Genomic DNA, 144179 nt, shown 5'->3' on the forward strand with positions numbered 1-144179 from the left:
GACAGTATTTCAATGCATTATCATAACATATGGTATCTTTCAAAAGCTGTGCCACTTCTCTTTTAGTTTTTGCTGACGGTTGACTGACATGAAGCAGATGTGCGACAGTAAATGTATGAAAACTGAATAACATTAGAACTCTGGTGAAGAGGTTTCCTCTCCTTGACAGAGCAATTTCTAAGACTTGTTTATTGATGTTTGTAAGAAGTAAGCCAGTTTTAATTACATCACCCCTTCTATAGCCTATAATTAATTCAGCAATTCCCTTCAAGTTCTTGAAAGAGAATATAAAAAAGTATGCCCTATTCACATGGCAGCTGGGTAACTCTCCAACTCCTGGAGCCATGAGAAGCTTGCAATAGAAAAACTAGAGTCAAGGGTCAAAAAGGCAGAGAAATGTTGCATTGGTGAAATGTCTTCAGAGGTTATCCGTGAAATACATCTCTTCTAACAAAAACAAAAAAAGTCTTACCAATCTTTTTTAGAGGTTAAATTTGAAAAAAATGAAGTTCGGATACTTTTTTAATACTGTAATATTGGCCCATTGCCCTATAGATCCCATTTTAGTGTTTAACGGAAATGAAGGCACCCTATGAGAAATGCAATAATGAAAACATAAACATTTATAGAGCAATAATTGGTGTTCGTTTATGCTATTGATGTTATAAACTATAGTTCAAAGATGTTACATTCAATGTACTTTCAGCCTACTTCCAAAACCCTGGATCGCTTTGAAATTATTCCACAATTCAAATGGAAGTAATGAATGAAGTGAACCGGCAATTCTGTTTGATTATCAGGCTATTTAAGATGGACTTCAATGAGACACAACTATAATTGATGGTGCCATGTCTGTGATGCTGCTTTGTGGATGGTGAAGGTCACTCTGTTGAACATCCAATGTTTATCTCAACTTTAAGGTCTATTTGAACATACATAACAGAGGGTTTGTCTTTTCTTTCTTTTTTAGAGACAGATACACTTTACTAATACAGAGGGAACCTGCCAGGTTTATCATACAATAAATAAATCACCATTGTAGATGTAAACAGATTACACCTTTTATACAGAGATGTGGTGAGTTTAACAGCACGTATACCAGAAGTATAAAAACAACTAACAATGCGATTATGAGTTAACTAATAATGTTCTAGTGGAACAGGTCTAGTCCTTGTTAGAATGCATCAAAGTCTAGATGTGTCTGTGGGATATTGGCCTCTGATTATTTAAGGGACGACGAGGTGAAAGGTAACATAATGGTATCTGTTATAGTTTACAGAGAGATATATAGGATTAAAGGAATAAGCATAATCTTAACCCATCCTAAATAAAGACAAGGCCTTTTTAAAATTGTGTAAAGAGTGAAAACACTCAAGAATATGTGATACCCTGAATGGTTTTCTTTTGATTTGGCTGAAAAAAAAACCCATTAATAATCCCTGGAGATTACATTGATCAAAACAGGCCATTACCTTCTGTAAGGCAAAATAATGCAAAAACAAGTGCAAAAACCTTTATATAACCTTATAAAATGGAATGGGAATCACCCAATGGCAGTTTTGTTTCTGGTCACATACCTATGTACAATAGTCCAATTGTTGTAGCTCCCCCCTACAGAAATTCCAGGGGTACTATTGGACGGGAAATGCAGAACATGTGGTAAATGGGAAGCATTCCTGAGCGAGGAGTCCCAAAATTCCACACAGGTCAACAGGAATACCAGAGGAAAAAGTCACAGGGACCCAGAAAGAGTATACAACTTGTGGTACATGATCTTTTACCACTGTGAATGTTTTTTTTGGTCTGCACCCATCGTTGTGATAACATATTTAATGTGTACTTTATAAGTATTACTCTTTTGAATGTCATGGTATGTTATGCAGTGCTGGATAGCATGACGTGGGTTTATCAGGGCTTGTTTGCAAAATAAGTGTTAATTTTCAGTGAGTTTGTAACCAATCTTTTTTTACTTCTGTTATAGCTACAAAAGTACTTAAGTTGTGGTGTGATCTTTATCTTCAGTTAAACTAAGACTGTCTTAGGTCTCAAAAGTATAAAATTACTCAAAATCATTTTCAGTTTGCTTCAAATAACTTGCCGGAAAAGAGCATTTTTAAGTTGGGTTGATAGTTATTTAGGATTAAGGGATCAAGGCTGGATTCTAAACTACTGTTTGCTTGAAACTTGATAAATACTGGTGGCCAGAGAGCTGTTTATGACTGATAAGATGCTGGGATTGACTTTATCAAAGACCTCCTGGAAGAGCTCGTGACACGTGTCATATGACTGACACGTCTTTGAAGGAAAAACAGGTTTAAAACAGTATCTTTAAAGAGTGTAATTCCATTGCTCACAAACTTTTGGTGAGGGATAAAAGAATCAGCATGTTTTTCCTGGGAAGACGGTTGATAGCAGAGTTGATTACGCTGAACGCTAACAGCACCTCAGTGTTGTGACAATTATTAGATAGCAGCTCACAGAATGCTGCTCTTGCATCTTCTCTGCATATATCTCACATTTCAGTAGGTCTTCCATAGGGCCCTTGAAGATTTGCATTGTGTCTAATATATTCCATCTCTATAGGGGTGTATGCTCACTGAGTAAAGAGAAGGCTTTGAAGCATCTTTTTATTTTGAAGTTTAAACAGCACAAAGGAACTCCATTCAGGAAATGAAGGGAAATCTTTGTGCAAGCTTTGAGAAGCCCACAATGTTTGGTTTTTCAGTCTGTGCCCAGAGGTAGGATTTCAGTTCTCTGGAAATGTGTGGTGTGTTACTTTTGGTCTTTAGGAAGTATGATATTTCTGTACCCATGTCTCAGGCTTGGAAATAATCCCACTGCCTGAGTTTGAAGTTTAACTGAGGAAGCTTGAAAGGTGAAAGGCCTGCTTGCATTGTTTTTCATTGATGCTAGCTGACATCAATGGGAGGATACCAACGCCTTTTCACTCCTTCTTCTTTCCTCCCATCCCTCGTGACACTCTTCTCCTACCGGGAAAATCACCCGGAGGAAATGGTGCAATGAAATGATGTGGAGGAGGGGTTACACTTCAAAATCAATGTCAAAGAATAGGTGGAAACAAGAGGGCATCACAGACAGCTTCTCTATGCCCATTTAAAAAAAAGAAAAGATAAATAGTACATAATATAATTGTAACTATGCTTCTGAATGCAAATTACCTTGTGCCTAATTCTACATTATTTCCCAAGTTGGTGTGTTTCTCGATACGTTAATCACATTTGACCTTTAAGGCTCTGCACACCCTTGTTAAACTCACATAGGTGCTTTAAATAACTCATGTTGATTTTCTCAGAGCCGTGTTAGCAGACAATGCTCAAATGGCATCTCTTCGGCTCTTTTTTTTAGCTTGTTTCACATGTTTGGATTGGACAAATTACACTTCTATCATAAGGTGTACATAATGCTGACTCACAATGTCACTGATTATTGGGACACTTAGTCATCTGTGCTTTTCTTGGGTAATAAGCCAGAATTAGAAACACCTGTGTGGGCGTGCATGGCATGGTTTTAGGTAAACAGCGGCATGATTAATATTGAGGCAATTGACATTTTTTCTTATTAAAGACTGCTATCCCAGTAAAGGGATTACCTCTTCTGAGTTCAAACAAACTGTTCATTTAAATACCGCAGCTTCCCTGTGTCCCTGTAGCTGAAGTACTGTGAGTCACAATCTGTATATTTCCCTGTCAGTGAGATTTCAGTAGCAGACTCTGATTTATTTTGCCGATGCAGTCTGTCTGGTGTATGTAATAATGAATTCATTTATTTCAATGAGCACATAAACATGGTAACTTGCATACGGCTAATTGGCATTTCCTTTTAATCCAGTGGGGACTTGTGAAGGACAGTAGGAAACAAGGAACAATGTGTGAGTCGAGTTGTTTTTTAGTTCATTGAGATTGACTTCAGCCCAAACCACTGAGTGTTGCTTTCTAGTTATTGTGAATCACCTGCATAGCTGTCTTTATTGTTGCACCGCAGATATTTAAAAATATGGAGCTCTAATTAATTACTACATTCACATTTATAATGCAATAAAAAAAAAAGAACACTGCTGAGGGGTGATGACAGTGACAGGCCACTATTTTGCGATACAGGTTTAGTATAATCCCAGTCATGTCTCATTATTTTTCTATCTGGCACTATCAATTAAGCACAATCTTTATGGAGATTGGTGTTATAGTAGCACAACAGCTTTTTTTAAGCAGAGTTGCACTTAAGGGCAGTAATTATCTCACCAGGGTGCTGTCAGGGGGGAAATAATTAGACCGCATTAATTGATGTAGTATCTTAACTGACCGGCCGCCTAGGCTCAACTTTTTGAAGGTGATTCAGTGCGTTCTCCCTGTTAAATTTCCCCTGCTTCAAATTTCTTAAAAAATGAGCTGCACAATTGTAGGGGTTTTGAACTGGTGCCATACCATTGTGTTGCTTCAGTAGAATTGATCAAGCGGAATGATCTTCTTTAATTTTTCATTCACGTTAACAGAAATAATAATGATAATAAAAAAGAAAGAATCCTTTTTTGAATCATACCCATATCAAATGAGCTGATGAAATTCTACTATTGCTCCAAAGAACTAATCCAGTAAGTAAATGCTAGCTTTCCCAAATCATGTGTGTTGTGAAAATTGGTAATTACTGTCATTTTTAAATATATACATACATACTTTCTTTTTTAGATGTATTTCAAGTTTTGGCAATTTTGCATTTGGTTCTTGGTTCTGCCCATCAATTGGACACTCCAAGTGATACTTAACTGTTTCGTATTAAGTGTTTACACCTGCAGGTTTGCAAGTTTGGCACCAGTCATATCGGTTCGATGTCTACCTTTACCCCAATTTAAACACTGCAAATAGAAAAAGAAACCCACTCACTCAGTAGAGACTTTGCAGAGGTGCTGGAGCTTTATCAAACGTAATGAAAAAAGCATCCACACAATCAAATCTGTGCAATAATCTTTTTTAATAAATCAGTTCCGTTCAGAGACCTTCTTCAAGGCAAGAACTGCTGTTCTTTCATTAAGTTTGCGATCTTCCCCGATACAATGGTGAGTATAAATCAGTGTGTGGTCCTCACTTTATTAAACGTTTTACTCAAAAGTGGTCATAGCGACCTGCAGTTCTGGTCAGCTTACATTCACAATATAGGCAGTTGTAATATCGCTTTTACTCCGCAGTAGACTACTTCCCAGTTACCAGTACCACACATTTCAACCCACGTTTTGCATGTTTTAAGCCTGAGTAACAAGCCCTCAGAAAGCATCGTACACCCTGTCAGTCGGAGGTACGGGTACTGATTTAAAGCAGGGAGCACTCCAATTTAACCCCATTGTGTCAGCATGCAGATTAGGCATCTGATTGACACTCTGTAACAATCACTGGTGATATCAATTAGCACGGCACATCGGAGGGAGCAGAATGCAAAGGAGCCATGCTAACAAATTAAACAGCAAGTACTGAGACAGATTTCTCAAGTGAGGATTGGGAGACGGGGCGGGGTGTATCATCTGGGGGATGCTGAGTGTTGTGAGAAAATGGGCATGCTAAAATAATACAGCTGACTTTTAACACTTGGAGGAAAGTCGGAAGTGCTGTTTGTTGATCCAAGGAGAAGAAAAAGGAACAAATGACTAAAAATAGTAACTGAAAAACTCACACCTCTGATGACACACATGCAGCTGTGGTAATTACTATGAAAGTTTACCATTATTGTTGTTCACGATGGTTCATTATTATTCAGAGGAACTATGAGATAGCCCTAGACAATAAGCCGATGGATGCCTTCTTTATGTCCCAGGGTATGGCTGCATCTCAAGCTCTGTCTGGAAAGACTCGGACGCTTTGAAGTTAGTAACCTGATGAAAAGGCAGGTCGTGGGATTAACCTCATCAATAACGGGGGAAAAGTTACATTCACAGCAATGCCCACCCTTATCCTTTTTATCGATTGGTGGGGAAAAAAGGACTCTCACACGTAGCCAACACTACCAAGACCAAAAGGTCATGGGAAAAGATTTTAGGAATGTGAGAGGTCTGTTCGGTGTACCACAGGGCGTGTTGTGGGACTGAAATAACACTTTAAATCCAGAATTTCAATAAACATTTATTTACAAAACAAGAATAATAACAAAGAATAATATGAAGAGTGAATACAAAATATGTGCTAATATGATAAAATACATTATCATACACAACGTATATCTTTATGAATGTGTTAAATAAACTATGCTTAGATTTTTGGGATCTGAAAAGGTTGAGGAAGCAGGCAGCCAGTGTCGGATTGCTTTACGTTATAGGGATTATTGCATCTCACTTTGTGTTTAAGGCAAGGATGAGACATGAAGAGGAAACACTTCACATAACAATGAAGCAGTATTACTTTTCTCTTCATCACAGGGAACACCATCACATAGACTGAAGAGGAGGAAGACAACAAAAAGAGATAATACTCTTAAAGAAATGTAACAATTTTACAAATAGGATTGGTCCATACATTTTTCCTTTTAAGAACAGCTTTTTAAGAGAGGAAGCACTTTTCAAAGCCATGTGTATGTGTTACATTATGAAACAGTCCCTGGAGTTGTCAGATGGATTGTGTCCCATGATGTCCAGAGCACTGTGTCTTGGTGTCTTTGGTGCTCAATGTGCTGTGTTGGTGTCCACAGAGTCATCTCCCTTTCGTCGTGTACCCTCTGAGGTCTGTCCCTCTGAGCCTGGCTTCAGTACGGGTACTGCTTCTGCTTCTTCCCTGCGAAACAGGAGAGCCAGGTGCACAGCAGCATGGCCGCCGCCGCCCCGGCCCCTGTGCAGTAATACGCCCAGCCGATCTGGCAGGAACCTGCGGAGGAGAGCAGAGGATTCAGGATGATTATCTTTCCACCCTTTATTTTATCTGTCCATCTGTCAGCGGGATAACTCCTAAAACCCACGGATGGCTTTCAATGAAATGTCTTCAGATAAGCCTTTGGCGGGGAAACAACTGATTTGATTTTGGCTTAACCAGAATATCTGAACATTAGAGGAGCCCTGCACGGTTTACCATAATGGAGCTTATTGGGCTCACAAATCTCATACTACTTATACAGTACAATATTATAACATACTTCTACAAGAGCTCTAAAACAGTTTACTCCAAATAGATACTGAATAAACTGCAGGAGGTTATAAAAGTGTCTCTTTTTAAGTCATGGACCTGCAATAAAAGGACATTTTTGTTTTAACAAGCCGTTTGATTTTTTTGTTTTGTTTTGTTGCCTTTTCCAAAATATTTAACATCTCTACTTGGACAATGGTGTATAAATGACAACATGTAAGAGGATCAAAGTGTGATATGTTCACTATTATATATAGTTTAGGGGCTATAAAAGAGTCTTACTTGATTCCATATATTTAGGAATTGAATTGTTAGGAATTTGGCCATTACCATACGATTTAGAACTATTCAGTATCAATCAATAGTACTATCTAAGTTGTATGTATACTGTGACATTTTAGGCATTATTGGAATGTAGAAAGGATTGTGTGTGGTTTATTTAAAAGACATTTAAATTATATAATTTATTTGTGAGAACTGTATCATAAGAAAACTACACTACAGCGTTATCCTTGCCTTAGATCCAACATTTCCATATAAGTGTTGTGAACTGCCTAACATTTTTGTTCAAGCAACAACATTTCCAATTTCAGAAATAGATAGCATCGCTGGAACAGATGTGCTGAACATAGTTTAACTTCATTTGCAGTGTGGTATGTGCCAAATGTGTTCTCACAACACAGAGTTTTGGAACGCACAAACAGTGGCCAAAAAACAAAAATGCAGAAACCGAGCCAAAAGCAAGAAGCAAGCACAAATTAAAACGTAAAAGGGCCTCCTTAAGAAGCATCTTCTATAATCCTCAAAGGAAATGATGTGCATGACTAAACAAGGATATGACCTACATCTGATTCTAAATTTGGAAAATGTTGTGATGACCTCATTATAAACATCGCATTTAAAGAAAGTGTCTGATATCCGGCAGTGGCTCAGTCAGTAGGGGCTTGTCCGGTGGTACCTTGCTCAAGGGCACCACGGCAGGGCCCAGGAGGTGGACTGGGACCTCTCCAAGTAGCAGTCCACACTCCATATTTAGGTCTGTTCGGGGACTTGAACCGGCGACCCTACGGCTCACAGTCCAAGCCCCCGAACAGACCTAAATATGGAGTGTGGACTGCTACACCTCCTGGGCCCTGCCGTGGTGCCCTTGAGCAAGGTACCACCGGACAACCCCCTTCCCCCCCCCACTCCCATTGCTCCCCGGGCGCAGTACAATAGCTGCCCACTGCTCCTAGTACTAGACTCCTGGTACTAGGACGGGTTAAATGCAGAGGCCACATTTCACTGTGTGCTCTGCATGTGTGACCGTTAAAGAGGGGTTTCATCCCTCCGATTCTATATTCTGATTGAATGTTATCTAATTACGAGTCGGAGGAGGCGTGTCATTTCCAAATCATCCAAGCAGCAGTCTTCTGATACTACAGCTATAACTGAACAGCTTATTTCTTGGAAGTACATTTTCTGTTATAAATGTCTCTCTTTTCAACTCCACACTCATTTTTATGGCTGTAGTTTATCTATAAACATGATGTGGGAATATTCCATTAACCCTTTAATGGTTATAGCATCCTGTGGGATACAGTCAGTTATAAGGCTGTGTCCATGTGTAAAATGGGTGCAGAAACTGTGTAATTATGGTGCATTATGGGTGTAACGTGCGTGTACAGTAACATGGGTATAACAAAGTTTTAATATGGTTGTATTAATGTGTAATATGAGTGTAATAATATTGTAATATGGGTCTAATATAGAAAATAGCAACATTTGACTGAGTGACTTGGACTTTCCTGTATCCATTCTGAAGACATACGTATGATACTTTCCCCAACTTGTTCATGTTAGACATACATGCAATTATTTTGTCCTGCAGAAACATTCCAATTCATCTTTGAATCACTACGTTCTCCCTGCTCTCTTCATGATTAATGAAGGAGAGATTTGAAGTACTCAATGTGGCATCATTTCTTGTGTGAAATCCACAGTTCTTAAGCGACTTGTCATGGCGCTACCAAGAAAGAGGTGAATAACTATAGTGCAGTCATCCTCATCTGAGCTGCACGCTGATGCAAACCCACTTGTTAACAATAATTCATACTGTATGTACTGAGAGGATGTTCTTTCAAAGAACTCCTTTCCAACATAATTACATCTGATGACATGGTCTGAAATCTCAGTAATTGAGATGATACGTTTAAAAACTTTAACTACACAGAATTATATCCTTCGGAATTATATGAACACGATTATATAAAAGCTGCTAGAACCATCACATATCTGCAGAAATATTATCTGTTTTAATGTGCATATATCAACTTGTATTTATTAACTTAATGTCGGTGATGATTTTGAAGAATGTTTGGTTGGTCTTTCATTGAGTTCATCCAACTGTCCAGAACTATATCTCAACAACAACAGATTGTCATGAAACAGACATGCATTGACTAGTGGTGCTCTGGCTTCATTGTCAGGTCAAAAGTTGCCCTTGTGAAACACTCATAGTTGAATTACAAACACTACAGCGGATCATTGGGGGACTTTAAATATGGAGTCGGAAGTTTCATTTTGGCATCATTGGGCAACATGTCCTTAATAGCAATTCAGCATAATTGTCATCCAAATTGCACCCTAGGGTAGCCAGTACTCTGTAAAATGCAAAACAATGCCAGAATATACGAAAATAACAGCTGTCCTCTTTCCCTTCTCTGTCCAAGAGCACAGGCATGTGACGTAATTCATACAGTAACCTGTATGAGCCACTAGTCAATCATGTTAAACAATCTAGATGCCTTTATATAGCAAAAATGCAATGAAAATAATCACTCCTGTTTTCTTTGCCAACTCATGGGTCCGTAAATATCTTTGAGATGACATGCTCTCATTCTAGGCTCGCTACAATGTCAGGAAACATTTCAGAGAAGTTAAGACAAAAAAGGTTGCAAATAGTTTAACCTTCTGATAACCATAGCCATAAGCTTAAGGTTGGCAAAAGGCTTAACTATGAGAAAGATGGAGACGAAATGTTGCTAACAGCTTAGCAATGCTAACCAATTAGCAACAGTTTTGTCCTTTTGAAATGCTTCTCGATATTGGCAGATACTCTTTTAAGTCTGTCTGCAGTTTAAGGCAGTTCTTTCAGACCACTTACATTATGCCAAAAGCTAATGGCATTTTTGACCATTAATTACAACAAATATTCTGCCTAGTCCAGCTTTAACTAGTTGCTTGGTACTCAGAACATCTACCTATCATACTGTGTATGGAATCAAATATATAAAAAGCATGGTGGACATTGATGTAAATTAAAAGAGAGAGCAAATCTAAGTGTACTGGATTACATCATATATGGGCTCAACAGCTTTATCAAAAAAGTACCTTTGACATTTAATTAAAAATATTGCAATCACACAAAATGAATTTCTCCTTGTATGTAGAAGTTCAAACACTTTTTGATTATTATTATTTGATCATATAAGAGCACCTGCAGTATAAATAGCCCTCCACCTGCCTACCATCCAATACAGAAACATTATATTGTCTATGAGATAGCCCAGAGAATGCCAGCTGAATACTGAGCAGCAATCGAGCTCATACTTATTCTCAGCACATATTTATAGCTATAAAACACTTCAGGAACTGACAGCAACAGGAGGTTCTGTTTACTTTGTATCATATATTTTAAATACCAAGGGATCTTGTCTCTTCAGTATATGACAGTACCAGAGAGTTGTGTCTGCTTGGTATTAAAAAACAGGCAGCATGTCAAGTGCCAGAGATAAAAGTCTGTTCTCAACTTTGTTCATACATTTATCAGTTGTGGGGCCGGAACATTTGGCAAACACAAGACAAATGTACACAGTCATGGTTGAAGCATCAGTGTGTAAGGTGGTGTCAGGCTGTAGGTGTGTGTGTGTATTAGTAGACATCTTACCTAGTTGAAACTGGTCCGAGCTGTTGTTGCAGGTCTGTTGTACTTCCTCGCTGTCCCATCCCAATGGATAGAGTGCACAGCCAGATCCTATGAGCAAACCTGAGAACGAGAGAGAGGGAGTCTGTCAGTGATGGAGGAACAGTAGTAGCCCAAAGAAAAGAAACATCACAAAATATGACCAGAGGCTGAAAAGACAGCGAGGGGGAAAACCGCAGCAAGGACAAACTCTCCCCATCAAGGTGTTCACTCGGCTCCTTGAGGGAAGGTCTGCATTGTTTTATGTGAGACCTTGCCTGTGGGTTTTCATAATTTAAGAATCTTTTCATTAATGAGGAAGACAAGAAGGGTGTTTTTATTCTTTGTTGCATCCAGATAACACAAACTCAGGTTGTATATGGATTCTCTAGCAACCCTGGTTTATGTTTTAAATAAAACTATGAAAACGACAATGAGCTGAAGCGGTGTGTGACTTCACGCGTATGATTTTATTCTTCTCACCTTATCAACTGTTTCCAGCTGATACTGATGGGGAGGCAATAATGACCTGTTCCAACAATTCAACTTTACCAAGCCAAAAATCCCTTTGTAAAACGACACAGATTGTGATTTTAACACTTTGTCATGTTTTTTACAGCTGCAAAATAAAGCGCTCCTCAGCCAGCAGCTCATAAAACCGCTCACATCAACGAGAGAAATAATTCAAATAGCTTGGCAATTTCTCGCACAGCTAACAACAAAAAAAACCAGCAATTTTTGGTACGCAATAATTACAGTAAAACTCTGGAAAACCCTTGAGGGACTGCTTTATGTCAGTGATTAGAGAGACCTATGACTGCACTTAAAGCTGCACACAGAGACGAGAGTAAAATCAAGTCAAGGCCATTTAAATTAAGGATTAATATCCTTAATATTAGCCTACAGCCACGTCTTGACAAGTTATTCCCTGGATGCCAAGGCCCGTCTCTTAAAATTACCCTGTAGGTGGCTCTGCCATCACATTAGCTTAATCCCCTCCGATGTGTCTAACCTGCTATCAGTTTTTAGGATGTGAGGAAGGCAGCGGAGGAAGAGAAGGCAAGAGCTCTGCCTTCCAACCTGATTACCTCTGCCATCCAGGATTGCCTTATTACATCCAGGCAAAGATAACAAGCAGGAATTAATCCACATGCTAATGCATATGGGCTACACAAACTGGCCAACATCAGAAGGGGAGTAGAAAAGTGAAAAAGACATCTGTTTTCCGCCGTTGCAGCCAGGAAGACGGTGAATGTCATCAGCTTGCATCTGGGGGGAAATGGACTGATTATGACACCCGTGGTAGAAAATCAATTCAGCGAAACTCTGGCATGTTGATGAGAATGAAGGGATGTAAAAAGGGTCCAACCAAGTCCGTGTCGTTACAGCTCAGGATCAGAGGGGATCCTGGGAATGTAATAAGTAACAACTCGGCTGTTTCTTCTTCAGCTTCTTAAAAGAACTTCAGACGAGTTTCTGCAAAATGACTACCTTTAGCTGAGCAGTAAAGCAAAAGACAGGGGCATTTGATGTAAATCCCTGTACAAGCAGTGGACCTCTGATGAACATAAAAACAAACTCTTTTGGAAGGTACAAAAATGCATTTGTAAGCTAGTGAGCATACCCGCAATCATTAAAATATTCCCAGTTATGTAATGTGATCGAATGTGTTTTGATTCAAATTTGTAACAGTAAAGAGCCAACATGATAATGTATTCATGATTAATATTTAATTAAATCAAAAATTCTCTTTCAAGTGTTGTGTAATGCAGAGAGATACAGCAGTATGTAATCAAATTGAATTTCCTTGCAGCACGAGGAAAGAGAGAAACAAAATAACGCAGGGCAGAATGTGCTTCAAAAAGACATTGTTATTCTATCCAGCAAACTGTAATATTTCCATTAGAAAAATCAAGCTTCATTGTGATTTTCAGTCAGTGTTTGATTAACGCATTCGTTATAATGATCAGATTTATAAAACGCTGCAGCAGGAACCTCCGTGAGAATAGGGGGGAAAAGGTTTTCGTCAGTGCATAGTTTCCACATCAGGTCAGACGATGATGTGATGACATGAAAAGCTGTACATCTAAGACCAATGACGGGAGGGAAACGATTGCCACAACAAAGACAAAAGCCCAGTTCCCTTGTGTGATCTTGAAAAATAAAAAATAAAAGGTTGCTGGGGATAAACTCAGTGAGCCTGCAACACTGCAGTGGGTGAAATCAATGAGAGCACTGACATGTTACCAAGCCAATATGGTGATAGATACGGCAAAGCAAAAATCACTGGGAGCGAGCACTAAGGTATCTGTATCATATATGGCTCTACGTTTCACATTTGGCTTTTATTTGATAAATATATTTTTTGCCATTATAGTTAAGTCTGTCAAATCCTATCCTCCACACTTACTACGTGGGTTTTTGAGAAGCAGAGGTAGGAAGGCTGGTGACTGGGATGTGGGAGACAGATTAACAAGAATGCAAAATGCTCTTTCACATACTATTTAAAAGGAAGGCTGCTAGAGAGAAGTGTGGACTTGTGAGAGGCAGAATACCTCAGGCTCTAATTCTCCATGCGTGCTGTTAAACAGACGGTACTTCCTACCCTTACTATTTCCTAAGCTGACACAGATGCACCCCAATCTGCACAAACAGACAGTCAGGGATTTGTGTCATTTAGCATGTGGATGCCAGCTACAGCAGTGCTTCTCAACCTCTTTGGCATGTGACCTCTTAAACTGAGGTAATGCCTTCTGCTGACCTGAATTCCCATCACAGAGTGTAAACACAGACACTTTGGATCATGACATGTGTTTCCCCCCCCCCTGAAAATGTTCTTAAATCTGGTGTCCTGGATGGTGGCGCAAGGACCACTGAGCTAGTGGACACACTACAATCTCGAGCATTAAAGTCATGCTAAATGTATTATAATAAAATGGGTTGCTTTAACAGAAAATAGATAAGCATTATGTTACATTAGAAACACATTATAAGTAAGTCTTACAGAATGATTAAACTGCAATCAGTAATTGACAAATTCAATTATTCCATACTTTGTAAAGAAACACCAAATGGCCAAAATGAAAAACCCGACACTTGTTTCAACAAACGTATTCTGTACGTTGCATTGCCTGAATGTTCTCTTCTGCTGATCAACCTCAACAAGAGGCTTTTTCTGTTGCTGTGAGCAGATGGCCATCTCACAATGAAATCATTGCAGAACTCCACTAAGCTGCCATAAGGACTGTAGTTAAAGTCACCACAAGGCTGCAGCTGTACAGCAACTACATTAAGGAACTGATGGACAGGAAATATCATAAAGATAACGTCACTACCATTTGCACCAAAACAACTAGTTTCACCGTATCAGCATCAACCATGCTCTCAGGTCAAACATGAAGAAGCCCTGAGCTTTCTGCGCAATCGGACGAGGCTCTATCAACACAAGCCTGGGAGGGTTGTTTGTTTACTCTGCTGCTTTTTTACCATCAACCACTATTTGTAAAACCTAAGGCCATTTTGGAGTGTTGTTTGAGTTGCTATGGCAGCAGGCTGATGCTGATAGTTTCCTCCCGGGCAGAAGAGATGAAGAGGAAGAAGTAAGGGTCAGAGAGAGCGGCGTGTAGAATCAAGACGTCTTATTCACAGATTGAGTTTCAATTGATCTCCATGAGGTTGTTATCACAATGACTATCTCGGGCCAAATGGCTTCTGTGAAAGGCTATTCTATGAACTGGGAAATAAATCAGATAAATTGACTTACCCAAATACAATCAGTCCCTCATTCCATTCTTCAATCCATAAAATGTTCTCTAATACAGTCAACTTTCTACTGCATATAGTTGCCTCGGATTTCATCATTGCAGTTGAGCTCACTTTTGAAATCTCTTAAAAAGCACACAGAGAATTGAATTGTTTCATCAGAGCTGCTCTATTGTGCCCCATCCTTATTCTGTCAACGCTTTTTACCCGAATGAAGAACTGTCCCCTTTCATATCCCCCACATTCTCTGATTTAGGGAGTGCTGATGCCTTTTGTCAAGCTTTCCTGCTTTCTGTCAAAAAACAAGGCATTTCTTTACCCTCCTTCATGCCCCGAGACACTACCATTCAAGGTTATCATTCAAAAGGCCAAAGAGAACAGGGAGAAAAGGCTCCCGCTAAGCTCTAGAGAATGTGAGTGGCCAGGGAATTGGAGTGGGGGTGGGGCTGAAAGGGTCAGCTTAATGTAAGACATTCCCTTTTGGGCTTGGAGGATCGACAGAAAGCGGAGGGAAGTGTAAGAGCAACCTCACCTGGGAAGGCAAGCCCACCTGTGACAAACTAGTATCCCCCTCTACTCGTCCGTAGGCATTTGTGGTTGAAAATTATAATTCCAGTCAAGTTTTATGCTGTTTCCCAAAACATGTTAATAATATGAAGAAAAGAAAGCTGGTACGATTAATGACATGTCTGAATATGTTTACAAAACGGCTTGCAAAAAGGGCAGCAAGGAAAACAAGTGGGTCGTTTAATTTATAATCCTTAAAATAATTATGGAATTTAACCCATTTCTCAACATAGCCATTCAACACATGTACATTCTGTAATTATCTCTCTGTATAGTAATTTCCATTGTAAGTGGTGGAGACCGCCATTCCCACAGTGGATACAAATTGCCTCGTATGAGAGATTTAGCACTGCAGCACATAATCCAGCAACACTGTTTTTAATTCTATCATTAATATCAGCATCATTGCTTACTGCTAACTCAGCCGTGTCAGAGCCATATTAAGTCACTGCTAAAGCAAACCTGATGCAAACCCAACATTTCCTCCAGCTGCTGCTTCCATTTAAGGACATCTGACAATGGTGCTCATAAAAAAACACTTTCTTCTTAAAATATAAGAAATATAAGACAACAAATGTTGGGGCAAAGAACATTTTTCAAATATTGCAAGGGAATAACTAGAAGGAGCAGCCACAGTGAGCTAGATGAAGAGCTGCAGGTTTTTAAGAGTAAAAGTAATGTGAGGTTCTTTGGCTGCTGCCCTGTAAACAAATATGAGCGTTAACCTTGTGTTAATCTGACAAAGTAGCTCAAGGACTGTTAGCGAAAAACCTTCACTTGCTGATACCATGTTTACTCGGGTGTTGCCACATCTTAAGAACTAGAAATTAAAAAATAAAAACATGTTGTGCAATGTTACCTTAAAGTAAAAATCTGTGCTTAATTGTACTCAATTCATCCAAGCATGGTACTTTGCATCTAATCTAAAAACAAATATATAAATACAATCTGTTATGTAAATAATATGAGATTATAATCATGTTTATGTCATCCTGAGCTTTAATCAGTTACAGGTTCCCACAGTGTCACGTTTGCCTGTCAACATTACCATCTCTGCATGTCGAGACATGTTTTTTTTCTCCGTTTGAAACACGTGGCAGACATCAGTATGGACAGCTTGCATTCCTGCTTTCCTTACAAGGTTTTGATTCTCTGTCATTCAAGTTGGATCAACACAGTCGCTTTTTAGAAGGGCTTAATCCTATGTGAGCATTTTTGCCGGAGAAGCTGTTTTTTTCATGTGAGCGAGACGGGGATCTGGAGATTCAGTTGAAACGTTAGACTTTGCAACTGTGAGAGATGGAGGATGAGGAGGAAAGGAGGGATTTAATGAGAGTATGTAAAGTATGAGTGATATGTGATGTGCAAAATGATGCATCTTAACATTTGCGGTTGCCAGTGGCTGATATTCAAGCATTATATTGAGCACAAATAGTCTACTTGTTGCTATTAATATTCCTTTGCTAAACTGTTTTGTGAGTTTTTCTGCATGAATCTTGAATGACAATTATCCAGAAGGACGAGAGGTGTGTTCATGAAGAAGTTTTACAGGTTGAACCATGTTTTCTCCCAACGGTTGTATTCTCAGTTACATATTCCACTGTGTGATGGCTGACTACACAGGAAAAGATGTTCCAGTCTGCAGTCTTCTGTCGGCTCCGTTTCTTTATTCTTGTTTTGGCTTTGCAACTTGAATATCAAACACATAAACGTGTATTACAGACCAGGCCAGTAAGAACACAGCTCTGTGACAAACCAGCTCCACACCAGGCTCTGACTATTAATTTAGAGTGTGACCATCCCCTTTATGGCAGATTTCTCCCTCTCCCCTCTGGTATCTGCCACAGCCGCCCAAAGAAAAGGTCAAACAGTAACAAACAGTCCTTTATCCCAACATCTATCAGAGGACTTAACAAGACTCGTTGTCAGGCTGTGTTCATGTGAGGTCTGCATGGTTATGTTTTCTTGTCTGCCTGCAAACAGACTGTTGTTTCATGTGTCTCTAAGATGACCTGATCCAACAGTATTTTAGTCAGGGGTACAGTTAATTTGAAAATGTACAAAAAACCCAAAATAAATCATTCAAAGAGTGTATAATGGGTCTGCAAAGCTTATCTTTTACTATATAGATTGTGTGCCTTTTTTTCTATTTCAGGAAACATCAAAAACACTGAAGCTATTTTCACACATTTGCTCTATATATTATAGCATATATAGTTACTTTTGAAGCAAATTTGAATGTGAAACGGTTAGCTAGAGTTAAGGTCAGGTGTGCGACATGATGCAATGCTGGATGCTGTATTAGATCACAATTCCAGTTTGTAAAACATAAAGGAGATGCAGAGAACAACCCAGCGTTAAGGCCTAACAAGTACTTAAAAGTTGAGGTAGTGAAAAGGTTATGGTAAAGGAAAACTGTCAAAAGATGGAGTGTGTTAAGTGTTATAATGTCAGTTAAATCACATATCCCTGAGGTATGGGCCAGAAATAAGCCCAAAGTGATGACCCGTACAGTGTGTGGTGGTTTATTGGGTTGTGCCACACAGTCTCATTTCATTCTCATGTCCACCCATCAGTCACCATCACAGGCCCTGGGCGGAAGGAGCAGTTTGTGTTATATTGATCCGTTTCAGCGCTTCTGCTACAGGCATTCTGTCAGGAACTGGTGTTATCTAATCACACCACTCATTTGTCACACAGTTTCCAGCTACAACCGATAATTAATGAACACACCAACTACAAGAGCAAAATAAAGGTCTGGTTCATTAAGCAATGGGCAACTATTAAGAAGGAAAGACAACATCCCGTCTGCAGCACAGTGGCACAACACCAAACTGCAAAAGGACGACACCGGGGTGTGCAAAATATGTGGCAAATGACTTTCAGAAGACAATGTCTTCTGCATGTGTGGGGAGAATTAGCTTTTCACACAAGGGCGCAGATATTTTCTGTATGTCTCAGTCTTTCCAGCTACTAAGAACCCACGCCTCCTTGTGACCTCAACCATGTCTCCTCTGATCTCATTTTGCAAATTGGACATTCTACCCACTCCTTTCAGTTAAGAGGAGTCAAACAAGAGGAAGGTAAATAAACAAGGGAATACAAAGGAAAGAATGCTGCAGCATCTGGGAGAAATTCCCCCTCTAGCTTTTCCAAAATGTTGCACAATTTTCACATTTCTCTTTTAAATGTAGTCACCCATGTGCTAAACTAGTGATGGAATGCACTAAGAACAGAATAAACAATGAGCTAATGTGTGTTACTAGCTATCTGACAGCATCACCGGACTGCTACCATACTGCACTGGAGTTCATTTTCTGCCTTTGATTTTATTCAGAAAAAGGTTTTGCAATATCTTGCAATATTATAAGGACTTATTATCACTGTGAGGCTGAGTGGCAATAAGCTTCTTTACTTTCACATGACAAAGTTACAGTCAAAGCCAACTTACAGTAGATTCTGGGCAACCGTTTTTTAAGCCTCATTTAACTAAGATTTCAGTCATTTATAGGAATCTATAGGAATACACAGTATGCTAAAATGGACCTTCTACAAACTGTTATACAAATCAGCATGGTAGTCTGGAATTTTAATTTAAAAAGGGAAGGGACTTCCATCCATCAGAGGCGAGTTGAGAGAAGAAAGAAAATGTTTGATAACAACAAAGCCAAAGGGTGTGGAAATCCTCCTCAGGGTAGGATCCACTTCTTATGTTCCTACAAGTGGAGCTCTTCTAACTGGGTCATGTCTGATGTGTGAGGCAGCAACCTCCTCCCCCTGACAGAAAAGCATGATGGCAGGCCACATGTGAAAAAGTCAGCGTATACCTTCAGCGATATGCTCCTGCCATAATTACAATGAGCGGTAAACATGCTAATGCAAGGCCTTCTGGGGAGAGGAGAATCAAAGACACTGCAATCTCCACTTTAATATTCATGGTAATAGCATCCAAATATGCAATGAATGTTTTAGTATCTTCTATAATAAAAATTGCCAGACATCAAAATGCCTCTCTGACAGTACTGGGACTCATCATGTGAGCCGTTCCATACTGAAAACACACACAGCCCCGCTACAAAAAGGACAAAACAACGCTTCTGGGATCGGGGAAAAACCAACTCGCACTGCCAAGTGTACAATGTACTCCATAGCATGTGTTTAAAGTGCCGGCCATGATCTAGCACACACACCAGGCTAGCTTATTACCCTTGGGGATTGAGTTTTAGCAGCCTTTTCCATTCTCCTAAATTCAAACATTCACTACAATAAAGGGCCACTTTTACTCCCAGCATTTCATTGTGTGGGTGTGATGATGTGAATACCATTCAGTAAGAGTGGAAATCTCAGAAGGCCACAAGTCTCATTCTCGAGCCACGGAAAGGTTGGAATAACATAACCCGATACACTATAGGACATATATTTAAAACAAAGCATTGACATTGATAAACACTACTATTTTCTTTTTATTATTGATTTTGAGTAAGATGATAATTTATGTCTGGTGAAAATGAAGCTCGGGTCGCGGGGGTAGCAGTTCCAGCAGAGAGCCCCAAACTTTCTTTTCCCTGGCGACATCAACCAGCTCTGACTGGGGGATCCCAAGGCGCTCCCAGGCCAGCGAAGAGATATAATCCCTCCACCTGGTCCTAGGTCTACCCCTTGGTCTCTTCCCAGCTGGACGTGCCTGGAACACCTCCCTAGGGAGGCGCCCAGGTGGCATCCTAACTAGGTGCCCGAACCACCTCAACTGGCTTCTTTCGACGCGAAGGAGGAGCGGCTCAACTCCGAGTCCCTCCCTGATGACCGAACTTCTCACCTTATCCCTAAGGGAGACGCCAGCCACCCTGCGGAGAAAACCCATCTCGGCCGCTTGTATCCGCGATCTCGTTCTTTCGGTCATGACCCATCCTTCATGACCATAGGTGAGGGTAGGAACGAAAATGGCCCGGTAGACAGAGAGCTTTGCCTTCTGGCTCAGCTCCCTTTTCGTCACAACGGTGCGGTAAAGCGACTGCAATACCGCTCCAGCTGCTCCGATTCTCCGGCCCATCTCACGCTCCATTGATCCCTCACTCGAGAACAAGACCCCGAGATACTTGAACTCCTTCACTTGGGGTAAGGACTCATTCCCTACTTGGAGTGGACAGTCCATCGGTTTCCTGCTGAGAACCATGGCCTCAGATTTGGAGGTGCTGATCCTCATCCCAGCCGCTTCACACTCGGTTGCGAACCGATCCAGTGAGTGCTGAAGGTGAAGCCATCAGAACCACATCATCTGCAAAAAGCAGTGGTGCAATCCTTAGTCCACCGAACTGCAGACCCCCCCCCCCACGACTACGCCTCGAAATCCGATCCATGTATATTACAAACAGGATTGGTGACAAAGCGCAGCCCTGGCGGAGGCCAACCCTCACCGGAAATGGGTCCGACTTACTGCCGAGGACCCGGACACAGCTCTCGCTTTGGGAGTACAGAGATTGGATGGCCCTGAGTAGAGACCCCATACTCCCGCAGCACCTCCCACAGTAACTCCCTGGGAACCCGGTCATACGCCTTCTCCAAGTCTACAAAAACACATGTAGACCGGATAAGCGTACTCCCAGGCCCCCTCCAGGATCCTTGCGAGAGTAAAAAGCTGATCCGTCGTTCCACGACCAGGACGGAATCCGCATTGTTCCTCCTCAATCTGAGGTTCCACAATCGGCCTGACCCTCCTTTCGAGTACCTTGGAGTAAACTTTCCCGGGGAGGCTGAGTAGTGTGATGCCTCTGTAATTGGCCCACACCCGACCACGGATAAGCGGGAGAAGATGGATGGAAAATGAAGCTACCACAAGCAGCCGGTTAGCTTAGCTTAGCAAAAGGACGGAAATAAAAGGGAAACAGTTCTGTCCAAAGGTATCAAAGTCCTCAACTTGTGGGTTTTGGTTGGTGTGTTTTGTTACCTTTGACAGTTACGATAGCAGTTTCCATTTGTCTTTATGCTAAGCTAACTGGATATCTGAACAGTAGCTCTTTATTTAACAAACAGACGTGAAAGTGTAAATCTTTTCATTTAACTCTCTACGATAAATCATTTAAGGTTGTTTACTAAAATGTCAATGTCTTTTAAGAAGTTTCTCACAATTCTCAGTTTATTAGCTGTGATGTAGCTTCTAAGTGAAGCTCATTGAAGTAACCCTTTGTGTACTTACTTGTGTTAAAATAGATTGATAAAGACATGATGAAGCTTACTGTAAGTGTATCAAATGCTGTTAATGTGACATTTGAGAGCCCTTGAGGCAGAGCAGAATAGTCTAAATTAGAACACACTATGCAACATGTCAAGTAATCTGTAATATAATAGGGAAATACAAAGCAGAGGCAGAGATCAGATTGTGCGGGACTGTGTGTGCTCTGACATTTGGTATGATATTGAATTGGCATTGTGATCCCAAATAATCACATAATATCTGGTTTATCCTGTCTGCTCAAGGATGAAAATCTATTTCTGCCTGGGTGATTCAACAGATTGAAACTAAACAGATGTCAAGAAAGGGCTACCAATTCCATTTCACATGAAGATTATCTTGCCTTTTCATATTGCCATGGCATCTCTGTCAGGGTAGTAAAGGGTACGGAGGTATTCTAGCGGATGTTATTGTAAACAGATTCATTTTAGTGATGAAATTGCAGCCTCGTCCCTCTAACAATACTGTTAGAGAGTCCTTTGACGAACACGTAAGTAATAAAATCACATCTAGATAAACAGATGTTTCTTTACACTGATTGTGTGCGGAAGATACATGACAGTGACACTTGTCCATTTTTACTTGGTGTTAAAAATGCCTGGTGTGGTAAAATATGATGAACTACGCAGAATGTTTAACGGTGTTTCCCAAACCGACAATTATTTCTACTTCTTGGTCAGAGTACTGGCTAAATGTAAAGACTTGATTCTAGTGTTGACATGCACATTCACCAAATCTTCATCTTGATAGACAGTTTGTATTTTTGCCAGTTAAACCCTAAGCCAACACATTGAAAAACATTGCAGGTTTTAGAAACCCGCTGGATCAGAATGAACCCACATGCTAACCCAAAGCACTAGCAGGTGGGCTGGAAGTGAAACAGTTCAGATCAGTAAAGTGGAAACAGAAAACACCCAGAAATATTTGAAATAAATCCAAGGTTTTTTTTCCTTTCTTAAGAAAATGTGGAAAAACCATGAGGTAATGCAGAATGAACAATGGAGCAGTTATCCAGCAGTATGTGTTTCTAATTAAATGAGATATGTTAAAACAACATGGTGCCCTGGTTTTAATATGCTTCAGACAACGCAGACCTGACACCTCTATTTAAAATACTGCCTCACACAGACATATGGCTTCAATCAAGCTGCAAGCATTCATGTCATAGGAGTCAGTGGATAGCATGAATCCAGAGATTATACCATGGGAGCAAGGACGAATGAAAATCAATAGTTCCCATGAGTCCTTGCAAAACTGCCCCTCACTGAGATGTTTCAAAGGAAAAAAAAATCAGCCCAAAGGAACAATGCTCTAAGCACCAGCGGTTTCATCCTGCAGTGGTGGTTAGAGTGCATTTCCACTTGTATTGCCTTACTCTCAATTCACACGGGAGTAATAGCAAAGTATGTTCAGGCCTCAAATAATTAATCAATTAGTTCCTTACTTCAAAGCATTAGTACCAGAAAATGAAATTCAGTATGGTTGATACAAGTCTGTAAAGTTAAAAATTTTATAGTTTGTCACTGTGCAAAGCTAAGCTTCAAATTGCCTCCCAAAAGCATTAACAGCCTTCCTCTGCACTCCCCCAACCCTGTCTCCTAAAAATTACGTTCCCACAGAACTAAACTGCATTCTCAATTACGTTTAGTTAGACACATATTTTCTCCCACGTTACGTTCGTTATGAACGTATCTCAAATACGTTTATTTTCTACATATCTTTGCCATTTATTGTCTTGCTTATAATAATGATAATATTCATTTATGAATATCATTTTAGAGCACACATTTAAAATCAGTAGGCAAGGCTGTAATTTCGCCAGCTGTTACTCTCATGAGCGAGGCAGAAAATAATAGTTTTAACATGCCAAAAAGCTGCTGTGTCGTTTATTGCACCTCAAACATTAAAACAAATCCAGAGTTACGTGTTTCTGTACTTCCTCTAAGAAGAAAGGACACTAACAGAAGAGCTCTGTGACGCCAGATGTGGTGTTGTTAATGCGATATGATATCCAGTTTAGGATGGCCCGAAGACACTACAATACCCATGATCCCCAGCTATCGTTTGGGACTACAGTCCCGTTGACAAACCCCGTGATTAATCTTCAAGCTCTGGGATTGGATGTTGGAGTGGCAGTGCGCCAAGGTTACGCCGAGCGTCAAGCTCTTTGAAATGGAACGAAACCACGGCAGACTATTCAAAACTGGACTCGAACGCCCCCCCAGAACTACACATGCTGGCTATTGTGTTTCGCAACATGTTCTCTATGGCACGTCTCTACTGGGAATTGTAGTTTTAAAAGACGTTTTCCCCAAAATTAGAAGTTGACAGTATTAAACTGTGTACAGCCCTGGAGGTTTAGGCGATAGGAAACACATTGGTGTGTACACATTTAAAACATGTAATTACTAAATGGGTGAAAATCGCTTGTATCCATAATGCGCAGCATTAATATATACCCACATGACAGCTCATTGTTACTTTGTAATTCTACTCCCCTACAATTCAGAGGTTAACCTGGTATTTTTACTCCACTACATTTATTTTAGTTACTTTGCAGATTCTGATTAATGACCCTTAAATCAGACTTTAGTTACACCCGAGTAAAATTCAGGGAAAGGTGATTGTCAAGTGCCAACAATCAGGAGAGATATTTGATAGTGGGTGCTTGAGAAGACTAAACATGTATCTGCAGATCTTTATAAAGTATATTCATTACTCGTTATTCTCTACTAATAGTTAATTAAAAACTGTATATAATTGCTATTTTGCACATGCCTTTCAAGATTTTCTAAGGTTTATTGACGATATCATATACACAACTATGGTGTAGTTATGCAATGAATGAAAAACTTGGGTCGCAGGTGAGGTTCCTCAACAGTGCATTACAAGACATCAATATGTGTGTATACCTCTACCATTAAACTGTCAAATTCTGCACATTTCTTATACTATCTATATAATATCAGTTAAAATAAGTGCTTCAACATAGTTTTAGATGTTAAGTACTTTGTCAGGCTTAATATTTATCTGTAGATAGATACCCCCAAAGCTTTTTTCTTATTTGAAAGAAGACCTTAACCTAAAGTATTCTTTAATGTGTTAATAAAGGTTAATTAGTGTGTCTGTTTTGCACATCCTCCTATTAATATCTTTGTACATCCAGCACTAAACTGTTTTATTGTAGAGATCACTTACAGTATCTTCTTGATTTTTTACATTCTATATTTCTATCATTGACCTTCTACTTCCCCCCTATGAAGATATGTACTCTTAATATTTTTTTCATCAAATAACATTATTCAACAAAAATAACATTATTCAACAAAAAGTATTCAATAACGTGCTTTAACCACTAGGCGGTGCACACAGCATACTAATAATAACTTTGTATTATTAGTGTAGGACACTTATGTATGTATAACATCTGCAGATATTTAGTTTTATTAATGTTTTTATAATTTTACAGGATATTGCTATACTATTTCTCATGTTTTACTTCTACACATTAATATCTGATTTGTAAAACATCACAGACAGAAAGGTATATCCGTCATTTAATGGTAAGCTATTGAAATTCCATAGATGTGTCTCCCATCACCCAAATCCCCTGACTATTCTCTCAACTCAGTATTTACATTCTTATATTCAAAGAAAATCAGGTTCTTGGGTAATCTGTTCAGTGGGTTTGTGGTGTGTTTAGCTCGAAATGTCCCTTATAGGCCTACGTCTGTTTCCGGTGACTTTATTTACGGCTAAAAAGCATGCTAAAAAGCCCAAGATTATAGAATTAAACGAATAAATAAAAACAAGGATAATTGTGTGTTATTGTTGAGTAAATAACAGTGTGTTATTTAGAAAAGAATAACAAATTAGAAGGAAAAAAATATTTTCAAAAATACAGATTTCAGTATTCTGAGGCTATAAGCCCCATTTCTTTTCCTCACAGACAGGAAAAAAAGTCTGACATTATACGATTTAAAATAAAAACAAATAAATAAAAAGATAAAACACTGGCATATAATTTACGTTAGAATAAATAGAATGGTTTTGAATAATAGATGAGAGTAAAATCTAAGTCACTTTACAGCCCCGCCCACTTTTGGGGAAACCAACGCTGTCATTTGAACGGCGATCAAGCCTGAAGCCACAGAGCTCTTCTGTTACTGTCCTTTCTTCTTAGAGGAAGTTCAGAAACACGTAACTGTGGATTTGTTTTAATGTTAAAAACTATTATTTTCTGCCTCGCTCATGAGAGTAACAGCTGGCGAAATTACAGCCTCGCCTACTGATTTCAAATGTGTGCTCTAAAATGATATTTATAAATGACTATTATCATTATTATAAGCAAGACAATAAATGGAAATGATATGTAGAAAATAAACATATTTAAGATACGTTCATAAGAAACGTAACGTGGGAGAAAATATGTTTCGAGAAGATATGTAGAAAATAAACGTATTTGAGATACGTTCATAACGAACGTAACGTGGGAGAAAATACGTTTCTTGCTAAACGTAATTGAGAATGCCGTTTAGTTCTGTGGGAAAATAATTTTTAGGAGACAGGGTTGACTCCCCACAACTGCATTCAGTCTTAGAAGTGCAATATTTTGCATCTAAAAGAAAAAGATACCAATAGATGCCAAAAGACTAATTTAATTTGCATGGGATTAGTAAGTAATACCCGGGGACTTCTGACTTCACCAAGATGTGGCAAGTCATTTGCACTGGAATTACGCTTAAATTACAACCGTGCCAGTCTCGCATTGGGATTAAAATCATCAACAATCTCCTTTAATTATACAAATCACTTCTCAACCTTAGGTTATACGAGTTTCGTGCAAATAGAGCTTTATAAAGTTCCATCAGTATTCATGAACATGAACGTCTGCTGTGCCGACAATTAATTAGAAATCAACTTTGTTGGATGAAACTGAGAAACTTCACAGTAAAATAACTCCGTTTCATTACAGAGCTCTCAGAGATGAGGCGGAAAAGTTCGCCTGTGTAATGTCATGTGTCCACAGCGGCTCCCATTGACTGTCAAAAGAGCCTGTCCACAATACGTCTCCTGATTTAATCACTTTGAGTGCAAGTGTCTCTAAGGGGGCTTGTTCCTGCTCACACATTAAGACTGAATTGTCCAAGATCATAGGTCATCGTTGCATATACAAACTCTTTTTTTCATGGATGAATCTATTCTTTCCCGAATGTTGATAACGCTAACAATGTTAGTAGCCTTTAAGTGACAGAATAGCCTGGCAAGGGCTGTTAAGAATGCACCACTGGACATTTCAGAGCTAGTCAGTCTGATTGATTGAGCAGTAAAGAGTTTGTCCGTGGGGTTAACAGGACTCAGATAAAAGATTAAGAGTCTGTTGAGTCTTGATTAATATTATAGGATATAACCTCTGGCCAGTGGTGTTGAAAGATTTATATAAACAGGGTCTCTGCGGCGAAATATAGGCACACTGAATCGGAGCGATTTAAAGTCAATGAGCATGAAAACATTCCCAGCCTATCCCCAGGACACAAGCTAAATCAAAACAGAATTGTCACAACTCCATAATGAGGCAAACGAGTATATTACTGACAGATGAAGATGAAGGACAGTAACACAAGGGACAAAACTCAAAGGCGTGAACCCATATTTCATTCTTGCCGTTTTCCTAAATCAGACGGAATGTGATGACTGCGGGAGAAAAAAATTCCTCTGCATATTAATACAGGACCTTGTCTGTGTTCAACCCTGCCCCACCCCCTGGACTTTGGCTGCCTGATTAGTATTCAGTGAATTCATTAAGACACAATTGATGGTGTCTGGGAACATGGGAACTCTTGATGGAGGAGAGGTTGAGTTCAGCCCACTTGGTTAGTCCCTACAGAAAGAAAAAAAACCTTGCCCCATCCCCCAAACCTGAAAGTCACCATGTCCTTACTCAGCTACTGATCTGATGATCACACACAAACAGCGGTTGTGGGGCTCGGTGTAAAGATCTTTATTTACACACGCTGTGTTGTTGCCAGCCTGCAAAGATCTGCACTGTGCCTAAAGAAAAAGCTAAATGTTAATCTTTTGGCCCAAAGGCAATCACCTACAATTCATCACCCAGGAGGGAGTGTTGTTGTGCTGCGTTATAATAAAGTGTTCCTCCTTGTAAGCCATAACAAAATATAAATGAGATCAGACTTTGCGGCCGGCAGATCATCCATCCCTCAAAAGTTGCATCCCCTGCCCCACCTGCACCTCCCCAACTATTAAAATCAATGTTGAGATGAATGAACCAGGGGGGACACCAGGTAGAAAACTCTTCCGGCCGCTCCAATGGTTCATACGTTAGGGAGGCGAGCTTTGGTTGCGTCCCGGCAAACTGGTGATGAATCATTCCTAAGGGAGGCACTTACACACTTCAGCCAGTTTAATGAAAAACTCCAAAAAAACTGTCCTGCATGAAAGCTTCACAATAATAAATCACAGGCGAGGAGAAAATATTGCATACGGCCACATTGCACACAGCCGATGGAGTTTGGTTTAAGTCTGCTCTCAGTGCTGGACTGTCAATCTTCTGTGTTTCTTACATGGTGCTGTTATTAATTCGAATCGCACCTTCAAATAAAAGAACTATCAGACAAAAACACTTCCCGCGGGCTTTTTAGGGCAATTTAGGCTTTCAAGCGGTCTCTTGGTGACTGAGAAAGTATATTTCGCCGGCACCACTTTTAAAAAAGGTAAAACTAATTACCATTGAAAAACGAGTCATTCGAAGAGCAGAACTGGAAGTCCATAGATTATATACCAGCAAGAAATGTGTGCCATATCCTGGAGCTTCTTTCTGTTTTCATCCACCACAATGAGGAAGAAAGCCTTTGATCATCCGCTATACTGACTCTCACTTATCAGGAGAAGAATAAAACACAGTCAGGGCATACGAGTGGGATTTTCCACACAGGGGAATGCAGAGCAGAGGAAAGTGAGGTGAACTGTCATGAAAAGAAAAGCAGAAAACCTCCAGCCGTTGAAACATACTTGACAGCAAACCAAGCTGCTAAGGCAAGTGTCAAACTAAACAAATGACTAACCTTTCCTGACACACAGGCTCCGCATCGTCAACAACAAGAGTGGAAATGAAGTTGCCAGAGACATAAACGGCCAAGAATAGATCACCAACATCAAGAATAATGCTGACTTCGGTGGCGGTGGTGGTGCTGAGGTGTGTGTATGAGTGCGCTTATGAGGCATCAGTTCACATAAATCCTTGGTTGTTTGTGGTTCTTTCGCCTAATACAGGATTGGAATTCATTTGCACCACGTTACGTTTTTGTCATGGAGCCAAAGCTAAAATAGACTTCCTCTCAGCAGGCACCAAAGAATTCTGTCACACAAGATTTACTCTTGGAGCGCAGGCATGGCAGGCACATAAGCATGAATGTGACAGCATGAGTTGATTTGATAACACAAGGCAATGCACGTTCATTTAGGAAGAAGGGATTACTTCAAAGTTCAGCCGAAGGGGTTAAAAGAGAATACAAAGAATGGATTGGGAGCATTATGAGATGGGCAGTAATTGATACTGACGCTACAATAGCTACAACAAATACATTTGTGGAGCATTCGTGTTCAATTTAAAAAAAGGAAAACCTGTTTGATGCTTTTGAAATGTCTAAATCAGGGCCTTTTGTCATTCAATTTGTGTATGTGTGTTTATTGAGACATTTTAAGAATAGCAAATTGCTATATTATTTCCCACGAATTCCCTTATAATATGTTTTTGTTTTTGAAGAAATGTCCATAGAAAATAGGATAAACATTAACTATAAAACTGTTAAACACAATGACACTGTTGTATAAAAGTCAAAGTACATGAGATGCATTCTGATGGAAATAGCAAGAAAGAGGTGTGTTCTTGTGCATGAAAGTGTGTGTATTACTTAAATCAAGGGCATGTTGCAAAGATTTGAGGTACCCATTACTGCTGAGTGTAGCAGCAATAGGATTACTGGTACCTAGGGGGCACAGATGGCACTGAAATCCTCAGAGTCAATCTGCAAAGGTCACAGAAAATACAGGAGGGCCACCTTCTCACCCACCCATTCACTGCTCCGAAAAGAATCCTTTTAAGTCCCTCATCAATCCTCTGAATGCTCCATATGCCTTTAAAATGTCACACAGCGGTAGGTCTGACTCGCACTGTCATTGATGACATTGTGGCAACGGCTGAATTCAATAAGAAGCTTGTGGCGTTTAAAAGGAAGGCAGATTTGATCACGGCTCCTTAATGTTGCAATGTCTAATGGGACAAGAAGCAAGAGGGAAGGGATGCAGAGTGATGTATTAAAAAGACATTAGTCTTTATAGCCGTACAGAGAATAAATGAATCACCTTTGTAATTGAGTCTGAAGGTCATTTTTGACCTTTTCCATTCTTCTCCTCTCATTCATTTGTCTCTGTCCTTCTGAATGTACACATGTTGGGTTTGTTGTCTTTTTGCATTTCAGCAATGAGACTAGAATTCCTCTACGTCTTGTTTTGCAATACTGCTGTGTCTGTGTATTTCCTGCCACCATACGGCTGCCTCCTCCCCAGGCGCTGGCTGCTTCACCAACACCATATGGCAACCCAACTAGGCAGGCAGTGCTCCCAAAGACTCTCGCAGCGTCTCCGCTATCCATGTTTTCTTTAATGGATGCGATAACAGGGTTATTACTGCATATAGAAAATGCACATATAAACCAACTCGTACAATCGGAGTGCAGCAACGCAGCAGAGCAATTAGTAGAGCAGACCTGAATGTATACACTCCCTGGATACACTCTGCTGCTGGCCTCAGGAAGGTTTTCAGGTACGAGCCTCTTTGTGAATCACTGCAGCTTTTTCGAGATAACTGTTTATGGACACCTCGTTCTTCTTAAAAATTGCACAAGAATGGGAAATATGCATAATTCATCAACACATATTGAGAAGATCTTCTTCTAAAATTCTGCCCTAACTTCCTTATTATCATTTTAATGCTGAAATAAGATCTTGGAATTAAACTTAATTACATACCAACATCTAATAGTTTTTCCGAACTGTAACAGAATATTAAAATCTGGCAGCCTTGATGAGGGCCACAGGGAGAAAAGTGGACTTATTTCCCACACCTGCTTGTGCATCATGAGGTAAACATTAAAAACAGAGAAACGTTTTTGCATGAAAGACTAATAGCCCCCGAAATCCTCATCCTATCTCCGCCACACAGCTTGTAAACAGAGAAAACCTCCACTGAGAACCGGCCAAACCTGCCAGCTGGCAAACTGATCGCTGAACTATGGGGAGCTGTTCTGATGATGACATGAGTCAAAACTCTCTACAAACCATACCCGCTAAATAAGGTCTCCCACTAGGTGTTCTGGATGTAAAATGAAGTGTGATTACAAATCGGCATGGTTCTGTTATGCTGGATAATTTATAATAATGTTGACGAAGCTGAAGAGAACTGTTTATAGCTATATCATCCACTTTTCAGTTCATTTGAAAATCAGATGGACAGTGAGTCGTGTATCTATCCAGTCTCTGCAGGAATGTGTATAACCATGAGTGACAGACAGCACTGTCCGTCACTGTGGTACAGTCAGTGTGGTTCAAATCACTGCCAGGCCACAATGAGAGAAATGTGCAGGTTGGCTGTATGAGCTAACCATTTTATTCTAAACTGACGAAATGACAAGGTGCACTGCAGCAGTATTTTGGTCACACACACTGAACTGGCAACACAACATGTCAACTCGCACTATTAGCTCCTCAGCTTTGATCGATGAACTGAATCTTGATTTCTTCGGAGGAGAACTCACATTCACCAAGTAAATGTTCCCGCTCTTTAACTTTTCCTGACAAATAGTGTTTTCCCACTTTGGCACCAAATCTGGAGAGGAGGCTGTTCATTGATTTACCAAACTCTGGTGGCAGACAGAGAGGTAGCAAATGTGTCATAGTGTGAAGATGAAGCAGTGGTACCACAGGATCACACTTCATGTGTCAAGTATGTCGACACTCACTTTTGAATGCCAATAACTGACTTCTCTCTGCACAGACATCATGTTGTAAGGAGACTTATATTATTCCATCTATGAATTGAAGATAGAATAAAAAAATATGTAAAATACTATAATTTATTATGCTATTAATTCTATCTGTCAGCATGAGATCCTCACGCAGAGCTGTGCAGTTGATAGGGACACACATTAAATGCATTATGCAGCAACTGATACCGCTGTCAACACATGAGGAGTGACAGAGAGTCAGCACCACCCCTGACATCTGTGACTGATTACACGTTGTAATGTGCCAGTGATAAATGTGCAAAACACGAGGCGGTGATGAATTTAATACTATTCCCCAAGGAACACGGTGCTTCCATTACATGTCTTATTACTGCCTCTCCCTCATGACGGCTTAATTGATCCTTGAGGACCAACAAAAGAAAGCCCTTCTCCCCCTATCCGGAGATTATGATACCCGATAAGAGGGAGGGGAAACCAGCACAACAGCTTTTAACCTAACTGGCCCCTTGTTCAACATTCAATTACAAAATTGTAAGGCACTGAGACTCTTGTAATATCGAGCAGTTGCTGTACCGCGAAAGGTGTTATCATCGTAAATTAATTTCCATCGGATACCACTTGTTTTTCCTTAGGAGAGAACACAGGAACACAGGGCCACTGGTCTGATTGGCATGTGCGACCTGCTCCATAGGCTTCCTCTGCTGTGGTGTGGGCTAAACTGAGCGCCTTCATGGATGAATTCAGAGTAGAAATGCAAAGCATGGAGGAACAGCACTCCTCTGTACCCGCAGAGGTTGACCACGGCATATGCTGCTGCTTATTATTGCTTGTGTCTGCCTGTTTTCCCATTGTATTTATAGCAGTGGGGAACTTGATTTAGATCTGCTCCATCTGGTGATTCGTTGTAGGGATGGGTGCCACATCTTCCGCTCTTATGTGCAATCTCCCCCCACTCTGCTTACTGGCTTTTTATTTAAAGAAGATGGTAAGTGAGATAGCAGGGCGTCACTCCTCTCTCCCTCTTTTTCCCTGACACCAGCTGCTGCACAGTTTATGATGCTAGCTGGGAGGCATTGGTAGGAGGTAGGGAGGGGTTGGAGCATGTGGAGGTGTAAAAAACCCCTCCCACTTTCTCTGGTGGTATGCAAAGATTCCACAGGCGGCCTCCAGAGCCCCTTTCCTTCCACAACCCTCCCCCAACCTTCAGCAGCGCCTGAAAGGGAGGGTGGGGAAGAGTGGAGGTAACAGAGCTGAGGTTTGGGGCACAGAAGAGGAAAAGGCTGATTAAAATATTTACATTCTGACTTTCATGTCTGAACCTCCTTTTAACTCAATATAAAAGAAGTGCAGGGTTTTCAAAGATTTGTACCTACAACTGGAGCAAATGTAGGCGGCACATCTCTTTCATTTCATGTAAATGCACTCAGAAGGAAATGTGGGGCAGGATAGCCAAGCTGCCAAAAGAAGATTTTCTGATCTAATGCAGCTTAAAAAACCCACAAACAGACCCTGAATGCAGGAGAAAGAATAGCAAGATTAAATTATCTGTACATTCCTGAACATTTTAGCAGCACTGAGATTAGGCCATTTCCTCTATAGTTACATTTTAGATGAAACCACAATACCTCTTAATGGCAAGGAAAGTCATCGCAACGGACAACTGGTAATGTGATCGTCTACCCATGACTGACACTCAATTCAAATCTTTCTTTAAATGCCCTTATTTCATTACCCTCTAATGTATTCTTTACTCAGTGTGCTGGCGCAGAGAGAAGTGGGTGAAATGAGGGAAGGGCCTGTTAGAGATGGGCTGCTATCTCAAATGCCTCATTTCATGGGTTATTCTTGAAAGAAAACCCCCCCCAAAACGTTTAAATTTGGTAATTTATAATCCGCTGATTTATCGGCATCTGGCTTCAGCTGAAACAGGTCGTTTGTCTCCTTCACTGAAGTGTTAAGTTGAAGTTTGTTGAAGCTGTGTTTGACTTCCTCTCCAAAGGAACAAACGGGGAGCTCATGTCATTCACTTTGCCACAATTGCAAGACTTTCCGAGTGTACTTGCCAGAGTAAATAACTCACCATGAGGTCTGTCTGCCACAGTATGGCAATGATTAAGTATATAAAGTTCTCAAAACATCAACAAGAATATTCATTGAACTTTCTGTAAATCTGATGCGTAATCTGAGTTTCAGTCAATTTGAATATATGTAAACAGCAGGAAAATACTGACTTCTAACATTTCTCATGATTAGACAAACTGTAATGCCTTCAAACTACAGTCAGATGGATGCATTGTGGGAAGAAACACAAACTAAGCTCACAAAAGACCTCCAAACAGTCTTTTGTCTTCCTAAAATCTTAGGGAAATATAGAACAAACACTGATGGGGAGCTTCTTTGTCTGCCTCAACACCATGTGCGTGTGTGTGCATGCATACCGTGAGACTGATTGTTTGCTCTAATCTGGCAACGAGGCAAAGCTACAACTGCAATAGGAAGAAAACAAAAATAATAAATGTTGTATAAGCAAATATTTACGAGTGGTAATGTGAGCAGCTTCCAAAACAAAATGGAACGCTGAGTGAAAACAGGAAATTAACTTCCCAGGCTGTTTGCTCTTCTCCACCTTGGAGGCAGCAAGCACCACGTCACACCTGCTTGTTACCTCTAAGGAGGCTGGAGGCTCCCGCAGAAGAAAAAGGGCCTTCTTCATTGAATTTCATTTTCATGCTCATCGGCGGAGGAGAAGAAACAGGCCACTGTTCTGGTGCTCACCTGGTGACCACATGAAGGCTTCAGGGTTCAGAATCCCCTCGTAGCTCTGCATATGCAAGCAGGACAGGACAGACGCAATGCTGGCCCCTGCCTGTAGCCTGTCTTGAAGACGGATGAGTTAACGGTGCTGGGCCTGGGGCCCCCTGGCTCCCTGCAGGGACCTCACTATCGGGCTGGTAGATTAGGTCTGGATCACAGTTGACATCCCACAGCAGAAAGCAATGGGATGGTGGAGAAACAGGGTGGAGTGTAGCTCTCTACTTCAGAAGCGGAGCAGCAATCATGTGATACAGTGTTTGAGATGTGTATAACCTTCCCATAAGCATAAAGGATATAAATATGAACTGCGGAAGAACTTGGTAAAATAATCAAATATTCAACAGAAAAGGAAAATGTATGTCATTCATTAAAGTTAGGGTAGGTAATTCACTTCAGAAACACTTGTTATATTTCATGGAATGCTCTTAACATCCTGATAGCAATGAATATATTCAATGCTTTGACAATAAATACATAAAAAAATGTCATTTGCGGAAGCCGTGGCGCTGTAAAAAGCACGACCAATCATTTTAGCCGGCCCGGCTAAAGTAACTGGATGGCCTACCTGCCTGTCAGCCTTCCATCTCGTGCACAAACTTATCTCGTGCCCTCATTGGTCATGTGCGCGTCCGTGTGTGTTAGAGGAGGGGCTCTTTAAGGAAGTCTGAAGGAAGGGGCAGATTCTTTTCGGCTGCGTACTTTCAAATTCTAGCGCATTCTGGTTTCTCCATTCCTACCTACCCTACCTTTAAGTAAATATGACAAAAATGTACAATTTTAAGTTTTCTAGAGTTGAGGATTTTTACACTTTTCATTGTTCCATATCATACATGTAATGTCCTTGGAGATTGGACAACATGAGCAATCAAAGGCGTCACCTTGGTTTCAAGGAAATGTTGTGAAACCCAATACATTTTAATATTGATCAAGGAGAGCATATTATGTGCAGCTTTTCACTTCTATTGTTCCAGCCGTTAGAACATAATAATACCAGCGCGTCCATCCCATTGTTTCATATTATCTCCGGAAAGACCACATTAGCAGCCGCTCAAGCGACAGCAGCCCATTTCCCCCATTTCCCCCATGTTCACCTCACCATTATTACCGTTTCCTAAAGATATATAGCCAGTCATATAAATGCCAATGAATCACAGTTCTGCTCTGCACGCGACACGTTGCCCTTGGTTTGGCGTTACTTCTCAAGCTCAAGGTCTAACGCCGGGGTAATTACCACAAAGTGGTGAGATAAAGGAGGAAGTAAGAAGATGATGTGTTAGCCAAAGTGCGAGGGGGTGGGGGGGGTCTCCTTCAATGCTAGACACAGGAGGGTGTAGCATTAAACATTTGGTTGGTTTTTCAGACAAGACTAAATCAGAAGGTCAAAGGCTGGATGTCAGAGAGAGAAGAACAAGGTAGTGTTTGTGAAGAATGTTGACAGAAACTGTTAGGAGAAGCACATTTAGAGTTCACAGCGTGCAGCAGAAAGTTGTTCACCATTGAGTGATCTGTTAGCACCGGAGAGGACGTATATCTTTTTTCACAAATCAATATGTCCTGCAGACGTCCCCGTCACATGCTCATGTCTCCTCACTGCACTGTCCCCACGGCTACCATCCTCCTGTGTAAAAGCCTGCAGGGCTTGCCAAGGGTAGAAGAGCACGGTCAAAACAACAATGCCGAGTACAAGGACACTAGCGGGTTCCTAGCTGAAGGATCTGAGCTTTGATCATTGCCGATTGCTGGGGCTCAGGGCAGGTGTCCTTCTGACTCAGCAACACCCTGCTGAGAGCCCATCAATAAGCAGTGGGAAGGATGACTGTTAGAATACTTTGGCTCCAACACAAAAGCCCTTTAACCCTTAACCACTGTACAAGCCGTCTGCTTTTAAATGATGTTTTGTTCAGTTGCTTTCCAAGAAAGAGGATGTTTGTGAAGACCCATGGGAGTGTCTGCCTGGACATCAGAACGGGAAGTTTTCTTTTTTGGAAAGAAAATCACAAACTTTTACCCAAAGAAATATATAGAAGTACCACCCAGTTACTTCATCCCATTGATGTATCTTGTTTTCTTATCAAAACAAGTATGTTATCCACTTTGGGCTGCTATGCATCTATCACACGTTGCAGCAGTGAAAACTTCACTGCCTTTGGAATGGCCTATGTATGGTACCAATGCGTCTTCTTAAACTGAATGCATGTCGCCAGGGAAATCTCCACGCGCCAGTTGCCAGCAGACGGTCGACAACTGCTCAGGAAAAAGTGCTAGCCTCCTCTCAAGTCTTTGACTGTAAATGTCTCTGGAGAACAGAGAACAACGCTGTGGACTGACCAGCAACCATATATTTGCCATTTTTCCAGAGGAGAGTGTGGGAATCACATAAAAGCACCAAACCATTGAGAATACTATCCTTTGAGATCATACGCCTTCAGATTTTCTTTGAAACCTTTGACACTTCATTGTTGGGACAGCTTGTCTCTACATTCTTTCCTATCTCATTATAATATACTGTATATATGTGTGACTGCAGGCAGTTTAGAGGGAAACTCAACACAGAAACAGTGTAACATTTCAAAAAAGGTTGTTATGGTGTATTTTTTTTATTTAAGCTCATAATTGGTTAACATGTCAAGGAACATTCAGATGCTGGTACATCGTAAAACAATCTACCATACTGTAACATCCACAGTGAGCATCAGGTTTTGGTATACAGATATACTAGTTTCTCCAGCACAGCCGACTGCAGAGCCACTTTTTTATTTCAGTACAAGGCTCAGCTCTCCAAAAGTTGATCATACAGGAAGCATCCGTGGCGGATGCTTCCTGTATGATGAACTTTTGGAGAGCATAATAAAATCCTTCAAGGACCCTAGAGGACATTTCCAGCAAAGCTCAACAGACAGAGCACATGCTTTTCAGCTGGTTCTCGTCTCTCTTTTGACAGCCGAAACAATAGATAACTCTTTTTCAACTGCATTGCCGGCTGAAGTGGAAGCTAAATGATCTTAGCTCCAGACACAGTGGAGGCTGAAGGGGAAGATGCTGGGATAATAATGGACATTTAGTGGCCAAAATCCAGCAGGGTAATCTGTACACCATACAGCTGTCTCTGCTCTTATTGACATTTTGTGCATGCAGCTTGGGTCAGTTTACCGGATGGCTTGCAGACTAACCTTGATGTCGATGCGGTTCATGGGTGATGTGAAGAGTAACTATTGAATGACGGATTTCAAACTTGCCTCCCTCTATAAAAGTCAACTCTGCCAGCGAGCTGATGCAGTTACAGAGGCGGAAAAAACTATATTGGCAAACATAACATTTCTGAACCAGTCAACTGTGAGAGAAAAATGTCAGTATAACATCAAATCAGATATCTAACAGGCAATCAAAAAGTACAACCGACACTTTGTCCACTCTGCTGTGGGATTGACAGTGTGCAGGGTGTTATCAGCAGGATTGAGTGCCTGACTTCTCGGCTTCTATTATCTCTCTCTTTGGACATGACGAGCCATTCGGCATCCGCCATGAGTGGGGCTGAGTGCTCTCTGTTTGGAAAAAGAATAGCCCTCTCCGGCCAGCTACCTACTCTGTAGTTATCTCCAAATGTCAGATGGTGGAGCACATCACGGTCAGGCTGAAACATGTTGAGCAGAACAGCTTTGAAGGACTTCACTCCCTGATCCAGCTGCTCTCACAGAGATCCAGGGATGTTAGAGAAAAATAACATCGACTTCTAACCTGCCATCACTTTGTCAGCAGAGTGCAGCCAGCCACTGAAACTATGTTGTTATGACAAGCAATCAGCTGAATCTCCTTTTGTTTGTGTGGTTAGCCCTGAAATAATCACATGAAAAGAGTGCCTTGCCTTATAAAAGAGCCACATTCAATTTGAAAAGGCCCTCTGACAATTTTCTAATGAAAGCCATATCTTGAGTTTTCTCTTGCATGTACGTGCTCTAGCAGAGAGACAGGAGGCAGCAGGAGGCAGGAAGGAAGTTAGCCTGAGGCGAATGCTAACAAAGGACCAGCATAAGAGCAGCAGTATCAGGACGGTCATGATAGCGACACATTCACTAATGATCAAGTCTTAGCTGGCGGTGCAGAAGATAAGTAGATGTGAGTGATATCTGTGGCGTTAGAGCAGTACACTTCATCTCCCAAGGGCTTGGCTCCACATATATTCACTTTGTAATTGCAAATCCTCCATTCTGCTTTACCTCAACAGGTGACAGCCCTGTCCTCAGTTGTGTCTGTAAAAAAGCCTTCTGGTTTGCTTCCAATTTTCCCATGTGTTGATGCTAAAATACTACACCTGGGTATATATATATATATATATATATATATATATATATACTATAATGACATGTATGTAGTATTTCAAAACAAAAGAAAAATCGATATTTCTTTTCAGAAACTCGACTCATATGAACAGCTCAGACACTAGCAGAAAGAAAAAAAGATATCCCATTTTCGCTTTTGAATGGATTTAGATTACATTGTCTTGCAACAATTTATTTCAAATGAACGTTACAACACAACGAATACAAAGGATGCCGGTCAGTGTTTGTATTCTCTTGGAGCTATACACTGAGGATTGGTGTTTTCATTATGTTGGTGAGTCTATAAAGGCAGAGAATAACTCATATTTAATCATTTCGATTCATCCACACCATCTCCCGCTAGAGACCGAAGCAGCTCAAGCAATAGCTGGAATATATGATTAAAAGGGCCTGGGTTCAGTCACGGTGCCACTCTAAATCACTCCCTGGAAAACTTTCTGAAATATTCTGATGTAACTGTAACTAAAGTCAGATCCCTATTGCCATGAGGACCCCAAGGGAGCACATGGGCCAGGAATCGGGTGTAGTTGGCTTGTCTGGCCTGGGAGGACAACACCGGGGGGCTCAGACTGGTCCAGACCCAGAATTAGTGCAGAGAGCAAAGTCACTCTGCTGGATCAAAGAGAACCTTTGTTCCCATGCTCTCTTTGAAAAGTAGCACAACTCTCAGCTTTTCATTCCAGTTTCCTGTGACATTTTGTCTATGTTCGAGCAAAGAGAACATACATACCAGAGGGAAATATGTAAAAACTGAAAGTGTCACAAACGATAAAGTTATCTCAGATCTAATATTAGTTGAAGAAAGAAATAAGGAATTACAACTGAAATCATCTACATACAATGAGTGAGATTTGACCACCAACATTATTCTATTTACAATGTATTTATAACGACAATTGTCTATGCATGTTAAATCAAAACCACACCCAGCTCCGTGCAGCTCTTTCCCAAAGCTTTTTGTTCATAACAATCCTATATATGGCCATCAGCTAATGCTGATCTTTATAAACATATACAAATATGGGTAGAGCTCGTCGTCTGTGCCGTTAATAGCCTCCTCCAACTCTCTCTGGTGCCCTCTTTGAGCATTCCAGAGACCTTGTGTTATGCTTTCACAGGACTGCATTTTGGACAGAGTGGCTTAAAATACATCCTGCTTCTCTGTCTTACTAGCATCTCATCTCCAGGCCTCTTATTCCAGAGCAACAACCTTTGTTGTCCGCTGGCTAGATAGGGTAAATGCCTGACTGAAGCTCTTATTTGCTGGGTTTTGTTTGTGTCTTGCTGTTGTTGCTGAATTGTGTTCTATTCTGGGTTCACAACAAGGCCATTTGACAAGGTGCCGTCTAACTGTTGAGGCTTGACTGCAATCTGCTTGCACAGGGTAAAAATAGACTTTTGGAGATGAACCAACTATCAGCAGAATGCTGGTGTGTTGCTTCTTGAATCTAAAGGCAACGTGTAGCTTAACTAGCTTATCCTGAGCACCAGAACACTGACCCCTTCAAAGCTCTGAGGATTTCTCCAAATGTTGACCCTCCCTCCCTCTCTTCTTTGGGTCTTCACCCCCTGCTGCTGTGGAAACAGGATCCTATGAGGGGAGAGCCCACCCAACCGCTGCTGGCCAGCTGGAATGAGCGTCTGGGAAGCAAAGCAAAACTCAAGTCACACTGCGTTGCCTTTCACCCAAACACTAAGCCCTCCCCATCTCCACAAGTACAGCCATGGGCCACAAAATGGAGATTGTTGTTGAGCTTTATTCAGCCGACTCATGCCTTATAAAAACTGGGGCTTGCACACTTTTCTTCTACCAAGACATTATTACATGCGGCACAATTACAGGGTTGTCATTTTATGATGAAGACAAGATGGGACTGACATTTTGCTTATTACTACACCAAGGTGCCTTTGATGGGTTGTTCGTGCAAGGCTTAAAAAAAGCCCACAATGCACATTCCACATGAAGTCTTATTTGTATTGATCACTTACCACACACACACTCTCAAGGGTCTTGCTGCCTCTAAATGATATAAGCTGAATTGTTAATGAGAAATCCTTAACTGTTAGCATTCATTATCAACAGCTGAAAATAGATTTTAGCCCATTATAGAGAAAACCAAAAGTAAGCTGTTAAATATATTATGTTCCAACACTTTCTCTAGTGCAACAAGTGTAGGCTCACATTAAACTAGTAGTGGTTGTGAGGTTTGAGAGGTTAGGGGGGCAACAGAATATATGTACCGTAAATTCTCCGCATTACTTAAGGCAGACAGGGCTTGGCCTCAGCACACGGGACATTAATAAACTCAGCCACACTCACAAACACAGAGAGATACAAGGAGCATTACATCTGACTTTACACAAGCAAAGAGTCACTTTCACACATGAGACTACAACCCTTAAGTCATTAACAGGCTCTCAGACAAATGCATGAGCACAGGTGACCCTCGACCTCCTCTGATCTGATGCTGCCCCCTTTTACGCCACCTTCACCTGTCCTTCCTCTCTAACAGCACGGCCACATGTGTTTGAGTGACCCACTGAGGGACTCAAAGCTCATCTCCCAGAGCTGCACACTGACCCTGATCTAATTCTCCCGGAGACAGAGGCAACTCTTTTCCACACATTACCAACCCTGAGAGCTTTGGCTCTTCGTGCAGCTCTGTGTTTTTCCTGGCCTTTCAGGGATAGGAGATACTCCGGCACATTGAGTCAAATGAAATGAAACATCCCTGAGTCAAAGTGGCAAAAAGGAAAGAAATTGCTCATCCGTAAGTGGGTAGTCACATTTCTTTTTCGGACATAGAAGTTCACAATATATTATGCCTTTTGGTTTGAGGAGGAAAGACACTAAAGACAGGCAGTTTCTTTGAATTCTTTTACCAAAAATACACTACTCTGTCGGCTATTCAACACTGCTGTTTCATTTGCAGAACTGTCTCCATACATACAGCCCATATTCTATTTCCTCACTGGCCTGCTATTTGACCCACAAGAAGGCAGCGCAAAAGAAGTATTGACCCCACATTCCCCCTCACTAGGAGGAACAGGGTATAATTAACTGTAGTTTAAAACTGTAAAACAGGGTCTGAATACTGAGCAAACTACTTTATCCCAAAGGGCTCAGACCCAATCTATCTAATCCATACTTATTCATTTATTCAGCCGACTCATGGCCTCTGACTCCCTCAGAGATATCTAACAGGTCAAATGTGGACTTTCAATCTTCTTCATCCCTAATTAGACATAACACGGGGTGAAGTTCTGAAAAACAGGTTGTTTTTTTGGTTTTTCCCTTTTGCCGTTTGCTTTCAGTTCACACAATAGGGTTTATCTGCCACAGACACCAGAAATAAGTCGGCTCAAACCGCTTTATTCTTGTATCCCTACCTGTGACTAAAGTATTGCTCACTGTAAGTACAGGCTAGGGGCACTGACGTGAAACATGCCCTCCACAATGTGTGTCACCAGTGATACAGAGAAGCACAGCCTCCACCATCTGTTGAGCATCTGTCTGAGCTGTGATTCATCTATTCACACATATTCGCTGTTTTAGGTGTCAGTGGAAAAGACACAATGTGTGTTAACAATTACTTTGCTGTTAGCCTCACCCTTTCTGTTAAAGCAGAGATGAACATCCTAGGTAATCATCTCAGGAAACGATGTCTTCACAAGAAAATTAATTAGGTCACAGGGCTTTTCATCGTCAAATATGTCAGTTCAATTTTAGTGCCAGTTAAACTAAACCTAGATGGTGAAAATGGAAAACATTATACAACTCGCAAAACATCCTAGCATTGAGATTGTGTTAGGATGTTCACATTGTCATTTAGCCTCTCGCATTTACTCTTAGTGTTTTTGATGGATCTGTTTTAATCATTCCAATTTATCAGATGCCCCAGCCAAAGTGTTGTTTGTTAAACCAACATCTCATCATAACCTGAATATATTTCACTTGCAGATAACTGAATAGCTGGAACCAGCTAAGGTTGGACATTAAGTGCTTGCTACAAATGAACGATAACCACTAGTATCATTTAATGTATATCCCAAATACATGTTTTTCCCACAGGCTTCCGGTTTTTATAGCTTCATTAATGGATGGCACGAATGCAGTCACACCAGACACGTTTTGCTGGAACAGTTTTGTTGCAAGTGACAAAAACAACGTGATATGCAGCAGCACGCCTGATACTATGGCAGAGAAAACAATGACTTAACGGAGGAAAAGACTGAAATAACCCTTCTGTCTGTCCTTTGGTTGCCCAGACTTCCTGTTTGACAAAACTAAATCCCTGTTGATGCAGGGCTTTCCGCCCTGTTTCTCTCCATTTCTGTCTCACTCTTTTTTTGTTTTCCTCTGCTCTCTCTCTTTCTGTCTCTGGCCGAGCCCAGGTTCACTCTTTGGGTCACTGGGTACTGGCCTAATCTACTTGGGTTTTTTGTTCTACTAGCAGCAGAAAGCAATGTGCACAGCCAAGGCAAGTAGGAGTGAGGGAATGAGATGGAGAAGGGGAGAGGAAGGAGGGACAGAGGGGTGGACAGAAAGCAGAATTAGGGGAAAGGTGAAACAAGCCAGAACTACAGAGTTAAGGGATTCCCTTCAACATGTGCCCTTCCCTATTTTGATCCTGAAAACAAATTTACCTAAATATGCATGGAATAAACTAAAATTCTCAATGTATGTAGCAATCTGTGGCAATCCCATATTTATTACAGTTAGCTAACCCAAATGGTTAGATGCATGGGGGGGGGGGGGGGGGGGGGGGGCAGGAAAAGTAGTATGAGTTCACCCTGAGAAAGAGTGAAGGGTGAAGGAGAAAGGTATACCAGAGTGTTGGAGAGAATACACTGCCTATGGCCAAAAAGGCTACTTTTCGCTGACTGCAAACAACCCTTCCGGCAATATTGGCGGGGGGTTAGAGAACTGTATGTTGAGCAAGAATAGCTGCTGGGCTCAATGAGCGTATTACAGTGTAGCAAGAGGGGTCCGCACTTTAGGTGATCAATCAACCCAGAGGAAGCGACGATCACTTTATAACCATCAGCGGACGGAAACGTAAGCAATGGAGAGCGAGATAGCGTTTTAAAAACCATTACACAGGACTATTGTCCGTAGTGAAGAGGCCTGGCTTTCTGCACTCAAACATATGGGCCAGTGCTATCTCATTAGTTTTAAGCAACGCATATGTGGCAGATGAGACAGAGTAGTTCATTAGTATCAGATCAAACGGGTCTGTTTTTAAGGAGGAAGGAATACAGATTTTCTTGGGATGTAAAAGGATAGCTTGCCATCAGGGAATATTTACTCATCGCCCCGGAAATGTCTTGTTATCCTAGAGCACTAAACAATGACTGTCGAGAGACAGGTCCAGACAGAATATTCACCCGGACACATGAGCTCTTCATCCCAACGCCTTCCTCATATGGATGTGATTTCATTTTTGTTGTACCTCTTGAAAATGAGAACTGGTGCTGAGTGGGGAGTGGAAGCACACATTCTGGGACTGGGCGGAATCCAGCTGGCAAGAACCCACAAAGCTGACACAAGGACAAAGCCCCTGGCTGTGTTGGTATGGCTCTCGAACAGGACAACACACTCCTGTGCCAAATAGCCCTTGGCAACATTCTGGAAGCAAAAATAGCAGCCCATCTATAATTTTTCAACATGTCTTTTAATGAATCGCTTGCGCTCATTCCCTTGACATACACTTTGAGCTACAGAGGTAGTACAGACAGATGTGATCCTATTTTAAACTAGGGCTGTCAAGTTAACGCATTAATAACGTGGTTTTTAACACTAATTATTTTAACGTGCGATTAACACGTGTATTTGTCCTCGGCCCGCCCCGTAGTTTCAGAGCCCAAAGGCTTGACGTTGTTGTTGTTATTTGGATGGTGGCAGATTCTAGCGAGATATATGGATAAAAAAAAAAGTGTTTTAAACAGCAAGCCAAGCACACAGCTGATGCTGACAGCCCCGCTCCTGCCGCTCGCTTGCGGCAGACCACGCTTGAAAGTTTTCCGGGGAGACGCCTGGACACGGCGTCTACGAGCAGCAAGCTTTCAACAGCGATAGCTAAATGGGTGGCGGTGGCTACAGCTTGCAAGACAATTAACATTGTGGAGGGCGAGGGACTGTGTGAGATCATTCAGATCGCATCCAACGTGTCGACTGCACATCACAGCGCATTATTTTGACCCTAGGTGGGAACTTCAGTCTCATGCTTTGACTGTTATGAAGACAGAGGAGCGCCATTTCGCCGACAACTGTAAACAGGCTAGTCTGTTTGAGCAACTGGCTCAGTGCAAAGAAGTACACAGGGTTGGGAGAGAGTGTAAGAGAGAGAAAGAGGTTCCAGGTTGTTGTATTGAAAATATTCAGGAGAATATTTGTCATTGTTCCAATGATAAACAAACATTTGCATAAAGCATATTTGTCCACTCATATGTTGATAAGAGTATTACAAACTTGAAAAATATTCCTCAAAGGTACATTTAGAACGGATACAAAATGTGCGATTAATCGCAATTAACTATGAACATCATGCGATTAAATATTTTAATCGACTGACAGCCCTATTTTTAACACATGAGAGGATGCTGTATTACATGGTACAGGTCACCATAGGGGAAGAGCTACCCTTGTAAATGTGAAATAAACCCAGAGTTTAACTTATTTGATGTGTGTATGCTCTCTGCGTCTGTCTTTACTGACACTGCACAGCACCAATGTGAGCAAACGAGAAGCTGGCAGAGAGGTGTAAACAGAGCCAATCAACCAGAAAACGAAATGGAGAAGCTTTCCCAGAAGGCAACACAGCCAATTATATGATAGTTCAGATAAACTGCAGTGGAGCCGGGTGAGGGAAGTATTCAACCAGTGCAGCCAACAAGCCTGAGCACACTGAGCTAGGCCCAGTCCGTGAATCGCATTGTTTCCCCGCAATTATATCCTTTTATTCAGGCAAACCTGCCCAATACCGTTTCATCTCTTCTAATAAATAAATAGTTTACTCTCATTGAAGTTGTACCTAATTCAGCTTTGAAGAAGAAAATAATCCAATTCCTCCCAAACACGTAAAGAGTTCTCTGTACAACAATGACAGACAACATGAGACCGTATATATTCCTTTCTGACCACAACCTTCCGTTATGGCAGTGAAATATGCTGTGTAAAGCTGTTTTTCTTCTACTTCTTTTTTTAATACCATTGGGACAGTACACCTCATGGCTCCTCATCTCCTCTGAAACTGCAGCAGCTCATGTCCTCCGCCTGCATGCTGCCCCAAAAGACTCCCTTAAAAAGGCCAACTACAGCCTGTCATGCATCATATTGTTTGTCTTGTAATTTCGCCTTCAGTTTCAAGGATACAGCAGTTCAACACCTTCTCAATAAAATATAGATGTTATCCTCCAGTCTTGAGAGGCTATACTTCCTGACATTTCTATCAAGGGTTAAAGTGATCTCATGCCACCTGACATTCTCTGCAGGTCAAGGCAATATATTTCTTTTAGAGATTTCAGGTATATTTTGGAACAATGCTGTATCACTGCCTCTCCTAATGTGACCTGTGATGTTATTTGTGGGTGCAAATTAACCTTGGGAACCATTGTCTTTGGATCAGAGCAGTTCAAGTGTAGTTGACACTGACATAAACTTGGTTTATATTTGTAGCTGATGTAACTAATTGGACATTTCCAAACTTGTAAAGTCTTGAAAAGTGTTAATCTAAGTATAGTTGTTTAGCTGCCTTTACCTGGCTCCAGTACAGGCAACCATTTAAAACAATAGCCAATTTTCTTGTATATGGCATCCAGCCCTTATTATCTGTTTAATCACAGTTCACATAAACTCTTATATCTATGTACTGACATTCTTTAAACTCCAATTGCACTTCATTCATAAATCCCATACATTGGTTTCATTAAGATAAAGGCATATTCAAGAAAAGACTCCCATGAGCAGATCTGGCATCTTACTTTTGAATGCCTCCACCATAAATAAATATTATAATAACGTGAAAGTATTCCGTTAGTTTGATTACATAAACGGTCCAGCATTACAAACTGACTTGGTGATGAGGCCCCACTCTCCCATCACTATCCAACATATAAAACAAGAGGACAGGTATGAAATACAAAGACAAATTCAAATCAGGTTAGCAGGCGAGGGGAAATACAAAGTATTTAAAAAGGAACATGACTGTGGCAAACAAAGTTTAAATACTGTAGTTTTCTTCCCGCTGTGCAAAGCTCTGCTTGAGGGCCCCAAAGACAAGGCAAAGCTCTGCAGGGAGGGGGGGAAATCAAATCCCTAACAACCAAATCCGAGTCAAAAATCTTTTAATGTTCTGATGCACCGAGTCCGCACCGTTGCATAACTCAGACAAGAAGGTACCGCACAGGCAGTTGTTTAATGTAAGCAGCACACGGCGCTCAGGCCTTTGATTTATGAGCCAGAACAGTCTCATAGTCTCATACTCAGACTTCAACTCTGTGGCCTGTAGAGAAATCTGGGCCTTTGCCATAAGCAATTAACTAGCTCTGGAACAACTTGACCATAATGAACTCTGGGAGAAAAAACAAAATTAGGTAAACAACAACTGTAGTTAAAGTTAAAAGGTATTCTTTCAGTCAGGGCTGCTGCTAATGAGATAAAGCACTGTTAAATCCTTTCAGCTCTAATCTACCTGACGGGATTGAGATAAATTACAGGAAGATACAAAGTGGTTGTTTTACTTGTTGCAGCCCAGAGGCCCTTGGCTCTCTGGTAAGACACTCTTCATTAGTGTCCAACAATGGGAGCGGGGGAACACAAAGGGAGGAAGACATTGGCATCAGACAGTGAACCATGAGGCTCTTTTTGCATCTGGTGAATGAAAACGTGTTGCCTCACTAATGTTCGTCTCGTTTACTCACTGTCCCCGCTAATCGCTGAGATTTGATCATATCTCTCAGTACACATTTTGGTATTCCCCCCGTGGCTCAATCGGTCTCAGCAAGGTTCTTGGTTAATAAGAAGTGAATGCAGAATCTTTCAATCGTCAGGTATTTTGTCTTCTCTCTCCCAATTTACCCTGCCCACCTCATCATTTCTTTGAAAGTGATACAGCCCGTGAGCTTCCCAATTGTGTCACTTCCAATTAGCCCTTCTGAGACATCTCTGCCCTTTTGCTCACCAGTATTCAAGTTAAAAAGAACCGCGCGGGTGCCCCTTGTATTGTACCCCACCTCCCTTCGCTCTCCCGCCATCTAGATGCATGCGTGTCTGGATTTGAGAGTCCCTGAAAGAGAGAAATCGCAAGAAAAGACAGACAGGGTTTTTTTAATCCCATAACCAAAAATAGCAGCTTGCTGTAATACTGTATGTATGTGAGCTTAAAAGGAGCTCTACTTACATAAAAGTGCACATTTTTGAATAAGCCAGCTCATCATCCTCCATACATCAGTAATACTGATGTTCCTAAGCAGCAAAGAACTAGGACATGGCACGTTTTGGTGGCTCCTTCTGATTTATCCCTCTGAAACACTTGATAGCTGTATCAAATCTGCCTGCAACCTGCTTCTCTGAAGTCGAACTGAAGTGATGGGGATTGTAAATAGCAGGGTGGCTAGCCACAGTATGCAGGTTTGAGTTAAATAGAGGGCTGGAGCGCCGCAGCTTCTTAAACTGGGGTAGAGAAACGTTCAGCTTCAGTGGAAGCCTTCCCAAGAGTACAAATAAACCAAGTCTGTGCCGTGTGGAGCCATATCCATTTACTTTAATCAAACAAACAAAAAGACCTTTCCGTGGACACAGCCCTTTATTTTTGCAAAGAGGAAGAGAAAGGGCGTGGGTTTCTTCTCTACTTTAAGGGGAGCACTCAAATCAAAACCAGAGCAGGAAATCACACCAACATGTTTGTCCATCATTTCATCAATCAAACTAAAAACAAAGGATATGAATCAAATGCTAACAATCTGCAGCCAATATAAGTCACAGTAAAACAAAGAAAGGAATAATTAAAAAACGAATGATATTCTTTAGCTTATTTACAATAACTGTGCCCAATCCAAGCTTTCTGAAATTGGACAAAAGCCATCAGCGATGGACTCTGTGAAAATTGTGAAGAAGTGTTTGTGTGTGTGTGTGTGTGTGTGTGTGTGTGTGTGTTGTTTTTCAACCGCAGTCATGAGATATGATATGCAAACTGACCTGGCGTCATTAACTGGGTAACATGACCAACATCTCACTGAGGCATTATTCAATTCTTATGGAGCCGAGGATCTGAGGAAACAACATATTTTCTGGGCCGACAGGAGGTTTGTTGTTGGCAAAGAAAAGTTGGCCAGGGGTGAAATTGTCATGCTTATCAAGATTTCTATGCCTCCTTGTTTATTCACAAATGTGATCTCGTTTCACAAACAACCCTTCTTTTCATGAAACAAATTTGATGAGAAGTTAAGCCATTAAAACGCCCCAATTCTATAAAAACATCTTTATCCAAGGAGTTTAAAGCTGTAGTCTTCTAATGAAAGGAATAAACCATCATGGGATATGACAGCTCAAAGCTTGATCTCTTTATAATTGTAATCGAGGCATGTGCACGTCCCCATTGTGAAAGCAGGGGGTTGATTGCAGGTACAAACACAAACAGGATGTTAAACTCACCTCCAACAAACTGGATGCCTCCAGCCACGCGACCAATTGTACGCGAGATGAGGTCAGAGATGCAGCATCCCATGAGAGCTGTGAGGGCCACCAGCAGGAGGAGGCCACATCCCACCCCCGTCACCACTGTGCAGATCCTCCACTCCAGACTGGGGATGCCATTGAAGGAGGCGTAGCGGCCACACTGCTCCAGCATCACCGTGGCCTGCTTCTCCTCGTCCCTCACCGGGTAGGAGCAGCGCCGAAACGTTCCAAAGGACACGGGCTTGTTCATCTGTGTTCCCAGCAGCCAGTAGGGCATGAAGAAACCAACGCAGGAGGCAGCGGCACACAGCAGGGACAGCAGGGTCCAGATAACACCCGTACATGTCAGACTAGACGCCATGGTAAACAGTCTGCCAACAGTTCACACACAGTCACTGGATAAACAGCAGTTATATGAGCAGGCACTGTGTTGTGGGAAGCCTTGCAGTGAGCATTTAACACCAGCAGCTTTCACCTGCTCATTCACTCCGGGTCCCTGTCAGGGGGAAGAGCAGAAGAAAAAACAGTCAAATAAAAGTAACCCGGGAACCAGTTTTTAGCTTTTGTAATGATGCGAAAAGTCACAGTTTTTAAGTGAAAGTAGAACTATAAGTGCAGCTATAAGCACAGACATGTTGGAATCCCAATTAGTAAGAGTATCAGTACTTATCAGTTATAGATAAGTAGGCCTACTCATTGTCCTAAACTATAAATAGTTAAGCAAAACTGCTCATAGTTCAATAAATAACATAGTTAATCAATGTTTTCAAAACAATAAAATATTAAACACAATCAAACAGTCTGATAGTTAAATCAATTCATGTTATCAACTCACTGAGGGAAATGGTTATTCCCCATCATACTTACTTCTTAAAAGCGTTTAATAGAGCAGTTAATATGCATAATAACAACTATTATTGGAACAACTGCTGGGGCTACTGTGAAGTTCTATTTCTTCCACTAAACAGAAAAAGGATGGCTATGATAAACTATATCAGGATGTTATACAGACATCACAGCAGAATAAACCTACGGCATGTTGATAGACTATGAAATACCAAATTAAGTAGCACAAAAGCAGTGGAAAGTGGACTTCTGGTTGAGGAGGCACATTAGAAGTCCCTGCAGGACCACCACTAAAGGAACATAGTGATTTTTCGTTAGGGGTGACCTCGCCGTATTATCGCAGTGCTCACACTGTCGGAATGTGAATCATGAAAACAAGGCAAAGAAAAGGGAAAGGAAGAAGAAAGCTTACATGTTCGGAGAGCTCCGGAATAAGGGCGCTCGGTAGACACTGAGAGTTTATATTTCCATCGGCTGGCTCCAGCTGTGCACGGGGCTCAAAGCAAACTTTTCTTCAGTCGAGAAAAAAAAAGAAGAGAGACCGAGAAATGCGTTCGACCTGAGAATATAAATCCGAAAAGTGGCCGCAGAATCCGTTCACAAATCACTTCCTCCTCATCAATATATTTAACCAAGGCAAAGATCAATTATTCACTCCTGCGCGGTGCAGAAACGTGCGGCGCTGACTGACTGGAGTCTGTTTCCACATTCCTGCTCTGAGAGGCAGCTCAGAGGGGGCGAGTCCACGGAGCACTCATGGGAGGTGACCATCAATCACACACAATCCCCACCCAGGGGCTGGACTCACCGCTACTATCATTTCTGCATGCTCCTGATGCATGCATGGACGCCTAGTTAACTAGAAAGAAAATTAATTGTGATGAAAGTATTGGAATTTAACAGTTGAATGTTCTAAAACAGCGTCATGTATACACATGTACACTATTTTGCCTGGGAAAATCTATTCAAATGTGTTTTTAGGTTTACTACACTACCATAGTAATTATTTTCACATGAAATTAATTTGCTGAAGCAATGTTGTCCTCAAGAAGCATGACAACAAGTATGTTTCTGATATCTACATGCCATTGAATAGTTCATCTAAAAAATAAATAAAAATGTTCTACCATATTTAAACTGATATTTATAACATAGTAATTTATTCATTATCAGACTCTCACGTTGGGTTAAGTTAGAGAGTTGGTTCAAAAATATTGAATATGTTCCTGTGAAAATGTCCAAGTGGAAAACATCAAACAGTAAATGAACGCACCATTGCTCTTTATTTGCGCTCTCAATAACAGTAACATTGAATCGTGATCATAGATCGCAGTGCGTGTGTGTGTGTGTGTGTGTGTGTGTGTGTGTTTTATTAGTGTTATTAGGGAAGGAAGTAGACAGCTTTAATGCGGGGATCTATTTAAATGATGGGCTCGTCCCTCTTATCTTTTAAAGGTGAATCTAACTCACATATCATCCCATCAATTGATAACGCTCTTAACGGACCCGTTTACATCAGCTTTTAAAGCATATTACGTAGGCCTATACAGATGTGTTATGTGGTAGCCTACTTAATCATATCTAAATAATGATACAACAAATTAACATAGCTTATTCAATAAGTGAGACATCTTAAATACGAGGAAACATTATATATACACCAGAACCATTATTATTTACGTTCGTTATTCACACATCTTCCCTTTGATAACGTAGTTAAACAAAAATAAATAAACCACGTAGGGGAACGTTGTATCCTTACTCGACGGATCGTCATCCCGACCGGACGTTAATTCCAGACGGACCAAAACATCTTTCCAAAAGTTGACGTGGAGGTGTTTGTGTACAATGGCTGCTGCTAAAGTAGAACATGTGATTGATAGCTCCACTGTCATACAAAACCAAAATGTGCCTTCTCAAACAAATAACCCGCTGTCAAGGAAGCTTAACAAAATCCTGGAGACGAGGCTCGACAATGACAAGGTAAGACGAAAGAGGTTAGCTTCTTGCTAGCTAGCTAACATTAGCTTGACGTGCAAGATAGTCACACAATGTTGCTTTTGGGTCTATATTAAGCAAATATACATGGAGAATACATAAATAAGATGAAACCGTTTACGATATTTGGGTGAATGTGACTATGGGCCAGATAAACAGGTAATACTAGATTATGGAGCAGAAGAAAGACACATCCCAGTTTAAAGAGGATACACTCAAATACAATCATTACGTTTGTGTAATGGAGCTATTAAGTCAACCCTTATTAATGCAGTACTAATAGAAGCAGCTGCAGTTAAGAAAAGAGAAACTAGCACTTGCTTTCTGGGTCAGGTTAAAGGAGGTGGTGAAGAAAACCTTACAAACAGAACCTTACAGGATTTGTTTGAGGATATTTTAAGTTCCAGGGGTGAGGATTTGGGTGTTGAAGGAAAGAATGACACGCATCCACTTCGGTTTTCTGACTCAGTTTCACAGATTGTGAAACCACGGAGTTTCACTGAGTGACCGCTGTGGTGACCACTCATTAATACACTGGGGATCATAATTCACACATGGAACTACAGTTGGGGTTTTGTTTCCACACGGACATGTTAGGTGTTGTCTATATATGTTGTGTGCCCTCCTGGCTTCTCTCTCTTGTCGACCCGGGCTGCGACCCGACAACATGTCCTTTTCTGCTCCTCATTAAAGTTCCCTTTTGCACCTTCGATGCACCGCCTCTGACTCCATATCTCTCGGCACTACACCGCATAGATAAACAGGGATGCAAACTTGTCACCTTTCGGCGAAATTCTCCGTTTTGAACCCAAAATAGGTCGTTTGTGTGATTCGTGTAGATCTGCACTAAAAATGTTTGTGGGGTCTGGGACCCGAAGTAATCTGCAGCCGCGAGCTGTTATGTGCCATCATGACACGCATGGTGTTCTTTTTTTATATATTATAATGAAGCGCGAGCTGTGTGCTCGAGTCTTCCTGCCTGTCGGCTCTGCTCATGGATGTATAAGAAGGCTCTGCTGCTCCGCGATGATGGTCTAGCTTCAGCAGCTACATTACTTACGGGTGCGTTCGTTAATATTAACTGTGTGGTCCGGAGTCACTGTGGCACAGACTGGACCGCTGGTAAACAGCTGTTAGAACGGGCCGTTCAGAGCAGAGCTCCCTGTCGGAGCGCAAAGCGTGATGTGCACTGAAAAGTTTTTCTGTCGTAATATTATCGTTTAGCTAGCTAGCTAGCATACATTGTCACTATGTGCTAACGCTAGCTTTAGCCTTCGTTTTCTAATAGTTTTTTTCATAGACTATAAACGGAGGTGGTATAAGTATGGATCTTGTACTTGAGTAAAAGTAGAAGTACTCAGATCTTGTACTTGAGTAAAAGTAGAAGTAGCCTACTCAGATCTTCTACTTGATTAAAAGTAGAAGTACTCAGATCTTGTACTTGAGTAAAAGTAGAAGTACTCAAATATTGTACTTCAGTAAAAGTAGAAGTACTCAGGTCTTGTACTTGAGTAAAAGTAGAAGTACCAGAATGTAGGAACAATCCTGCAATCAAAATGTTCCTCAAATAAAAGTAGCCTACAAAAGTATTATCATCAAAATATAGTGAAAGTAGCGACAGTAAAAGTAGTCCTTGTGCAGATTGGTCCATTTCAGAATAATATATATGATATGTTTTATAATGATTGATCATGAAAGTGTTCTCAAAGCTGGTGAAGGTGCAGCTAGTTTGAATGAATTTGTATACTGCAGGGTAGCTTGTGGATTTACTCCAGGTGGAACTAAAGTCTGATTTAACACTTGATTATATTTCACATCATTCATCCACATCTGTGAAGTCACTAAAGGGATTAAATACCATTTACCTCTGAACTGTAGAGGAGAAGAAGAACAAAGTAGCAAAACATTGAAATACTTAAATAAAGTACAAGTATCTCAAAATTGTACCCAAGTATAGTACTTGAGTTTATGAACTTACCACTGGCTATACAGATAGAAAGACTAAGCCTTGCACAGAGGCATGAAAATACATTTTCAAAATGCTCAACAGTGTTGCCAAAATTATAAACTGACTGCTACACAATTAAAATAAATGCTTTTATATATTTTTATTAGATGTGACTCTTTGGCATTTCTGTTATTATTAACACTGCTGCTTTAGTTGTTCTGACTGCTAAAATCCTCTGCAATTCCTTTTAAAACCGATATTCCGTGGGGTAGGGGGGCTCGGGTCCTTGTCACCTTGTTCATGCCTGATGAGTTTGCATCCCTGAATAAATGACAGTTTGACACAAAACCAATTATATTTTCAATAATTCCATGCTTACTTGCCCATGTGTGTACAAATTATGCAAAAACAATTACATACACGTGTCTTAGAAGTCACAGCATTTTTTGATTTCTGATTACTGTCATGATCTGATTTTACACAAATATTTGCTTAGAGGATCATTTCAGTTACAACAGCATTCATGTCATGTGTTCAAGTGAATCAAAATCCATGTCAGATGTTATAACTACACTTTGAAAAGTATTGTATTTTAGTCCTCCTGCTATCTAATGACATTTTAATGACATTTCTTTTTTTTTCTATTACAATGTATGATTTGTTCAATAGCTTCCATTTCATTTGACCCAATGACTCCAACTGGATGCAGATTTGTTATAAATACACTGTATCAATACGACAGACCACCAGTGACATTTGGTGTTTTCTCTATTAAATATGAATATTTTAATGAAAGTATCTGCAGTTTTTAGGTTTAACATTTCAAAGTCAATGCAGCATTGTATTGCTACACTGCACAAATAAGACACACCTCTTTTTATTGGATTTTAGTGCCTTTTCAATTTAATATGAATATTTTATTATTGAAAAGTCCTTATTTTCTTCAATAGCTTACTTATCATGTGACCAAGTCAGTGCAAATCATAATGTGTTACTACACTCGAGTAGAGCACACCACTTGTCATTGCTTTTTATAGTTTTTTCTATTTGACATGGATAAATGATTTTCTTATTAAAATATTTATATCAAATAGATATGTATTTAAATAGAAGTGTGCCCTCCTTTTCCAGAGTTCAGTTCAGTTCAGTTCATGGCACATTTATAATAAAAAACCGTGTGCCACATAGGACACATTTATTATTAATATTTTAGCATCATTTTTCACATGAACAAGTCTGCGCGGAGTTATTGAAAATCACAAAAAATGATGTATTCATGCTGTCTGTCGAATAGCCAAACTCAAAGTAACTTCACCGCAGTTGAGTGCAAGGGGAACAGATCCTCACCAGACATTGGTTGAGAACAAACCAATTGCCTTACATTATCATATTATGTTGTGCTTTCAGGAAATGCTGGAGGCTCTGAAGGCCCTCTCTGTGTTCTTCACTGAGAACAGTTTGCGCACCAGGAGAAATCTTCGCGGTGACATAGAGAGAAGAAGCCTTTCCATCAACGAGGAGTTTGCACGAATATTTAAGGATGTAAAAGAGGTAACTCAGAGTTTTGCAATAACATACAGTTTATTATCTTTAAACAGCAAGGTCAACTCAAATCATCAGAACCTGTGCAGTGTATCTATCTTGAACTGAGGTGGGATTACAACAGGTCACGTGGGGACGGTATTGAGTAAATTAATCTCTAAATAGTGAACTTTGTTTTTCCAAACATGCTGCCCCTGATGTTATGTTATTAGATTAAATGACAAAGAAACCAGCTGTGATGGTAGTTATGAACAGCATATTACATTATTATTATTATTATTATTATTTCCATTTCAAACTTCAGGGATAGACATATTGACATATTGTTTCAATTCAATAGGGGATGGAAGGTTTTTTCAGTAGGGATTATCACAAGAGTAAATGCTGTCGTGGATATTGTGAAAACCTTGAATTAAAACATGCTAATGTTCAATATGTATTAGAACTAGGGATGCTCCGATCGATCGGTCACCGATCGAGATCGGCCGATACTCACTCTCTACCGATCAATCGGTGCTCTCTAAACATGCCGATCGCGAGAGCCGATCACATGACGTAAAATACATGACACTTGTCTCTGTGTGCGGCAAAACAAGCTCAACAAAATGGCTTCACCGGTCTGGCAGTATTTTAAGGTGTCTGAAAAAGACAGTAAAATAGCGGTATGCAACGTGTGTGAAGCAGAAATCCTGCAGCTCCGCCCGCCGGACCGGTGAGCGCAGCGAAACACACACTCAGAGTTAGACCTAACACACTTAGCTATTTGATCTACCTCTGGAACAAGCTAAACTAGTTATAAATATATTTATTCTTCACTGTCGGGTCACTCATTACTGGATCAGTGAGCTGCATGAGATCTCTGAGAGAGAGAGAGAGAGAGTTTCCGCTCATTTCTCCCGTGTTACTATCCAAAGTGAATGTAAACTTGAATAATGTACTTCATTTGAATGTAATAATCAAGTTGATTGTTGTTTGTGGAAGCGCCATTAACTGAGTTTTAAACATCACTTAAAATGGATCGGATCGGTGATCGGTATCGGCTGATACTGATTCCGGCGATCGGCCCCGAAATTGGCGATCGGAGCATCCCTAATTAGAACTATATGTGTGACTCTTCATGTATGAACAGTGCTGTTGTAACCAACTGTAACGTCATGTTCTCATAGGAGCTTGAAAGTGTTCATGAGGATGTCCAGGCCATGAGCACATGTTGTGAAGAAATGACAGACAGGTTAAAGGTATAGTATATTTGTTTTACTTTGTGTGCCTGATTTAATAAATGCATTTTGAGAACAATTCTGATGCAACCTTTCTTCAACAGGCTGCTAAGGACCAAACTCAAGACCTCATCATAAAAACCAACAAGCTGCAGGGAGAAAAGTGAGTTCTAAACGGGTAAACGTTTGGTGTCTGTGTTTGGATGTATGTTTGCATTTACCTCAACCTTGTAACTTGATTGTTGCAGAACAAAGTAATGTATAGTGAATCAGTGAGGATTACAACTGGTGGAAATATATCTTTCAGTTAGGGGTTTACAACATATTAACTCTTGCCTGTTTTGGATTAATGAGTCAGGGCTATTTTACTTAGCAGTATTATAAACATTATTGCAACTCAATGGCTGACATGTATGATAAGCCTGCCACCCTGAACTTCTAAACTAGCAATTCAGAGTATTAGCGAGAGACAAAGAAGATAAGATGGCAGCTTGATTCAAAAATATTTGCAGAAACTTCCTGGAACTCTCATTTCTCCTCTTATCTGTTCTGATGCTAAGTCCTTTTGGGAACCTTCCACATGCATCATTGATAGCCATCTTTATCAGTCCAATGCTTGACCCCATCCATTCCATCCCCCTAGAGTTTTTCTTTTCAGGCGGCTTTCGAGACAAGAAACACTTCAATATAAGCACTGCAGGAATCATGGTCCACCTCGCAAATGATACGCATTTATTGCATCCATCGTTTGGTTCTGAAAGTCAGACCTTGCTAAAGGTGCTAGCACTTCCTTGTTTTCCTGTAGTTGCCTCAAATATATATACAAATCATTTAAAATCTATGCACAAATATTGATTCGACCCGACCATTTAAAACAATATGTTTGTTTAATTGTGAGTACATTTCTCTCAACTCTGTCAAATGCAGCTCAACCTTAATGTCAGAAGTTGTGAGAGATGAGTGCAGGGCAGGAGGAGTATGAATGATTCATGAGGTTGATGAATATGTCTCCTGCAGCTGTCTATTTGCATAAGGAGGGCAGCAATCATCATTAACGAAGCATTCTTTTCCTTACTGGTCATGCCCTGCGATGTTTGGCCTTGATATACACATTAAAGTAGTTATTGTTTACACTGCGTTACCCCCTTATCTTGTTGAAGTCAGACTATTACGACTGGAGAGGTGCCCATCAGTGTTTGAGCGTGTGCAATCAGATTGGCTGACAACAGATATTAAGACCCATTAGATATGCAGATTCAAAATGAAGAGCTCACCATGACATAGAGTCACGGGTCGCGTCTGACGGTGCGTCTTGGAATACCAATCCATTGTTTTTGGGTTGAAAGGCTGCCAATAAATCTAATCAAGGTGTCATTAACCTATGATTTGTTTTCCGGGCAGTGTTGACAGGAATGTGTAAATGAAACACCCGCTCCTGTGAGCCAGTGGCTGAGTGTTGGGATGGGCTTCATTAGCATTTTGTGGCGGCTGTGACCTTAAGTGCTCAGTGACCTTGTGAGGTGACAGGGGCAAAGATAATGTAGAGTTCTGGCAAAAGACACTGCCTACAGCTGTGATGTACCGAGGCAATTCCATGCTCCGCTGGCATGACGTTAGCGTGGAATTGATAGATTGGTGACACAGGAGGGGGGGGGGGCGGCTCTGAATCTGACAGAAAAAGCCACCAACAAATAGTTGCATGGTTCTATGAAGGTAGGTGGTCAGAGGTTTAACATTGCCCTTGCAGCTTTGTCTCTTTCTTTGCATAGTGGTTCCATTGGGGCCTGCTGTCCGCCACCGTGACATTTTCAATCTGCAGAACCACAATGACCCCCACAGCCAGATGGGATAGTGCCTGCACGCCGGGTTTTGACCTTGTCTTCGGCAATTTTGTCTCTGAAGAGCTGCCAGGGGAAGTGTGTGCAGTCAAGCTGTCCTCCTTCAGCCGTCCACCAGTCAGCCCGGCCACTCCAGTTTCTCTGTCATGTCTTTTTCAGGCCTCTGCAGTCCTATGCCATTGTCTTCTTTGCTGTTGACACTCATTTAGCAGTACTATCTCATAATGTGTGCTAAAACAGTCATTTTCATAGCCCTACAGATGCTCCCGTTGTGTGTTTAGCTGGCATGGCGAGGCCTTTGCTGAACTGTTTGCTATCTTATCTTCCAGTGGCACTTTGTCATTTGTCAGCTCTAATGAAACGGAAAGGAGCAGTGCGTCGCTGACAGTGTACAGAAGCAAAGGTGGAAGAGGCTGGCCAATGGGAGGAGACGGCCTGTGTTTGTCTGCCAGCTGTCAGAGGGGCTGCTCTTTTGTTTTGTGCTGGTTCTCTTCAAATAGGCTGTCAGCACTAAATAGGTGTTGCGTGTTGTTCCATAATGAAACGTAACACTACCCACCTGCCCTGCACTGTGTGATCTTTGCATTCGCGTGACATGTTATCTGCGGAACATGTTGAAACGTGTCTCTAACGGATGTTTAGACACGAGCCGCCGCAGCTGGAGGGGTCGGTCTGCTAGTTGAATTCTTCAGCTATTGGGCGGTGGTGGCGAAGTCCATAGGGACTTGGCTTGGCAACTGGAAGGTCACCAGTTCAAGTCCTGGCAAGACCAAGTGCTACCGAGGTGTCTCTGAGCAAGGCACCGTTCCCCACACTGCTCCCCGGGCGCCGTTCAAAATGGCAGCACACTGCTCCTAACACTAGGATGGGTCAAATGCAGAGAAACCATTTCCCCACGAGGGATTAATAAAAGTCCATCTTATCTTATCTATTACTGAATCGCTCACAGCTACGGAAGGCCTACTGGGCTGCATGACAAACAGCAATGTATTGACCACAACTGCTGCATTTGGCTTCAAGGCAGCCACTTGTTTCCAACAGTAATTCCTACAATTAAACGCAAGATGAATTATCAGCCTGTGTTTCTATTTTTCAAAGAAAATGAAACCAATGCTCTCAGTATGACTTCTGTGTAAGTCATTACTTAATCCAGATCTCTGAAAGGCTTGATAGAACGATCAGGGATATAAAATGGCTTATTAAGGCTCAGCTGGCTGTCAATGAGGGAATGGATGTGAGTGTGACTTCGGGTTGTCTGACGTGCCTGTGATCATTGGCGCGTGGCTAACTAACAGCTTTGTGAATGCCAAATTTCCACGCATGCCTTTTTGAAGTGGCCCGTAATAGATTTTAATGGATAATCGACCCACATGGTTTACGACTTATGAGAGGGTTGGACTTTCGCTTTTTAGACACAACAGTTGATCTACTTGTCATGCGTTCTGTTTGATTTTCAGTCAGAAATGAGAAATGTCTTCTACATCTTTACACAGATATCAAATGTTTAAGTTCAAATAAATCAAAATAAAGGTTTTTTCACTGCTGGAATCTCAGTTTTGATGTTCTTGGTGCTGCACCATCAGCTCTGTGAGGTTATTAAACAGGCATCGGTAATTTCAGTGTTTCAGTTTGATGAAGCTGTTTATGAGATTGTGCTGTGATTTTCTGTGCTTGAACACACAAAATCAATTGGCCTAGTTGAAGAATCTGCGCACACGCACACACACAACCCAACACAAAAGGAACTGACACGCCAAACTTGTTTTCTTCCTATTCTGGAACATTATGTAACTTGGATCTTACTTCCCCTTGCACATATTGTTGAAAAAAAGCATAAATATTCAGTTCATTCTTTGAAGTCTCTACATGCGTGATATTGCAGATTCACTCGAGTATGTTTCCTCTCCATGGTATTCGGTAATTGCAGTCTGGAAAAGAATGTGCCATGTCCTGACAGCGCTGTAGAAACGACCCCGCTGCTCCTCTGTTCCTTTGCACCGCTGCAACAGCTCCCACAATGCCCCTCTCCTCACCTTTTACAGGCGTGTGCAACCTGTTTGCCTGTTGTGATTGACTTCCTGGAGGAACAGGTCTGTCAATCTCGGGCCTCCTTGATGTGAAGATACTTCTCAGTTTGATACTTGAAAACGGTTTTCTCTGCTGGTGCTCCGAACCCCATGAAGCTCAACACATCCATAGACAGAATAACAGAATATGCATGGGAAAGTATCAAAATTGGGTGTCGTGTGTATCCTGGCCAATCACATTATTACTAAAATATATTAAGAACTTACTTTCCGACTTATCTTTAAGTTTATCTGTAAAAATGTCAATACCCGTCTATCAAAACCTCTCACAAACACAACCTAATTCAAAGGCACCTTCCTTTTAGTAGAAATACAAAATGTGGCTTAAATGATTCATGAATAGAATTCCAACCTATGGCATCTTAATGTGACATATGAAATGAGGCTTATAAAGCTTTTATGGTTATTAGGATGATGGGATGGACAATCAATTTGATGTCCCATAAAACTGGTATGTGGGATCTTTTATCCTAGTTCCAATGTTGTATGCGTTTCTCTTCTTCTTTTCCCCTGCTGTAGACAATAACTCAACAACCTTTAATGATATAAGTCCCTTGTTTGCAGCTCAGATTCCTGCGACAGAACAGATGATTCAATTAGATGTTGGTTGAAGCCAGCTGCAACATTTGCATATTAGTGATAATATCACTTTTCTTGAACCAACCGTAGCTTCCACAGTACAACAGTTTACAGCTAATATATGACTATTGCTCAAGTGTTGTGTGAAGCAATGCTTTCTCTAATATATGCATTAATTGAATGACTGGCCTCATTAGCATAGCTTGTTAATTTTTTATATGCATCTCTTTAATTGTGATGAGATTCCAGGTGGCTGAGTGCCTTTTTGTTTTAACTTGTTATCTCTCAGTGGCATGGTGTTCTTGAATTGTGTTGTTTTTTTAACGTGCGTTTGACAGTGACGGGTACCTTATAATTCAAACTGTCATCTCTTACATTATTTAAAAAAAATTGACAACTAATAAGAAGTTTTGACAATGTCCCAGTGAAAGCGTTCTGTCTGCATAACATTAACACATTATTGATGGAACTGTCACTACTCTTACCGTTTTTAATTATAATGCCAACTTGTAATGATGTACAACTTTAAGGCATGATCCCCAAGTCTATGCATACAATTCAAGGCGGTGGCTCACCCAAACTGTCTTTGTGCGTTGCGACACATTTCAACATAGAAACACATAACGGGCAAAGATGCCTTGAAGTCCTGTGAGACTCTGCGAGCTGTGCAAAGAAATACTAAATCATAGAATCCTGTAACAGATTTACAACCCTTTTACTTTCAGCTGGGTGAGCACTGGTAATAGCTGTGTGCGAGACAATGGTTAGATAATGTTGGGTTCTTCTCCATCACCAAAACAACACAGTGATTTACTGATGCAGCCTTGTTTTCTCAGACGTGGGCAGAGAATATAGACGGGGTGATTTGGATGGATGGATGGGGACAGAGGGAGTACTCGCTGCTGTTCTGCTATCCCGTGACAGAGTTCCCTGTTTGACTGGGGCTGTTGCCATGGACACTATTGTGTTGAGACACTTATAGTGACACTGATAGTGATCACTCTGCTGTTATTGATAGGGATGAAACCTGGCCTGAATCTGGCTCTATTCTTTTTGTGTGTCTTGGCTCCCTCCGTTATTTATCTTCGACACATGATATCTTTACTGTCCTGCCCTGTTGTCTCACTCTGAGTCCACTGTGAGCAAGAGCTGTGTGCATGTGTGTGTTTGAGTAATGTGACTGCCCTCTGCTGTGAGACTTCAAACATTACAGCTTGTTGACGTTTTGCTTTTCTTTCTTTTTTTATTAAAAGCATAAAGCTATGATGCTTTGGGGTTTTCTTTTTCCTGTAGTGTGTTATGTAAGTTATTGTGCATGTAAATGGTCTGCAAAGTCTAAAATCCCAAAGTTCCCTCCAGAGGGAGTTTCTCTCCCACAGAAACGCCTGCCTCAAACGCCTTAATGGACTATTGTTTACTTCCGTAACATATTGACGTCACTATGTAAAACTTGAGATTCTATTGGCTAGTTCTCCAACACATTGGACGTGATCTTCTAAGGTGGGGGTTCATTTTTAAGCAGTTGGCCAATCACAACAGAGTCGGCCAGCTAACCAATCAGAGCAGACTGGGCTCTGGTTTCAGACAGAGGGTGAAAAGAGGTGCTGCAGCACAGGCAGTATATGAGAAAATAAGCACTTTTTGAACATCAAAGCATGTAAACAAGTCACAGTAGAGGCACAAAATACAATTATAAACCTGAACATTAGCATAATAGGGCCCCTTTATGCATGCATCTTTGTTCCAGTTTTCCACGCTAACGGGTATTTTCCTTTAAACATTAGGAAAACACAAAACAGGGATAGAATTCAATGAAAAAAGATGGAAGAGAAAACCTTGTCATTTTGGGAGATAAACATCTACAAGGGACTTGAAAACAGACAAAACAAATCATGATGACAAGCAAGGCCCAACTGGACAGAACAGAAACAATGAAACCATATGGGAAAAAAATCATTCAACTACAAAAATGACAAGTGAATGAACTTCCAATATTTATTTCCCCTCAGTCATCGCCTGGAGGTGAGAGCTCAGGTTGCCCAGGCTTTCCTTGCCAAGTTCCAGCTGTCCAATGAGGAGATGGCCGCGCTGCGAGGGGCTCGGGATGCACCCGTCACTGAGGTAATCCACGTTATAATGTATACCAAGTGATTAAAGTCAGTGTATCAGTGTGTTTCTGATCTGGAACTGTCTTTTCCCTTTGGTTTTTTAGCTTGAGAGGCTAAGCTAATTGGCTCCTCTAGTTCATGGGTTCTTTACATTTTGTAACTCAAGACCTATTTAACATTTGCTGGCTTAGTAAATTACCAAAATATTTAATTTTGGGTTATATTTAACCATTTGGCAGTACCAATGCAGCCCACTTGATGGCACTCCAAGGCCAGTCGAGTCCAATGGTTGAGAATAGTTTGATCTTCCTTCCCTGGGAACCTCTTTATTATATTTATCAATATAACATGATGAGTTACAAATGCTATCCTTGGTCTCACCACAAAACATTTTTACCATTTTGTTGGGTTTGCAAAAATTAATGTTTATTTACTTCTGTAAATCTACAACCCTTTATTGCTGGCTAAAATATTCATGTGTTTAATTTCCTAGGAGTTCTTCAAAGCCCTCAGCCGAGTGAAGCACATCCACGAGGACGTGAAAATCCTCTTGAGAACCAACCAGCAGACTGCAGGGTGAGGTGCACGTCTCACTCCATACTGTCGCTCTGTGGTCTCATTCTGTCAGAGGAAGTGGCTCACAGTGTCTTTTACACCGATTCTTGTTCAATTCATTGGCAACCTGAATGTTGGAACAGATGAGTGGAAAAAAAAAACACCTGGGTTGGGTATTTATGTCACTGCAGCTTATGGGTATGTAATATGTGGTCTTGGTGTGTGTGCTTGTTCCAGGTTAGAGATCATGGAGCAGATGGCCGTGTTACAGGAGACATCCTATGAGCAGCTCTACCGCTGGGCTCAGAGTGAGTACACCACGCAGAGTTAATAACACCAGCTCACCGACAGAGAAAACTGACTCACTCTGACCTTCCATACTCACCTTGGACCTGACGAATAAGCGAGTGCATTTTGAAAATAATAAGGAAGTTTCCAACCGGAATCATTGATTTGAGTCTATTTTGGTCTTAAGTTGCGTCCCTTTTCTTTAACTGTTTGATGATTCGTTATTGTTTTTTCTTTTGTCATTTGAAAAGAGATGGATACAAAATGTTTCTGTTGTCAGTAAAAAAAAACTAGTCATTTGAGGACACATGTGACTCATAACCTCTTTGCCAAATTCTACCAGAAACTAACATTTCCCTTAACTTAGCCATGTGTTCTTTCATTGAAATAAATATGGAGTATGAACCATTTAGATTGTAAACATCGGGCATATAGTAAATTAAGAGTTGCTCTGAAATACTTAATTGTAATTCAGGTTTACTAAAAGACAGCAAAGAAGAAAATGTGTCAAGTAAAAGTTTTGGTAATGATCAAATTAAAGAACCGAATGTTATTATGTTATTCCATACTTCTTTGACTGTAGTAGAGGTACGTTTATTTTGTAATGAGGTTATATTTTAATATGCTTTTGTCAGAGTGAATTGTGAGGCCATTAACATGGGGTGAGCGTTTGACCCATATTTCCAACTGTCTGGTATATTAGCCACTGCCTGTCCATTGTTTGTATTGTCTCATTCACAAGTAAACTGAGTGACTAGAATAGCCCATGGGAAAAAGATGAAACACTTTCTTGTTTCTTTGATTTGCTTCCTATCAATGGGGCTACTTTAGTCCAAACCATTAAGCAACACTGAATGGAGTACACAAACACAAGACGATTTACCAGATAAACTGCAGCTGCTTGTTTTTTTCTTTCTACCAAGATGAGTGCAGAGGACTGACCCAAGAGTCCTGTGATATCAGCCCTGTGTTGTCTCAAGCCATGGAAGCATTACAAGACCGACCTGTCCTCTATAAGTAAGATACAAACCCACAATGCATGTTGTGTCGCCTGACACTTCTTTTACCTTTCTCTAAATGTCAGTGTTAATGCATCTTCTAAGAGAACAGCTGGTTGAAATAGACCTGTGTAGTGATGGATGTTTTAAACTGTTACAAATATCAAGGGATTAATATTCATTTATTCAAATTGATAAAAACTGTAGCCTCAAAGAATTCTGCAAACCACTTATTTGTACGATCTTTGCCAGATAGCAACAGCCGCTATACTTCACTGACATGCGTCATAATAATACATTTGAATGATCAAGCGCTTTATCAAGAGCCCAAAGACACTTTACAGAGGTAATAAAAAATAAGATAAGCTCATAGGAGCAGCAATACATGCTAGTTAACTTGGAAATGAAATGCCTCTTCCCCTACCGATTACAAGGCTCTGCATTTCAATCTGCTACTTTCTTCTGCGGGCTCCTCGCAGTGGAATCGTGAAAACTTGATGCCAAGAAGATCCTTGTCACAATGAGGTCTTCGGTGAGAGAAAGCAAGTGGTTTCTGATTGGAAACCACAGAGCAAACAGCCTGAAGCAACAGAACATTAGGCCATCATCACGCCAGCAGAATGAGAGTACTGATCCACTTAAAAAAACTAACAATCAGCAATGTAACAAACTACATTTTCTTTACAAATATCATATGAGAAGTATTAATTTCAAGTGTGTATTTTGCACAATTCAGTCCAAATATATCCCTCACAGTTAAATTACAAAAGGGTTTAAGATTGAAATCATTCTGTTCTTATCAAGTAAGGACAGTGCGTTGTGTGAGATTCATTTTCCTTGTAAACGGAAAGCAGCTTTATTCGTGATTTCCCTTTGGTCTACTTTATTTTGAATTGTTCTTTAAGTGCTCTGAAATGATTGAAGCACATATTAAGGATTGCTAATGCCCATTACTCACTTTTATTTAAAGGCAAGCACAAATACATACTGAAGAGAAGAAAAGAAAAACGTTTTAAAAGCATTTGCGGTCAGTCTCCATGCAAATGATTTATACGCAACAGAGGACATTTTCACACGTTGCCCTGTCACGTTAAGATGTTTTATTTCAGCCCCTTGTTCTGCCAGTCTGTCTGTCCTCTCTGAACATGCACCTGTCTCAGTTCACGGTCATGCTCAGTCTGGTGATGTTGAGGCTGAGATTTCAACTCAATCTTCTATTTAGTCTGTCGCAGAGCCTGCCACCGCCAAATAATCAAAACACCCTCAAAGCTTCCCCCTTTGGGAAAGCTTCCTGCATTGTTGATTGTGTCACGGACTGACCTCCGACACTCAGCCTGCACGAAAACACTGCTGCTGCCGTCTTTTTCACACGGCTTTCTTTCTCTTCTGTTTTGGTCAGATACACTCTGGATGAGTTTGGTACTGCGCGCAGGTGTGCGGTGGTGCGAGGCTTCATCGACGCCCTCACCCGCGGTGGGATAGGAGGGACGCCACGCCCCATAGAGATGCATTCACATGACCCTATGAGGTACATCACATGTTTGAGCAAAACATTGCCTTTTCTTACTGTAATTAAATCACAAGGAGCCTTTGGTTCTGTTGGAATAGCGACCTTTTGTTGTTGCCAGAGTTTGAGAAACTCATGGATCATCTCTCTGCAGTGAGTTTGAAGGCATACTGAATAAGGAGTTTAAATCTAAGGTCGGTTAAAGGATATCTACAAAATCGAAGATAAATCTCACCTGAAAAAATGCAACATCTACATAATTCATCTTTGATGAATAGATACTGGAAAAACAAGTTATTATTTATTATGTATTTAAACAGTCTAACATCACTTTTGACAAATGATTTGATTGTTTCAAATTGTCAACTGTTTACATTGGGGACACAACCACTGATGCTCACAAATGATACAATAAATTAAAAACGACATTATACACTCAAAGAAATTCACATGGAAACAATGGTTTTATTTAATAACGTGTTTATTGGTTCAGTTTCTATGGTGATAATGTTAATGAAGGCAGTGAAGGGCATTAAGGGCATGGAAGTAGAGAAAAGCTTGCATAAGATTATTATTATTTGAAAGTAAATTAACACAAAGGTAAAGGTTACTTTCAATCACGATAAAACTACTTATAGACACTTTTTACACAAATGTTTTTAGTATTCCTTCCCCGTAGGTCAAGAATAACAAGTATACATTTATACAGAAATCTATTTTCTTCCTGTTACACAAATAACATTTGTTGGCTCAGGCCAGCTTCATTTTTATGTTCTCAGAGAAATGCACATTTAAAAAAAATGGAAAGGTACTCAAAATAACCCTGTGAAACTGGTGTAACTCTTGTTGACAATGTGTTTAATAATTACATTTAGAATCCATTCAGTTTCTGTAAATATTGCAATGTTTTTTTTAATCCAATCATATCCAATTCTAGAAATCAAATCTTCATTTGTGTGTGAGTGTTTCTGTGTTTCTTGTTGTACCACATCCCCTTCCCTCTGCCTCATGTGCCCGGGAGCCAAATGGGAGATTGTCTTAGAACATGAGCCGTGTGTGGAACACAAAATCACCTCCACTTTATAGCAGCCATCAGTAGTTCTGAGAACATCTAGTCCTCTCTCACCTTTCTATGTCATCACACACTCACAAACACACACTCATACACTTAACACACAATAATTCAAGTTTAACCTTTCTGTTTCCCCCGTTGCGCAACACCAAAAGCCGTGTGTTTGTGAGTGAAACATGATGAGCCATGCCTGGATGGAGCTGTGGTCCGGGCGTGGTAAGATTTGCCCTCAGCGTGGCCCCTCACTGACACACTGTGTACATCTTTCAGGTATGTTGGGGACATGCTGGCCTGGCTGCACCAAGCCACCGCCTCAGAGAAAGAGCACCTTGAAGCTCTGCTCAAACAAGTCACTGTGCAAGGTATGACGTTTCCTGCCTCATAATGACGTTTTCTGCAGTTCTCCAGGATTCCCACTTCATGCCAAACCTTCATGTACAAATGCAACTACAGCTTTTTTCCTTTTCTTCAATGAATATTGCCTTTATCGTCTCAGTTGCTTTGTTGAGTTTTTGATTTGGTGTATATTGCACGCGTAGGTGCTTGTAAACAAATGTCACAGTGGTAACTTGTTTATTGGATAGAGTATGGGAAATCAGTCACTCGGTAAGCCAACATTTGTGAGTGTAAACGGATCTAATTCCAGTACATTTAATTCAGCTGATGACTGATCCTGTTGTTGTGTTCCTAATCTAACTTTCTATAGCAGTCAGCAGTGAGCGCAGCACAGTAGGGGTATCATTCAGCTCCATTTAAAAAACATTATTAAAAAGATGAAATATCACATCCTAATTGATCTCCTACATTTGACTCCTTGTTCTATATATTTATGTATGTATGACTTCATTCCTCAATAGCCTTGACTAATTGTGTGTGTCTTTCACTTAGGTGTGGAGGAGAACATGCAGGACTCGGTTGGACACATCACTGAGGGAGTCTGCAGGCCGCTTAAAGTAAGCACCACATTTTTTATTTATTTTTATATACTTGTATTGTCATTACACAGTAGGCCTACTTACTATGTAACAAAATGGTTTCTCTGCATTTGACCCATCCTAGTGTTAGGAGCAGTGGGCTGCCATTATGAACGGCGCCCGGGGAGCAGTGTGTAGGGAACGGTGCCTTGCTCAGGGACACCTCGGTAGCACTTGGTGTCCCTGAGCAAGGCATTTGTTCACACTGCTAACACTGACTAGCTCTGTTGAATGCAGACCGTGTTCAGTTAAGTTCTGCTCACATCTTCACCGTGTGATCTGTCCCTCAGGTTCGGATTGAACAGGTCATTGTGGCGGAGCCCGGAGCTGTCCTGCTTTACAAGCTGTCCAACCTGCTCAAGTTCTACCACCACACCATCAGGTATTTCAACTCACTCGGCAAAATAGGGCAACAATTTATAAATGTTTCCCTCAATTTATTTTTAGAATCAGTCAATCATTTAAGTCATCTGTAAAGCAAAACATACTTTGATTAATTTGATTGCTTATATGGGAATACGCTGCATTTTGTTTGTGTATCATTGATCAATTAAATATATTGATTAGCTTTTTTCCATAACATTTGGGGAAGTCAGCTGGACAAAACAATTCTTTTTTTGCTTTTTTTTTTTTATTTTCAAGTCACCATTTTTGTTCAATCTTTGATCTTTGTGCAGCTCCATCATTGGGACGAGTGTGGCCTCCTTGCTCATCAATATTGAAGAAATGCACATCCTCAGCAAAAAGATGTTCTTCAACAGCCTGAGCATGCACGCAAGCAGATTGATGGACAAGGTACGACATGAATAGGAAGATTATTATTTGAATAATATCCCCATTATTTCTATTATCTTCTACGGTTGTGAGAAAATGCTAGTAAAACCAATCCACCATCACCAAAAGAAGAAGAAGCTTTGTTTTTCCAATAGAGACAGTTTGCAATGTTCTCTCATAAAAGCTTAAAGGACAGTGCAGAAGTTGAGTATGCACCCTGTGGACACATATTGTGTATTTCAGCTCTGCTTTGAAACCCTCAAAGACAACAAGGCTATTTTGAAGAGCTTATGCCGGTAAACAGTTTCAGCCTGCTGGCCACACCATCAAAATGGCGCTAGCTGCCAAAATACACCAAATGTACCGCTTAGTTAAATTGCCATCCAAATATACCTCAGCACGAGCGGTAGCTCTTCCATATAACATGCAGGCTTTGTCCTGATCGATCGCAGTTACAAGAATGATCCCCGTAGCTCGGTGTTAATCACATTGGAGGCCCTCAGGGTTTTGGTGTAAATTCAATCTAATGCCAGGAACACAGGCTTCTCATAATTTGCTCTATTAGGTGGACACCGGTGACTTGGATCAGTTCTGTGTTGTGTATCCAGAAGCCAATGAAATCAAAACCCTCTTCATTAAAAAAAGCTCTAGTGACTGAACAAGCTGAGGCTCAGAGTAGCAGCGGGAAGTGTGTGTATGGTTGGTCTATCATGCTGCTCATTAAGGATGCTTTGAGAATGTGTCACCGCTTGTCTCAGTAAACCAGGGGTAGGCAAGTAAGTTTGGCCTTGGGCCAATTTTTTTGCTGAGCCGCAAGATGGCGGGCCAGAACATAATCAAAGCCTAATTCAAGGAATTGATTTTGGTAAGAGGGCGCAGCGCCCCTGTTCCCCGGTTCAGAAAAAACTCTGATATCGCTGATGACCCTCCCCATCAACACTCTGATGCGCAGTCAGATCCGCTGATTGGTTCACTGATGATATCCAATCCAGAGCCTCTGGCTAGACCCGCCCAAAGGGAGGCTCGTCCTCTCTAGCCCCATTTCAGTCCCAACGCCAGGGCTATTATCTGTATTTTAACGGACTTATCTTTTAAATTGAGGTGTATTTATTGTTCTCTTCAAAGTTAATTTTCTCTGAAATTTTAGGGAGGATGGTCCTCATACTGAGGACCATACTGAGTTAAGTAGAGTTATTAACTAGTTAGCAGTGTTATTTAACATACTTTTAGTATTGTCAAGTTCTCTGGGTTCTCTGGGTTTTTGGCATTTATTTGAGTGTTTGCCCATTTGAGAGGCTTGAGGGGCAACAGAGGACGCATGGACAACTGGAATCCTTGTTCCTTTTCTTTATATAAACTTCTCAAGGACACATTAGGATTCTTTCAGGTTGAAAACCTTTACAAAATACCAAAGGACAAAATAAATCAATTACAGCAGTTTTGCCAAGTATTTTACTCAAACTCAATGTATTTAATAGTTAAATAAGTACTTTAATTGACCTGGTTCCCCCCAACCACACATTTGCCATATGTGACCCGCTCTATCGAAATCAGTCGAAAGTCGGAACGGCTCATTTCAAAATAAACGTGGATTTGCATAAAAAACTAGTTTTTTGGGGTTTGGGTGTTTTTGTTTGATTTTAAATAAACAAAGTCTTGGCTTTCAGAATATGGAACTTTTATTTCCAAAATCACACGATAAATACATGTTTGAAGCTTGTAAAGGGAAGATGACAGCTCTCCCTCGCCACTCTGCTCTTCCACAGCGCCGCTTCCCCTCCCTCCGCTGACATTATGAATGTAAATATGTCGGGACAGAATTTATTTTACCGGACACATTTGAAACTTACCGGTCATGTTTCAATAATAATAATAAGAATGGTGTAGCAGAGTTTCCGTTAGCAGGTAATCACCAGACTATGACCGGATATGCTGAGGTTTAAAACTCAGTTAATGGGGCTCATTTTTATATTGCTTCAGTTTATAATCGTTACGGATCGAAAAGTTCAGATTCATTTTTCAATAAATGATTCCACAAACAACAAACAACATCATTATTACATTCAAACAAACTACTTGCAGTAGATGAAGTACATTATTCAAAAGTTTACATTAACTTTGAATAATAACACGGGAGAAACGGATGCTCTCTTTTCCTCTCTCCCTCCCTCTCTCTCCTGACAGCCCGTCAGTTTCTCACGCAGCTCGCTAAACAGTGGGCGGGGCTTCAGGTGATTATGCAGAGCTGAGTGTCTCGGTCAGACTCAGCAGCTGATCTGATCTCTCTCTCGCGTCCGGTTATACTTCACTCGCGTTTGTCCATATCGATCAGATCCAGCTCTCCTGATCAGCCTTTATAGAGAGCACCGATCAAACTATTAAGAGTGAATATCGGCCGATAATGACCGGCGGCTAACGGAAACCCTGATGTGCAACTGTCGGTCCTATGTTGAAAGAAAAAAAAAAATAAGATTTTATTTTTGATTCTCAAAATTACGGGCCAAATATTATTGCTGGCGGGCCAACAATGGCCCGCGGGCCGCCTGTTGCCGACCCATGCAGTAAACGCTACAGCCGTCACACAGCTAACCTCTGCAAGAATAACTTTGCTCTTTGTCTAACTTAATAAAACTTATTTTGACCGTGTCCGTCTGGCCAGGTGGAGCTACCACCCGCAGACCTGGGACCCACAGCCTCCCTCACGCAGACCCTCTCCCTCCTCAGGGAGGTGCTGGCCTCCCACGATTCCTCAGTGGTTCCTCTGGATGCCCGCCAGGCTGACTTTGCTCAGGTAAACTCATTTTAAAACAGAAAAAAGAAAACTCTTCTCCCTTTTTATTATCTATATAATCATATCAAAATGTGTTAAATGTGTTTATGTTACCTGTTTATCCAAGCCATTGATATTTGCCTCGTCTCTTAAGGCTTTCTTTTATTTCCCCAGGTGCTCTCTTGCATCCTGGATCCTCTCCTGCAGTTATGCACCGTGTCTGCCAGTAACCTCGGCACTGCAGACATGGCTTCCTACATGGTCAACTCACTGTATGTCATGAAGACCACCCTGGCTCTCTTTGAGTTCACTGACAAGAGGCTTGAGATGCTGGAGTTCCAGGTCTGTCCTAATTGTAAATAATTATCAACCAATTAAAAGTGATTTAGATTTTCTTTCATGGTTTAGGCATCTATTTAATTCTAAGTGTTTCAAGAGCATAAAACAAATAAAGACGGACCTTAGTTGGACTAGATCATTGGACTGACTCATGGAACACTAACGCCATCCAACATTAGAACCTAGCTAACAACATAATTGTCCGTGTGTAGGGGCATTGTTCATTCAACATGAGTCTTGTTCCTTTCATTAAATCCCATAGAGCATACATCTTTTATTAAAAAAAGAGTTAATTTGCTGTCTCATAGAAGGGTGTGCATCATGCATTGTTGCTCACTTTCAAATGTAGCACTTATCCTCTATTTAAAGCCCACCTTTTGTAGTTGAGCACCATGAGAGCTCCCGTGGAAGTTTCATTATCAATAGCACCGAGGTTCTCTATTAGCCTCAAGTACCATCGGCTCACAATGTGCGCTTGGACACGAGGCTAAGCCACTCTCTCCCACATTACACAGATCGAGGCTCACCTTGACACTCTGATCAACGAGCAGGCGTCCTTCGTGCTGACCAGAGCCGGACTGAGTTACTTCTACAGCATCGTCCAGCAGCATAGCGCTGAGCAGGTCTCACAAACGACACTTACCCATTTACACACACTTCAAGTTGCAGAACTGTGTTTTTTTTTTATCACATCTCTCCTGTAAGCCCCCCTACTACCTAACATAATTATTTCCACTACCTCTTTGGGCTGTACACTCACTATCGCTATGGTTACCACATGACCAATCTCTTTATTAGGGTTTAATAGCATTTCTATCACATGTTCAGATGAGACAGAGAGGGGCAGATCATATTATGTTCTTTTGCAGATATTGTTTTAGCTTCTCCAGAATGTTGCCGTGCAGAGGAGAGAGCCGATGCCAGAGCCTTCCTCCCTCTTTTCAACACTCTTTGCCACTGGGCTGACTAAGACCCATAGTTGTGGTTTAGCATGCGAGTCTGAAGGCCAGGGTCATGTCAGGACACACCACACCCCGCTGCTGCAGCTCCATGCAGAGCTCAATCAAGAACTGTCATTCTTCTGCAGAATACCTCTCCTCGGGTGGCCCGTCTCGGGTTTCCTTTAAATAGTCTTCTGTTTAAAAGGATTGGGTCTCGCTCTCCACACTCGATGGCATACCAGATGTCAACTATTTTAAAGAATACCCACGTTTAAAAAGTTTTCATTTCACTATCTGCTTATTGTATCCCTGTAATTATCTGTGATACGTCAGACAAACAAGTCAGACACAAGAAAACAGTGATTAAAACAACACTGGTTTTAGCTGGCAGATGAGCAGGCTCCTAATGTGCTTGTTAATGTGCCCACATCCCCATGTAATCACTCTGGGTGCTGCGCTGTAGCTTTGACCCTTGCACTGCCTTTTATTTGCTGCTTTTAATGTTGGCAATTTAGGCGTTTAAGCTCGACTTAGTGTTGCCATTCTGGATAATCAGTGTCGCGTAATTGCCTTTAAGGTACCGGCTGTTCGGTTCACAGAGTCAGTCATTTTATTGCCTATCAAGATTTAGGCAGGGAATTGGTCTTGTTTTCCAAGACTCAGCATTTACAGCTTTTATAAAACACATTGTGTTCCCCATCGATAAATATGCTTGTCGCTGAAAATAAACCTTATTAAATAAAAAAAAACTATAAATCCCTTTTCTCCCTAGACCTCCTCTCTTTGCCGTGACTAATAAGCCATCAAAATTGTAATCCAGCACAATAAAGAAAGTTTCCTGTGCTGCACATGCACCTATTATACTCATTGAGATAAATGTGACATTTTATTATGATCCAGATCATATCGTCCTGCCCTTGTGTAAATCATCTTCCTTTCATGCAAGGTTAGAAGGAGTACACCTCAATGATAAAACGATTTTTTTTTAAAAACCCTCCCCCGTAACCAAAGACAAATAAATTATCCTTATTACCCGTTTATGGGGCCGGAGGTAAAGTCATAATTGCGCCCAGCCTCCTCCGGTTGCATCCACTGCTGAGGGCAATGTCGACAAACATTAAAGGGGTAAATGTTTTAACGCAGCCTGTCGTCTAAACGCGACTGAATGAAGGACCACCTGACTTTCTGCTGTTCAAACACTGTGACCTTGAGTTGGATTCTATGCTGATGTTTACTTCTCTGTGTCAGGGTCCCCTCTCCCTCCTCCCCAGCATGGACAGCTCTTCTGTGAAAGCTGCGATGGTGAGTTGCTCTCTGTGTATAAATGCAGCAACTCCACCTGCAGGAATCGTACCGTCTCACTTGATGATTGTGATTCTTTGAATCATCACCTGCTCACATCTCTCTCTCAAACAACAGGTCCAGTTCGATCGCTACTTGTCGTCGCCGGACACTCTTGTGATGCCCCAGCTCAACTTCCTGCTCAGCGCAGCCATCAAGTGAGCCCTTGTCCTTAGTTGACAGTAGTAAGAACATGCGATATTCGAGCTTCATGGTAAATGTTTATAAAATGGCGTGGTGCTTCCACAGAGGTATGAATAGAACGGGAGCGTTGGCCTACACATGTTCAGCGTTCATTAGTTTCCCTGCTGCAATACGATCATTACTGCATTCCAAACAAAACACTCGACTAAATGCATGGCGAGTTTGGATGCTAAATTGCTGAAGCCTAAAACACAGTGAGAGTGTTCGGCCGGACCGCCTGTCTTACTGATCAGAACATGCACATGCTTTTAGCTCAATCCAGCTGCTACATCGGAGAGCTCTTTCTATGAGTCACGTTTACTGGGAAGTGCAGCAGGCTTGAGAAGCACTCTGTACCTCAGGTTAATATTCTCTATTAATGGACATGGCAGGACTGATGGGCAGGACGCCATTAATTAGCTTCTGGTCCATTTCTCACTCACACTCGTTCCCTGAAATCATTCCTCCTCTTTGTCTTTTTCTCTCTCTCTCTCAAGTCTGCCCCTCTGCTCACCTAAATACACAAAAACACCCGCAGCACTCTGAAAACACTCCGGCTGCCCACCAATAATGGCAATGTACTTTTAGACTACCGTTGTTTTACTTTTCTTGTTAGTGTCCTGGGTGTGGGGCAAGGTGTTATACGCATTTCTTTCTCCTCTGTGGGCCAATTAAAACAATTTGTTCTCAAGAGCCTGAGAGGACTGGTTCCTAGTCTTTTTCAGTGTCCTCTGTTTGCACTACATTGCAAGAAGTGACGTGACATGACGTGACATGACGTCCCTCACTTAACGGTACGCGTCGTTCTTATTGCTAAAGAAAATAATAAAGAAAAATGATGTAGAACTAAATGAATAAACAAAATCCAAAGAGACTAAATATGTTTTAACTAATTAGTTTTCATAGAAATGCTTTTGAAAAAACAATAAAGAAAAGAGAAAGCCACCTCTTTTTTTACAAACTATCAAATGTACTATATTTTCTATGTAAGCGAAGCAGGACATTTACTGACATTTACGCTTATAAAATGACTGCTGCATGACTTGATTATCAATATATTTGCTAAATAACATCCTTTTCATGGACTAATTCAAACACAAATCTGAAGAACATTTGATTTGAAACGTATTAAGTGATGGGTCGAGAAATCCATAACATTTAAATGATGTGCATTAGATGAAATATGGATGAATGATGACATCTCATTTGAAGAGTCTTTTCTTTAGTCTGTAGTCCTGTGGCTGACACCTGATGCTTATTCATTAATGGTGGATTATGTGTCCATAGATGGCAGTGTGCACCACATCCTGCCACTCATTGTTTTGTCACAGCCGGAGCATTCAATGGTCACTGAAGAAAAAGAAAGAAAAGTAATTGGGACAAATTCTTACTCATGGCTTTGTTAATCAGCTCTTGATCAGTGACTAATGACAACACAGCCCTACTCGTCTAATTTACTCTAGAAATGTTGGGATTTAAAGGCCAACTCACTGCTGCCACTTTGTTCTGTGAGTGCAAAATGGTAAGAGTTGTGTGTGTGTGTGTGTGTGTGTGTGTGTGTGTGTGTGTGTGTGTGTGTGTGTGTGTGTGTGTGTGTGTGTGTGTGTGTGTGTGTGTGTGCAGGGAGCAGATCTTCCGTCAGTCCACAGAGCTGGTGTGCAGAGCATACGGGGAGGTTTACTCGGCGCTGAGCAGCCCGGCTAACAGCTACAAAGACCTGGAGAACCTGCTGCCCAGATCCCCTCAGCAGGTCCAGACCCTGCTGTCCTGAAACACCCTTTTCATCTCAAAAACACCAGGTGAACCCCAGGGACGTGCAGCCTGTAGGTTATTTGAAGAACTGTCATTTGTACAGCATAATAACACAAATATATATACAAAAAAGTAGTTGTTAAGGTGGGGTTCTTTGTGGGAAATGTGGGCTGTGAGTCGCTGACCTCAGAGACTCTCCTGTGCCGGGGGAAAAGAACATTCTATGTACATTATCCGTTTACTTTCACTGCTGCAGACAGTCTTTAAAGCATACGTCTCCTTCCTGTTTTCAGACCATGTTCTCTCCTCTACCATGTTTGTAAATGTACAAAACAATGTGTTTTTATTAAAAAAATTGATAATTATATAAAGCAAAAGCTTACATTAAGAGACTCATGTTATTTCCCCCCTCTTCACATTGTGGCTGATTTCATTCTGAGCACTTTTAACAGTAACCACAGAAGTTCCAGCACCAGCGTTGCAGGGATTAAATGGAAAATATTTCTTACCATGTTTTTGTTTTTTTTAAAGAATATCCTACTACGTTGAATCAGATGTAAAGACTATAATGCTACTGGCTTTAAGGTTTAAGGTAAATGACACACAGTAATGTATTATATACTTGTATTGCAATAAATTAATGAATCCGTACTACCGCAAAGTGTCCAATATATTCACATATATTAATATTTACATGCACACACAATATACAGTCTATGATACACACATAAATGAAATTTAATATTTATAGGTTGATCCCACAAATGTGGTATTTTTCATTGATATCGAAAGTAAACTCCCAAGACTAGAAATATGAACTCATGATAGCTTATAATATCATATCATGTCGTTGAAACTCTGACACCACTCAGCCCACATAATCCCCAGTAAAGCACCTCTGAAACAGTAAAGATAAGTGAATATTGATCCGGCCGGCTGTTGTGACATCTTGCCTGAGAGGCAGCATTTCATTTCTGCAATCTGACATCAGGGTTCTTAGCAGCGCTGGCAGCACTGAGACCCAGGATTTCCCCGGCTCACCGGATGTTACTCGGATATCATTGGCCAGGACATCGAGTACTGGGAATAAATGGAATACCACAAAGTTCAGCATCTGGACGGCCTCTTAAGTCCTTTAAATAGACCCACTCTCTAGTCCAGTTCTGCTTGGCTCCGGTCGGATACAAGCTGGAGTTTGGAGTGTTTTTACTCTGCACTCTTTGGCAGAAAGTTGGGCGGTGTTTGAGAAGCAGGATCACAGAATAACAGCATAATGTTTGTGTGTAACAATACGCACAGTGCACGCCCTCACTTACTCAGCTGCAAATCAGTTGTGTGTGAGTACATGTGATCCTGCACAGTTCAGCACGTGAGAGCTTTTTCCTGCGGGTGGCTGTAATAATGAGTTAGCAGATGTGAGAGGTGTCACCACTTAGAGGCAGGTAGTGGTGAGCAGGGTGGCAAACATTCATCCCATCATCCGCTCCATGTGACAGCGGTCACCAAGCTTTTGCCTGATGGAGCATGAGACCAGCAGGAATCTGGGTTAAAGGACAATATTGAGGGAGTTTTCCTCTCGCTCCAGAAACTGAAGATTATTGTCATCCAGAGGCAACGAATTGAGTCTCAAAAAATGGCCGACGGAACTCATTTTGCCCTTTTAGTACAGGTTCATGCTTAGAAATGATGCTTCCTCGAACATAAAATAAATAGCCCCTCGAAGTAGGATTTAGCTGTTCAACATCAGGAATATCGCTCACAACAAAGGGATGCTGCTTTAAAGAATTTAATTGGACAGACACAATTCAAATTAATTAATTTTTTTATTTTAGCTTCCAATAATTGTAGCATGCATCTAAAACAATTTTCAAAACTACATTTATAAATTATACTAATAAAGACGAGATTGCGTCTACTGCTCAGTCAACATGTCTTTAATTAGCTATTTAAATGAAATGCACTCTACTGATTATAATAACCTTTTTATTTTGGTTACATTTATAAACATGACTTTATCAACTGAGTAGAGAAATTCTAATTTGTATAATAGCTCATGTGTCCTATATGAGGCTACCATCATGTTGCTGACACAGTTTTCTCGCATTTATTTGAAGAACTCAGGTCAAATACTAAAGTCAGGTTTTCCATAGTGTTAACTCTCTGAATAGACGTGTGTCCAGACAACACGTTTGCAAATTTCTCATCGAACATAACCAAACACTTAAAAGTAGAAGGGACATAATATAAGAACTTAAATTGGTAAGGTATGAAGAGGAAATAGGTCAATACACACTCTAAATTGGTAACCCCAGATGGACTAAAATGATAAGAGATTGTACAGAAGGAATGACGAAAGAATTGACTTTGTAACGTAAACTACAAAGTTAGAGCCCTGCAGGGTGTGTAATATCAACATTGTATCTGTGCCTCAAACTGTGCTCTACATGCAGACTATGTACAGTTGCATCACAGCCTGTTGCCTTGGTAAACTTTGAACACAAATTCTGCAAGAGGAGATGTGTTTATCCCCGGAAATCTAATTTATCCTGTGTAGCGTGGCCTTAGTCGATGCTTGGAAAACACTGTTTTTAGATTTCATCATCTCAACCAAATTCTTAGTTTGTGGAGAGCCGCCAACATAAAGACATTAATTATGTAACATGCTCTCCATGCTTTGTGCACTTGCCTTTCAATCACGGGGCATGGCCATCCACCTTATTATGAAGCTCAAATATCTGCCGTCTCATATCAAGGGGACTCATTATTATTTCTCCACATCTCTTTTATTATTCGGAAAGGTTACATTGTGTCAAACCTCTTTCTCTTTGGAGGCTATTATGTAATATGTCTATTAGCACAGGAAGCGGGACACTGTGAAGTACTGACCTGAATTACTAGTGCAAAGTAATTACATTTATTTTCTGATTCTCTGCTGTTCCCATCACCCTAATCAGCATTTCCTTCAGCGCACTCAGCACTGAATACAGGGCTTCGGAAACTTCAGAACTGCCTGTATAGTCAGCATGTGCAGCTTGTGGTTTTGGCACATAAGACCCAGTTATTAATGCACGTCCATCTGGCTGTGCTATTGACAGGCGTACTCCCTGGCTGACCAGATGCAGGTCCAGGTGGCCTGATAAACAAAGCATATCAGAGGCACTAACAGCACAGTGTTTGGTTAGTTGTGGGATGAGAGGAGAACGCAGAGATGACTGGCTCTCTCCTGCCAAAGATTAGCCAATGATGGAGCTGCCTTGCCCTCACGCTGTCGGAAAAGGTTGGACCCCCTGATGGTGCCCCAGAATGCTTGTACAGTGGCTGTGGTACTTCATTGTGTAAGCTTTTCCTCCCAGCAGAAACATGTTTGCTTTTGCTTGTATGAACACTTTGTACAGAGTCCTTGGTCGGCCAAGCCAAGCACGTTTGTTTCACTAATGACCAGATCTGTCCTGTGTTGTTGTTGGATTGAACAATTTGAACTGCTTCTTAAGTTGTGTGTTATGATAAGGATTTATTCAGACTAAGTGGTAGTCAGAGATGTGTTTTGACATCACTAGATTGTTTATTTTGAGTCATTTCATGAAAGACGTACAGGTTTTTTACCAAAGACCACCAGGTTTCCACCTTTTCACACTAACAGAATAGAGAACAAGAACATGTAACAAATTCACCGTGACTAATGCCTCTGAGTAATCCAACATGCTGTCAATCATTACTCACACAGAGAGCACTGTCTCCCCTATCATTGGTCTGAATGTGTCCCTGCTGTTCTCTTCTTCAAAGCACAGCCCTGTGACTCCTGAGGCGAGAGACCAGGGCCGGGCTTTGTTAGGCGCAGGACAGGAGGAAAGGCAGGGATGACATGGGTAGAGTTGTTCTTGTCACCGGTCATGGCCACAGACCTGCTCACCCCACTGTCATGCGTCAAGGACAGTAAACAAACATGGCTGTGAGCTCAAGCTGAAGCTGCATTACACACAACTTTGTTTTGATGCCTGGAGGATGATGCAACGGTAGGAGGCTGTGATCCAAAACAATCAATGGTTACAACAATTGCACTCCGTCAGTGTTAGTTGAAAGTTGAGCATCCACATCTCATCCTCAGATCAATCACACTACCTTTTTTTTTAATGTTTCTGGTAAAGTCATGGGATCAATGATGTGTAGGTCTCATATCCGCTGTGTTATTGGGATTGCTTTTAGCAATGTAAGGTGCTTTACAAATAACATTTATTATTATTATTATTATTATTGTTATTGTTATTTAATGACTAAAGTATTACCCAGGATTAAATTGCATCTTTTTCCAGAGCACCCTAGATCAACTCGTATTACAAGTAGTATTCGCACACCAAAATAATTGTATTTCTGAGAAACTAACATTTACACTGGAAATAAATAAGGTATTTCTAATTCAAGTCTACATTAAACGTTGAGTTAAAAAAAAAAGTATTAACCTCTTTAGGTGCCGACGTTGCTTTTATCTTTCCTCACAGGCAGAGGATGCTGATTGGTCCAATCCTTCTCATTTCGTACACAAAGTCCTTAAATAAAAGTTGATAGGATGTATTTCTGTCTGATCTTGTGGTCCAGTTATATCGCAAAGAATCGGCTGCTGTATTCGGTGATTTGTTGTCAGCCAGGAAGTAAACTTTAAATTGGTCCTGTTTCCTTTGGTTTTACAGTCTAAAGTGTTATTTCGTTTTTTTATTCTGAGCATTGTCAACATGGTAGAAGCGTTTTTTTCCTATTGATATTCTCATTTTCTGATTTTGTCAAATCGGACCAGTTTGTGTGAAACTTTAAATACACTTGTGTTGGATATTGTGACGCTCATCTCACTTTCTTGGAGGCCGTTCAGGCTCATCTCAGTAGTCTATTGGATGACATATGAGGGTCATCAGGAGACACCAGTTGTGTGTGTGTGTGCGTGTGCGTTGTGTGTTTGGTAGGAGGTGTGCGGTAGGTTGCACAGTAACATCACTAGAGGCCTGAGAGGGGAAGGAGAGAGCACCAGTTACTGAGTAACCCAGAGCAGCAGCAGTCCCATACTCACCTTTCCCCTAATAGCCCTTCACCTTCCGAACCACGTGAAGTGGGCCTGCGTGCTGACTCCCCATAGTGTGTGGGAGTCACGCACGCACGCTTCACTTCACTTCAGGGGACATTACATTGACTTACATGCATTTCCTGGAGACTTATCCTAACCTTAACCATAACCAACACATGCCTAACCCTAAACCTAACCAAGTCTTCACCCTAAAATTAATGATCCCCCTTATGGGGACCTCCAATGTGTCCCCATAAGGGAGGCGAGTCCCCACACGTGACTATGTAAACAGATTTAGGTCCCCACAAAGTAATGCTAGGCCACACACACACACACACACACACACACACACACACACACACACACACACACACACACACACACACACACACACACACACACACACACACACACACACACACACACACACACACACACACACACACACACACACACACACAGTGACCAAGAATCATAGCAGCACACACTCACAAGAGACTTACATGTCCCTTGACAGAAACAAGCAGCAGCTCAAAGGTGGAATATGTGTCATTTTAACCATTACAAAATGTCCACAATATACTGTTCAAATGAGTATTTATGACGCTTGATTCACTGTGCTGGGATTTACTGACACGCTATACCGTTGGGTGCCTTTGGGCCATGTTTGGTCTTCAACTGTTTGCCGTGCAATTGGCTCAAATGTTGTGTTTTTAATTCATGTTGAATTCAGCTGTCAGTTTCATAATGATATGCCTTCACCTTCACTTTAGGCCATTGAAAAACGAAACTTCATTTCACCAGGTTCGCCTTTTCATCAGATTTCTATTAATCATATTGCAATGTTCTTTATGACAGTGATTACTGACTAATTCCCTCCTTTGCAGGCACAGAATGTACATGCATTTGCTGTGATAAAGTGGAACTTTAAACAGAAGGAACGAGGCGATGCATCTGCAGCTCATTCAGCCTGGCTGACAGATTGCCATGAGTGACTATGAAAATCTAAAAACATTACCTGACACGGTTGCTTAACTACCACAGGCAAAGGAACTGAATGGTGCTGTTGCAAATCATCAGTAACTGATAGAGAGCTAAAGAGCTTATGCTGCTTTAAGGCAACACACAAGTGAACTGAGTGGAGCATAAACTGCAGTAAATATTGCTGTACGGGGAGAAAAAGTGCATAGGAATGTGTGTCAGCACAAAGCCACTCCCTCCTATTGTAGCAGCTGAGTGAGTAAGATGTCAATGGAAAGTATGAGTCACTAGACCTACAACTCACAACAATAATATTTAGCATGAGCGGGGCTCGGAGCAGTCTGCAGAACGTAGATTGGTGATTAGTGGCTTTATACGCAGACTGGGAGTGGCTCTGACAGAACTGCTGGCCTGACATCATTAATCCATGTCAGCCCACACACTCTCTACGCCAGACTGGTGAGGGAGGTAACGCTCATTCAGTCCAGGGTGAGGAACAGAGCCAGAGCGACCCAGATCAGCCACACTGAAGCTTTCACCCGGTCCCTCATCACATGGGTGTGGCTGGGAGCTTTTCTGCCCTGTCTAAAAGAAAAAAGTGTGCTGTCTTACACTACAGAGTGCGTATATCCAGGGGATTACGTGCATTCTTTGTGTTTCCTGAATGACTAATGAATCAAGCATGTGAAAAAAAAGGGGGATCAAGTAGTAGTATTTCCTAATGTTTAAACAATTTGGCTAGTGCCCATCAATATGAATCAGCTGTCAGATCAATCCACTACTATTTTTGATGGAAAATGTGATAAAGTATCCATATTGTTTAGCAGGGTTTTAAAGTGTTAGACGGCAGGCCTCATCAGATAAAGCTTGAATATTTTAAGAATGTCACGAGGCTCAGGACCCAAACGCACAACACCAGAAACAGATCAGAATTAACAAGGTCTTTTAATTAAGGTCAAAACACTCACTTGGAGGATCAAAAACTCTAAACCAAAAAAAACATCTACATGGACTATCAAAAATATACTTCACACGATCAAGGGATGACTGGCAGGCTTGACGAGACAAGACGAACTGACACAAGACAAAGGGAGACGCAGACTATATATACACACTAGGTAAGGGGACACAGGTGGCAACAATTAAGGGAGGGGCTGACAATCACACTGGCGGGAAAAACACACCAGGGCAGGAATGCTCTGAAACGAGAGGGAAAGGTTACTACAAAATAAAACAGGAAATCACAAGACAAGGCAAAAGACAAAAGGACTGGACTAAATCAACTGTCTAGACACCACAGTACCCCCTCCTTTACGGACGGCTCCGGACGGCCCAGCGAGTTCAGGATGGCTTTTGTAAAAATCCTTTATCAGGTTCTGGTCCACGATGAAGCTAGATGGGATCCATTCCCGCTCTTCCGGTCCATAACCCTCCCAGTCCACTAAAAACTGCTGACCCCTTCCTCGTTTTCTGACCTTCAGCAGACGCTTGACAGTGTAGACCAAACCTCCATCAATGATCCTGGGAGGAGGGGGGGGGCTTGGAAGCGGGAACCATTTTGCTTTCCTTGACCGGCTTGAGTTTGCTTACGTGGAATGTTGGATAGACTCTGAGTGATCTAGGCAGGCGCAAACGAACAGACACAGGGTTAATACACTTTGACACAGTGAATGGGCCTACAAATCTTGGTGCCAGCTTCCTAGAGACTACGTTCAGGGGCAAGTCTCTGGTGGATAACCACCCGGTCTGTACACAGGTGTAGGACAGCGATGCCGATCAGCCGCTTTTTTCATGCGGGCCGAAGTCCTCAGGAGGACCCGACGTGCTGAAGTCCAAATGCCATGACAGCGCCTGACCAGTGCGTGTGCCGAGGGAACCATGACTTCTTTCTCTGTCACGGAGAACATGGGAGGTTGGTAACCGTAGACGCACTGGAACGGGGTCAATCCGGTGGCAGAGGTAGGCAATGAGTTGTGAGCGTATTCTACCCATGTGAGGTGTTTACTCCAAGAAGCTGGGTTTTGGGACACCGGGCACCGGAGGCAGGTTTCCAGTTCTTGATTCAGTCTCTCCGTTTGTCCATTTGATTGGGGATGGTAGCCGGAAGAGAGGCTGGCAGAGGCCCCGATGAGGCTGCAAAACTCCCTCCAGAAACGGGAGACAAACTGAGGGCCCCGGTCCGACACGATGTCCCTGGGAAAACCGTGGAGACGACAAACATGGTGCAACAAAACTTCAGCCGTTTCGTTAAAATGTGTCATTTTAGAGAATCTATCCACCACCGTGAGGACGGTGGTGTTACCTTTGGATTCTGGCAGTCCGGTGACAAAATCCACTGAGATGTCGGACCAGGGCCGACTGGGGATAGGCAACGGCCTGAGCAGACCCATCTGGGGCCTGGAAGAGGTTTTATTCCTGGCGCAGATGGTGCAGGCGGCCACATACTCCTTGACATCCTTTTCCATAGATGTCCACCAGAACCGTTGCTTGATGACGTACATGTTTTTTTGTTACCCCAGGATGGCAGGTGAGCAGCGAGGTGTGAGCCCATTGAATGACCTTAGGACGCACACTTTGAGGAACAAACAACCTATTTGGGGGGCAACCCCTAGGTGTCAGGCTCTCACCGTTAGCTCGTTTCACCTCTGTTTCTATTGGCCAAGTTACCGCTCCAACCACACAGTTTAGTGGAAGGATGAGCTTTGGTTCCTTTGCCGAGGGTTCAGGATCAAAAACACGAGAAAGTGCATCTGGCTTGACATTTTGTGAACCGGGTCTAAATGACAAGGACAAGTTCAAACGAGTGAAGAACAAAGCCCATCTTGCCTGACGTGAGTTCAGTCTCTTAGCTTTTCGGATGTACTCAAGATTTTTATGATCCGTCCAGACTATGAATGGTTGCTCTGACCCCTCCAGAAAGTTACTCCATTCCTCAAGCGCTGTTTTGACTGCCAAAAGTTCTCTGTTGCCTCCATCATAGTTGCGTTCAGCAGGTGTTAACTTACATGACAGAAATGCACATGGGGGAAGTTTGCTGTCCTTGGCTGAACGTTGTGACAACACAGCCCCAACTCCATCATTGGAAGCATCCACCTCCACCACAAACTGCCGTAGTGGATCAGGAGTGATGAGAACAGGAGCAGAGGTAAACCGTCTTTTCAATTCCTGGAAAGCTTTGTCGGCCTGTAGAGTCCACAAAAACTAAACATGGGTTGAGGTGAGTGAGTGGAGAGGTGCAGCTATGGAGCTAAAATGTCTTATGAAACGTCTGTAGAAGTTAGCAAAACCGAGAAATTGCTGTACCTTCTTCCTATTGGTGGGTATGGGCCAATTTGCGACAGCACTGACCTTGCTTGGATCCATCTTGACCTGGTCCGGAGCAATGATGAAGCCCAGGAATGAGACGGAGGTCTTGTGAAAATCACATTTCTCAGCCTTCACGAATAGTTGGTTTTCCAGAAGGCCTTGGAGGACCTGGCGGACATGCTGAACATGGGACTCTTCATCAGGAGAGAATATCAATATATCATCCAGGTAGACAAACACAAAATGATTCAAATATTGTCTGAGCACGTCATTCACAAGAGCCTGAAATACAGCAGGAGCATTAGTTAGCCCAAATGGCATTACTAAGTATTCATAGTGGCCACTGGGGGTATTGAATCCAGTTTTCCATTCGTCCCCCTCCCTTATCCTGACCAAGTGATAGGCATTCCTCAAGTCAAGTTTAGTGAAGATCTTAGCTCCTTTTAACAGTTCAAAAGCAGTGGAAATGAGGGGGAGAGGGTACCTGTTCTTTACCGTTATATCATTCAGGGGAGAGTAGTCTATGCAGGGTCGGAGGGATCCGTCTTTTTTACCCACGAAGAAGAATCCGGCGCCAGCAGGAGATGACGATGGACGAATGAGGCCCGCCTTCAGAGATGAGTCAATGTAATTATCATAGATTGTCTTTCAGGACCAGAAATTGAGTATAGACGTCCCTTGGGAATGGGGGCACCCGGTAGTAAGTCAATTGCACAGTCATAAGGTTGATGAGGAGGCAACGTAGAGGCCCGAGTCTTACTGAAAACCTCCCTCAGGTTGTGGTAACAGGAGGGAACATTGGGCAGGTCTGGTAAGTCAGAGGCATGGTCATGAGTTACTTCCTTCGTCTCCACCTCACTACCTGAAGTAACCCTTCCTACAGACAGCCCTTCAACTTTTCCTGGTGAAACCAAACATGTATGATTACATTCTCTTCCCCAACCCTTCACCCTACCAGAACGCCAGTCAATGTGAGGGTTATGTCTTTTCAACCATGGGACGCCTAAAATCATAGGGTGTTGTGCGGAGTCGAATAAATGGAATGTCATGAATTCTGTGTGGTTGTGATTTATGATAACCTGGACGGGTTCTGTGTGGTGAGTGACTTGAAACAATAATCTTCCATCAAGGGCGCTGGCATTTAAAGGTTGAGCTAAGGGCATGGTGACAATGTTCAAGCTTATGGCAAAATTCCAGTCCATAAAACTTTCATCTGCTCCTGAATCAATGAGAACATTCTGTGTTAAGGTTTCCTTACCTCATTTTACTTGGATAGGAGTCAGTGTACGAGGAGAGTAGTCAAAAGTTAGTCGGCTCACCAGCGCCCTCCTCTTGCCTGGGGAGCCCTGTCTTTTAGTGAGCAAGCGGCCATCAGGTGTCCACGATGCCCGCAGTAGAAACACAGGCCCTGGCGGAGGCGCCGTTCCCGCTCCTCCAGTGAAGTCTTGCTCGGCCAAGTTGCATGGGTTCCTCTGATGTGGTGGATGGCGTTGTCAAAGGAGGCTTGATCCAGACCCCTGGAAAAGAATCCTCCCCCATCCGGATGCCACGAGGAGGCCCCCTGGAGCTTGGTGAACGAACTGCAGGATGTTCTCTTTCTTTTTGTCTATCCCAGAGCCTATTATCTATTCGTATAGCCAGAGCAATCACAGAGTCTAATGGCGCATTTCCACTGGAGCGGGGTAGCCTTAAGCGTCCCTAAGCGTCCTCGCTCAGGCCTCGGGCTGCCTCGCTGGCCGTCCGAGGCCGTGGCGCATTTCCATTACAGTTTAGGACCTGGGGTAGCAACGCAGTGTAGGCGGGACGATCGGCTTTTTGGGCGGAGCGACGCTGGGTAAAACTGCAGTGGCGTCATTTTCAATGCGACACAACTCACAAAACACACACAACAATGGAGGATGTGGAAGCGATCGTTTTCTTGTTTATTGTGAAATCCATGGTGCTGACATGCTGTGCTCTGCATAACCTCTGCGAGAGTCATGGAGAGGACTATGATGATGGGTGGAATGCACCAGCAGAAGAGCCTGGGGTAGCAGTGTCTCAAGGTGTCTTTGATGCGCTACCTGAATACCTACATATGCATTGTACATAAATAAATCTTTTTTTTTTCATATACATGTGTTTGTCAAATTTTTTAAACAAATGTTATCTGAATTGAATATTTGGTAAATATTTGAATTTCAAGCACCAGTAAGTACTGCCCCATAATAAGAACATTTGAGGAAATATCAGATCATGAAAAGAAAATCTTTCTAATAAATTAAGCGAATATCAAAGCCAACTATAAACATAAATACTAAAGTGTAAAACACAGCAAAACTATATTCATAAATGCAAGTGTACAATTGTAAACATGGATGGAGACTAAAGTATCCACAACATAAAATATATTAAATATAACCTCAATCTTTCTTCTAGACATGTTAAAAGCTTGCTTGAATGGGTTATAGGTTTATTTTGTTCCCTCATCTTTGAAATATATAAGGAATGTGTTGTTTGAGTCTAGTAGAACGAGGGTATTACAATTGAGCAATTTCTACATGTATTATGTATTTATAATGTATTCTTAATACCATTACAAAATAAACATGTAATAATGTTTTAGAGGAGGACCTCAAGCTAGCAAACTCAATCTCTTGCTTTAAATCTCTTAAAAGTAAGGGGCTTTTTCCTAACTGATGGTGTTTGTTATTGCTTTATAAATTCATGTATGTTTATGATTTTTTTATGTTGGGTGCCATTCATTATCAACAAGAGATAAGATAAGTCAAAGAAGTACTTTATTGATGGCAGTATAAAAATACAAATGTTGTATCAAAAAGGCATGCCATTAAACAATACAAATACAAAATGTAAAACTGTATTGCAGCCAGCATAAATATACATGGAATTGTAAATATAAAATGAACATTTTAAAGAAAATAAATAAACAAGGAAGTACAAATGTTGCATTTAAAAATTAACTAGATAAAAAATATATAATATGTACAATAACTATTAAGGTTTTTTGAAGTATCAGGGAGGAGACGGGCCACGTCGGCTGCCCAGTCATGGTGCCGTTCCTGCTGGGCCCGATCCTCACCTCCTCGTTTCCTCTTGCCTGGGTGACAAGATAATAATTAGCAATAAGGAAAAAACACAAGGATATAAGAATAACATTTATAAACAGAACAGTAAGGTGAACTAAAGAAAGTTCTGGCCCTAGATGTTTACAATGATTGTGAAAGTGAATTACATTATGTCCAGCCTGTTGATAATGAATATAAATATATGTATATGATAGGATGTCACACACAACTGTACTAGCTGCTTACTAGCTAAGACTTTACTTGAAACAGAGCATTTCCACACAGTGGTATAGCTTATTTTAATTACTGACGATGGATGATCCAAGGTTTAAAAAAACAAAAACACAATTCCAGTCGCTTTGCCATTTCTAACCTAGAACCACACGCTGCGGTGTCGTGATGGCACTCGGTGTTGGTGATTGAGTTGGTGTCGATTCTTCGGCTGGGGTCCGTTCTGGATTCGATGACGATGCGGACGGAACACTGCCATCAACCGTTGTTCGGGAATGTTCCTCCTCACGAGTCCCAATGTAATCTAGAACAGCAAAATGACTTGTTAATTCCACAAACTACTGCAGCACAATACTAAATAGCAACAACAACTATAGAAAAGAAACTGAACGTAAACAATGGCACATATGGTGTTAGCAAACAATAGCTCTAGCTAAGGCCATCTGCCTAGGCTATCTGCCTTAGCTAGCTATGTAGCTCTTCGGGGCTCCATAAAAGCACGGGTTGTCGAACATTAATGTAAGGATAAAATAGACGTCTTTGTTAGAAGTGAGCGTACCTTGCAGGGACTCCAGTAAAGCCGTTGCCGTTTTCCCTACATCGCAGGAAAGTCCTCGAAAATCCGCGTTCGGACATCTGTGCAGAGACATCCTGGAACACTTTCACATTTCGCGTTGTTCCGTCGAGCTCCCGCTGGATTTTATCATCCCCAATGAGATGTAGGAACGTCGTCACCTCCTCGGTCGACCACGGTGTGCTTTTCTTCGACGTTGCCATTTTTGTAGCTCCTCCGTTTACAAAATGCTGCAAGCTTGCTTCTTGATATATGTGTGACGCGAGGGATGATCTCGCGCGCGATCTTGTGACGATTCTCTCTGACCAATCAGCAGTCGAGTGTTGACGTCACAGCCCTGGCCTGGTCTGATAGAACCACGATTTTATGGGGCAGGAAAAAGAGGGAAAAAGTACCCGCTAGCCGGTACTAGGCTATATGGAAATGCCACCAAAAAACTGGCCTGGCCGCTTGAGGACGGTTCAGGACGCTTAAACGGGGCTACCCGCTGCAGTGGAAATGCGCCATAAATCTTCTGGAAGATCTAATGGCACTAAGTGATCTTTGACAAGGCCTGAAAGTCCATTTACAAAGGTGTCCAGCAAGACCAGATCATTCCAGCCACTGTCTGCTGCTATTGTCCTAAACTCTATGGCATAATCAGACACTCTTTGATTTCTTTGCTTGAGTTGAACTAGAGCTTTAGCCGCTTCTCTCCCTGGCGCTGTACGATCAAAAATCTTTCTAAGGGAATCAGTAAACAGTCCGAGTGATCTGCAAAGGGGAGAGTCTCTAGCCCATTCTGCTGTAGCCCACGCTGCTGCTCTACCAGTCAAGTGTGTTATCGTGAAAGCTATCCTAGACTAGTCTGTTGGAAAAGCAGAAGGCTGATGTTGATAATGCAGGTCGCATTGGACTAAAAAAAGACGACAGTCACCTGAGTCACCGGAGAATTTCTCTGGAGATGCGAGACGAGAGCATGAAGAAGGAGTAGGTCCTTGGATCACAGGATTCACAGCCTCAGGCAGGGGTGCAGCAGCGGAAACAGTTTGAGATCCAGCTTCCATGTGGGCAAGGACACGAACAAGCTGATCTGCCAGGTGGTTTACTTGGCTGTTCACAGATGTTTGGAAGCTTTCTTGACGACCACTCAAGTCTCTCACTCCTTGGTCAATTGATTTCAGCTGATCGTCATGCTGAGACAAAAGCGTGCCTTGTGAGCACAGAGCTGCTCTGAACCTGTCTGGGTCGGCTGGGTCCATTCTTTGGTCAGTTCGTACTGTTAAGAATCTCACGAGGCTCAGGACCCAAACGCACAACACCAGAAACAGATCAGAATTAACAAGGTCTTTTAATTAAGGTCAAAACACAAAACGCTCACTTGGAGGATCAAAAACTCTAAACCAAAAAAAACATCTACATGGACTATCAAAAATATACTTCACATGATCAAGGGATCAAGGGATCAAGGGATCAAGGGATGACTGGCAGGCTTGACGAGACAAGACGAACTGACACAAGACAAAGGGAGATGCAGACTATATATACACACTAGCTAAGGGGACACAGGTGGCAACAATTAAGGGAGGGGCTGACAATCACACTGGCGGGAAAAACACACCAGGGCAGGAATGCTCTGAAACGAGAGGGAAAGGTTACTACAAAATAAAACAGGAAATCACAAGACAAGACAAAAGGACTGAACTAAATAAATTAACTTAACACAACTGTCTAGACACCACAGAATACTGTCCCTTTTGCTACTTTGTGGATGTATGGATCATGATTATTATAATGTTTTGATCCAATAGACATGCAACAGTTGTGCCAAGATAGCCTAATATTGCGGTTTAACATACAGTACAATTAGATTCTGATTCTAGGAATGTGTGGAAATCTATGTTATTCCCCCAAACGGCTGTATTTCTCAACCATTTCTTTAGAAATCAGACACATATCCTATGTTATTGTATAATTAATATTATAGTCACCTCCATTCATGCGGCTCCCCTGAAAATGTCCCCTTTGGGAGACACGCCTCCCACTTTAGCAGTATAATGGGAATGTGATCTGTATTTTGAGAATACATCAGTGGACTCCCTGGAGTTCGGAGAAAACATTAAGCATAATTAGAGCTTAATCACATTGTCAAAGGACCACATTTCTGGCAAGAGAACTGTAATGTTCACATTGTTAATGGCATTTTCAAGCAATTTTAATAGGATTAAGGACAAAATACTCATTAAGAAACTCAATAGTGTCTTGACCTATTATACCTCATCCAAAATATGAAACGATTAAATATATTATATGGAATGATTTGGCAGTGAATAAACCTGTTGAAGGAGCTCTCATTCATATGCATTGCTATGTAGTTTACTTCCAGATAAACATGTACAATTGTTAAAACACTATAACACCAAAACATCCACTTCTTGTGCCCATATTGTAGACTTTTTTAACACGCAAACCATGCACGCTGCCTTTTATATAGAAATGTGTAAATGTTCATACTACACATGATCATCCAGTCCTTGAATGTCCTTGTTTATTCATATCTTTGCAATTATATGTTTGGTTGACAACTTACAGAAATACTCAAATTACTTTTATGTATACACAAACTTTGCCATTAGAGATGATGAGATATCCTCCGATAAAGAACTTCCCAGTTGGAAATATATACTTTTCCTTAAAGTAGTGGAATCGAGCTGTGAGCCAAAGACGAGACCCAAAATGTCAAACACAGAAAAACATAGAAATGCAATCTGACCTAGCCACAGATACTAAATAAAAAATGTGATTTCCATGATCAAATCAACATAACAATACCTTTGGAGAAGTTAAAAAAATACTACCACAAAAGTTCCTCTAAGGGCAGCAGTAGTGGAGACAAACAAACAAAATGGATTGAGCTCAGAAATCACCAGTTTCTAGGTAATAGAACTCACATGCATGACGGCCAGCTGTGATTCAGCTGCTTTTCTCTCAACAAAAAGAGCAGCAATAGTTATCCACTGCAGACAACTCCTTGTCATCTCATGATCATTTGTAAAACTCAAGTCTTGTGACGGCTTACAAGAAGCAAAGTAGGACTTATAGGATAGCTGGAAAAGAGAGGCATCATCCTTTTTGTTTATCAAATCTTTCTTATTTTGGAACAATTAATGTCATTGTTTAGTTTGCTGCCTTTCCTAACACAACCACTATGTGAGATACACACTACGTATTAACGCTGTAAACATCAAAGTGAGTAATCATTCAAATCTCATTAAACATCACGACTGCATTAAGGTTGCATCTCAAGTCGATGGTGTTGACGCAGAAAATGAATCATGGAACCTGCAGAGAGCCCAGATCATCTGAGCAGCTGTCCCAACAAGCCGGGGCCAGATCAGGCCCTGTTTTCACTGAGGGAGGGGGAGGGAGGGGGGGGGGGGGGGGAGGGCGCCAGGGGGTAACAGCCTGGGGGAGATATGAAAACTTTCCACCAAATGTTTTTTAAACAGTCAGTTTCAAATCATGGAAGAAAATCAAATCCATGCAGAGAAAACAACCGTTGGTATTTAACCTGAGTGCACAGAAGCAAAGAAAGGGTGTTATTTCTGAAAGACTAGCATGCTGGGTAAACTCTTCAGCCGTTTCCTCCCATTCTTACGCCGAAAGGTCTTGACTTTCCCTTAAGTGATATTGGCTCCGACATATGAGAAATGCTCTGGATTGATCAAGAAGTAGGAAGCTGTGTTTGACCTGAAATAGGAAATCATGGTAGGAAGTAAGATAATATTCAAGAATGGAGGATCGGGCTTTCACAAAACACTTTTCCACTTATCTTGCAGTGTGATTTACGGGGATTTGCTTTTGCCTTTGACTGGGTTTAACATCCTTCAAGGCAATATGCAAACATTATGACAAGAACTGTTTATTCACAACCCTTATTTTCGTTGGAGTTAGCTTAGCTTAGCTTTAATTCCTCTCCGACAAAGGAAAGGTTTTATTTTGCTGAAACTTTGCAAAAATGCAGTTTTTATGACACAGTTCCAGACGCTACTTTCTAATTACATTTTTTTTGTGTGAGATGAAAGAAAAAGTTGTTTTGGAGGTATAAATGATGGTTGTCGTGGAAACAGTGTGTGATTTTAGCTTGGCGCTCTCATACGTGGGTGGCCCACCATGTGAGTCAGCGAAACAGACCACTCAGTTTGCATCTGCTGTCACGATATGAGAGATCGTGAACTACATCTATTTTTTATTCCACAACGAGAGGCCATATGGTCCAGCCTCTTTTCTGCTGCTCCTCAAACTGGAATGCCTGGTTTGGAAACATGGATGACAAATGAATCAGGAGCACAGTATGAATGAACAATTGGTATGTATTGCTGCCATACAAATCATTTTCTGTATTAGTATCGGTATAATTATAAAGCTCTACAATAAAAGCTGAGCATAGGGATGTCTGTTCAGTTTTCTGGTTCCATCCATTAGAGCCATGCAGTATTGATGAAGCTGCATGTCCTTAAGAGACAAATTGGTGGGGCTGTGCACTTTTCAGATAATTTCATTATTTTTTTAAATATCTTAGAATATAATTTAGTATAATCTAGTCCACTTTCTTAAAAAAGTAAAAGTTGCAAATGTTATCGATTCATTCAATTTGGCTTGACCAATGAGAGCAGAATAAGTAGATGGAAAATGTTGCAATCTTATGCAAATAAGACGTATTCCTCTTGCTGAAAGTTAGAAAATAAAGCTGCAATTGTTAAAAACATATGAATCAAGCATCAATAATCAAATACGAGAGCATGAGTGAAACTCCCTAAGTAACCCAAAAATATCCAGAATGACTCAATTCAACAATCGTTAGTCAGGAGAAAATTAAATGAATAATCAGCTAAGGTGATTGATTTGTACTTCCTGTTATAATTAACTGTATTTGAATACAGCAAGGCAAACTCCGATTTGAAATTGGTAACCTCAAGAGCAACAAAAGTGGGTTTAAAGGTAACCATACAAACTCTGTGTTTTCCTGTAATGCACATAGAACTTATCTGTCCATCTAAAGAAAAGAAAGGAAGGCCTTTGGAGGCAAATCAACTCTGTCTCTCCTCTACACAGTGAGAAGGCACGGCCACTGATGAGCTCAGCGAGGCGGCTGCAGCCTCCACCTGCTCCCTGGCTCAGGCCCCTGGGAACAGTTCTGGATCACACCATGCATGCTGGGCCTGGCCCCGGGAGATGCCAGGCTGCAAAAGGTCTTGTCCAGACCTGCCCGCTAGCGCACAGTCAAAGTAACTCCCTGCGTACAGGCCAGGCCTGTTTTCTTCTGTCTAGCCTGGAGCCATGTATGGGATAATTAGCAAACTTTCAGGGATGAGTGTCACATTGGGTTAACTGTAGCACCTGAGCCACCTCCATGCTGTACACTCGGGAATCTTACGTCAAAAGTTGGTTTTGTGAGAAACCGGTCTGCATCTGTTTTCCAAATATCATCACTAGTATATTGTAAATTAATTAATAATTCTACTTGTATAACTGGAAAAGTGAGGTAAATCACAAATGTTGATGTTTTTTCAAATCAATTCAAACTTATATTAGGAAGAATGTTTAAAAGATACTGGTGATTTATTTTTAAAAGGCCATAATTAGAGGATTTATAACTTGTTACACATGGCTTTATTCTTGATTATAAGCCATACATTAAGGTGTTTTACAATCATTATAAGATTAGATTAAACAAATTACAAATGTGTTCTACTTGCCTTGATGACATCTAGGACAAACAGGTCCACAAAAAACAAGAACAAATAATTGGAAGGCTGATATAATAGAATGCATGATGGGTTTAATTTTGGACATTCTTGCCCAGGTCTGATTTTCTGTATTACAGCAACACAGTTTTATTAAAGACTTATAGGTGCTGAAGTTGAACTTCGAAAATAAAAATGAAACATCCCACCCCAAAATGATTAAAGAAATTAAAATAAAAAAACTATAGGTTACTTACGTAATCCCAGTTCTCAGAGTAACATGAAGTGAGATGTCTCACTATGGGATGCGCCTCAACGCGTATGCAAACAGAAGCATCAATCTCATTACGCCAATCCTGATTGGCTGGTGATCTTGACGTCTACGTCAGGGAATCCACCCACCCTTTAAGTAGCTTGCGCTACGACACGGCGTCATTCAAAATAAGCACCTCTTCTCACTTCGCCTTAGCAAGAAGGGCCGTCTGGTGAGACATCTCACTTCATGTTACTCTGAGGTCTGGGGTTACGTAAGTAACCTATAGTTCTCATTCATAACACTCCGTTTGATGTCTCACTATGGGATATTGAAACTCCCGTATTGAGAGACATGCTTATCTCGAAAATCACCAAAACAACCAGAATTTAGCAGGTAGAACCCTGTCTCGACACGGGCCCAGCACTGCGCGGGCCACACTTGGAGCAGAGACATCTAGCCTGTAAAAGCGGACAAAAGTGAGCGGCGAGGACCAACTCGCTGCTGCACAAATGTCTTGGATGTAAACACCCTTGAACAAAGCCCAGGATGTAGCCAGTCCACGAGTAGAATGACCACGCAGGCCCGTTGGTGCCTGCAAACCCTGACTCGTATAAGCCAGAGCAATCGCTTCCACAATCCAGTGGGAGAGCTGTTGCCTGGTAACGGGCTTGCCCTTATGAGGGTTAGCCCAGGATACAAAGAGTTGGTCATTGCATCAAAACTCTTTTGACCTGTCCATATAGGTGCGTAAAGCACGGACTGGGCACAGCAAATTCGGCCGCTGTTCCTCAGAGGAACACAGTGGCGGAGGAAATGCCTCAATGTCAATTGGGGTACATGAGCCAACCACCTTAGGTACAAAGGCAGGGTTGGGCTTCAGCAACACTCTCGTTTGCCCCGGGGCAAACTGAGTGCATGAAGGATGTACAGAGAGCGCATGAATGTCACTGACTCGCTTGGCAGATGCCAGAGCCAGTAACAGCACTGTCTTCAGTGACAGGTGTTTCATGTCAGCTTCTTCCAGGGGTTCAAATGGAGGTCGAGTGAGCCCATCTAAAACCACTGCCACGTCTGATAGAGATTTTATGGGACAACTGGTCCGCTTTCCAAATCTCCGCGTGTCCCTAACAAGCTGGTTATCATACAGGAAGGAATCCAGAACATACAAGTATCCGTTAAAACAATAATCTATTTTAATGGTAATATAACAATGCAATACAATCAATACATTACCATACAAAGCCATATCATATCATATGCATAATGTCAGGAGTATGCCTACTCCTGGCCCTTGTTCACGGGCTGCCACGACCTTCCGGTCCGGGCGGCGCGAGAAGAGAGAGAGAACAAAAAGATGCATGGCTCTCAAATACCAACAGAAACAGGAAGGGGTGGAGTTTACTCAGCCTCCACACACACACACACCCCCCCCCACATTCCAGAGACCTCAGATGTGTCTTAAAGGATATTTAAGATAACACAAATATTTCATCTCTTATATCTCCAACTTCTGGTTACACAGAATACAAAGTAATTAAACCCACACATATACTATTCAAGATATGTAGACTTCCCTGAAACATGACATGCTAGAGATCTTAAGCAGAATATACTCTTCCCCCACCTAGCACCCTGTCATGCATGCCTACACCTCCCCCACAGGGAAATAAAACCCTGTTTACTCTAAACAGCCCTTGTTTAGAGCCATTTTAGTCCTCACCTTTATGAAAGGATAAAACAGAGAAATCAATATAAAACACAAACACAAGTATTGTTTGAACAGTATTCACTTAACTGCTACTATTGATAATTACCAGAGAAACTCAAGGGACCTCTTTTAATATCTGGAAATTGCAACAAGACTTTCTGCCATTTCAAATGTAACACACTTCTTATAAATATCAGATGCTGCACGTCCCATAAGGGCACCAGTGACCTGGAAACAGGGAGGAGCCTGCGAGCCCCTTTCATAAAACGGCAGACCAAAGGATGTTGGCTAGCCGTCTTTCCCTCAAAGCCCACATGGCATGCAGCAATAGCAGCCAGGTACACTTTGATCGTAGAGAAAGCTCTGTGTTTATCAATCAGGTCCTGTAGAAATGATAAAATCACCCCGACAGGACATTGAAAAGAGATGTGTCCTTTTTTAAGGCACCACTCCTCAAACACCCTCCACATACAGTCATAGAGGGACCTGGTGGAGGAAGCTCTTGCACTCTGAATAGTGTTTATCACCTTCTGAGGGAGTCCCACTGTATTTAGGTTATACCACTCACGGGCCAGGCCCATAGTGCCAAGCGCTCTGGGTGTGGGTGAAAAATCGTCCCCCCGCCTGAGACAGTATATCCCTGCGTAGCGGGAGCTGCCACGGCTGCCCGCACAGCAGCTGATATATCTCCGCCAGCCAGTACATTGCAGGCCAGTGCAATGTTTATATGTGGCCGCTGGAGGTCTCTGCTCCAGAGACCCCTCACAGGTCGACCTTCGTATATACCCCCCCAGCCCGTCAGACATGCTGTGTCTGTGGTGACCACCTTCCGCGATAGGACAGCACCCATAGGCACGCCCCGTACTAGAAAAGTCGGGTGCAGCCAGTGGCGCAGTGCCATTATGCATTTCATAGTGAACATCACTCTCCGCGCGTCATGACGCACTGGGTCCAGTCTGAGGGCAGCTACCCAGCGCTGAAACTCCCTCATGTGTAACGGAGCCTACACACGGCGGCGTGCGTTGCCGCTTGGCGGTGGGCGTGTCTTGAGCTTGGGGAGTCAACGCGAGCAACGCGACCAACAACCAATCACATGAATGTCCCGCCCCGGACATACAAAGCAAAGCATTCATGCTACATCCATGCTGGCTAAATATACTGTCTATGCTTGCTAGCTGTCCATTCAAACGAAATACACTGGATATAAACTCGCCAAAACAGGCGAAAACCTACCAGTTTCACCCACTGTATCTGCCACCTCCCCCCATGCCTGGCTCCTCCGGTTTGTATCCCTGTATGTAAAGAGGGACTGGTCATATAGTACCGAGTGATTCCCTACCGCCACGTTAATTTTCTCCTCCATTTTTTGACATATGGGAAATAACTGCGGTCTGGCTCTCCCAACATACACACGGTTTGATTGGCTAGCGCTTGTACTGTCAGATTTGCATACGCGGGATTTGATTGGCTGACGCCTCCGTCGAGGCGGCAAAAGTAGAACATTGCTCTACTTTTGCAGCGAGCACCGCGAGAGAAGCTACGCTTTGCTCCCACAATGCAGTTCGGCGAATCGTGACGTCACCCCATTCAAAGTGAATGGGCAGAAGGGTTGAAGCGGCAACGCACGCCGCCGTGTGTAGTGGCCGTAAGCGTCCTAGTCGTACCACCAGAATGGCTGACGCCATGAGCCCCAGTAACCGGAGACATGATCTGAAGAGAACATATTTGCGTGGCTGGAAATGAGCGAGGCAAGCCCTGTCCATATATATTAACAGCGTAGGTGATAATGTGGATGAAGCTACTTTACATTTTTATGCGGATGATACCGTGATGTACTGTGCAGGTCCCACCGTTAAGGAGGCTGTTGTTAAATTACAGGCTGTTTTTAACACTATTCAGACTCAGTTCTCTGAATTAAAGCTTCTTTTAAATGTGGATAAAACCAAGGTAATGCTCTTTTCAAAAGCAAAAAAGACACCAGAGCCTGTTTTAGATATTGTAACTACGCAAGGAACAAAACTTGAAGTTGTTGCCTGTTACAAATACCTTGGTATCTGGCTTGATGATTGTCTCACTTTTAAACTTCATGTCAATAACCTGCTAAAAAAACTGAGGGTTAGGCTAGGTTTCTTTTTCAGAAACAAGTCCTGTTTCTCGCTTGAGGCCAGGAAAAGGCTAGTCACTGTGACCTTTTTACCTGTGCTGGATTATGGTGATTTGCTGTATATGAATGCACCTGCCCATTGCCTGGTCAAGTTAGATGCTGCGTATCACAGTGCTCTGAGATTTGTGACAAACTGTAAAGCATTAACCCATCACTGTACCCTGTATGCAAGGGCTGGTTTGCTTTCACTAACTGTACGGAGGCTCAGTCACTGGTACATTTTTATATACAAAGCCATGTTAGGGAAACTTCCATCTTATATCTGCTCCCTGATCTCACGGAGCATTGTAAGTGGTTACTGCCTGAGATCGAATGCTGTGGTTTTATTAAATGTGCCAACTGCTAGGACTGTCTTAGGGAAGACAGCTTTTAGATGCGCAGCTCCTCTGTCTTGGAATAGTCTGCAAATTAAATGGAAACTGAACAATCTGGTGCCACTAAATGTTTTTAAAGCTCGGTTGGATGCTAGTCAATCAGAAGCTATTGGTACCTGTTTATGTGGATAATTATGTAAATGATGCTGGATGATGTCCTTTTGTTGTTCTCTTTATGCTTTTATGTTTCATGTGGAACCTACTTGAACAGGTCTCCCTTGGAAAAGAGATCAATGATCTCAATGGGATTGTATCTGTATAAATAAAGGTTTGAAATGAAATGAAATGAAGGCTTTCACTCTCTCTGCTGACAGCCGGGCTGTAAAGGGCACCAAATTCAGGCGTAGGCCTAGGAAGAGTACAGTCTGGGCTGGGGAAAACATGCTCTTTTCTGTGTTTATTACGAAACCCAGGTCGAGCAGGTGTTTTACGAGGACATTCGTCTGCGTAATAGCCTCTTGCTCCGACTGTGCGAGAAGGAGCCAATCGTCCAGATAAGTTGCCAGGCGAATACCCTGTTGTCTTAACGGGGCTATCGCGGCTTCCGTACACCGTACAAACACTCGTGGGCTGAGAGACAGACCAAAGGGAAGTACTCTGTACTCGTAACAGACACCCTGAAAGGCGAACCTCAGATATTTCCTGTATGGATAATATACTGGGATGTGGAAATACGCGTCTTTCAGGTCGACTGATATGAACCAATCATTTTGGCGCACGAGACGCAACAGAGATGTGTGAGTGATAGGGGTGTAACGGTATCCGTATTCGTCCCGTACCGTCACGGTTCGGACGTCACGGTTCGGTACGCCTTTTTTTTACGAGTGGGAAAAAAGTAATTCAGGGCAGTATCCACTACACTATATATAATTCAGGGGGCGGTATTGCGCCTAAAAGCTGTTTGCCAGCCGCCCTTAAACCTACAAATGAAGAACAAGAAGAAACACAACAACAAAACGAACAAAATACAAGAAGAAGAAAAGTTAGTATGGTGAGTTCAGATAACACACAGGAGCTAGAACCCACCTGCTTCTTTTAAATCAGCTGTGTGGGAACATTTCGGGTTCCCTGTGGACTACAATAACGATGAGGTGTTCGGGTGGTGGATCGGACGAGGACGGTGTGTCGGCGTTGTTCTACAGCGGTGCGGTATGCTAATGGGAACACACGCCAAACATGCTAAATCATATCAGAAGGGATCACCCAGATTTGCCAATCACCGCCCGGCAAAAGACAACAGCTGATCCCCGCTGTTTTTAAGAAGCCAATAGACATGAGAGCCGAGAGACCAAAAATAAATAACGGAAGCTTTTGGCATATGTTTTTCAACGACTTTGCACTCTTGAAACACTTACTTATTATTTATGATGTAATATTTTCAAGACATCCTTTTTAGTTTTACAGCTTGATGAAACCTTTTTGTTTGACATCAGCCATTATAGATAATATGGCCATCTGAGTGTGTGTGGCACTGTGTATGGTTTGTTTTTAACTGTTTAATACAGTTAATTATTCAAAATGTCAGAGTTCTTTATTTTTAAACTGAAACTTGCACTACTGTTCAAACATAAATAACAACTAACCTGGAATTATGCATTTGGGACTTTTTTTTGCTATGTTGTTGTTGTTGTACCGAACCGTACCGAACCGTGACCTCCAAACCGAGGTACGAACCGAACCGTGACTCCTGTGAACCGTTACACCCCTAGTGAGTGAGCATTCTGAATTTGTATCTTTTGAGATATTTGTTCAGAGCCCTCAAATCTAGTATAGGCCGAATCCCGTTCCCTCCCCGTTTGGGAACGAGGAAACACTTGGAATAAAAGCCGCTCTGACTCTGTTCGGCGGGTATTATCGATATAGCCTTCTTTTCTAGTAGCGAGAGGATCTCTTGCTCTAGAATATGGGCCGACCCTCCCCGGGCTTGCGAATGCAGAATGCCCGAAAAGTGAGGGGGGGTGACAGCGAATTGGAGTCTGTAACCCTGTGTTATTGTCTTGAAAACCCAAGCAGAATCTGTGAGCATCCTCCACTTTTCGCTTCTCAAAGCGAGTGGAGATGTCACATCTCTGTCGTCTGCCCCGGTCGACACTGCGCATGCGCGTGGCGGTGATGCCTTCACAGCCCCGTCCATCGTCCGCCTTCTGAGAGAGGTAGCAGCCACTCTTAGAAGGGGGTTAGACGTCAGACTGTTTATTGTTTTTATTGTCTTTCTTTTCATTTTTATTGACTGCGCCCTTGGCTTTAAGCCTGGAAACGACAGTGGAAAATGACTTATTAAAAGACAATAGTGATGACATGTGTTTGTGTGACTTAAACGAGCAGCGGAGCTTGCTGTCGTTGATGTTAAGTCCATTTCCCTCATGGCGCGAACTTGAGGATGACGTTCTGACATCACTCGAGGCGGCGGGAAGATAACACATGAGCATCGAACACTGGAACATGTTCTGGAGCTGGAGAACAGGGAACTTCCAGCTCCTTTATCGAGGAGAGGAGGCTGTCAGGCCGCCCTCTTCTTCTTCCTCGTCTGGTGGCTGAAAGTCTGGGCCGGCTGTGCCTGAGCGGCTGCTGCCAGAACCGGAGACTTTCTTGGCCAGCTCGTCTTCGCCTTGTGTCTTCTTCGAAGCTAGAGCGGAGCCAAATATGCCCTCGGGAACAATAGGCATGTCCAAGACGTCCTCTTTTTCCCGGTCTGGAAGGTTCGTCTGGTTGAGCCACCTGGCTCTCTCCTGTACCACCATTATCCCCAGTGCTTTGCCCGTGGCTTGGACTGCACAGCGCCGCACACGGAGGCAAATGTCCGTGATCGCTGCGATTTCATCCCACACGGCAGGCTCAGGTTTGATCGTCATGTCTTCGCAGAGCTCCGCCTGGTCAGCAGCGTGGAGACGTTGAGCGCCCTGGCGGACAAAGCTGCGGCTTTATAGGCTCGCTCGGTCATTGCTGACTGGAAGAGGTCTGCCTTTGCCGGTAGCGTGGGGTTCCTGCTCGGTGCCGAAGCCAGCCGCGGTTGGAGGTGGGCTGCCACCAGCGGTTCCATGGGCGGCATGCGGAGCAGGCCGAGCTTCGCCATGCCGACACAGTCCAAAGAGGAGGCACCCTGGATTGGGGCCTTGTTGCTGAAAGGGCGGTCTCTCCACGAGACCGACACCTCGTCCAGCATCTCTGGAAAGACTGGGAGAAGCTGCTTCCTCATCCTCGCTGCTTGGGGCAAGTTCTTCCCCTCATAGCGAGATCTGGAGGTCTCCTTGGCCACTTCAGGCCAGGGGATGTCCAGCCTGGACGCAGCGCGTTGGCACACGGTCTGCAAGTCCATACTGAGGCAGGGCGAAGCTGATGTGCTTTCACCCAGGGGAGCGGACATCGCCTCCGGCTTGGCAGCCTGGGCAGATGAAACGAAGATGTCATATTTGTGCTCATCCGAGTTGGATAAGAGGAACTCAGAGGCATCCTCTTAATCCTCCTCCATATAATCCAGCTGTAGGACATCCTCCGCGGATGGACCAGTTGGGTGCCCCAGCTTGACACAGCACGGTGCTCCGCTCTAGCGGCTCTTGCCGCCACCGGGCCCCAGCCTGACACGGCGCGGGGCTCCGGTCCCGCGGCTATCGCCGTTGTTGAGCTCCAGCCTGACACAGCGCGGGGCTCAATCTCCGCGGCGGTCGCCACCATGTCCCGATTGCCGGCCGGCGAATCAACGGATATGAAGGGGTCCCGTCCCGACAGGCTAGCTTGGCGCGCTAGCCGTCGGCGGAGGCTCTTGATGGTGAAGCACAAATCAACAGACCTGGTGTGAGTCCGTGCCCGAGATCCTAAACCTGCAGCCTCCGAGCCGAGCCTCCGACTCCTCTGGTGTGAGGGAGAGAAGGGTCCATCCTTGTTTGCCAGGGTGTCGGCGCGGTTACAAGCTAGTAACAGGTATGTTACCGAAAAAAGAAAAAAAAATCCAACCTTATCGTTATTCCGAAAGGAAAAAACGACGGGGTAGATTTTTTTTTTTTTTAAATATTAACTGGTGTGTTAATATCTTTCTTATCTCCGTCTCCTCTGGTGTGAGGGAGAGAAGAGTCCGTCCCCGCTCGCCGTGGTGTCGGCGCGGAGGGATAAACTAGCAACAGGTATGTTACTGTTTGAAGAAAAAAATCAAACCTTACCGTTATTTCGAAAGAAAAAACGGCGGGGCAGATTACAATATTAACTGGTGTGTTAATATTTGTTCAATTCCTCTGCAAAGCAAAAAAGTAACCGGCAAGCGCCCGTCGACCGAATGTTAGCTTGGGTTCAGTCTGTGGACCGTTAAGCTAGCCCGGCTACTGATATTCGAGATGTGCTCTGAAGCGAGAAGAGGTGTTTGAATGACGCTGCGACGGAGCGCAAGCTACTTAAAGGGTGGGTGGATTCCCTGACGTAGACGTCAAGATCACCAGCCAATCAGGATTGGCGTAATGAGATTGATGCTTCTGATTGCATACGCGTTGAGGCGCATCCCATAGTGAGACATCGAACGGAGTGTTATGAATGAGAACTGAAATGTCACTCATGAGGCACAGGGTTCCTCAAATGTTACATGTATAACTTCAAACCTGTGGTTGAATACATGAAGCTCATCATGATTTATTTTTAATATTTGCTTATTTCTGCAAATAAATGGATTTTGCTCCCCAAAATTGAGTTTCAGGTACAGGACTATAAAGGTGAATGGCACTGCATCTGAAATGATCATGGTATCCCCACTTATGGACCACCAGTCCACCAAACAGCTGCTGCAAAGTTCTTTGATTCATTTAGAATCCACTTGATCCTGCATTACTGTGGTGTACCTCAGGCCTTTGGGGACTGCTGTCACGCACACTTTAGCCCCAGAAATCCAAAATATGAGAGGCCACTAGTCTTGAAAGATCCTCACACAGCAGAACGAGTGTGGTGGCGTTACACCGGGCCTGTGGGCATCAGCTGGGAAAACAAGCTGAGACTGATAACAGATCAGACCCACATTCCATCCCGAGCCGTGCCGCGGGACAAAGCAGACCACCGATTCTCTCACATGGTGATAGTGATTAGCGTGGGAGTAAGGGTGAGGCCTACAGAGGCGCACGGTTGGCGGCGTTTCACAGAGCCGCTCTGCTTTGATATGTATCTCATGTTACGCGTCATGTGAATGCCTCTGCCAGAGAAGAAAACAAAAACATACATCTCCTTGGCTTTATTCAGTGTCAGTTTTAGGCTAGTCTGTTTTTAATAATATGAGGAATGGTTTGGCACTGTACGGCCCAGGTGCTGACAGAGCTCCCACCTCGCTGAGCGAGCCCTTGGGGGGGGGGGGGGGCACGGTGCGCGGGCCTGGCGGAGCCTGGCTGGACGGCGCAGTGCAGGCTGCCCAGCAGGCTGTGTTGTCTCAGCCTTCAGATGATAGATGGAGCTGGAAATGCTCCCGGAGAGGGGGTGAGCACATGTGTGGCAAGACATGGCAGGTGGTGAGCACTGGCTTGACAGCAATTAAATGTACACATCTTTGATTAAGCTCATGGGAAGGCAGTCATTAGCAACAGTGAATCGGCTCTCCCCCAACACACATGCACTGCCTTTCTTTCTTTCTGTCTGTCTGTCTTTCTTTCTTTCTGTCTTTCTTTCTGTCTGTCTTTCTATCTTTCTTTCTGTCTTTCTTTCTGTCTGTCTTTCTGTCTTTCTTTCTGTCTTTCTTTCTTTCTGTCTGTATTTCATTCTTTCTTTCTTTCTTTTATTTCTCATGAAGACACACACTGGCACACATTTTTCATCCCTGAGTAACACTGACTCTACTGTAGTAGATATAGATATAATTGTGCGCCCTCGAGCAAGACACTCATGTCATGATTTATCATTTGATATTAACATCTGTGGAGTTGTGATTTGAGATGATCTTACATTAATAAATGTTTCTGTTGTTTCCCGTCAAAACATTAGATATAATCTAAAAAAAACGGCTGATTAGAATGATAAACAATCTTTTAAATACTTTTCTGTCTCCTACAAGTCTGTAATTCCTTCTCACTGTGTGTTGCAACGTGTCAGTGACAGAGCAAAACATACATTTTCTATGGGATTTGACAACTTTGCTGATGTACAGCAGAGTTCAAAAGGGCAACAGAAATGGTCAGACAACCACACATACTTTTAAAAGCTAAATCTATGCCAATTATTTGATAGTGAAACCAAAAGAGACTTCTTCTTACTGCTCCTACTAGACTCCTGGTACTAGGATGGCTTAAATGCAGAGGCCAAATTTCACTGTGTGTGCGCTCTGCATGTGTGACCATTAAAGAGGGGTTTCATCCCTCCAATTCAATTATATTCTATTATTTTCATTTATGGCATGTTTAAACATCATGCATGCACACATACTAGCTATGCTAGCACAGTAGGTCAACAATGGACAAATTAGATTGTATATAATAATAAATAATAAAGTTGTTGTTTTTATTGTGTTTATAACTTTAGAAGTTGATTTCACCTTGTTTTAAAATGACTGATTAACTGCTACAATCCTGTATCTAAGCAATACAAAAAATCATCAAGTGTTATCCGCATCCTACATTTATGCTTAACTTTCCATTATGTTTATCAATCAGATGAATACATAATGTATTAAATATTTCCTGGATATATCTAACCCCTCATACATCTGTTGTATGACATTGTATAATCAATCCTCATATTGGTGAATTATTACTTAGAACTCAAACAAATTAAAGTATTGTTAACTTCTCCAGATTATAGATAGCAGTGCTTATTTGACATCCATACAGTTGTCTGGCACCTGTAGAAACAGGTGTCACCTTTAACACACAGTGTATCTCACACCTAACAAGTCCCTTCAGAGTTGCCAGTGTCTTCCTGTGGGGCTCAGAGTGGTAATTGCCATCTTCTCCTCCGCTCACTAATGAGAGCGAGGTCATTCCCTGTACCCAGGCTGCCTCGGGGGTTTGGACCTATGTCCCTGTCTATAGCCCATAATCCCATTTAATTGTCTAGGAAACAGAGGAATGCTTAAAACTGTACACCTGACCGGCCTCCAGTGTATTTGATTGCCACATACTGAACATAAATCAATGCTCAGAGCAAAGTAAAGTTTCAAACATCACTATGCAGCTCAACTCGATGTATCTTTATCTAAATGGGCCATTTCAATCCCTCTATTTGAATGGCATTTATTTTGTTTTTATTAGGGTGAAAGCAAATTAGCCACTTTTAATAACAATTTTACAATGGTAGCAAAAGGCATTTTTTTCTGAAAATCCTGATTGTTTGAGAGCAAAGCTCTATATTCTCAGAGGCTGCTGAGAGGGCTGCTCTGTTCCTTTCATGGGAATCTGTCACCGTGGATACGTTGAAGGTGCTCCCTCCCTGCCAGAGCCAGGAGAGACAACGGCCGTCCCACCGGACCATATCTATCCTCAGAATTATACTTGACTCTTCATGATGAGATAATCAGAGACACGGAGCTTAATGTGACACTGTTACGTGACGATCACACTGTATCTGCTTCTAATTTAAATCACAAAAATACTAAAGACCAAGTTAACTTTGAACAAAAATATGAATTAATTATGTCATGGAGTATTGCTAAGGACCCAAGACTTCACCATTCGAATAAAATAACACAATTTTAAGCAAGAAGATATTTTTGCACTTCATGTTTCTCTCTTGCAACTTGTACTCTGGCATATAGTAGGCCTTTGCAGTGTAAGGGTGCACAACTCAACACAAAAACCATTTATAAACTATTCTTCCTTTTAGCTCTCTTTTGGTCTCCACTTACGTCTAACTGGTTCCTTAGCTGTTAATGTTCCACTTTAACAGCAGTTAGCTAGCAGCCAACTTTGTTTTATTAACCATTTGGTGTATGGTTGGTGGTTTATCAGTCGTAATATTTTTGCTGAAGCTTCCCGTTTCCTGCTGCAAGAACAACCCAGTCTCATGGCATTTCGTGTTCACCAACACGATTTTTAATCTATTGATTCGTGTTCACCAACACGATTTCCCCCTTTTTTTTCGTGTTGCACAGCACGATTTTAAAAGCAATGTATTTCTACTGGTAATGTGTTTCGTGCCTGCAGCACGTAATGTGTTTTCTCCTGTCGGGTCGTGGAAGACCAGAAGCTGTGTGGTTCATAAAAACATGTTCTTACTCAATATCAAGCCACAATTATTGCTTTTATTTTAAATCGTATAATTTTGGACTTTTGTTGCCGTCTGTGAGGAAAATAAATGGGGCTCAGAGCCTCAGAATACTGAAATCTGTATTTTTAAATCTGTTTTTCCTTCTAATTTGTTATTCTTTTCAAAATAACACACTGTTATTTACTCACCAATAACACACAATTATCCTTGCTTTTATTTATTGGTTTAATTGGTTTAATTCCATAATCTCGGGCTTTTTTGGTGTCCGTCAGGAACTGAATTTCAAAATAAAAATAACCGGAAACAGACGTAGGCCTATAAGGGACATTTCGAGCATCATTGCGATTGTCAACATTTCTGAGTTTAGGATGGCCGAAGACACTACACTACCGATAATCCCCAGCTATCGTTTAAGACTACATTCCCCGTGATTAATCTTCAAACTTTGGGATTGGATGTTGGACCGTCAAACAGCTGTTCGAAATGGAACGAAACCACGCCAGACTATCCAAAACTGGAATCGAACGCCCCCCCAGAACTACACATGCTGGCTATTGTGTTTCGCAAAATGTTCTATGGGACGTCTCTACTGAACGTTTTCGTTTTTCCCACAATTAGAAGTTGCCAGTATTAAACACATTGGTGTTATCAAATGTAAAACATATAATTAATAAATGGCTGAAAATCGCTTGTGTCCATAATGCGCAGCATTGTACTACATGTATTTCAATCAGGAGAGACATGATGTATGGAATACATGTTTATTATCGGTCACATTATATCAATGAAACATAATGATGACAGTTCATCACAAATGAATGAATGTTGTTTTGGCGATTAGGCCCAGGTTTTAGTAGGATATCAATCGGGAAGGGAAGAACCATTTCCGATGAACCCCCCCGGGTCTAGACACTGGTGGTGGTGATAAGTGGTTAGGTCCGGTTGGAAGGGAAAAGGTTAAGCTTGGTCCTGAGTTCAATCAATCGATCAATCAATGTTTAGTCATATAGCCCAATATCACGAATGTTACATTTGTCTCAGTGGTCTTCACAGTTTGTACAGAATATCAGTATGGCAATACGACACCCTCTGTCCTTAGACCCTCACATCGTATAAGGAAAAACTTCTGAAGAAAACCCAGTTTAAAGGGAAAAAAATGGGAGAAACCTCAGGGAGAGCAACAGAGGAGGGATCCCTCTCCCAGGACGGACAGACGTGCAATAGATGCCGTGTGTAAATTGAAAAGATAATACATTTGCAGCATAGGTAGTCCAATGTTTGGAAATGCATGTGTGTGCATGCATGGAGTTGAAAGCAGGAGGCGAAGGGGTGGAGGAGGGTTGCGCGTTGACACCTGGAAGACAGCTGATAGAACAGGGGAGAGCATATATAGAGGGATTAACAGGTGCGATGATTAGGCTTGTAAATGGAGGGGCGTGATAGGTTTAGCTGAGGAGAGGCGCTCCCTGTCATTTAGATGCAGGGAGCAAGTATTGCCATGACGAGCAATACGGAGTGTTAGGTCTTCCTGTCTGAACTTGCGCTAAGCTTAATTTCAATCAGGAGAGACATGATGTATGGAATACATGTTTATTATCGGTCACATTATATCAATGAAACATAATGATGACAGTTCATCACAAATGAATGAATGTTGTTTTGGCGATTAGGCCCAGGTTTTAGTAGGATATCAATCGGGAAGGGAAGAACCATTTCCGATGAACCCCCAAAAGAATGAAGTATGAAGTACTGAATGTGAATAATCTTACCTTGTGGGATGCAGCGGAAATCTATGGATGGAAAGGAGAGGTTAATACATGTGAGGATTTAAGCGACTGATGCCTCCCGGGCATCCTTCCTGGACGTACAGGGCTTCCCGGCCGTACGGGGCATCCCGGACAGACGGGGCATCCCGGACAGACGGGGCATCCAGGATGGGGCTTCCTGGACGTACAGGGCGTCCCGGACGTACGGGGCATCCCGGGTGAGCGGGGACTACCCGGACGCACCGAGCGACCCGACCAGTGCCCCGGGTGCCCGGAACGTGCGAGGCTTCCCGAATGTGCGGGGTAACCTGACTTTAGCAGGGAAACATTATACGGACCGGAGGTTTCACGACCCGGACATACGGGGCTTCCCGGACGTACGGGGCATCCTGGACGTACAGGGCAACCCGGACATACGGGGCTTCCCGGACGTACAGGGCTTCCCGGACGTACGGGGCATCCTGGACGTACGGGGCATCCTGGACGTACAGGGCATCCTGGATCGTACAGGGCATCCACACAGGGCTTCCCGGACGTACGGGGCATCCCGGAGGGGGCATCCTGGCCGTACAGGGCGTCCCGGACGTACGGGGCATCCCGGGTGAGCGGGGACTACCCGGACGCACCGAGCGACCCGACCAGTGCCCCGGGTGCCCGGAACGTGCGAGGCTTCCCGAACCTTTTCTCTTGCGGGGCAACCTGCTTTAGCAGGGACACGTTATACAGACCCGAAGGTTTTACAGCCTGGACATACAGGTTTTAGTAGGATATCAATCGGGAAGGGATGAACCGTTTCCGATGAACCCCCAAAAGAATGAAGTATGAAGTACTGAATGTGAATAATCTTACCTTGTGGGATGCAGCGGAAATCTATGGATGGAAAGGAGAGGTTAATACATGTGAGGATTTAAGCGACTGATGCCTCCCGGGCATTCTACCTGGACGTACAGGGCTTCCCGGCCGTACGGGGCATCCCGGACGTACGGGGCATCCCGGAGGGGGCATCCTGGCCGTACAGGGCGTCCCGGACGTACGGGGCATCCCGGGTGAGCGGGGACTACCCAGACGCACCGAGCGACCCAACCAGTGCCCCGGGTGCCCGGAACGTGCGAGGCTTCCCGAACCTTTTCTCTTGCGGGGCAACCTGCTTTAGCAGGGACACGTTATACAGACCCGAAGGTTTTACAACCTGGACATACAGGTTTAAATATGCAGAAATAAACATGAGCCGTGGGGCGACATGCGTGCTGACATACTAAGAACCACCACCAGTTATATGCATACGTACCAATTTGTTTAAGGTTGGAGAGACCTTTGGATAGCCAGCACGGCTTGAGGATGAGTTTGATTGACTGGTTTGTGAACAGGCTGGGAAAGCCGGGATCGGAACAGCGAACGTTAAACTGAATTCCCGCTAAGAGGCCCCGGATGTATTGAGGTTTGAGGTGGCGATCAGTGGCGCAGTAGCACATGAAGGCACACATGGTGGAGATGAGAACAGTTTTAAGTGTGAAGCCTACGGAAAGCAAAACGTCGCAAACGTTCTCCAAGCGAATCATATGTTTTGAGGGTGGACGCGCTAAGCCCTTCCTCATAGACCTGCTGATTCGAGGTGCCTTTCTAGGGGGCTTCTATTTAAGAGAGAGAGAGAGGAGATGCAGGGGAGGAATCCTGGCGGGTTGAGCGCTGGCTCCTGGGCAGAGGTTCCGGAACGTCTTGTGGGCTGACTGCGGTGATCTATGGATGAAATGAGAGATTAACATGTGGATTAAACAATCTGCCGGAATCACTGCCGGGCTTACTGTACATCATAAGATGCTGACCCGACGGTCGACGGCCGGAATCAGCGCCGGACTTACGAGAACATTACCACTAAACGACGGCCGGAGTCGCTGCCGGGCTTACTGTTCTCTGCTGGGCTTACTGTACATCATAAGATGCTTGACCCGAGAGCCACCGGCCAGAATCAGGCCGGGCTTACGTACTACCACTAAACAACGGCCGGAATCGCTGCCGGGCTTACTGTACATCATAGGATGCTGACTCGGGAGTCGACGGCCGGAATCAGCGCCGGGCTTACGTGAACACTACCACTAAACCTTGCCGACACGATGGTCGATGACCTGCGATGCAGGGTTAAACATGCACAGATGAACACTACCACTAAATGTATAAATACCAGGAAAGAGAGATCTTGGATGGCCGTCTGGTTGTTGTAGGGATGAGGAATAATTACCTTGATTGCGGCAGGGTTGCTGCACCTATCCTGGACGAAGCCCTGAAATGCTATTAAGACACCACCACCAGTTATATGCATGTTTACCATAGGTAAACTGAGAGATCTAGGATTGCCGGCACGAGTCGATGTCCGGGGGAAGAGGGAGATGTAGACAATGTAATGCAGCTGTTAGCTTGAGTACAATGAGACATGAATGTTATATCCTGGCTTATCGTAAGCCATGTGAGCATGAACCAATATAAATGAGACAATATGCGCAGCATAAAATGATGTATGCTTAGGTAAATACTGAAACATGACCCATGATATGGGACTAGCTTAATTAGCAGTTTAATTACGCCACGGTGAGACATGGATGCACTTGATTGGGTGATTAGACTGTCTTCTATCATATTACGTGAACTTCTCTTTCTCCCTGAAGAAACTCCCCAAAAACCCCACGGATGGGCAGCATCCGTGAATAAAAACGAAGACTCATTGAGTGTCTGAGTGAGTAGATACGGCCGCTGCTAATGTGTAGCGTTAAAGAGCCTGTGACACCATCCCAACAACTGTTGTGCAATGAAATATTGGGCTACTAGTAATCTCGAACCGTCAGTTTAAAAAAGAAAAAGCGATACCGTTTCGTTAAATATCAATAATTTCGAACATCGCGGGGAAATTCCTTCACTCATTTTGAAGTTTTGGGGGAAGCCGGAAGTGACGTCAATGCGGGAACGCTTCGAGAGCCAAACACGGACAAAGTGTGTTGTGTCATGCGTAGAAATGGTGAATTACTGAGTTTAGGCACGTTAAGAACGTTTTAATGAAGTTGACTACAGTATATTCATATTTGTCAGTGCTTTCATGTCAATTCGGCGACATAAACATAAATGATCGTGGTGAAGATGATGATTACATTAGGATTAAAAATCGGGAGTGAGAGCTGCTGAATTTCCTCCCGTCGGATGTGATATAAAAACAAATCGATTATTTTTGTGGTTATAAACTCAAGTGGATGAAACTACATTTATTAGTGCTTTCATGTCAATTCGGCGAACATATGATACATTAAATGATGAGTGAGGATGATGATTAAAAATTGTTTGTTTGAGCCGGTCTGCATTTACTGATGAGAAAACAAACCGATGCTTTTTGTAGTTGTAGTACACCAACAACGTGGATTAAACGTGTGGTTTTTTACCACAATGTTGGGGAAATTAATAGATAAAATGCACGGATTATTATTATTATTCCCACTCCGATCGGGACACTAGGTCCACCGTTTCCCCGCAGCGAGGCTCCCCCCGTTGACAGTTTACGTGGGCTGGGTGCAGTGGCGGACTGGCCATCGGGACGAATCCCGATGGGCCGGTACCGAAGTGGGCCGGTCGGATAAGTAACTAGCACATCCCCCATAGGCGGCGCGTGAGGCTCAGGTTTGAGAAGGCTAAATAACTTATTTTACCTGATGCTGCCCGCCTCCGGCATCTATAGAAAAGAGATCCACTCAGTGTGCGGAATTTAAATCTCTCAAGTCATATTACAGGATAAAGAAAATACAGTGTAAACTGCCGTATGCAGAGAAGACGCCGACGTGTCGCACTTATCATTCATATTACATCATCAATCAGATAATATCATAATATATCATATATTTCCTTATCTGAGTCAGCTTCTCCAGCCTCATCTGGCCGTGCAACACAGTGTCACAGACTGGATGCAGAAGTATTATTTAACACATTATGTTGACGAAACACTCGAGTCAAATGTAATTAAAGTCAGATCCACTCGTGTCTTAGACGTGAACGCGCTCTCAGCTGGAGAGAGAAACCCTGGCTTGATTTACCGAGTTGATAACCAGCGTCGTAGGACCGCTTAGCGAGATCTCGTTTGTTAGTTTGTTGTTGTTAGTTTGTTACTCAAACATATCCAGGGTCTGTTGAACTGGCTTCGTAGTACAGGGCACAGGTGGCTAGCAGCGCTAATGTCAAAGACACAGACATTATATTTGTATTTTACATCCCCCACTCCCCCCGTTGACAGCTTACTAGCGGTACCGAAGTGGGCCGGTCGAGAGTCCCGGGATGATTTTTAGTCCCAGTCCACCACTGGCTACATGACCATATGATCGCCCATATTGACGCACCTCATTCCTAAACTTAGAAGATACAACATAAACCGATCCTTCAGCCTCATATGAGCTCTCAGACACGTTCAACATTAACCTGTCATCGCTGTCTGAGCTTGCTGCTGTGTGCACCATCGTGCGTTTACATCTGACTGTATATATATAAAGGTTTACATGCAGATGCTGGGATCCTGGACGGTGCAGCTGGAGCGCTGTGCCCGCAATGACGTCACCCATCATTTGGCGGGACTTGAAGAATCCGCGAGAAGATTCAGAAAATTGTCAACATTGAAGGCAGATTAATGGTTATCAAAGTACAAATATCCAAAATCAGTTCAGTAACGGTTTTCAAGGGGACAATATGTACTCAAATTGATGGGTTTGGATGATGGGGGAAAACCGTGTCACAGGCTCTTTAATGCGGGTGGGGGGGGGGGGGGGGTTGAAAGATTATTTTCCATGTGGTTCCTGGCGCGAGGTACTGGCAAAGCTGCGTTGCGCCTGGGGCATACAGACCTCGGATGAGCGTCCTTGCAGGACTGCAGATGTGGAGGAATGTACGATATGGGTGGTAGCAGACGTTAAAGTTAAAGTTATGACAAATCTTGTGGTCTTGCCTATGCTGCACCTGACGGCTTTGACTATTATTCCCGGAAAACAGCCTGGGAAAGACTCTAGCCCAACGAAATAAAATACTCAGTTACCTCTAATCATTAACCCATGTTTGTATAATTTAGTGAACTCTGTGTATTGCTGCCAGCATACATGACACCTGACGTGGAAACGTTACTCGTGGACAGTGTTGGGAAAGTTCACTTTCTACATGAACTAGTTCAGTTCACAGTTCACACATTTTAAAATGAACTAGTTCAGTTCATAGTTCATAATTCAAAATGTTGAACTAAAGTTCATGGTTTCAAAAATGAACTAATTTATAGTTCATAGTTCTTTTTTCAATATGTTGCTGCGAGCTATTATTTGTCTCCTGTACGATGTTAATGGGCCATTTCAATTTTTACAATATCCTCAGAGGGCCGTACAAGTTATTGACCTCTGCTTAAAAAAACTAAAATCACAGCCCATTCATTTCATTCTGTGCAAAGAAAAAGCAACCTCTTAATCCAGATATCTCACCATGACTCGCGTATGCATGCACGTGCAGGGTGTGGCGTGACCACCAAAACAGAAAGATATGGACACAAGATGTGTGCAAATGTATTTAGTTTCCTATTCATGTGAACATGATTTAAGTGGGGGGGGGGGGACCTAACCTCCTCTAGGGGGATCCGGGGGGCATGCTCCCCTGGGAAGATTTTTTTTAAATGTTGAAGTTAAAAGCATCAATCTGGTGCACTTTGAGAGCAACATTAGGAGAGCTATGGACACATCTCTCAACACCCAAACACAACTGTAAGCAGATTTTCTTTTAATTTATGGATATTTGACAAATCACTCCCCTTTCAAACTGTATTCTTCTTTATTAATAACTATCATATAGTATTTTATACCTGTTTACTTTATTCTCTTATTTTTTTTATAACTATAATGATCATATAAAGATGTGCCTTTACCTCACTGGTTGTAGACAAAGCTTCTTATATTCGTTAGCATAGCTAGCTAACCAGATGCTAATGATAACAACAAAGTTATTGACTGTATGACAGATGAGCAGATCGCCACTGGGCTTTCAACTAAAGACACAGACACGCAGAAACTGCGGCATGTGTATGGACTTTCTGCCATTTCTGAAGTGCTGGAGTGGCGTTCTGGTGCTCTCCGTCAGAACTGCACCCCTGTCAGTCGAGACATATACCACGTGATGACACGTTAGGCTCGTGTTGTGTTCAAGGGCCCTGATCTTGGCCAGGAAAAACAGGCACTTCCTTGTTTAATTATTTTGCGGTCTAGATTTCTTTCATTTTTTTATTTTTTGCGTGTGTTTATAAATTACCTCGAGGGCCGTACCAAATTGTCTCGCGGGCCGTATACGGCCCGGAGGCCGGAGGTTCCCCACCCCTGCCGTAGAGTCTCACTCTGAGCGAGTGCTGCTGCAGCTGCTCTCGGCTTCGTCGTCCATACTAATTCATTCATTCATTCATTCAATGCTCGCCTGTTCCGCGGTTCCACATTGTTTGTTGTGAGGAGTCTGATATATTTAGTATATTTATATTTTGTGCGACAGCCAGGGGTGACAGGCGCGTACGCGTCACAGGCAGCTTGCTGTTGCCAAATTGGGTGGTTTTCCGCATTATTTTGAAGCCTGTTTACGGTGTGTTTTAACTGGGTTTTCGGCTGAAAGGCATATGAAATCTGGTACACTTTTGAACGCCGTTATAATACAGTGCTGAGAATGAACGCACTTTTGAACGCCGTTATACACCGCTGAGAATGAACGCGTTCTCAATTACGTTCATCTAGCGGAAATACAGTACGTTCAGTTCACGTTCGCCCAAAATATGAACGCGTTCATGAACGATCGTTCATTGAACGCGTTCAGGTACATCACTGCTCGTGGAAGGGGCTACAGAGCTGCTAGACAGTCGAAAACGGTGCATTCCTCTGTCTGAATGTGCTGCACTTTGATAAATGTTTAGACAAAAGCTAAACTCTTATTGCACTTTTGGCAACGAGCATTCTCCACGTCGAGACGGGTACGTTTAACCACACCTCGGAGCGCGTTCTCTCCGCCACCTCCGCAGAGTGCTCCGCTGCATGTAGCAGCTGCGTGTGTGTAAACTGCCCCGCCCCCTCGCACGCAGACCGGGAGAGAGATCTCGTCTGATCGAAAATACATCATAGACGCATTTGTTTGTCTTTTGCATATTATAAATGAGTTGGCACCATTCATTTCAGGTAACGCTGTGTTGAAGCTTGAAACTGCGTTAGTTACTGAGCATTGTAATGGGTAGTAATTACCCGACTGCATTAGTAATGCAAGTAATACGTTACTGAAACTCCATACTGTAACACGTTTCACCCAACACTGCCTGGAACTCACCTTACCCCTCTTGCCAGCGCTACTCAAACGCCTATTTTTAGAGTGAGGCGCAGGGGGAAGTAGCTTCAATGGGATGTAGCTTGAGCCCTGCCTGCCTGCAGGAGGGGTTGTGGTTTGAAGCCAGAATGGGTAAAGCTTCGCATGCGATGAGGACCCGTTCCGCGTGAAGCCGGAAGCGCCGCATTTGAGCGGCCCTGAAGCCAGTGATACCCTCTTGAGAGACTGAAGGCGTGTGTCAATTGTTTGGGTGAAGAAGCCCGTTTCCATTAAGCCGGAGGAACTTCCGTGGAGCCCGATTTCCTTGTCTTTTCCTCCCGCGTCCGGGTTTGCGGGGCGGCCGGCTGGAACCGCTAGCCGACTGGGGAACGCCGCCTGTAGCTTAATCCGCCAGACTACGGAGCTGATGAATAATGTCTGGAGCTGGGACAAAGCCCTGCTGCTGCTTGCGCGTTGACACCTGGAAGACAGCTGATAGAACAGGGGAGAGCATATATAGAGGGATTAACAGGTGCGATGATTAGGCTTGTAAATGGAGGGGCGTGATAGGTTTAGCTGAGGAGAGGCGCTCCCTGTCATTTAGATGCAGGGAGCAAGTATTGCCATGACGAGCAATACGGAGTGTTAGGTCTTCCTGTCTGAACTTGCGCTAAGCTTCATTAGTGTACTTATGTATGTACAACATCTGAAGATGTATGTACAACATCTGAAGATGTGTAGTTTTATTCATGTTTTCACATGATTTTACAGCATATTGCTATACTATTTCAGACTCAGTATTTACATTCTTATATTCAAAGAAAATCAGTAATATCTTTAAAGTCCTTTTATATCAGCTGCGCACCGTTATGGTGTAAATATAACCTATCTACAAATTAGATCAAATGTAAAAGTCAGCCGAATTAGTGTTGATACTGCAAGGAGACGTATTGTGTGAAGAGAAATTGAAGATGTTGTTGATATATTTATGATCCATGTCAAGTATTCAGTTTCGGCGGCATTTCTTCAGTTTTTCCAAAGGTCTTCTCATCAGGGCTCTATAAATAAAGAACTACGGCAGATCTGTAATATGTAATGTAGCCGAACCGTGTATTACAATGCCGTTATGTGATGACTTTCAAAGAGAAAAGCAAGAGCACTCGGAATTAAGTATTATTTTATTCTTTTAAAATGTTTTCCGGATTTCATATAATATAAACACCAAATCCCAGCATGCATTGCGGCTAACACATCCAATCAGCGAGCTTAAACCATAGCTGAGGATCTTGGATAATCGCTCGAAATGCCTACGTCTGTTTCCGGTTCTTTTTATTTTGAAATTCAGTTCCTGACGGACGCCAAAAAAACCAGAGATTATGGAATTAAACCAATAAATAAAAGCAAGGATAATTGTGGTGAGTAAATAACAGTGTGTTATTTTGAAAAGAATAACAAATTAGAAGGAAAAAAAGATTTAAAAAATACAGATTTCAGTATTCTGAGGCTCTGAGCCCCATTTATTTTCCTCACAGATGGCAACAAAAGTCAGAAATTATACGATTTAAAATAAAAGCAATAATTGTGGCTTGATATTGAGTAAGAACATGTTTTTATGAACCACACAGCTTCCGGTCTTCAAACGTGCTGCAGGCACGAAACACATTACCAGTATACATTGCTTTTAAAATCGTGCTGTGCAACACGAAAAAAAGGGGAAAATCGTGTGTTGGTGAACACGAATCAATAGATTAAAAATCGTGTTGGTGAACACGAAATGCCATGAGACTGGGTTGGCAAGAAACAAGGTTATTGTGAGGGTAATAGGCTCAACAATAAACAACCAAAACAATGTGCTCAAAGACACTAAAATGAGAACTTACAGATATTTGGTGCTATGAGCGGCCCCTTTCATTGGATCGAGAGTTCATATAACAAATGTGATTAGTTGAGCTTAATCTTTGTCTGCCTTATTTGGATTTTAATGGTTTGGATTATTTTGTCTGAATCTGTTTATTATAGATGAAACATACTTCTGATGATAAATCGCTGTTGATATGTTTGTCAAGATGTTGCCCATGTGACATGAGTGTATAAAGAACCTTCATGTTGGATGATCAATAGTTTTTTCTCGGTTTTGTTTTATTCCCCCATGTTGTGGTGCTCCTCCCCTCTTCTAAGAATACACTGCCTGGCCTAATCACAGGAACCGACCCGGGCTGGAGGTGCATGCCTTTGCACATGGCAGCACAAATTAAAATGTATCCTGCCGCCCGCCTCTCTAATTCCCTGGCACTATGCCCTGGCCTTTCCCACGAATTATAACCAGACCTCTCCATATGGTGCAGCCAGCATGGGGCAGGCCAGCTTATTGACATGAGCTCCTCCCTGAACTCTCTAAGTCAATAACTGAGTAGCACAGAACACACACATTTGGCCTCACTCCATAACATTATTAGGAGCAATAGTAAAGGGACATTGAGGGTATTAGCAGGATTGTTTTTCCCTTTATACAACAGCACAGATGTTATACACAGAAAGAATCAAGGGTTTATCCAATTCTGTATTGTTTCATCGCCATGAGTGTGTTTCTTGAACAAGGGTCTCTGTTCCTCTGCAGGTTAGACTGAAAACAAAAAGAGACTTAACCACTCTGGCCTTTTGGGTCCCTGGGACCAATTTTCTTGTCTTCAAGATTTGCTCTGTCAAAAGATTTTATTTTATTTTGTAAAACTTTTTCTCTGTTTTAATCTCTATAATTAAGTATTATTACCCAGCATTCACTGCAAAGATATTTGTTTGCGATAAGCGGGGATGCTTCTCCCAGCGTATTGTCTTTTGCATCCATTTTGTGAAATTGTCCATTAAGATAAAGTAATGTGTTTTTGCTATTTTTGGATACGTTTAAAGATTTAAGAGCAAATATGATATTGCCATAGCAACACTGAAACCGTTGGTGTTTATGGCCTCATTCTTCAGCAAAGAATGGTAGATTTGGTCAAAAGCTCAATTTAAATCGCTAGTAGAACTATCTACAGCATCCAAGAAGAACAAGGTCATTTCGTCACTGTTTAGCATTGGTTGCACTAAAGTTAGCTATCTCTAAAAATAATTATTTTTGATGTCAGGAGATAGTGCTAATCAACTCATATTATATGTTTCGTGATAATTTGGTCAACGATCCTGGATGTTTGACCAACAATCATGACGACGCTACCCAAGACCAAAAATGTGCTAGACAGAGCCATGATCCGTTTGGAGACCAAGGAAACCAAACTCACACATTTAGATAACAAAATTATAAGAAAACATCACATAATGTATTTTTATTTTGTTTAAGCATTTTAAGTGAAAGGTAGATCAACACAGACATGATGGGTTACATTCGGAATTCCCATATCAAGCTCCTTTAATGTAAGTGGCACCAATGCAAAACGCTGTCACGAAAAAAACGATAATAATTGTTAACTTTATCTTGATTTAAATATATTTTTGGTCATTTTTCTTTTCCTTACTGTTTTAAAATGAACAATTAATGGCTTATGGTTGCTATTTTTCACCATTTGATTGTGTCATAGCAGGTGGCAGGACATGTAAAATCCCTATTTAAGTTGAGAGTTCACAGGGAGAGTTTAGAGAGATGAGCTAGAATATGATACATTTTCGTTTACCAGTACAGAATATGTTTAGCTTGAATTGAATTCATCTTCAAAAGAGGTGACTTGCATAGAAAATAGGCTTACTGTATATGAATGTGCGCTTCGCAGCTTTGTCCAGATAAAGTATTTGTTAAAAAGCAGTCATTAAGAATGCGATGGCTGTGCCTCCTTCTTTTGAATTGAAGTAATATTTCTCTTATCGTTCCCTTGCATTGATAAGCTCAAATCATGTACATTAAAAAGGTTGTGTTACAGTGATTGACCAGGCCAGAGGCCATAACAAACACCCCAAACAAAAATTGAGCGGATGATGATGTTGTTGTTGTTGACTCCGCTTTCAGTAGACACATCTTTGACCACGCCAGCAATGGCACAAATCCTGCGGTTTGAGCACAGAGACGGACTGCCTCCACCTGCAATGCAGTGCCAGACTTTTTCATAAACATACAGTGCTTTGTTAGGATCAGCGATCACTGTTTGTCAGCCCCATGGTGTGTTGTTGATAGTGTTGTTTTCAAATGTCCTGCTGACACTTGGTTCTCGCCCACATGTACCCTAGATGCAGATCATGAGGCCGGGGCTCAGGTTACCTATATGTCCCTGGATAAAACGTAAACAAGCGTGAAATACCTTATGACACAGAAGGGGACACAGAATCTAATACGCTGGTGAATAATTTCATCACAGCTGAATGACCTACTTATGCACCTTCTCCCATCCCCTGCCATTGATGAGTAACACATTAAAACCCATGACTTACAGCAAGGTAAAGCCACCCAGTAATGAATAGGAACATGTGTGTCTTCCAACTAAACCAAAATTAGAACTTGATAACAACAAACCTAAGAAAACATCTGTCTCTCAGAGGCTAAAGTACCTATTCAGCAATTGTTAGGATGAACAGCTCTTTCAACGGAAACCTATGAACAACAACTAGTTTTCTGTCATAAAAAATGTCCGGGGGAAGTTCCATCCACAAGAGAAAGTAAACACTATTTGTGGGTTTACAGCTATTAAGTTGGGATTTAAAATGGCAAAAAAAGCCATATTGTTCCAAAACCAGACAATGTACCGTACCACGAGCCACAACCCAAAAGAGTCCAGTCACAGCCTCATGTTGTTTTTACTCACCCTGATGTAACAAAACAAAAGGGTTGTTTTGATGTGTGAAATCAAGCATTTATATTTGTTTTATTTTGTCTCTATTTTCAGAACACACACTATTCTTGAGGAAAAAGGTGATTTAAAAGAAAGCCTTTTTAAAATCTGAAAGTCAAAGTTTGTCTTGTTTCAGTGAATCAGTGGTATACTGTACGACTGTACGTAATATGTAAGTGTGAAACAGGAAACATTCCGTTATTTACATAACTTAGAGTACTTAAATTACCGTAAGATAAATAACTAATTAGTACCTTCATCTTTTTCTAACGCTGTTTCCAATGTCTTGTTTTTTTTAAGATGTAAGATTTGTTGGGTGTTTATTATCTTTTTCATATTCATCTTATCCTACTGCAGCTTGTTTTTCTTTCCTTTTATTGTCTTGTAAATACACGTTGAAATAATGTGTTTTAATCATAGGTTTTTTAATACATGCTTTAATTACTTATTATCTCTTCTTTCTTCCCTCTGTTTACATCATGGTTGCCTTTCAAGAAGAACTTGTTTATTCTTGAGAGTGCCCGTGTGTGACTCTCTTACTATCATTCTGGAGGATATACCATGAGTCGCGTGCCAGTCTCAGCTAACCACAAACCCAAGCTGGGTGGAGAGGGGCATTTTTCATATAAATCATGGAAAATGTCTGTAAGAAAGCCATGCCAGGCGAGGGAACAGCCATAAATAGACTCCCATTGCATAGGGACAGCTTTGAGCAACACAAAGGCAGACTGTAGTAACCATCGCCTGTGGTATAGCTGGGGAAAAGAGCTTTGATTGTTTCTGCTGCTTTGCAGAGTTGGTCATAAGATATTACGAGGCTGCCACATTCAATCCACAAAGCAGTACAATTGAACCTATAGCTCTATTGGGAATGCCTACAATTCTCTGAATTTTCACCTAAGTCTTCTCCTCCCAGCACTGGAGGGAAAAAAAACTCCCTTAATGCACCCAACTTCAGATGTCAGGGACCGGCGGCTTTGGCGCGCTTTCGTCTTCAACAAAACACTTACATACTTTGCTCCGTCAAGCTGTACTTAAAAAAACTGCTTGCATCAAATGGCATAAATGGAGCTCTCGGGATATATATCTGGTGCTTCAATGATATATACAATAATAATGTAAGAGAGGGTTAACTAGGACTCCTTGTGCAAGAATGTGTGACAGTACAAAGGCTACAAGGAGCAAAGACTGATGTGGAATGTAACCAACCTGGAAGCTAAAGTCATATGGGGCTAATCGGTTCCAGTGAAGCATAACTTACCAAGGGGGCGAAGCAGTGACGGTCAGCAGAGGGTCAAAAACAGTGAAGATAAAAAAAAAAAGAGAGAGAATCAGATCAGTATGTGTCCCGTCTGTTGGTTGTCTTATCAGTGCTGCTGGCGAGGTCAAGTCAGGACACAAATCACACCCCCAAGCTTGGCTGTCTCGTCTCAATTTACACAACAGTTTAGCTACATCTGTTTCTCTTTTACTCACTCTGTCTCTCTACGTCTTTCTCTCTTTTTTCTTCCCACTCCAAAAGTGTTTTGTTTCACAGTGGCGTCTGTTGGCCCCAGAGTAGAAGGAGCGCAACTTTTCATCTGATCTGAGCTTTGTACAGGCTTTTTTCTGTGGCATTAACTGAGAAAATGGGCCCCCTTTATGGTACTCAGGGGTAGCCTTTAACTAGATTTATGATTTGTTTATCATTAGATTAGCACTTAAGCCTACCTCAAAGGAACTCATGCCAACCAAAGGGTCATTTGGGCTTAACATAGAAGCACTTGGAACAACCAAAAGGGCAAGTGGTAAAACTGTGTGAACTTGGGACATATGCAAGGGATAACTAGAGGGGCACTTAGGTCAATCTGAGGGCCACTTGGGCAAGTCAGAGGAGCATTTGAGCAAACCATGAAGACATTGGGGCCAACAAGAATTGGTCTTTGGCCAACCATGAGGACATTGGGGCCAACAAGAAGGGGACTTGTGCCAACCTGAAGGATATTAGGGTAAAAAAGAAGGGCATTTTGGCCAACTAGACAGACATTGGGTCCAACAAAAAGGGCACTAAATCCAACTAGGAGGACATTGGTGCGAACAAGATGGGGAGTTTGACCGACCAAAGGGATGTTGGGTCCAACAAGAAGGGGAACTTGGCCAACCAGAGGTTCACTGAAGCTGCAATTTATTGAGGAGCATTTGGGCCAACCAAATGCTAGTGCTCAATTAGAGGGGAACTTAAGCCACCAGAAAAAGCTTGAGGCAATTTAAAGAAAACTTGGCCAAGTGGAGCGCCTTGGCACCAAGAATGAGGTACATTTGGCTAACCATTAGGGCATTTGGGACAACCAGAAGGGTACCTGAACTAACCAGAGCTGCGTGTTGGCAAGTTAGTAATAAATATAAATATACAAAAGAATATGTGTTACATCTGAGATACAACCCAAAATAAGATTGTTTGACTTAACAAGATGATGCATTGTCCAAAAACAAGACCCGATATTTCACTGCATTGTTACTTCTGAAGTTATTATCTTTTTATGTCTTATATCAGGTGTAAAGATATTCTGACTAGATATTAGACACAGATACTTGACAAGACTTTTTGTAGTGTAGTGCAACAGGAGGGCTCAGCTAATGCTGGTGACCACCAGTCTGCCATTCACATAGGCACTTCACTAGTTACAGGCCCCATTGCTTTGTGTCTTTTGGGCACAATGTCTCTCTGAGACTTATTTGCTTCACCTACAGGGCCCAGGAGACACACCTCCAACACCCACACACTCACACACACAATTGTGCATGCTCAGGCTTGCATGATAGATGGAAAAGATAAGTGTGATAAAATACAGTAGATACAGTTAGTCCCAAAACAACCCGATCTCACCAGAATGCGTGACTCCACCACGACTTCTTAACACCACAATGCGTGGTGGAGTCACGAACTTTGTTACATTTACGTGTCGGCACCACGCAAACAACCCCAATGTAAAGTGAATGAGGCTCCTTTGTCGTGGTGCACACACGCATTTCTACAACGTCCCGCAGTGAGCTTTTATTCTATAAAACGTTTTTTTAAATCTACTTTATATCTTGTAGTAACTGACGGGAGGCTTCTTTTATTTTATTTGTATTCATAATAATTAAAAAAAATCGTCAGAATGTAAAAATTACATTAGTTATGAATTTTTGTTCTCAAAAAACAGTGCATTGTGTGTAATGCAACTGTGATTTTTATTAAATTAGTTAGTTTTTAAGGAAGGCCAGAGCTTCAGCTGTGTCAAATAGATTGTTCCCTTTAGTTAACGTTATTTAAAAGATAATGATCATGTCCCCTGTATTGTATTACGAGCGTCCATTCCCATTGGATAACGGAGAATTGTACACCCGGAAGTAAGAATTCTCCTTACTGTCGATTGATTATACAGTGATATCTGCACTACTCATCGACTAAAAAACACCAGATTATCCTTGTTAATTACACAACATTGATTGGTTTGAATTGTGTGCAATGCTTTTGTATTTTTCCCCTTCGATTCGGAGAAACAAATGTTTTTTCGGAGTTTTAGGATGGCCGAAGACACTACACTACCCAGAATCCTCAGCTATCGTTTGGGACTACACTATGTGCTTAGCTTGACAAACCCGTGATCAGTCCTCAACCTCTGTGATTGGATGCGCGAAGTTTACACAGAGCGTCAAAAAGGACTTTGAAATGGAATGAAACCCATCGACGGCACACTATTCAAAACAGGAATCGAACGTGTCCTACCCCCCCCCCCCCCTTAGGTCACAGGCTCCTCCAACAGTGCGACGCAATTAAACAGATAGGCCTACACAGAAAAAATAGTGAAATAGTGCAATAAGAGTCTACAAGTGATTGGAATATGATATATTAGATACATAATTTCTAAGTAGCAGCCAGATGAATGTTATGGATGTTGTTTCTAAGTTCAGGTGTTTAATAATCGTATAGCCTGTGGGATGAAGCTGTCTCTGTGTCTGGTGGTTTTAGTCCGGATGCTGCGGTACCGCCTGCCAGACGGCAGCAGACAGAACAGTTTGTGGCTGGGGTGATGGGGGTATTTTATAATCCTGAGGGCTTTCTTTAAGGTTAACCTGGTATTTTTACTCCACTACATTTATTTTAGTTACTTTACAGATTTGGATTAATGATGTGAAATATAAACAGCCCTTAAATCAGACTTTAGTTACACCTGAGTGAAATTCAGTGAAGGTGATTGTCAAGTGCCAACAATCAGGCAAGATATTTGATAGTTGGTGCTTGAGAAGACTACATATGTATCTGCAGATCCGTTTAAAGCATATTCATTACTCGTTATTCTCTAATAGTTAATTAAAGATGTATATAATTGCTATTTTGCACATCCCTTTCAAGATTTCAAGATTTTCTAAGGTTTATTGACATATCATATACACAACAGTGTAGATATGTAATGAATGACAAACTTGAGTCACAGGTTCCTCAACAGTGCATTACAAGACATCTATCAATATGTGTGTATACTTCCACCATTACACTGTCGTATTCTGCACATTTCTTATACTATCTACATACATAAGATTATAATTAATGTGTATAATATCAGTTAAAATAAGTGCTTCAACATAATTAACATTGCAGGAAAGTTGATTGTCAAGTTCCAAAACAAACCATGCAATTTAGACTTTGTCAGGCTTAATATTTAGATACCCCCAAAGCTTTTTTCCTATTTAAATGAAGACCTTAACCTAAAGTATTCTTTAATGTTTAAATAAAGCCTTATTAGTTAGCACATCCTCCTATCAGGCACTAAACTGTTTTATTCTAGATATCATTTGAGTATCTTCTTGATATTTTCTATTCTATATTTATATCATTGACCTTCTACTTTCCCACTATTTTGTATGTACTCTTAATATTTAAATGTTTTCATAAAATATAACACATTCAAAAGTGCTTTACAAAAATGAAAGACATTAAGAAAAAGGCATTTTAAACAGTCGTTAAAAAGCAACACAATCTTCCTGCATTGCAATTACTCTAAACGTGCAATAACGTGCTTTAACCAGTAGGTGGTTTGGGTTAAAAAGCTGTCAAGTTTACAGTGTTAACAAAATAAGATATACTGCTGTTTCTGGATTAGTTTACGACGAATATTATTTTGTTATTGTTTTGATATTTGTAACACAAAAGCGATGGAAAAACCCCACAGCAACACAGAAAAGATGGCCTTAACATGACCCAGCGGTCTAGTAGTTAATAAAAAACAATAATATCAAAACAAAATATGACTACTAATTTATTGTGAAATTAAAACAGAACAGTAAAAGAATAGTTTCCGGTCTATTCTGATGCCCGATCGCTGCAGATAAATAAAGAACTATGACAGATGTGTAATATTTAATGCAGCCAAACCATTTATTACAATGCATTCATGTGATGACTTTCAAAGAGTAAAGCAAGCACTGCTGAATAAAGTATGATTTTCTCTTTTACGAAACCTTTTTATATGGAATGCAGTTGGAGGTCAACCAATCAAAGAGCTTGAGGACTGATCACGGGTTTGTCAAGCGAAGCACATGGTGTAGTCCCAAACGATAGCTGAGGATTCTGGGTAGTGTAGTGTCTTCTGCCATCCAAAAACTCAGAAAAAATCGTTGTTTCTCCGAATTGAAGGGGGAAAATACAAAAGCATTGTACACAATTCAAACCAATCAATGTTGTGTAATTAACAAGGACAATTTGGTGTTTTTTAGTCGATGAGTAGTGCAGATATCACTGTAAAATCAATCGACAGTAAGGAGAATTCTCCGTTATCCAATGGGATTGGACGCTCGTAATACAATACAGGGGACATGATCATTATCTTTTAAATAACGTTAACTAAAGGGAACAATCTATTTGACACAGCTGAAGCTCTGGCCTTCCTTAAAAACTAACTAATTTAATAAAAATCACAGTTGCATTACACACAATGCACTGTTTTTTGAGAACACAAATTCGTAACTAATGTAATGTTTACATTCTGACGGATTTTTTTAATTATTATGAATACAAATACAATAAAAGAAGCCTCCCGTGAGTTACTACAAGCTATAAAGTGGATTTAAAAAAACGTTTTATAGAATAAAAGCTCACTGCGGGACGTTGTAGAAATGCGTGTGTGCACCACGACAAAGGAGCCTCATTCACTTTACATTGGGGTTGTTTGCGTGGTGCCGACACGTAAATGTAACAAAGTTCGTGACTCCACCACGCATTGTGGTGTTAAGAAGTCGTGGTGGAGTCACGCATTCTGGTGAGATCAGGTTGTCCCAAAAAGTGTTTTTGCATGACCCTATTTACATTTCAAATTAGTCCAGTTTAAAAATATATTTAGTCGTTTAATAAAGTCCTTGTGCTATTTTCAAACCCAATTACACAGCCAGGGTCCAATACATTCAGATTTAAAATTCAAAGATGTTTTTCACAATAAAGCTATCTTACATCAAGATCAAACTAGTCCCAAACATCTTTAGATTTGGATGTGATTATCCTGTTTCTGAGCATTTTGACACAGTGTAATGACATGACAGGGACAGAGCTATAACCCAATGAAAAGTATTGAGCCGGCAAAACATTTTAACGAAGTTCTGCATGAACACACATGCCCGTTGCTATTTTTGTAATTATCAATTTTTGTTTTTGTTTCAAACACTCGGAGGGAGCATCTCTTTAAACTTAAAGGAATGATTTCAGAATATGACGGATGAAACAACTACATTATTATTAATAACACCAAGAAGGAAAACCAGGGAGTTGCTGATTTGATTGTTGGCCAAGTATTATCGCATTGAGAGTCTTGTCTTTGCAAATTAAGAATAACCCAACTGTGTGGGAGGCATGTGGCGCAGTGGATAGAGCCTTGGTGTTCGGATCAGGGGAGCACAGGTTCAAACCCCACTGCAGTCAGCATGTCGTTGTGTCCCTGAGACACTTCACCCCAAATTGCTCCTGTGGGGATTGCCCACAGTATTGAGTATGGAAGTCGCTTTGGATCAAAGCCTCTAACATGTAATGTAGTATCCCAGTTCTTTTTTTGTTCATCCAATAAATAATTTATTTTCTTTGACTGATTGTCTTTAATCTTTTATAAAAAAGTACAAGTTCATCTGAGGACGGGAATGTAAAAACAGAAACACAGCAAAGAGAGTGAACTCCATGGCATTTTACTATGTCCTCACACTGCGTCTGTGTCCTGACATGGCCCCAGCCGTCTACTCGCATTTTGCCTTCTCTCACCCAGGGGAACATAAGGATCGCATATGCCTTTGGCAGGAGTCCATCACACCCACATTCCTCAGCTATGTGCTCACAAGCGTCCTCTCTGCCCCCCTCTCCCTTTCCCTCCTACTTTGCTCTGACACCAAAACCTTGGCCCACATTGCTGTGTACTGTAAAGCAATGCAAACACTAAAAGGACACGGGGAGGTGAAACATACAATGTGCCGATTCTTAAACTATGTGGAGCCTTCCAAATTATCCTCAACATAGAAGTGGCTCAACTCCTTGTTATTCATGCGGTTTTCATAATGATATGCTGATACTCATTTCACAGACATGTTCGTATGTGTGAAATCCAGCCCTGTAGGCGAGAAGGAGAAGAAACAAAAAAGTGAAGTAAGACAAATAGCAGTAGAACTTGTGAACAAGTGCAGACTGCAACTTCTTAGACAGGGCCTTTTTTATGAGACTATAGTCCCCTGTGGCTTGTCTAGTGAAAGGTTATCTTTCACCCTCAACTCAAAGTCAAAGACACTGGGGCCAGAGAGGCTGTGCAGTTTTCTGTCTGGGGTGAATGGGTTCAGTTGTAGGGGGTGCACGGTGCGGAATGTGGCTGAAAGGAAAATCTAGGAGGAATCATTGTCGAGAAGAAATGAGACGCCAGGACTGGGACTGCAGCACACAAGTAGACATTTTGTTGTCTTTTATAAAAACAAACCCTCTGCATATGGCTTAAATCTCCTGTTTGGTATATTTTACCCTCCTGTGACAATGCATACTTTCCAGTAAAGTGTGCAGACTGCACCAGGCAGGAAATATAATTATTTTACTATGTGTGTACTTCCATTTTCAACCCTGTCTCCTAAAAATTACGTTCCCACAGAACTAAACTGCATTCTGAATTACGTTTAGCTAGAAACGTATTTTCTCCCACGTTACGTTCGTTATGAACGTATCTCAAATACGTTTACTTTCTACATATCTTCTAGAAACATATTTTCTCCCACGTTACGTTCCAGCGTTGGTTTCCCCAAAAGTGGGCGGGGCTGTAAAGTGAAGTAGATTTTACTCTCATCTATTATTCAAAACCATTCTATTTATTCTAACGTAAATTACATGCCAGTGTTTTATCTTTTTATTTATTTGTTTTTATTTTAAATCGTATAATGTCGGACTTTTTTTGTCGTCTTTGAGGAAAAGAAATGGGATTTAGAGCCTCAAAATACTGAAATCTGTATTTTTTAAAATCTCTTCCTTCTAATTTGTTATTCTTTTCTAAATAACACACTGTTATTTACTCAACAATAACACACAATTATCCTTGTTTTTATTTATTCGTTTAATTCTATAATCTTGGGCTTTTTAGCATGCTTTTTAGCCGTAAATATGAGATGGGTCTGGCTGCAGACCGCAGCAAGGAGGCGTTTCCTATAGGGGCGTTTCCTATAGGGGCGTTTCCTAACTTTTTTTATCCAGCTGCTTTTATAAATCCTCGCAGAAGAAGTCATTGTTCTAGTGATGGGAATTCCGGCTCTTCTTGCTGAGCCGGATCATTTGGCTCCCAAAGGGCTCTTCAGTTTACCACATATTATACCTTTTAATTAAATCAAATGTAGCGCTGTTTTGACTAATGATTTATATGTGTACACATATATCACTTAAATTATTCAAGACATCCTTTGTACTAAAGTATTCAAAAGTAAAAATTACATGTTTAATATAAATTATTTGCTGTGGCCAATTGTTTTCATTGCATTTACAGACCCGTGTAACTCTCTGATACCACCCAATTAATGCATTGACTTGCTTGTAGAACCACGCTACACAAAACAAATGGCAACACCTATAAAAACTATTTAAAAAAAGGGGCTACTGTATCAACCTATATAAAGTATATAAATATAGTTTTTCTCCCTGCAGGAGAGGGGAGCGTGCTTTGAGATCAACTGCTAGGCTGCAGCGGGGAGAAGAGGGGGACAAAAAGTAGGAAGAGAAGTAATGGGGCAGAAACCCTCCTTTTTACGCAGCGGTCCAGACATAGACATCATAGCTACGGCGACATATATTCAGTTGCCAGTTACTTTTGGCATTAGGGCAGGGATATCTTTCAAGGTTTGACATAATGAATTGTGCTACTTTTAAAGCAAGCAACGATGTTTTCAAATCTGTAATCAAAAAGCTCATCAAAAACACTATAGAAGCAGTTCCTGCCGTTGTTACGTTAGTTCAAACAGTAACAACGGACTACTTTTCTTAGCGGATGCATGTCAATTTAAATCAATACAAAAAACTATTTTTTAAATCAATAAAATCTTTTTCTAAATCCATAAAAGCATTTCAATTATTATTGGGAGTCATGTCGTTACTTTGTTGAGAATGTGGCCATGTGTAATAAGCGGGATAATGTCCACATTGCACATTGCATAATGTGCCTTCATGCCGATCTAGATCCCTCCGCAAAAACAAAACAAAAAACGTCTCGTTCGCGGGCGAGAGCCGGCTCCCGTCGTTCACTATAGGAAACGCCCCTATAGGAAACGCTCCTATAGGAAATGCCTCCTTGCTGCGGTCTGCAGACAGACTCTATTGGTAAATATAGTCACCAGAAACAGATGGGATATTTCGAGATTTAGGATGGCCGAAGACACTATACTACCCATAATCCCCAGCTATCGTTTGGGACTACAGTCCCGTTGACAAACCCCGTGATGTTGCGCCAAGGTTAGGCCGAGCGTCAAGCTCTTTGAAATGGAACGAGACCTATTCAAAACTGGACTCGAACGCCCCCCCAGAACTACACATGCTGGCTATTGTGTTTCGCAACATGTTCTCTATGGCACGTCTCTACTGGGAATTGTAGTTTTAAAAGACGTTTTTCCCAAATTTAGAAGTTGACAGTATTAAACTGTGTACAGCCCTGGAGGTTTAGGCGATAGGAAACACATTGGTGTGTACACATTTAAAACATGTCATTACGAAATGGGTGAAAATCGCTTGTATCCATAATGGGCAGCATTAATATATACCCACACGACAGCTCATTGTTACTTTGTAATTCTATCTACTCCACTACATTTAGTTTAGTTACTTTGCAGATTCTGATTAATGATGTGGAATATAAACAACCCTTAAAGCAGACTTTAGTTACACCTGAGTAAAATTCAGGGAAAGGTGATTGTCAAGTGCCAACAATCAGGAGAGATATTTGATAGTTGGTGCTTGAGAAGACTAAACATTTATCTGCAGATCTTTATAAAGTATATTCATTACTCGTTATTCTCTAGTAATAGTTTATTAAAAACTGTATAATGGCTATTTTGCACATCCCTTTCAAGATTTCAAAATTTTCTAAGGTGTATTGATTTTATACACAACTTGGGTTGCAGGTTCCTCAACAGCGCATGACAAGACATCTATCAATATGTGTGTACCTCCACCATTAAACTGTCATATTCTGCACATTTCTTATACTATCTACTACATACATAAGAGTATAATTAATGTGTATAATATCAGTTAAAATAAGTGCTTCAACATAGTTAACATTGCAGGAAAGCAATATTTAAAGTACTTTGTCAGGCTTAATATTCATCTGTAGGTAGATACCCCCAAAGCTTTTTTCTTGTTTAAAAGAAGACCTTAACCTAAAGTATTCTTTAATGTGTTAATAAAGGTTAATTCGTTTTTCTGTTTTGCACATCCTCCTATTAATATCTGTGTACATCCGGCAATAAACTGTTTTATTGTAGAGATCACTTAGTATCTTCTTGACTTTTTATATTCTATATAATATTTCTATCATTGACCTTCTACTTTCCCCCTATGAAAGTATGTACTCTTAACATTGTTTTAATCAAATAACATTATTCAACAAAAATAATTCAATAACATGCTTTAACCACTAGGCGGTGCACACAAGGTACACACAGCATACTAATAATAACTTTGTATTATTAGTGTAGACACTTATGTATGTATAACATCTGAAGATGTATAGTTTTATTCATGTTTTTACATAATTTTACAGGATATTGCTATACTATTTCTCTTGTTTTACTTCTACACATTAATATCTGATCTGTAAAACATCACAGACAGAAAGGCATATCCGTCATTTAATGGTAAGCTATTGAAATTGTGATTCCATAGATGTGTCTCCCATCACCCAAATCCCCTGACTATTCTCTCAACTCAGTATTTACATTCTGATATTCAAAGAAAATCAGTAATATCTTTAAAAACTACAAGTCATTTTCTATCAGCTGTGCACCGTTATGGTGTAAATATAACCTATATACCAATAGGATCAAATATAAAAGTCAGCCGAATTACTATTGATACTGCAAGGAGACGTATTTTGGCAAAAGAAATTGAAGATGTTGTTTAATTGTTGATATATTTATGATCCACGTCAAGTATTCAGTTTTGGCGGCAGTTCTCCTGTTTGTCCAGAAGTCTTCTCCTCAGGGCTCTATAAATAAAGAACTACGGCAGATGTGTAATATTTAATGCAGCCGAACCGTGTATTACAATGCCGTTATGTGATGACTTCCAAAGAGAAAAGCAAGAACACTCTGAATTAGGTATTATTTTATTTTTCGTTGTCGGATGTCATATCTTATTAACACCATATCCCAGCGTGCATTGCGGCTAAAACATCCAATCAACGAGCTTCAAGCTGAGGATCTTGGGTAATCAGTTTGGTGGGTTTGTGGTGTGTATCGCTCGAAATGTCCCATCTGTTTCCGGTGACTTTATTTACGGCTAAAAAGCCCAAGATTATAGAATTAAATGAATAAATAAAAACAAGGATAATTGTGTGTTATTGTTGAGTAAATAACAGTGTGTTATTTAGAAAAGAATAACAAATTAGAAGGAAAAGATTTAAAAAATATAGATTTCAGTATTTTGAGGCTCTAAGCCCCATTTCTTTTCCTCACAGACGACAAAAAAAATCCGACATTATACGATTTAAAATAAAAACAAATAAATAAAAAGATAAAACACTGGCATGTAATTTACGTTAGAATAAATAGAATGGTTTTGAATAATAGATGAGAGTAAAATCTACGTCACTTTACAGCCCCGCCCACTTTTGGGGAAACCAACGCTGTAATTTGAACGGCGATCAAACCTGAAGCCACAGAGATCTTCTGTTACTGTCTTTTCTTCTTAGAGGAAGTACAGAAACACGTAACTCTGGATTTGTTTTAATGTTTGAGGTGCAATAAACGACACAGCAGCTTTTTGGCATGTTAAAACTATTATGTTCTGCCTCGCACATGAGAGTAACAGCTGGCGAAATTACAGCCTCGCCTACTGATTTTAATTTAACCATATATCGAGCCCGATTCTCGATTTCAAATGTGTGCTCTAAAATGATATTTATAAATAACTATTATCATTATTATAAGCAAGATAATAAATGGCAAAGATATGTAGAAAATAAACGTATTTAAGATACGTTCATAACAAACGTAACGTGGAAGAAAATATGCTTCTAGAAGATATGTAGAAAATAAATGTATTTGAGATACGTTCATAACAAACGTAACGTGGGAGAAAATACGTTTCTAGCTAAACGTAATTGAGAATGCAGTTTAGTTCTGTGGGAACGTACTTTTTAGGAGACAGGGTTGCCATTTTAAGACCATAGGTTGATAGCTGCCAATCTACAGCTGTTGTTTTCCATCTAGAGCACGACTAGTTTTTTTTCCTATTCCAAATATAACCAAAGCCACGCTTTGTCAAATCCTACTAAACTCTAAATGTTCCTCAACATCACTTTTCTATAAAACTCCTTTGCATAGCCATTCTCAATATATCATTTGAGTTTATTGGCAATGGTTTCTGTCTTGTACACCAAGGGCTTCCTCTACATGTGTCACTTTGACCTGGAAATGTCAGTCGGCTTTTTAGTTTGGATGAAAGTGACTTCAGGCCAGACAGCCTCTGACAATCATCTCTTGAAAAGCTATTATGGAGTTTAGGTATTAGGGTAGTCACTGTTAAAGAAGAAAGATAATACAATGTTGGAGTTTTGGGTAGACAAATATTGTTTCAGCATTATAGCGGCCCTGAGCTCTGGCTTTAGACATAGCCATCAAATAAAATAGCCATCACTTGTTAGCTTAGCAGAAGTTTAACCAGCCAAATTAGCCTATTAATCCTCAATTGACTATTGTGTCACAATTATGCATACCTAAAGGTAAGATAGGTAAGAATGGAGAAACCAGCTCGAGTGCGCTAGCATTTGAAAGCAGCCTGTCCTCCTACAAAAAACGACCATATAGGTCGATTGTTCAGCAGCTAAATACGACCCAGAGTCACGTTTTAAAGTGTAGCACCTCTAGTGGTCGTGTAAGAAACAACATGCTCTTGTCGATTGCAAACGCTCCGGAGGGTCGTTTATTCACAAATAACCCTCTCTGGAAAATCCTAAATTGTGGAATAGTTTGGCCATTAAAATGCTTTTTTATTAGATTTCTAGCGAGAAGTGTATATTGTACTTTTATAATCTACTTCCAGTGGATGTGTAGGATCTACAGTTTGATAGATATACGAAGATGATTTGAGGTCTCGCCAGGAGAACGTGTATATGGGGCAGCTTCCATGTAATGTTAGCGTGGGTGAAAACAGTTTTTCCGGTCTCGAAGTTTTCATAATAAAACCGGAAGTATTCCCCACACTGTCAAATGATTACACAGTGATATCTCCATTACTCATCCACTAAAAAACATCAGTTTATCCTTGTTAATTACACAATATTGATTGGTTTAAATTGTGTACAATGCTTTTGTGTTTTTAACCTTCGATGCGGAGAAACAAATTGTTTTTTCGGAGTTTAGACACTACAGAGTTTCCGAAGACACTACACTACCCAGAATCCCCAGCTATCGTTTGGGACTACAACATCCGCCTTGCTTTACAAACCCCGTGATTGGATATTGGAGTGGCAGTGCGACAAGGTTACGCTGTCAAACAGCTCTTTGAAATGGAATGGAACCACGCCAGACTATCCAAAACTGGACTTGGACGGGTCCAGCCCGGCCCTCCCCCCCAGAATTACACTTGCTGGCTATTGTGTGTTTCGCAACATGATCTATGGCATGTCTCTACTGGGAAATGTAGTTTTAAAAGACGTTTTCGTATTTCCCACAATTAGAAGTTGCCAGTATTAAACTGTATACATCCCTGGAGGTTTAGGGGATACGAAACACATTGGTGTTATCAAATTTAAAACATATAATTAATACATGGGTGAAAATTGCTTGTGTCCATAATGGGCAGCATTAATACCACATGACAGCTAAGGTCAGAAGAGCTTTATTTAACAGCTGGTCTTATGTCTGTGACCCCTCCTGTTGTTAATTGATAAGCCTGAAACATGCACTTGTCAAGGTTCAGATGCACATTTAGCAAATATGGCAGTAGCCATCGATCATCTTAAGTTAAGTCTTTATTGATCCCAAGTTGGGAAATGTTTTTGTTACAGCAGCATGTACTACTTTGTTCTACTCCACTACAATTCAGAGGTTAACCTGGTATTTTTACTCTACTACATTTATTTGTGTTACTTTGCAGATTCTGATTAATGATATGAAATATAAACAACCCTTAAATCAGACTTTAGTTACACCTGAGTAAAATTCAGCCTTATCAGTTTGTCTGTTTTGCACATCCTCCTGTTAATATCTTTGGACGTCCTGCACTAAACTGTTTTATTGTAGAGATCACTACAGTATCTTCTTGATATTTTCCATTCTATATTTCTATCATTGACCCCTATTTTGTATGTAGGCTACTCTTAATATTTAAATGTTTTCATCAAATATAACTTATTCAACAACTAAATTCAATAACGTGCTTTAACCACTAGGAGGTGCGGTTTAGACCAGTGGTCTAGTTAATAAAACATAATAATATCGTACATAATATGACTATTCACTTTATTGTGAGTTTAAAACAGAACGTTAAAGGAAAATACAGTTTCAGTCTCTCGACGTGAAGCTTATGCATTGTACCATTAACTTGTATAGACCTGTAACAGTCAACTGCATGAGGAGTTGGAAAGGTAGTTCATAAAATCAGTAATGTCTTTAAAAACTACAAAAAAGTCCCTTTCTATCAGCTGTGCACCGTTATGGTGTAAATACAGACAGATCTACTAATTGGATCAAATATAAAAGTCAGCCGAATTAGTGTTGATACTGCAAGGAGACGTATTGTGTGAAAAGAAATGGAAGATGTTGTTTAATTGTTGATATATTTATGGTCCACGTCACGTATTCAGTTTTGGCGGCATCTCTTCCAGTTTGTCAAAAGGTCTTCTAATCAGGGCTCTATAAATACATATCTAGGGCAGGTATGTAATATTGAATGCAGCCGAACCGTGTATTGCAATGCCGTTATGTGACGACTTTCAAAGAGAAAAGCCATAACACTCGGAATAAAGTATTATTATTATTATTATTTTTAATGTTTTCCGATTTCATATCACATAAACACTATATCCCGACGTGCATTGCGGCGTGATTTTAGCCTATCAAAACCTCTGAAAAAAGAAATGTGTCTCTCAGAATCGAAAGAGAAATACCTATGGGAAAAACACAAAAGCATTGTACACAATTTAAACCAATTAATGTCGTATAATTAACTAGGATAAACTGATGTTTTTTAGTGGATGAGTAGTGCAGATATCACTGTTAAATAATTTGATCATTGGTTTTATTATGAAAACGTCGAGACCGGAAATACTGTTCTCATTCATAACACTCCGTTCGATGTCTCACTATGGGATGCGCCTCATCGCGGAGCAAACAGAAGCATCAATCTCATTACGCCAATCCTGATTGGCTGGTGATCTTGACGTCAACGTCAGGGGAAATCACCCCCTATAAGTAGCTTGCGCCACGACGCATGCGTCATTCAAACACCTCTTCTCGCTTCAGAGCACATCTCTAATGGTAGCCGGGCTAGCTTAACAGTCCACAGACTTAACCAAAGCTAACTTCGGTCGACGGGCGTTAGCCGGCTACCCTATTCTCTCACAGAAGAGTATTATAGTCAACCTCGCCGTTCTTCCTCTGGAAGTAAGGTAAGATTTTGACTTTCAAGTTAGCAACACACCAGTTGCTAGCTTGTGCTTTTTTCCCTCACTGCCGACACCACGGTAGCGAGGACGTTTTTACTTCTTTTCTCTTCCCCGGAGGAGAAAAGGATTTAAAGAATATTGCCACACCAGGTAATATTCTTTGAGAGGAAAAGACCCACACTACCTTTTTTCTCCGGATAAAGGACAGATTGGGACACTTTTTCTCGACGTACCTGTTAAGAGCGGGTCCTCTCCATGGACGCCTCTCTCCCTCACACCAGAGGAGTCAGGGACTCGAAGGCTCGGTTCTGCGGCTGCGGGTTGAAGATATCAGGCACAGACTCACACCAGGTCTGCTCGTCCTGCCTCGGGCTGGAACACGCCCAGGAGGCTATCGACAACCCCGGCTCGTGCGGGCATTGTGCCCGCCTCACCATAAAGAGCCTCCGCCGACGGTTAGCATGACAAGCTAGCCTGTCGGGACAGGATCCCCTCATGTCCACTGGTTGGCCGGCACGGGGCCGGGGTGTCCGGCGGGGCGTCCGCCGCAGAGACTGAGTCCCTCACCTTCACGGCCTGGGGCTCATCAACTGCGGCAGCCGCGGAACCGGATTCCCGCGCCATATCAGGCCGGGACCCGGTGGCGGCAAAGGACGCGGGAACGGGACCCCATGCTATACCAAGCTGGGGCTCCCGGCTGGACCTCACCATGGTTTCACCCGCGGAGGATGTCCTAGAATTGGATTACATGGAGGACGAAGAGGATGCCTCTGAGTTCCTCCTGTCTGATTCGGACGAGCAAGAAGACGACGTCTTCGTGGTGAGCTGTCACCAGCTCAGGCTGCAAAGCCGTGAACGATGGCTGCTCTCTTGGGCGATAGCACACCAGCTTCGCCCTGTCTCAGTATGGACCTACAAGCCGTGTGTCAGCGTGCTGCGGCCAGACTAGACATCCCATGGCCCGAAGTGGCCAAGGAGACCTCCAGGTCCCGTTACGAGGGAAAACATTTTTCCCGAACAACGAGGACAAAGAGGCAACTCCTCCCGGTCTTCCCGGAGATGTTGGATGAGGTGTCGGTCTCGTGGAGAGACCGGCCCTTTAGCAACAAGGCCCCAATCCAGGGTGCCTCCTCCCTTGACTGTGACAGTATGGAGAGGCTCAGCCTGCTCCACATACCGCCTATGGAACCGCTGGTGGCAGCTCACCTCCTACCGAGGATGGGCCCGTCACCAAGCAGGAACCCCACGCTGCCAGCAAAAACGGACCGATTCCAGTCGACCATGACGGAACGGGCCTACAAAGCTGCAGCATTGTCCGCCAGAGCTCTGAACGTTTCCTCGATGCTAACCGCGTACCAAGCGGAGCTCTGTGAGGATCTGTCGAGCAATTCTGGACCGGCCACTCTGGACGAGATAGCCGCGGTCACAGACATTTGTCTCCGTGTCCAACGCTGCGCCGTCCAGGCCACGGGCAAGGTGATGGGGATCATGGTGGTGCAGGAAAGAGCTAGATGGCTCAACCTCACCAACCTCCCGGACCGGGAAAAGGAAGATGTGCTTGATATGCCCATCGTTCCCGAGGGGATTTTCGGCTCCTCTCTCGCTTCCATGCAGAGGAGGTGCGAGTCGAGGCACTCCCGTCACGTGCATGCGCAGTGCCGGCTAGAGCTGTAAAGGACGGCCCGCCAATCCTTCCCCTTTCAAGAGCAGCTACGGCATCTCTCAAAAGACGGATTATTGACGGGTCCGTGAAGCCACCGCCACGTGCGTGCGCAGTGACGGTGGGGACTGTTGAAATGGGATACCACCGTGTTCAGACACTAGAGGGCCCCATAACACAACAAACAGAGTCTCAGAGGGCAAGATATGTGACATCTCCGCTGGCTCTAAGGAGCACACAGTGGAAGATGCTCACAACATCTGCTTGGGTTTTCAAGACAGTAACACAGGGTTACAGACTCCAATTCGCTGTCACCCCCCCTCGTTTCTCGGGCATTTTGTATTCACAAGCTCGGGGAGAGTCAGCCCATATTCTATTTCCTCAGCCGCTGGGTCCCTCCGGGGAACAGCAGCGGGATTTGCTGTGTCCAGTTCGTGCTTACGCACCTGTATGGACAGATCAGGGGTACTTGTCATAATGACCAACTCCTGGTGTCCTGGGCTAACCCTTATAAGGGCAAGCCTGTTACTAAGCAACGGCTCTCCCACTGTCTTGTGGAAGCTATTGCTTTGGGGCCCATACGAGTCAGAGTTTGCAGGCACCCTCGGGTCCGCAAGCTCTTTCGACTCAGGGTCTGGCTGCATCCTGGGCTCTGTCCAGGATGTCTCCCATCCAAGACATCGGTGAGCTGGTCCTCGCCACTCACTTTTGTCCGCCTCTTAGCAGGCTGGGCGTTCTGCTCCCGGTGTGCTGGGCACCTGGTTGAGTCAGAACTCTACCTGTTGAGTTCTGGTAGGGTTGGTGATTTTCGAGATAAGCTCGTCTGGCAATACGGGAGCTACAATTTCCCATAGTGAGACATCGAACGGAGTGTTATGAATGAGAACTATAGGTTACTTACGTAACCCCAGTAGTCGGAGTAACATGAAGTGAGATGTCTCACCAGACGGCCCTCCTTGCTATGGTGAAGCGAGAAGAGGTGCTTATTTTGAATGACGCATGCGTCGTGGCGCAAGCTACTTATAGGGGGTGATTTCCCCTGACGTTGATGTCAAGATCACCAGCCAATCAGGATTGGCGTAATGAGATTGATGCTTCTGTTTGCTCCGCGATGAGGCGCATCCCATAGTGAGACATCTCACTTCATGTTACTCTGAGAACTGGGGTTACGTAAGTAACCTATAGTTTTCAACCCGTAACTTTACATGGAAGCTTGCCGCATATACACGTTATCCTGACGAAACCTCAAATCATCTTCGTAATATCTATCAAACTATAGATCCTACATATCGACTGGACGTGGATTCTAAAAGTACAATATATACTTCTCGCTAGAAATCTAATCATAAAGCGTTTTAATGGCCAAACTATCCTACAATTTAGGATTTTACAGAGAGGGTTATTTGTGAATAAACAACCCTCTGTAACGTTTGCATTGAACGGGAGCACTAGAGGCCGACAATTTTAAAACGTAATTATAGGTCGTATTATGCGCTTGAACAAATAACATATTTGGTCGTAATAAGGGCTTAAACAATCGACCCATTTGGTCGTATGAGTTGGAGGACTTGTTGTTTGAAAGTACACAACCGGGCCTTTTCTCATTTAATCAAAATGGCTCTCTGGAGGAGCTATAACCGAGGATACACTGATGGGTCCTCCACAGTCCTCCACGGCTCCTTCGTGGATGCATTTCCGGGAACAGAAATGTGACGCACGGCCAGACTTATCTCAGCCAATGACAGCTCTGCATGCATCCCCTGGATATTATTTTATGAACTGCTTTCATCGCGACGCGATGTTTACAGTGAGAACAGCTGTGAGGTCCGTGCAGAAAGCAGAGCAGTGTGTATAATATATATCACTCAGTATAACAGGCCTACTCTTTTTATTTGCTTTAGTTTAGTAGATATCTACAAAGAGTCGATATTTAAAAAAATTGCTTCACATAATAAAATACACAACGGCTGTAGCCTGTTTTAGGAACTGTATGTGCGTGTGTGTGGTGTGTGTGTGTGTGTGGTACAGTGTGTAGGTGTGTGTTGTACAGTGCGTGGATGCAGCGGACAGACAGGTCTCAGTTGGTTTGGTGTCCTCTGCTTACTTTTAATACTTGTAAATAAAAGTTTTGGCCCGTAATTTATTTTCCTCATTGTAGCGACCAGAGAGAGGGGGGGGATATATCCAGTCTCCGATAGTGTTACGTTATTATGAGAGTGCTCTGTTTGATTCTGAAATTGTATATATTTATATAAATATATATATGTGTATGTGTGTGTGTGTGTGTGTGTGTGTGTGTGTGTGTGTGTGTGTGTGTGTGTGTGTGTGTGTGTGTGTGTGTGTGTGTGTGTGTCCGCATCTGTAGCCTGTTATTGTCTCATTATACCGCACTGTGAATGAATCAAAGTAAATATAGAAGTGGTCATGAACACATCTGTCCATCAGACAGAGGGCTGCTGTGCCTCTTGTCATCATTAATGGACGTCTCTTTAAAATGACCGCTCAGAGGAGAGGAGTTCTCATTTCTCTAACCGCCTGCTGCTTCCCCTCCTGTCTCCTCGGTTCCCCTCCTCGGCTCCTCCGCTCGCATCTCCTGTGGGCGGGACTAAGTATCGAGGATAGGAGTCGAGGAGGGGAGTCGAGGAGGGGAGTCGAGGAGGGGAGTTAGAGAAATGAGAAAGGGCCCCGGAAAAAAGCTGCCCCTTCCTTCAGACCAGAGCCATATAATAGAAGAGTTACGACATCTCCGTTCACTCCAATGGACCACTTTTTTACAGCAATGGCGGATCGTGGAGCCTCTCAATCGTTCCCCGGAAGTTAGCGCCAAGGCTGGCAGAGCTGTGGAGTTGCAGCATAATACACCGTTCGTGACGGACTTTTAAAGTTAAGAAGAAGTTTAAAGATTTATATTGCGGATATTATCAGTACATCTGATTCAAATTAACATGTGTATTAAAGGATGTCAGTGGATTATCCCTAAATTAGTAGATTTAGGGAACGTTTACAGATAACAGATTAAACTAGCATATCGAAGCAAGTTAGCAACACACGTTGAACAGCCTTTTAATTGTAAATTCCTTAATTCTTAATGTCATTTCGTCCAACATGTTGAATTAGAGAAGAGGGGCTTCTAAACGGGATTGTATGGGGGGGGGGGTGGAGGGAGTTAAATATTAGATAAATATAACTTTGGTGCGTGTAAGAGAGTGTTTTTAGCAGAGCCATATTGTGTCCTTGTGATTATTACCTGTCTGTATAATGTTGCAGCTCAGCTGATTTTGGATTGATGGCAAAGGGAGAGGGACTTAAGTGAGAGTGAAAACACAAGGTAAATTTAATACTACTGTTTTATATAAGTAAACACCTTATCTCCCCAAGGCATTTCCCATCCAATAGGTGTGCTGTGTGTGTATAACCCTTTCTGCTGTCTGTTACTCCCTCTTTCAGCACAAGAACCAGAGGGGGATTCAATGGAGCCTGAATACCTGCACTGAGACCCTCACCCTGCACCCTGAGTCTCAATTCTCAGTGTT

At 41.9% G+C, this 144179-nt stretch overlaps 2 protein-coding genes across 2 annotated transcripts; one reads left to right on the forward strand and one right to left on the reverse strand.

Moving 5' to 3' along the window:
* Positions 1-6112: 6112 nt before the first annotated feature.
* Positions 6113-51074, reverse strand: LOC117457879 (LHFPL tetraspan subfamily member 6 protein). The gene is made up of 4 exons (XM_034098134.1): positions 50747-51074; positions 49465-49984; positions 11044-11142; positions 6113-6860 (listed from the first exon to the last, which is right to left on the reverse strand). Exons 2-4 carry the CDS (start codon positions 49847-49849, stop codon positions 6742-6744), a joined length of 603 nt encoding a protein of 200 aa, XP_033954025.1. The 5' UTR covers positions 49850-49984; positions 50747-51074; the 3' UTR covers positions 6113-6741.
* A 1017-nt stretch (positions 51075-52091) lies between these two features.
* On the forward strand, positions 52092-77796 carry cog6 (component of oligomeric golgi complex 6). Its single transcript, XM_034097718.1, has 19 exons — positions 52092-52317; positions 55688-55831; positions 56989-57060; positions 57144-57202; positions 63553-63664; positions 64145-64227; positions 64444-64514; positions 65418-65511; positions 66892-67020; positions 68342-68433; positions 68960-69024; positions 69336-69427; positions 69723-69840; positions 72479-72610; positions 72764-72931; positions 73444-73551; positions 75118-75171; positions 75289-75368; positions 77017-77796. The coding sequence occupies exons 1-19, from the start codon at positions 52183-52185 to the stop codon at positions 77162-77164; spliced, it is 1956 nt and encodes a 651-aa protein (XP_033953609.1). The 5' UTR covers positions 52092-52182; the 3' UTR covers positions 77165-77796.
* Positions 77797-144179: the final 66383 nt, after the last annotated feature.

This window comes from Pseudochaenichthys georgianus, chromosome 13, assembly GCF_902827115.2.
Source record: "Pseudochaenichthys georgianus chromosome 13, fPseGeo1.2, whole genome shotgun sequence".
In the NCBI taxonomy this organism is placed as follows: domain Eukaryota; kingdom Metazoa; phylum Chordata; class Actinopteri; order Perciformes; family Channichthyidae; genus Pseudochaenichthys; species Pseudochaenichthys georgianus.

Excerpts from the sequence above, each read along its gene's own strand:
- LOC117457879 (XM_034098134.1), bottom strand. The coding sequence starts at position 49,849 with ATGGCGTCTAGTCTGACATGTACGGGTGTTATCTGGACCCTGCTGTCC. Across the intron at positions 11,143-49,464 it reads AGGCATCCAGTTTGTTGGAG|GTTTGCTCATAGGATCTGGC; the intron begins GTGAGTTTAACA and ends TCTCGTTCTCAG. Across the intron at positions 6,861-11,043 it reads CTCGGACCAGTTTCAACTAG|GTTCCTGCCAGATCGGCTGG; the intron begins GTAAGATGTCTA and ends TCTCCTCCGCAG.
- cog6 (XM_034097718.1), top strand. The coding sequence starts at position 52,183 with ATGGCTGCTGCTAAAGTAGAACATGTGATTGATAGCTCCACTGTCATA. Across the intron at positions 64,515-65,417 it reads GCTCTACCGCTGGGCTCAGA|ATGAGTGCAGAGGACTGACC; the intron begins GTGAGTACACCA and ends CTTTCTACCAAG. Across the intron at positions 69,428-69,722 it reads TTCTACCACCACACCATCAG|CTCCATCATTGGGACGAGTG; the intron begins GTATTTCAACTC and ends ATCTTTGTGCAG.